The sequence below is a fragment of the Phoca vitulina genome, unplaced genomic scaffold (assembly GCF_004348235.1).
Source record: "Phoca vitulina isolate PV1807 unplaced genomic scaffold, GSC_HSeal_1.0 scaffold3, whole genome shotgun sequence".
In the NCBI taxonomy this organism is placed as follows: Eukaryota; Metazoa; Chordata; class Mammalia; order Carnivora; family Phocidae; genus Phoca; species Phoca vitulina.
Genome location: NW_022589706.1, coordinates 37,521,553 through 37,665,731, shown reverse-complemented (window position 1 = coordinate 37,665,731; position 144,179 = coordinate 37,521,553). Strand labels below are relative to the sequence as shown.

At 39.9% G+C, this 144,179-nt stretch overlaps 2 protein-coding genes and 1 non-coding gene across 4 annotated transcripts; 2 read left to right on the top strand and 1 right to left on the bottom strand.

Annotated features, from left to right (window-relative positions):
* Window positions 1-22,095: 22,095 nt before the first annotated feature.
* Window positions 22,096-23,746, bottom strand: GSX2 (GS homeobox 2). The gene is made up of 2 exons (XM_032400379.1): window positions 23,173-23,746; window positions 22,096-22,490 (listed from the first exon to the last, which is right to left on the bottom strand). Exons 1-2 carry the CDS (start codon window positions 23,744-23,746, stop codon window positions 22,150-22,152), a joined length of 915 nt encoding a protein of 304 aa, XP_032256270.1. The 3' UTR covers window positions 22,096-22,149.
* Window positions 23,747-54,447: 30,701 nt separating this feature from the next.
* On the top strand, window positions 54,448-128,639 carry CHIC2 (cysteine rich hydrophobic domain 2). Of its 2 annotated transcripts, XM_032400380.1 has the most exons (7): window positions 54,448-54,959; window positions 59,116-59,169; window positions 76,464-76,518; window positions 76,644-76,799; window positions 112,817-112,873; window positions 113,040-113,099; window positions 116,557-128,639. In XM_032400380.1, exons 1-7 carry the CDS (start codon window positions 54,841-54,843, stop codon window positions 116,605-116,607), a joined length of 552 nt encoding a protein of 183 aa, XP_032256271.1. In that variant the 5' UTR covers window positions 54,448-54,840; the 3' UTR covers window positions 116,608-128,639. The 2 variants fall into 2 exon arrangements, with proteins under 2 accessions (XP_032256271.1, XP_032256272.1); XM_032400381.1 differs by lacking the exon at window positions 59,116-59,169.
* Window positions 68,971-69,113, top strand: LOC116630390. Its single transcript, XR_004298967.1, has one exon. It is a non-coding gene; the product is annotated as a U4 spliceosomal RNA (small nuclear RNA).
* Window positions 128,640-144,179: the final 15,540 nt, after the last annotated feature.

The following is a 144,179-nucleotide window of genomic DNA, read 5'->3' as shown; positions in this document are numbered from 1 at the left end:
GGAAAAGTTCTGGAGCTCTGTTTCACAATAATGCAAACGTATTTTATACTACTGACCTGTATACCACAAAATGGTCATGATGGTCATTTCAATGATATGTGTTTTTACGATAGTTTTTAAAGAAGCCACTTTAAAATTTTTATTTATTTATTTATTTATTTGAGAGAGAGAGAGAGAGAGAGTGGGTGGAGGGGCAGAGGGAGAGGGACAAGCAGACTCCCTGCTAAGCATAGAGCCCAATGCAGGGCTCGATCTCACGACCCCAAGATCATGACCTGAGCTGAAATCAAGAGTCGGACACTTAACCAACTGAGCCACTCAGGCGCCCCTAAAGAAGCCACTTCAGAGTATATGTGTGACTCAAACATACAGAAGTTCCTAGTTTGGTGACTCTTCAAGCTGCTGTTTCTTTGAGGAGAAGCCAAGTAGAATGTTGGGGGTTTCAGGGTTGGGGTGGGGGATTAGTCACTGCAGTTACACAGATCATAAAATATACCATGAAAGGAAAGAAGCCAGAATTTGTTTGTTTGTTTGTTTGTTTGTTTGGTTGGTTGGTTGGTTTGGGCTCAATTTGTTCAAGAGATTTATGCAGATAAAGCAGATAATTAAAGAATATTTGCTTAAAGATCACTTTGGTTTACAGATGTCAATACAGCCTAAGGGTAGAAATCCTGCCATTATGGGTTGAACTGTGTCCCCCTCAAATTCATATGTTGAAGCCATAACCCCCCATACCTTAAGACAGTAAATTTTATGTTATGTGTTTTTTCAATCAAAATTATAAAAATTATTTTAAAAATAAATAAATTCAAAATAGATTAAAGACCCAAACATAAAAGCTAAAAGTATAAGACTCTTAAAATATAGGGAAAAAGCTTGATGACATTGAATTTGGCAACAATTTTTTGCATATGACACCAAAAGCACAGCAAACAAAACAAAATTAAGTTTGACTTCATCAAAATTAAAACTTTTGGTGGTGCCTAGGTGGCTCAGTTTTTAAGCATCTGTCTTTGGCCCAGCTCGTGATCCCAGGGTCCTAAGATCGAGCCCCGTATCAGGCTCTCTGCTCAGCGGGGAGCCTGCTTCTCCTTCTCCCTCTTCCTGCCACTCTGCCTACTTATGCCCTCTCTCTCTCTCAAATAAATAAAATACAACTCTTTTTAAAAAATTAAAATTATTGTCCTTCATTGAAGGACAATATCAACATAGTGAAAAGGCAACTGAAGGAATGGAAGAAAATACATGCAAATCAAACATCTGATAAGAAAATGATATCCAGAATATATACAGAACTCTTAAAACTCAACATTAAAGAGCATCCAACCTGATTAAAAAACAGGCAAAGGATTTGAATAGACATTTCTCCAAAGATGATATGCAAATGCCAATGAGCACATGAAAAGATGCTCAAAATCAGTAATCATCAGGGAAATGGAAATCAAAACCACAGTGAGGTACAACTTCACACTCATTAGGATGGCTATCATCAAAAACCAAAACAAACAACAAGTAAGTGTTGGTAAGGATATGGAGAAATTGTGCATTGCATTGCTGGTGAGAATATATAATGGTGTAGCTACTGTGGAAAACACAGTATGGCAATTCCTAAAAATTAAAAATTATACATAGAATTACCACAGGATCCAGCAATTCCACTTTTGGTTGTATACCAAAAGAAATAAAAGCAGAGATTCAAACTGATACTTGTACACCCAGGTTCATAGTAGCATTATTCACAATAGCCAAAAAGTAGAAGCAACTCAAATATTTATTGATAGATGAACGGATAAAAGATAGTATATACATGCAATGGAGTATCAGTTAGCCTTAAAAAGGAAAGAAATTCTGACATAAGTGACCACATAAATGAACCTTGAAAACATTATGCTACGTGAAAAATGTCAGTCACAACGGACATATATTATATAATTCCACTCATATTAGGTACCTGGAATGGTCAAATTATGAGTCAAAAAGTAGAATGATGGCCGCCAGGACTGAGGTGAGGGGGACTGGCGAGGGATTGTTTAATGGCTATGGAGTTTCAGTTTGGGAAGATGAAAATGTCCTGGAGATCTTGGTATGATGGTGGGAACGGTTGCACAACAATGTGAAAGCATTTAATGTCACTGACCTGTACAGTTAAAAATAGCTAAAATGGGGGGCACCTGGGTGGCTCAGTAGGTTAAGCATCCAACTTCAGCTCAGGTCATGATCTCAGGGTCCTGCAAGCAAGCCCCAAGTTGGGCTCCCCACTGAGTGGGGAGTCTGCTTCTTCCTCTTCCTCTGTCCCTCCCCTTGGTCGTGCTCTCTCGGTCTCTCTCTCTCAAATAAACAAATAAAATCTTCTAAAAAGTAGTTAAAACGGTGTATTTTACCACATATATTTTACCGCAATTAAAAAAAAAATGCCCCCAACTATTGCTTAGGATTCCGAAGTGCAAGAAGATTATAAATTCATATGTTGAAAGCGTGCCCTTCAATGTGATGATGTTAAGAAGTGAAGTCTTGGGGGGAGGAGTTAAGATGGCAGAGGAGCAGGGAACTTTAAGTTTATCTGGTCCCAGAAATTCAGCTAGATAGTTATCAAATCATTCTGAACCCTGCGAAATCAATCAAAGATCTGAGAAAAGAAATGCAGCAATTCTACAAATAGTGAAGTGACCACTTTTTGGAAGGTAGGGGGTGCAAAGACTTGAATCCAGGGTGATATATCAGAGGATACGGCAGCAGGGAGGGAGCTGGCTTAAGGAGGATACTGCAAAGTATTATAAGCAGCAGAGCACAAAATCAGAACTTTTAGAAGTCTGCTACAGTGGGGGGGACGTCCCTGGCTTAAACTTCCCTTTCTGCTCAGGTGGTAAAGTGGGGTGGAATCCCAGGTGGGACCGCGTGGTCTCAAGATCCCTGGGGTCACAGGAAAAGTGGGGGTGCCTGAGTGCAGCAGAGTTCCCAGGCATCAGAGTGGGGAAGCTGCTGAAAACAGCAAATCTAGACACCAGCTTTCTGCTCCGTATTGCCATAAACTGCTCCATGGTCACATGACCCCTCTCCTGACAGGGGCCCAGCAAGAGGCAGAAGTGGGGCAAGACCCCCATCCCTGCCCTGGGAGGAAAGGTGCAGGTGCTGCAGGAGGCTCTAAAATTTGGAGACTTGAAACTCAGTCACATGCCTGAGAGAAAAATACTCAGTGACAGCCTGGGTGAACACAGAGTTGGGGCAGAAATCAGGGAGGCGAAAGTGATTGATTGCTTTTCTGTGAGCACTCACTGAAGAGTAGGGGGCCCAAACTTTCAGTTCCAGGGCTAGAGAACTGGGTTCAGCCATTTTCATCCCCCCTCCCCTCGTTGGTGCTGAAAGCCTTCAGGGTGCAAAACAGCATCACATAGCGCAATCCCAAGCCACTTACATCAAGCCTGGCCCCCTGGCAAAGGGGATGCCATTCCATCTGGGCAAAGACATCTGAAAATCAGCACAAGAGCCCCCTTCCCCAGAAGGGGAACAAACAACTGGCCAGCCCCAAGTTTACCAATCACAGAGAACTGCAAAACTTCAGCTCTTGGGGAACACAGTATATAGCATTCATGTTTTTATTTTTTTTATTCTTTAGTCTTTCAGTTTTATTTTTTCAGCTATTTTCTCATTTTTTCAATTTTTTAAATTATTTTTTAATTTTTATTTTTATATATACGTTATATATGTATTTTTAATTTTTGATTTCCTTTCATTGTGTTTTATTTTATTTTAGTACATATATAAGTTTTTCCTTCTTTCCTATTTTGGGATCTAGTTTCTTTTAACAAGTAGACCAAAATACACCCAGGATCTAGTTTTCTGTTTTGTTTTGTTCTGTTCTGTTTCTTGTTTGATTTTTTTCTTATTTTGTTTTGTTGTTGTTTTCTTCTGGTTTCTTTTGTTTTGTTTTCTGATGTTGATGGTATTGTTGTCTTTTTTATTTCTTCTATTCTTTTCTGGACATAATGATGAGACAGAGAAATTCACCCCAAAAGAAAGAACCAGAGGTAGTACTCATTGCCAGGAATTTAATCAATATGGATATAAGTAAGATATCTGAACTAGAATTTAAAACGTTTATTATAAAGATACCAGCTGGGCTTGAAAAAAGCATAGAAGACACTACAGAATCCCTTACTGTAGAAACAAAAGAACTAAAATCTAATCAGGCTGAAATTAAAAATGCTTTATTAAGATGCAGTCACAAATGAAGATAAAGAGGCAGAAGAGAGAGTCAGTGATATAGAAGACAAAATGATGGAAAACAAGGAAGCTGGAAAAAAGACAGAACGACAGCAACTGGATCACAAAGGGAGACTTCTAAAACTCAGTGATTTCATAAAGTGAAATAATATCTGAATAATAGAGGTCCCAGAAGATGAAGGGAGGGCAGAAGGTTTATTTGAACAAATTATAGCTGAGAACTTCCCTAATCTGGGGAAGGAAACAGGCATTCAAATCCAGGAGGCACAGAGAACCCCCCTCAAAAATCAATAAAAATAGGTCAACACCTCGACATATAATAGTGAAGGTTGCAAATTTCAGAGATAAAGAGAAAATCCTGAAAGCAGCTTGGGACAAGAGGTCCTTAACCTACAAGGGTAGAAACATAGGGCTGGTAGCATAACTGTCCACACAGACCAGGCAGGCCAGAAAGGACTGCCATGATATATTCAAGGGGCTAAATGGGAAAAATATGCAGCCAAGAATACTTTATCCAGCAAGGCTGTCATTCAGAATAGAAGGAGAGATAAAGAGTTTCCAGGACAAACAAAAACTAAAGGGATGTGTGAACACAAAACCAACCCTGCAAGAAATATTAAAGGGGATCCTTTGAGCAAAGAGACAGCCCCAAAGTAACAAAGACCAGAAAGGAACAGAGACAATCTACAGAAACAGCACCTCTACAGGTAATACAATGGTACTAAATTCATAACTTTCAATAATTACTCTGAATGCAAATGGACTAAATGCTCCAATCAAAAGACATAGGGTAGCAGATTGGATTAAAAAAAAAAAAAAAGACAAGGGACTCCTGGGTGTCTCAGTCAGTTAAGCATCTGCTTTTCGCTCAGGTCATGATCCTGGGGTCCTGGGATCGAGTTCCAAGTCAGGCTCCCTGCTCAGTGGAGAGCCTGCTTCTCCCTCTGCCTTCCACTCCCCCCTGCTTGTGCTCTCTCTGTCTCTCTTTCTCTCTGACAAATAAATAAATAAAATCTTCTTAAAAAAATAAATAAAATGAGTCTCTTGTAGACAGATGCAGGGCTGGATCCCAGGACCGTAGGATAATGACCTGAGCCAAAGTCAGATGCTTAGCTGACTGAGCCACCCAGATACCCCAAGAGACTTGTTTTAGACTCAAAGTCACCTCCAGATTGAAACCGAGGGGGTGGAGAACCATTTATCATGCTCATGGACATCAAAAGACAGCTGGAGTGGCAATCCTTGTATCAGACAAACTAGGTTTTAAACCAAAGATTGTAATAAGAGATGAAGAAGGACACTATATCATAATAAAATGGTCTATTCAACAAGATCTAACAATTGTAAATATTTATGCCCCTAGCTTGGGAGCAGCCAAATTTATAAACCAATTAATAACAAAATTAAAGAAACACATTGATAATAATAAAATAATAATAGGGGACTTTAACACCCCACTCACAGCAATGGACAGATTATCTAAGCAGAAGATCAACAAGGAAACAAAGGCTTTGAATGACACCCTGGGCCAGATTGACTTAACAGATATATTCAGAGCATTTCATCCTAAAGCAAAGATTACACATTCTTCTCGACTGCATAGGGAACATAATCCAGAATAGATCACATACTACGTCACAAATCAGGTCTCAACCAGTACCAAAAGATTAGGATCATTCCCTGCATATTTTCTGACCACAGTGCTTTGAAACTGGAACTCAATCACAAGAGGATATGTGGAAAGAACTCAAATACATGGAGGCTTAACTGACTGAGCCACACAGGTGCCCTCTACCAAACATATAAAGAAGAATTAATACCTATTCTTCTGAAACTCTTTCAAAAAATAGAAATGAAAACTTCCAAACTCATTCTATGAGGCCAACACTACCTTGATCCCAAAACAAAAGACCCCACCAAAAAGAAGAATTACAGACCAATATCCCTGATGAACATGGATGCAAAAATTCTTACCAAGATACTAGCCAATAGGATCCGACAGTACATTAAAAGGATTATTCACCACAACCAAATGGGATTTATTCCTGGGCCAAGGGTGGTTCAGCATCCACAAATCAATCAATGTGATACACTACATTCATAAAAGAAAGGACAAAAATCATATGATCTTCTCAATGGATGGAGAAAAAGCATTTGATAAAATACAGCATTGTTTCTTGATAAAAACTCCCTGCAGTGTAGGGATAGAAGGAACATACCTCAATATCATAAAAGCCATATATGAAAACCACACAGTGAATATCATCCTCAACGGGGAAAAGCTCTCAGCTCAGGAACATGGCAGGGGTGCCCACTCTCACCATTGTTGTTCAACTGGAAGTCCTAGCCTCAGCAATCAGACAACAAAAAGAAATAAAAGGTATCCAAACTGGCAAAGAAGAAGTCAAACTTTCACTCTTCACAGATGACATGATACTTTATGTAGAAAACCCAAAAGACTTCACCCAAAAAATGTTAGAACTGATACAGGAATTCAGCAAAGTTGCAAGATATAAAATCAATGCACAGAAGTCAGTTGCATTTCTATACACTAACAATGAAGAAGAAGAAAGAGAAATCAAGGAATCGATCCATTTACAATTGTACCAAAAACCATAAAATACCTAGGAATAAACCTAACCAAAGAGGCAAAGGATTGGTACTCAGAAAACTATAGAACACTTATGAAAGAAATTGAGGAAGACACAAAGAAATGGAAAAACGTTCCATGCTCATGGATTGGAAGAACAAATATTATTAAAATGTCTATGCTACCTAGAGCAATCTATACAGTCAATGCAATCCCTATCAAAATACTGTCAACTTCAGGGGCGCCTGGGTGGTTCAGTTATTAAGCATCTGCCTTCAGCTCAGGTCATGATCCCAGGGTCCTGGGATCAAGCCCTTCTTCAGGCTCCCTGCTCAGCAGGAAGCCTGTTTCTCCCTCTCCCACTCCCTCTGCTTGTGTTCCCTCTCTCGCTGTGTCTCTCTCTGTCAAATAAATAAATAAAATCTTAAAAAAAAATACTATCAACTTTTTTGACAGAGCTGGAACAAATAATCCTAAAATTTGTATGGAACCAGAAAAGACCCTGAATCGCCAAAGGAATGTTGAAAAAGAAAACCAAAGCTGGTGGCATCACAATTCCAGATGTCAAGCTCTATTACAAAGCTGTAATCATCAAGACAGTATGGTAGTGGCACAAAAACAGACACATAGATCAATGGAACAGAATAGAAAGCCCATAAAATGGACCCTCAACTCTATGGTCAACGAATCTTCAACAAAGCAGGAAAAAATATCCAATGGAAAAAAGACAGTCTCTTCAACAAATGGTGTTGGGAAAATTGGACAGTCACATGCAGAAGAATGAAACTGGACCATTTCCTTATACCATACATAAAAATAGACTCAAAATGGATAAAAGATCTAAATGTGAGACAGGAATCCATCAAAATCCTAGAGTAGAAGGCAGGCAGCAAGCTCTGGGACCTCGGCCACAGCAACATCTTGCTAGACACGTCTCCAGAGGCAAGAGAAACAAAGGCAAAAATGAACTATTGGGACTTCATCAAGATAAAAAGCTTTTGCACAGCAAAGGAAACAGTTGACAAAACCAAAAGACAACCGACAGAATGGGAGAAGATATTTGCAAATGACATATCAGATAAAGGTTAGTATCCACAATCTAGAGAGAACTTATCAAACTCAACACCCAAAGAACAAATAATCCAATCAAGAAATGGGCAGAAGACATGAACAGACATTTCTGCAAAGAAGACATTCAAATGGCCAACAGACACATGAAAAAATGCTCAACATCACTCGGCATCAGGGATACAGGGATATATACAATGAGATACCACCTCACACCAGTCAGAATGGCTAAAATTAACAAATCAGGAAATTACAGATCTTGGAGAGGATGCAGAGGAAAGGGAACCCTCCTACACTGTTGGTGGGAATGCAAGCTGGTACAGCCACTCTGGAAAACATTATGGAGGTTCCTCAAAAAGTTGAAAATAGAGCTACCCTATGACCCAGCAATTGCACTACTGAGTATTTACCCCAAAGATACAAATGTAGTGATCCGAAGGGGTTCGTGCACCCCGATGTTTATAGCAGCAATGTCCACAATAGCCACACTCTGAAAAGAGCCCAGATATCCATGGACAGATGAATGGATAAAGAAGCTGTGGAAAAATATATAATGGAATATTACTCAGCCATCAGAAAGGATGAATACTTACCTTTACATTGATGTAGATGGAACTGGAGGGTATTATGCCGAGCAAAATAAGTTTATCAGAGAAAGATAATTATCATATGATCTCAGTGATATGTGGAATTTAAGAAACAAAACAGAGGATCATCTGGGAAGAGAAGAAAAAAATACAAGATGAAACCAGAGAGGGAGACAAACCATAAGAGACTGTTAATCATAGGAAACAAACTGAGGGTTGCTGCAGGGGGTGGGGAGATGTGGTAACTGGGTGATGGATATTAAGGAGGGCACATGGATGTAATGAGCACTGGGTATTACATAAGACTGAGGAATCACAGACCTGTACCTCTGAAACCAATAATACATTATACGTTAATTAATTGAAAAAAACACCAGAACATAACTACATGAATAACAAGAATCAACTATATGTTTTAAACTCCATAATACATTATTTTGCTTTAAACAGTCAATTCTCTCTCTTTTTAAAAGATCTTATTTATTTATTTGAGTGAGGGAGAGCACAGAGTAAGAGTGAGAGGGAGACACAGACTCCCAGATGAGCAGAGAGCCCGATGTTGAACTCGATCCCAGAACCCTGAGATCATGACCTGAACCAAAGGTAGACACTTAACCAACTGAGCTACCAGGTGCCCAACAGTCAATTCTCTTTTTAAGGAAATTTTCTAAAGCATATTCTATATTTACCTCACATAGTTACTATTTCCACTGTTCTTTACTCCTTTGGATATATGTAGATTTCTCTCTGATATCATTTTCCTTCTGCCTGGAAGACTTTCTTTAATATTTCTTGTGGTGATGGTGTGCTAATGATGAAGTCTTTCTGTGTTGTGTATCTGAAGAAGTCTTTGTTCAACATTTGTTTTTGAAAGATATTTTTGCTGAGTTTAGAATTCTGGTTGACTGTTTTATTCTTCCAGTAGTTTAAAGACAGAAGCCCCTGCTATCTTTGGCATGCATCCTTCCTGATGACAAAGTGACTGTCATCCTTATCTTTGTTCCTTTATATATGATGTCTTCTTTTCTCTAGCTGTTTTTAAGATTTTCTGTTTATCGTTATGATTATGATGTGCCTTGGGGTAGTTTTCCTCATGTTTCTCCTGCTGGGAGTTTGTTGAACTTCTTGCATCTGTATAGTTCTCATTAAATTTGGAAAGGTTTTGGCCATGATTTCTCTAAATGTTTTTTGTGCCCCTTCCTCTTTCTTTTTCAATTCATTCTGGAACTCCAATAACATGTATAGGCCACTGATGCCTGGTCTTTTCTTTTCAGTTTTTTATCTCATCATAGTTTTCTGTGGACAGTCTCGATGGCTGTCCTTAAGGTCACTGATCTTTAATTTACGATGTCTTGTGGTCGTTAATCACATCTGCTGTGGTTTTCATCTCAGGCATTGTATTTCCCAATTCCATAATTTTGATTCAGCTCTTTTTACTTTTTTTTTTTAAGATTTTATTTTATTTTATTTTATTTTATTTGACAGAGAGAGACACAGTGAGAGAGGGAACACAAGCAGGGGGGAGTGGGAGAGGGAGAAGCAGGCTTCCTGCTGAGCAGGGAGCCCGATGCGGGGCTCGATCCCAGGACTCTGGGACCATGACCTGAGCCGAAGGCAGACGCTTAACGACTGAGCCACCCAGGCACCCCAGATTCAGCTCTTTTTAAAATAATTTCCAGATCTCTCATTACCATGCTCATGCTTTCCTTTACCTTCTTGAATATTGCTGACCATTGAACAATGCAGGGTTTGGGTATCTAACCCCCCACACAGTCAAAAATCTATATATATCTTTTGGCTCCCCAAAACTTAACTACTAATAGCCTACTGTTGACTAGAAGCCTTACGGATAACATAATCAGTGAATTAACTCATATTTTGTATGTTATATGTATTATACATTGTATTCTTACAATAAAATAAGTTAGAGAAAAGAAAATGTTATTAAGAAAATCTTAAGGAAGAGAAAATACATTTACGGTATTGTACTGTGTTTATCAAAATAAACCCAACTATAAGTTGACCTGTGCAGTTGAAACCCACATTGGTTGAGGGTCAATTGTATACGGAGGGGATTTTTAAATGTAATGATTGTTTTAATGTCTTTGTCTACTAATTCTACCAAATGTGTCATTTCTGTGTCTGTTTCTATTGATTGATTTTTCTTCTCATTGTCATAATTTGCAGCTTCTTTTCATGCCTGGTATGTTTTGATTGCATGAATTTTACCTTCTAGGGTGCTAGGGTTTTTTAAAATTCCTTTAAATAATTTTGAGCTTCACTCTGGGATGCAGTTAGTTTACTTGGAAACAGTTTGATCCTTTTGAGGCTGCTTTTAAGCTTTGTTAGGTGGGATGTGAGCAGCCTTTAGTCCAGGGCTAATTTTACCCTACTACTGAGGCAATACCTTTCTGAGTATTCTATTTGAATGAAAGGACTGCTGTCTGTTAGGAGGTTTTTTCACTCTGGACAGAGGGAACACAAAGTATTACCAGGCATATGTGAGGTGCTGAATTGTTCAGCCTTCTTCCTCTTCTTCTCCTTCTCCTCCTCCTCCTCCTTTTCTTCTTCTTCTCCTCCTTCTTTTCTCCTTCTTCTCCTCCTCTTCCTCCTCCTCCTCCTTCTTCTTCTTCCTCTTCCTCTTCTTCTTCTTCTTCTTCTTTTTTCTTATTCTTCTTCTTCTATCTTATTTATTTGAGAGAGAGAGCAGGAGCTGGGCAGGGGCAGAGGGAGAGGGAGAAATAGACTCCCCTCTGAGCAGGGAGCCGGATGTGGGGCTCTATCCCAGGAACTTGGGATCATAACCTGAGCGGAAGGCAGCCAATTAACTGACTGAGCCAACCAGGCGCCCCTGTTCCGCCTACTTCTTTGTGGTATTCTTTCTCTGGCCTCAGGTAGGGCCTTTATGTGGAAGTACTGATGAATACTCAGCTGAAAACCTGAGAGAAAGTTTCTATAGATTTCTAGAGCTTTCTTTCTGAGCAATTTGCTACTGCATAGGTACTGTGTCCTATGAATCTTGGCCACCTTGGTGGCTTCTGAATTCTGCTTCTGAATTTGTCTCCTCAGAATTCAGGGAAACTGCTGGACTTTGTTCAGGTTACCCCCCCCCCCGAGTGCAGGAAATTCTCGCCAGGCAGAAAGTGGGTCCATCAGACAACTCACCTCATTGTCTCCCTGTCTGCTAGTTCTTTCTCATCTACGTGACTTTTCCCCATACTTGTAAGTCTTAGATTTTTGAGTCTCCAGTGCTCAGTCCTTAGGCTTCTTCCTCTTTTACTCTATCCTCACTCTCTTATGAATTCACCTTGTCACATGGCTTTAATATCATCATTATATTCATGACTTCTCTATTCAGTTCTCCAGTCTGGATCTCACTTCAGAACTTCAGACTTTCTCCCCAATTGCCTTCATGATATCCTAATATCACTTTGATGTCTAATTGTCATCTCAAACTCAACATATCCTAAAATTTGTCCCTCCTATATTCTTCTTAATGTTAACTTTTTCTCTTCTAAATGCAAGAGGTAAACACCTTGGTGTCCTCCTTGACCCTTCTCTTTCTCTTATTCCTCAGATTCAGTCTTTCAGAAAATCCTGGCCATTCTACCAAATTAAACCCAAGAATTCAGCACTTCTCCCCACTCCCATTATCTCCACCCTGGTCCACGCCACCATCATCTCTTACCTGGCTTAATCTGACAGACTTAACATCCCTGCTTCTTTTAACACTGCAGCCAAATAATCCTGATTAGTCATAAGTTACAGCATATTACTCCTCTGCTCAAAATCCTCCCAAAGCTTCCCAGTTAACTAAAAATAAAAGCCCAAGTCCTTACTATGACCTATAGGATCCATCATCACTCTGACCTCCCTTCTGCCACCCACAGACACATACTCTCTGCACTCACTCTGCCTCTTCACTGTTCCTCGGTGATCTCAGCCCTGTTCCCACCCAGACCTTTGCTACCTCTGTTGGAAATTCCCTTGCTCCAGCAAGCCACAGGTCATTTTCTCCACACTTCTTTCAGGTCTTTATTCCAAAGTTACTTTTTCAGTTAGGCTTTCTCTAATTTATCTAAATATCTATATATCTTCATATATATTTCCTTATTTAATCCTCAACACTCAGGTGCCTGGGTGGCTCAATCAGTTAAGATCCCAGGATCCTGGGATGGAGTCATGCATTGGGCGCCCTGCTCTGCAGGGAGCCTGCTTCTCCCTCTGCCTCCCTCTCTCTCTTTGTCTCTCATGAATAAATAAATAATCTTCAAAAAAATAACCCTCAACACTCTTATAAGGAAGGTACTATTAATTATCCCCAATTTTACAAATGAGGAAAATGGAAGTTAGAGAAGTTAAGTGAATTGCCCAAAGTCACAGTGCTAGTAAATGGGAGGGCACGCAAACTGATTCCAGAACCTTCTCTCTCTCTCTCCATGTATATATGTGTGTGTGTGTATATATATATATATATATATATATATATATATATATCCTATAGATGTGTGTGTATATATATATATATTTAGCCTATATATTATATTTATCACATATATGGATATACAACTACCATGAAATACAACCTCCCTGTTCGAGGCAACTGGTGGAGACTTGGAAGCCAACTGATGCATTGATCCAGCCAGTATTTATTAGGTATCTACTATGTCCTAGGCATTGTGATCAATGCTGAGGATATAATTGCTGTCCTCAAGGCCCTCACAGTTGGGAAAAGAGAAGACACCTAGAAGCCCCATGGGGGGAAAGAACTAGGTAGGACCCATGGATAGAAATCATGAAGGAAGATTCTGACTCAACACAAGGAAGTGTTCCTAGTGGTCAAAACTGTCTGAGATAGGACAGACTGGGACAACTTCTCTTACAGGAGTAGTCCCAGCAAAAATGAGACAATTGGCCTGGCTATTACAGAAGAGATTGACTCAAGGGTAACATGGCTGGTCAGTCACTAGCTGGGATTTTTGAAGAAATATTTCAATAAAATGACTATCTGCAGAGATGTGTGTAGGGCTGAGGCAACGAAAAAGAATGTTGATGCACCTAGGAACCAGTAGAGGCCAGAAAGCATTTCCACCCTCTTCCATGAAGGTGCGGGGGAGCCTGATTATATCTGGAGCCTTGGAAAAGAGGCTCTCAGAAAGGAAATTTCTAGAGTAGCAGCAACTGCCAGAACTGGAACCGTGCAGCAGAAATCCCCGGAAACAACCAACACGCCGCTGCTTCTCTCTCCTCAGGCTACTCTGTTATTCACAGTGCCACTCACCAAACCCAAATGGAAGCCAGATCCAAGGGGCTGCAGGAGATGCGGGTCACAGAGGAAATGCCGTCCACAAAGGTTGCTGTCTGCGGGCACCCGGCAGGTCAGAGGAGGGTGGAGATGAATCTAGAAGGGCAAACAGAATAACCAGCACAGTTGGCTAAGGACTCTTCTTGGCTAAGAGGCAAAAAATTCCCCTGGGGACTGTAAAAATGAACGACTAGGAGATGAACCTCAACTATGGGGGAGGAGGCGTGGAGAAAATTGGAACTGCACGGGAAATCTGGCTCTGCTCTACCCACAGCCCTGTCCCACCGCGGCAGGCCCCTGGAGCGCGCCGGTGCGCACCACCTGCTGTGGTGTGGAAGCACCAGGGCTGGGAGCCTCCCCCCTCCCTTGCGCGGCGACCAGGAACAGCCAGGCCCCGGGGCTCGGCCCAGCCTTGAGGAGACTAGGAGGCCAGGCGGGGGCACGCGTCTTGCCCCGCCTGGGCGCTGGCGTCCGCAGGGTCCGCCCAGCCGAGCTTTGCGCTCGGGGGTCGCCGCGACCGTTCCGAAGGCGCCGGCTGCCCGACAAGCGGGGCTTTTTCCACGTGGGCAGAGGCGACGTGGTTCAGGTGGCAAGGATCCAAGGCGGAGCCTTCTTCCCCTCCGGGTCCACCCATCGCCCCTCCCCACCCCCGACCCAGAAAAGGACACGCACACAAAAACTTTTGCCACACTATTAATATATTCGCGTTTCCTCCCACTTTCCCAATGGGCTACCAGCTGCAGAACTCCTGAATAGAAAGCTTAATTGTGCTTTGTCATGCAGAGTACCTCGATTTTCTATAGAAGGTTACAAAGGGCCATTTGAAGTACTTCTTTCTCCCCTAATAGTGAACCATTTGCATAGGGCACCTCTGCGCTGCCAGACCCAGGTAGCAGCGCCTAAGCTCCGAGGCCCCGGGGTAACAAAACGCAGTGTGGTTCCCAAGGGGCGCCCTACTCTGCCTCCAGCCTCGCATCCCGACTTTTCTCTCCATTTCCTCGGATCGCAGCCAGCCCGGGCAGCTGATTGAGAGGTTGCGAAGCCCGAGGCCTGCAGGCCGCGGTGGCCCGTCCCCTCTCGCTGACCTCTCGGCGGCCTCGGGCCACCTCGGCCCTTCTGCCCTCAGCTGGGTCCTGTTCCAGGCGGGGCCTGCCGACCGCAAGTGGTGTTTTCGGCTCCTACCTGCGGGTCCAGAGCACAGGCAGTTACCCGTGCGGGGCCCGCCGCCCATTTGCCTCCTGCACAAGGCCCAAGCGACGTGCTGAAGGAATTGGAAGCCGATTATGATTTGGATACGACTCCGTTCCGTTTCTCCTGGTTGATTGGCAGGGATGCCTTCAGAATATCTTTTCTTGTTGCTTGTTTTGACAGTTCAAATCCAGGTCTATGTGACATATAAAGCTAATAAAATTCTAATTTCATTGTTAATCTTATTTCATTGCAGTATAGGTTTTTACCCTCACACCTGCGTGGCAGGGTGTAATTCCATTAATAAAAAAAAAAATCAACATATTCATTGCATGTCTTTTCCCCGATGATATATTGTGAGCCGTGTGAGTTGAAAAAGAACCATTTATTCCCACCGTGAATGAGCCTGCATGGGGCGGGAGCTTCACCTGCCCCTCAGTCAATTAGGAATGTATCGAAAAGTCTAGCAGAAAACGAGTTAAATTAACCGTTCGCTAATTTCCTTGTGTCCCTCCTACATAATCCCCCCTTTTCAGCTTCCAGAAATTACCACATGTTGCAAGGTTCAAATAGTGCCTAATGAAACAGTGACTAAACGCTTCTCCCTCCCCGGCCACCGTCGGGGGAGCCCTTTCGCCGGCCTTTAAAGCGGCGCGATCTCCCAGTCCCGGTTCCCGTATGCTTTAATAAAAAAAAAAAAAGAAAGAAAGAAAGAAAAGGGAAAGAAAGGAAGGAAGAAAGAAAAAGAAAAGAAAAAAGTTTCTTTGGTAGAAAGAAAAAAAAAACAAGCTGTCAAAACTCTTGATTCAACCGGTGAAATTACATTGCTGCCCACTCACTTCTCACCACCGACGACGCGGTGGGGCGCCCCGGGTGGGGACCAAAGTGTGGGTATTCTCCCCTCTCACCAGACAACTGGGGGCCTGGAGTTGGGAGGGCTGAGCCAGGACCAGGGGAGTTTGGAGGAGGATAGGAAGGTCGGCCTGGAGAACAAAGGCGTGAGAGAAAAAGAGATCGAGAGAGGAAGAGAGAGAGACCCCAAGGCAGAAAGAGACAGAGACAGAGAGAAGCAGGCCGAGAGAGCGCGAGAGGGTAGCAGCTACGGAGAGACAAATACTACCAACTCTCAACTCCCTTCTCCCAAGTTAAAACCACGTGTCTGGCTCTAGCAACTCTTCCCCTCCGGGGAAGGCGTTTTGAAGTCTGAAATTCGACCCTAATAATTAATCGTGGTCATTAATTAATTAAGGAGGAAAGGGGGGGGAGGTGGCTTGCTGCTGTTTGACCCCAAACAATTTAAAATAGGCTTTGTGAAGGTAGACTCCCAAAGCCTGCCCTCCCCCTCCTTCCTATTCTTTCTCTTTCACGCTCTCAAAAATTTCCATTATAATCCTCAGCGGTCTGGGGCCGCCGAGCCGCGCTTCCCTCTCCAGCCCTTCCCCGCAAACTGAGGCCAAGCTGTCTTCAGCCCCTCGGAGCCGGCTGCCGCCCACGGGCAGGGAACTCTTTCCCATCGCGAGCAGCTCCACCTGCCTTTTTTCTCTGCACCTGCTGTGGATTGTTTCTCCCTGAACTTCAGAAATCAAGTAGTAGCCTAAGAAGGAGTTGGGCTGCAGTGCTCACACAGGCTAAATATTGCTACATTCTCTGTTTTCTCTGCCTCCTCTCTCTCTCTCTCCCTGTCCCTCTCTCTTCCCTTCCCTTCCTTTGCTCCCTCCCTCTGGCTAGAGACTTGAGTTCCTTATTTGAAATGGTGCAGCTAATACAAAGTCATCAAAGCACTATGGTTCTTGTCTTAAAGTGACAGCCCTCTTTATGGGGCTGTTTAAAATACGCCCCCTGCTTTTCAATGTCTCTCTATCCATCTTTGTCTGCTCTTCAGAAAAGCGGACAATATAAAGCCCAGCCTGGCGAGCTCCCCACGCTCAGGCCTGGGCAGTGCCAACCTCCGCCTTTAAGCAGATTGAAATTGTCACTGCTTCATTAATCTGAAACTAGTTACTTTCCTAAGCACACAGCACACACTTCCGATCTGTCGGGATTCACTCAGAGGAGCCCCTGGGGCCTTCCTGGGTTTGGGATTTGGAAGGCTCCACAAAGGTAGGACAAGGGTTCGGGAAAACACAGGGCTCAGCTTGAAGAGAGGCAATGCCCAGTGCAGAAGGGCAGGCACGGACATCACTATAAGGGCACACAGAGCACTATTTTCAGAGACAATGGTATGCTCCGAATTTTGGAGGGTGCACTTGCGAACAAGGAGCCCAGCCATGGGAACGGACAACATCTACCTCAATGTGGAGTAGCCTGCAGGACTGTGAGGTCTTAGAGGCTTTGGGTTTTCTTTCCTCGGACCGAAGAAACTTACTTCCAAATATGAATCAGGGCTGGCTTTTGTTCTCTTACTGAGAGTTCTCTTTCAGTTCCTGTTCTTGTTGGCCCCTCCTCAGTCCCAGCCTGTGTGACTCCAAGGGCTGGGCCTTGGGTGTAGGAAACCTGCATCCCTGTTAGAATTACTTATCTTCTGTGAAACAAACTGCCTTTTTTCTTCACACTTTTCACCACTAACAAAAGACAATACAAAAGATTCTTCTACTTTTAATATTTCCATCGGGCTTAGAATAGCAAGTTTTTGGATTCTGTTACATCTAATTTAGGGGAGAGACGTGGGCATTTTTTTTTTCAGAGAAGCTCAATGTTCAGTAATGTGAGCCTAAAGATTTATAAAATAGATTTATATTAAATTATGTTAATAGAAGCCTAGTAAATGCACCATTTAATTGCATGGAAAAAATATTCCCTTTTAAGAGGTCTGTCACCTTAACAGGTACATTCAAAGATTCCCTGTGAATAATGAAAATAGGAACAATTGCTTTGATGCACTGAGCTGTATTCATCGTCTAGGACAGCTTTAGGCTGTGTTTGGAGAGGGTGGGAGGAGCTCCTTTTAAAGCAGTGATTGCTCCTTTAAACCCAATTTCCTCTAGCAAATAGGTTCTATTGGGAGTGTCATTCCCCTCTCTCCCACACCCTTAAGGCTGGGCTGGAGATCCCACCCAGACCTCTCTCCCGGCTCCCTCTACTTTTTCTCCTCCCTCCCAAACTACTCTAAACACCTTCCCACCTCCCTCAAAGAAATCTCCCAAGGAGTGCCTGAAAAGTGAGTAGAACCTGCAGGAAAGGTAGAGGTGGGAAGAAAAACAAAACAAAACAAAATAAAATCTGGTGCAAATAACTCTTCTCTTTCCATATATATGACCACCACCAGTGGAATTCTCTCTCTCTCTCTCTCTCTCTCTCTCTCTCCCTCACACACACACACACACACACACACACAGAGAGAGAGAGAGACCCTCTTGCTTTCTGTGACCACTTTCAGTAAGAGGAATCACCTTTGTGACAATTCTCTGACCAGAGTAAACCAAGGAAACTGCATTTCTAATCCTGATCAGAACTGGTAGAGAGTGGGGGTGAGAAAAGGTAGGAGGAAGCCAAAAATCAAAGACTTCACATCCCCAAGTTTTTCTTTCTCTTAAAATACCTTTGGATATCCTTGGGGGGAGAAGGGGGAATGTGTGTGTAAGGGGGAGGGGAAGCAAGCTAAGATGACCACTTCCAAATATTTCAGAATAAGGGGAGTCTGTCGTCACCAGCGTCTCTATCATCTGGGTCGGTGGATACCCCAGGGCTAGGCTGCTGCGTCCCTTCTGCCCTGGGCATGGTTTGCAATCAAGAAGCCTGGCCAAGTGCTACTATCAATGCTAGGTCCTTGGCCTTGGGCTTGTGGTGGTCACTGAGTGGGAGGGTGAAGGGGAAAGGTCTCTGTTCCTCCTTTTCTCTCAGAATGCCGGAACTGGGTTTAGAGCACAAGGGCAGGAGGTCATCTTTTGAGCTCTCCACTCCCACCCAGTACCTCTTCCTGTTTGAAGCCACCGCAGGACTTGCTCTCAAAGAGGTGGATTTGACCACACTAATAGCTCCTGCGGCCTACTTCTTTTCTCCCAGGGGAGCAAAATCCTAATTTCTAATTCTCGTTTTCATTCTCTCTCTCTCTCTCTCTCCATGATGTGTGTATAGGCCCCAAAGAGGCCGTGTTTTGGGGAAAACAGAATTCTGTTTTTCATGTGGGGGCATAATGAAAAGCTGGTGCTTCCCAGGTAGAGAAATTGTCAAGGGTGACCCCACACGTCTCTTTAATAAATCTGTGGATATTTCACCTAAAGCATTTGACTGATATCAAGATTGTTTAGCAGAGTATGTCCCAATATTGGCCTAGGAGTTTTTCACCTAAGGTGAAACTGTAGGCCTTTAAAATCAGAGTTTCCTAAAGGCTTGTTAGGATTTGCAAACTTCAAAAACATCAAATGATTACTTTGGGCAGGAGTGGGAGAGAGGGTTTTGGGGAGATGTAAAATCTACCCTAGTAGACGGGAAACCTCATGGTTCACCCTGAAAGTGAGAGGGTCCACTCGGCACCGAATATCCTAGAACCTCCCTGAAACCCCTGGAGAGGTTTCTTCCGAGAATAGTATCTATGCCTGAAAGTTTTTGCCTCTGGTGGGGGACGCATTGTTTATTCTCTTTTCCCTAAGGAACTTCCCCCAAAGACAGAAAGGAGAGGGGCTGAGACCATCCAAGCAGCCCAAAACCCGGTGAGAAGGGCTGGCGCCGCGTGTCCTTCGCAGGGCGGTGGGGCTGGATGTGGCAGGTGGCTGGCTCCGCTCTCCGGGCGCACGGCCTGCGGTGGGGGAGCCAGGCGAAGCACAGAGGCTCGGGTTCCGACTGGGCTCGGACTCGGGGAGGGCCGGGGCCGAGCGCGGGGCGACTGCCCCCCTCCCCCCGCAGCCGGCTGTGGATGGGAGGGGGGCGGAGGCGTCTGCCCACCGCCCAGCTGAGGCTTCGCTTTGGGCAGGAGCGCGGAGAGCTGCAGCAGGGGCTCTTTGTCCTTCCTGTTATTTCCCGAAAAGGAATTCTCCGTAAACGCTTTGCGCCTCGAAACTCCTTTCCTCCCATCCTTATACTTGTGCGCGGAGAGGCCTGTTTATTGGGAAGGAGGGAGATGGGATCTTCAGGAAGGGCAGCGGGCGGGTGCCTCCTCCCCTTCGCCGCGGGTAGCGCGACGGGCCCAAGGCTCCGCGTGAGACCGAGAGACCGGGAGGCTGAGCCTCCCAGACCGGGGCAGGAGCGAGCTAGATGCCTGTGACCGCTGCGCAGGACCAGGCCCAGGTCGGTGCACAAAGCGGCGACAGCTCCCTATTCAGTCCCTCCCCTCTGCCCTGGCCGGTACCCGAATGGGAGCTGACGACGAAAGTCCTTCTCCTGAGCCTCCCGTGTGTGTGTGTGTGTGTGTGTGTGTGTGTGTGAGTGAGAGAGAGAGAGAGAGAGAGACAGACAGACAGACAGAGAGAGACAGAGAGACAGAGAGAGAAAAGAAAGAAAAGGAAAGGAAAAGAAAAAAAAAGAGAGAAAAGAGGAAAGAAGAACTAATGAACTCTGGGCAGGGAAAAACCATGATCACATCCTTCCCCCTTTTCCTCTTTTCCCAAACTAGCTTTCTGACCTCAATTTTAGAGCCCCATCTCACCTGGTAAGGTTTCAGTTCCTACATACTGAAAGTAAATCAGACCTAAAGAAACGTGTGTATGTGTAAACAGTTCTATGGCTTGAACCTCTTGGGTGGCATCTTTACAGAAAATAATCAGAAATAATATCAATGGGTGTTAGTGGGCTCAGCTTGCAGGGAATGAGATCTAGTTTCCATATTTCCAGCTTCACTTGTCTTCTTTAGGTGACAGGCCCTGGCTGCACTGAGCAAAGAGCCAGGTTGCCCTGCTGAGGGCAGAGCCAGAGTAAATCTCCAGGAGCAGGTTTGCAGGAATTAACTCTGCCAGGTGATGGGAAGAAAGGGATTAGAAGGGAACAGATTTAGGTTAAAGTTAGGGAGACCAAGAAAAACTGCAAGAGTCCAAAGGCACCTCAGAGCTATTTTGGAAAAGTAAGAATATAAATCTTTGGGCAGAATAATTCCCTGTCCCTGCCCTTTTGTTTTCTCAGCACTGATGGAATCAGCCAGTTTCTTCGCTAGAGGAACAACCAGGAACTAATGTTTCCAGTCACTTGCAGCATCATTTGTAAGTTTCCTTGTGCATGCTTCCAACCTGTTTGATGGATTGTTGCTCTTCCTAAAACTAGTCTGACTATTCAAATTCCTTCACATACTTCAGGTTTTGGTACCAAGAGAGATGTGGGGGAAAGGGGGAAGAGGGGAACTGCTACAGAAAATAAATACTTAGGTAAGGGATTTTTACCTTTCCCTGCTAAATAAATCAAAAAGTTTGTCATTAATTGTCAGTGTCACTTTAAATGGAGTGACTTGTCCTATCAACTGTGAGCAGTTTAGCTATTTTGAGGATGGGGAGTTCCTACGTGGTAGGCAACATCATGACTGAGGGTGTGCCACAAACTCCTTCAACCAAAGCCCCACATGACTAGTTTTTAGTCAACACTTTCCTCTAAATTCTCAGACACGCTCCCCCCATCCCTCCATCCATGCCTTTCTCTAGATATGGGTGAGGGGGAGCCGGGGAAAGATGGTGAGCGCAAACACCACAAATTTAAAACCTTGATTTTGTTTCATTTATTTAAATAAATATAAATATAAATTTTATATAAAACTATTCACATACAAAGGGACTTTGCAACTTGAATTCCAATCTCTCCCCAGGCAAATTTTCAGAAAGCAAGACCTACAGGGTTTAATTTTCTAAATTATTTGCAGTTCAATACTTTCATTTAAAAAACAACAACAGAAAATAATCCAGAAACCCCGTGTTCTTCTTAGGTTCTGAAATACAGTAGGGAAGGGGGAAATGACATGCGCTTTCAAAATCCCAGATACAGCGCTAAACTTAAGCCAACCGTGTTTTTTTTTCTCTGTTATATGACAAGGCTGAGTTGAATCTAGATTATTTACATTAAAAAAATGACCTATAACTTTGAGTGTAGCTTCAAACAAATAGGTCAAGGAGGAGACTTGAAGGGTCAGGCTGGGCACGTATGCCCGCAGAATGCTCAGCTCCGTCCTTCTGCAGATGGGACCACAGAATGGGCGTGGATTTGGGCCCCCGGGTGTCCGCCGCGTTGGTGTTGTGGGGGCTGCCAGGAGCGTGTGGTGAGAGGGAGGCGGCCCTCCTTCATAAGGGAGAAATCTCCTTGTCATCGTTGGCCGAGGCCGGCGACAAGGAGTCCTCATCCTCGGAGCGCGCGTAGTGCGCCTGGCTGCCGACACACTTGCAGCCCGCGTGACTGTTCCTCTGTGTACCCTTCCCTTCTTTCTTATGCTTCACCCGGCGGTTCTGAAACCAGATTTTCACCTGCTTCTCTGACAGGTTCAGGTATGTCGCGATTTCGATCCTCCGGAGTCGAGACAGGTACATGTTGGAAGAGAATTCCCGCTCCAGCTCCAGGAGCTGCGTGCTGGTGAACGCCGTCCTCATCCTCTTGCCATTGGGTACCTGGCTGGCGTCCGAGCCCCCTGCAGACCGGCCAAGAGAGGGCAGAGAGGTAATTCTCGGGTGAGGCGATCCCACCCCACGTGCCATCCCTTGGAAAGGACGCCTCTCCAGGACCCACCCGCGAAGCTCATTCAAACACCTGTATCCATCCCTCACCCTTTCCCATTTCAGGGCACTTCTTTACTCGGCGGGGAAGGATAGAGACGCCCACAGCAAGTGAAGGCCTTTGATGTGTGAGTTGTAAAGTCAGAGGCTTAAAGAGGGGTGGAGGCTTGCATTGTCCGGTCGGCTCCCTTCAAGCCTAGCAGAGAGGCAGGCAGGCTTAGCCAAAAGCATCGACAGGCTTTAGCTAGCCCCGACGACGGAATGCCACACTTAAGTTCAAACCTACCCACCCTGCACCTCAGCCAGTTTAGCCTTCGGTTTCTCAACCCTCAAGTTCGAGGTCCCAAAGGCCCCGATATTACGCAAGACTCGGACACCAGGTACCGGGAGTGCACGCACCAGGCTGCTTGGAGAGGTTCGAAAGCTAACTTCCGCCTTCGTGGAACTTCTGGGGACGACTCCACAGTTCCACGAAAAGCCCCTCCTCCCCCCTCCCCGCCCCCCCCCAAAGCTGCCACTTCCTCCACTGGAGGCGGAAAGTTTGCTCCTGGGAGCCGGGAAGGCGCGGCGCGTAGGTGCCCAGAGCCCCCGCCCTACCCATGGTGAGGCAGTGGAATCTCCGCGGGTCCCCCACGTTGTAGGTGGTGGCGGCGCAGACAGGTGCGTGGTGCTGAGGGTGTCCCAAGGCCGCCGCGGCCGCCGCCGCGGCTGCCGCGGCCGCCGCTGCAGCGGCAGAGCCCGGCTGCTGGGGCTGATGGTGGTGATGGTGGTGCTGCGGCGGGTGGTGATGATGGTGCGCGTGGCTCACGCGTGGGCAAAACTGCGCGTCCCCGGGACCCGAAGAGAACTGACCCTTGAGCAGGGGCAGGGCCCCGGCGCCCCCCGGGGCCCCACTACCCCCGGCCCCTGCACTCCCGGTGCCTGCGCCCCCACCGCCGGAGCCGGCGGGCCCGCGAGAGGAGTGCAGGTGCGAAGTGACGCAGAGTGGGCAAACGCAGAACGCGCCACTCTTGCGGGACGGGCAGGCGGGCCCAGACACCGACATCACCAGCGGGGACGGCATGCCCAGCGGGATGAAGAAATCTGGCCCGGGGTGCGGCTCAGGCAGCGAGGGCGCGGGCCGCGAGGAGTCCTTGATGATGAGCGAGTCGACATAGAAGGAGCGCGACATGTCGGGAGGGGTGGGTGGCCGGAGGGCCGGGCCAGCGGTGGCGCCCCCTCCCCTCTCCTGTTCTGAGCTCTGCCCCGGGCGCGGCGCGGACGCGGGCGGTCAAGCCCTCGGGGACGCGGAGGTGTTCGGCGTCTGGGCTGCGAACAAAGGGGTCCCTGGAGAGGGCTGGTCCTCACGTCCCCCGCCCGGCGCCCCGGCTCCGGGATTTTATAGCCCCCACCCCGGCACGTGATGCTGCGGAGTACCGCTCGGCTCAGGCTCCTCAGCAGCTCCCCACCCTCGGGATAGGCTGCCCGAGTCACAACAGAAGCGGCGAGGAGGGGCGGGCGCGCGGCAGGGAAGAACTCGAAGGAGGGGGATGGGGGAGACTTTGCAAAGTGTAGGTTTTGTTAATTTCGCGGGGAGGCCGGCCTCCTCCCCCTCTTTCTCCACGCTTTCTCGAGAAATCAGAGCCGCATCCCCCATCCTACCCCCTTCCCTAGCCCGGGCCCCAGCCCAACTCTTCCCCACTCCCGGCCGAAAAGCGCACCAGGTGGGGACCTTGAGGCCTTTTTAATAGGGATGCCCAGTGCTCCCCGCTCCTCTGTACCAGCCGCGGCTGCGCGCGGAAGAGTGTGAGGCCTGCTGTTTGGAGCACGATTGTGTGGGCGGCGGGCTGGCGGCGGCCGAGTCCGGCACCGCGGCTTGGACCACGGATACACACAGACACGCACAGACACACAGACACATACACAGTCCCCCAGCATTTGGACTTGGCCAAAGTCATTCAGGTGGTTAGTTCGTGACCGATCCGCGGCACAAGAGTGAAGCCTCCCACCTAAGAAGCCGCAGAGCTTTTCATTCTAATGCTTGAAAGTGCCTTTGCACTTGGGGCTTTCCTGGGGCCGCTCAGATCAAGGACACTTCCTTGTGCTCCTTTGTAATGGGCAGTGTACCCTTTGGCGAAGAGACACGTCGAAGAGTCACTCTCCCTTCTCCAAGCCAATGCATTTCCAGGACAACCCTGCAAACTCCGTCGCAATGATTTTGGAGAGAGGACCCAAACCCCAGCCCTCCTGGAGACTGAGCAGGCTTGGGGAAGGCCTTTGCTCTGGGTCCTGTGATTTTCTGCGCCTTTCTATTTTACAGACCTTGAGCAGCTCTCTCCCCACCCCCCTGCGCCCCTTTAAAAGCTGAAAGAGGTTGAAGGAATTTGAGCCACTCAAGGAATCCTGCCTCAGGATGGGAGCCGTGGCTTGGTAAAGGAAATCTGAGGGGCATAGGCCCCAGCGGAAGACTTGCGCCTCCGTGGCTAGGCGAGAGAGGGTGGCTGCCAAGATAGGGGCTATTGATCTTTGGGGAAGGTAAGGTGGCAGAGGTGACAGCTTTCTCTTTTTTGCCCCTGTAGAAAATCTGGTTGGAGCAGGGAGGGTGAGCAACCGCTACAAGTCTGATCCTTTTTCCAAAACAGCTGACTTCAGGCCTGAGTTCACAATGGTGTTAAGAAACTTGGGGACAGGACTCCCTCCACCTCTGAGAACCAAGTGCCTAAATCCTAGGGGAGCATCAGCTTCTCGGCTGGAGGCATGGCTATCTCTCTGTCCTCTGTCTGTCCCTCCTTTCCCCTTTTTCATCTCTGGGACCGTTTCTTTTGCCTGCTAGAGAAGTGTAATTGGGTTGTAGGGACGCCCCGCTCTGGGGAGCCCAGGATTTATGGATGGCAATTAAAGTTTTATGAATTGCAGCTGAGGCTGGTTATTGAGCTATTTGAATGTGATTAGAATTCAATTAGAAAGCGGTTAGTGGACGGTGGGTCTCCAGAGTGTAAACAGACAGCTATTCCAGAAATGTGCTAATCCAACATCTTGTGACAACAATTAAGGAGTCTCAGGGCTTAACTCAGGGCTGCTCAGCTGTAACTACTTTTGTACCACAAGGTTTGGCGATGCAGCCATCACAGACGCTCAGCCTCAAGCCAGCCTGCCTGCCTACCCGCCCTCGCTCATGTCAGCAGAACGCAGGAAGTCCCAGAATCATTCCAGCCCCAAGAAGAATGGAAGCTCAACCTCTAAAAGATGCTTAAAGGCTGGGTGTTTTTTTTACAGGCCTGAATTGTCCAAACAGGTGACATGATTTCCCCACTCTGCAAGTGTGTGTGCGTGTGTGTAATTTATATAATATATACTTATGTGAGCACTTTGTAAGTGCTCAAAGAAAGTAATAGCTTTTCCCTTTCCTTTGTCCTCTTCTGGATTGGGTAGAAGGTTATCAGAGGTCTGTTTTTGGCTTACAGTTTGGGTCACTGTGTTCCCTGTTGTTCTGGGTATGCTCATGGGAAGAACTCCTATGCTAATATGCTGGAATTTGCGCTTATGTGAGGACCATTTGATTTTAGAGAATCCTAATTATGAAGCATGAGCAACTAAATTAATTTATGTCTAAGTTTGGAAACATCCAGTTGGAGTGCTAAGGAATTTTGAGAAAAGTGAGAGGCCCATGGCATTACTTAGGGCTAAAAGGGGTGCAGTAGCTCGGGGCCAGACTTGAGGTGGAAAGCAGACCATGTCTGAGAAACTTGCCTATAAGAGAGGACTTGGTTAAATTGCTTAAGCCATGGTGATGAGCACAGGGTGATGTATGGAAGTGTTAAGTCACTATATTGTATGCCTGAAACTAATATAACATTGCATGTTACCTAAGTGGGATTAAAATACAAAGTTTAAATTTTTTAAAAAAATAAATTGCTTGAACCCACCAAGAGCAAGAATTTGGGGGTCACGTTCCACACTGGAGGCTCTCCTCAGATTCTCCTCATTAATTCTCTTGGATCTCTCAGTTTTTCTTTCTTTTCTCGACCCAGCCCCATCTTCAGAAGTTGGCCCCACTGTGGCTTGCCACCCCCATTCCCAAAGGAAGCCTACCCTCCATGGCCCTGAGCAGCTATGTGGCTGGCCTGCCCAGCCAGACTCTTCCCCAGGACAGCTCCTCAAACCTGCTCAAAGCAGGAGGGGACCCCTGAGCAGCCTGTCAGTGTGCCCCCACAGTGCCCCTGCTGCCACGCAATTTTATTTCTCAGTGATTCTGTCCGATAAAATTTCATCGTCCATTAAGTAATCCCTGAAATGAGAGCTCTTATGAGCCTATAATGAGCTCTAATTGCCACGACTCGGGGAGCCACGTGGAAGGATTTATTCGGTATTAAGCAGTCGGGTACAGAGTACAGGCTGTTACCTAAGCCATTACTTTCATAATTCAAGGAGAAAATTAGTTCTTTTAAGGGGCAGGGGGATCCTTTGATTTCCTCCCTCTTGCTGGGATGACAGAGGATGGCTTTGTCTTCCTTGAGTGCAAGACAATGTCACAGATAAGAAGGTAACAAAATTGCCCCCCTTCCACTCCCCTAACACACACCAGTCAGGGTACCCCATCCTTACCCTCCAATGAGAAAAAAATCAAAGCAGTTCAGAGGTGCCACCTTCTTGCCCCTGGACTCTCTCACTTGAGCCTGGATGAGCAGTTTTCCTCCTATCTCAACCTTGAGATTTGATTCTTGCTTGTGGCTTTCAAGAAGCCTTCCAATACTTACCCCACCCGGGATCACACCTGACCTGGACCCCACATTCCCCTCTTGTTTCTCACTCTATTTCCTTTCATGGGCAAAGTCAGGGAAAGCAAAGAATGTGGACTTAGCATTGCTTATTCCGCAGGCCCTAGAGTTCTGACCTATTGATGTGCTTAGCTGTTTTACCGGCTGTAACTCGCACATTGCCCTTTCCTCTGCACACACCCCCCCACGAAAGAGAGCCCCCCCCATCCCTAGTCCTTTTTTCTCTCATTTTTTTAGCGTTTGCCCACACGGTTCTCCTGCCCCAAACAGAGACCGTGAGCAGGGCGGGACAGCCCAGGAGTTGGCGGGGCGGCCTCGGATTTATTTGCTCCTCTTACATTGATTTCATATTAGTTTCCAAAGCGATGAATGATCTCAAAGCTGGGTTTTGTTAGCCGAACACAAACAGGAGACAGGACTTACTTGCCCCCAGCTCCCTTTAATGAGGTCATTATCAAAGCGTGAACAAGTCTATGAATGTTTTATTGAAAGCGCATCGTTAACTTGTATCCATCCTTTTCTCTGAGTGGCATTGTGATATTGCTGTCTGTGGCACATCTTACCCGATATAGCCCGAGATTTCCCCATTCTCCGTAACCAGGCAACCCTTTCTGAATACCCAAAAATTGAAAAGAACCGCTTAGTCTTCAAGAAAGTCCTCAATAATAGTGGAAAAGAACAAAGATCCAGGAGACAACAAAATGCCACAGGGGTGACTTTTCATGAGCAATTATCTCTCATTAATCAGAAGAACAGCTGCAATATTAATTTTCTCTCTTTCTTCCTCTCTTTTCACAGTCCCCAACATTTGAATAATCATAAATTTTGATTTTATGAAGGAGTCACATTTTCAGGGGCTGGAGGAAAGCAGCTACCTAGGTGAAGACAAGGAGAAAACGCTCTCATTTTATTTTTTGTTTTGTTTGGGTAAAGCTGCCAACAAAGCAAAATGAAAAAAAAATAAAAATAAAAACAAGAGGGATATACTAGAGAAAATGGTCCTCCCCCCCTTTCTTCTAGATGGCGGCTTAGAATCGGGACTCTTTTCCCGCGCCGCCTCTTGACAACTCCCCCTCCCTCCCTTCTTTCCTCCCCCTGCCCAGACCCATTCCCCAGTTCGGCTCTGAGCAGGGTGGAGGGAAACGTCCCCGGCGTCTGGGAGTTTCAGCTGGGTTTCTGCCCGTTTAACTTGCAAACGTGAAGCCAAGCGTTGTCGATCTGACCAAAGAGACACTCTTTGGGCGTAACTCGCATTGTGGCCATCAAAAGCCCGCCAGCCTTGGATGAACTGAGACGTGCATTCAGCAGAAATGGGGCGCTCGCTCTTCTTTCAGGAGCCGCAGAGGCGATTGTTCACAGGATGTATAGCCAGGGTGGAAAACGAGGATCCCCAGATAAGGCTGTAACCAGCAAACCCGATTGCGGGGCGGGGGCGGGGGGGGGGGTAGGTTAAAAGAATCTCATTAAAGCCGAGGCTGCAATTAGCAAATACACACTCTTGGAGAACCCAAGCCCCTCTTGAAAAGCCTCGAGTCGGGATGAAAGCGGGGCAGTTCGGAGGCAGTCCCCACATGCCTACGCCTGCAGAGTGAACAGGGGCTCCGGGGCTCGGCTCTCCCGTCAGCTGCCCGAATATTACTTTGAACGCAGCGCAGGCGAGCCCGTTCGGCCGAGAGGGCAGGCGGCGGGCCTCGTGCTCACCCACCTCCGAAAGATGGCCTTGCTTCTCCCTAGTGTTTATTCAGAGCGGATGGGCCTTTGAGAAACCTCAATTCGCCTTTGTGCTCTCGACAGGCGCCAGAGTTCAATTCGGCCCTCGGAGAAGGGGGTTGGGAGGAGGCCGCTGGGAAACGAGTGAGGAGTCTGGATCAGAATTTCGGGAACAGCCGGGTCTCCGGACCCTCTGAACAGTTTTGATGACACCCAGTCCCCGCCACACAGCCTCTCTGCTCCCCACTTCCCCTTAATTAATATTCGCCCACCCCCAGATCCTTCAGCCTAACAGGGCATCCCTCCCCCACCCTTAAAGCTCTCCTCTGTCATCAGAATAAAATTTATTGAGCGCCTACTCAGTGCCCAGCGTGTGCTAGGCCCTGCGGGGAGCACGCCTGAAAAGGCCAAGACTGTATCCAATAGAATATTGTTTCATTTCAGTAACAATGGCTTGAGGTGGGGAACAATTATCCGGATAATTGAAGCAAATGCTCCACCTCCCTCCCTCTCTCCCCAGTTCCCTAGGCGCTGGCCTTTTTTTTTTTTTTTTAACTACCTTTTTCAAAGTTGGTGGTTTTTGTTTGGTCGGAGGGTGTTGCTGGGAGCGTAAGAGGAGGCCTGAATCATTCACACGCATACGAATTCCCCACTTCCCTTGGCCTAAAGTTTGCTGAAAGCCCTGGCCTGAAATCGCTGCTTAGTAATGGAATTCAAGAGTTTTGTTTTTGTTTTTGTTTTTGTTTGAATGCTACCAAAAAGAGAGTGAACCTTTCTAATTTTTAGCCATCTAGGCTTTTTGGTGTTCAACCTTGGTCATCTGCAAAAATCACCCAGACAGCGTTATAAAAGTATGGATGCCTTCGAGATTTTGACTTAATGGTATGGGGCCCAAGCTTAAGAATTAAACAAAAAACACTGGCTGTGGTTCTGATGCAGGTGAGGGTTGAGAAATAACGGATAAATCCTACCCGCTACTCCTGGCACCTGAAGAGAAGAACTTACCCTCTCTGAGCCTCACTCAGCAGTTGGTAGCTGGAAAGCGTGTATGGTGTGCCTACTATATGCTGGGCTCGTGGCATACGGGGAATGCCGTTGTACAAGACTGGTCCCTTGGGAATTTCAACAACTCAACTCAGTGGCGGTGAATCGCAAAAGGTCGCGTGAATGTGAGAGAAACGACCATTTGGCTCTAGGAGTGAGTGGGTAAAGCTGAAGTCTGGGAAGGTGACTTGCAGAATGAGTGGCAGTTGGCCTGGGAAAGAGGGATGGGGAATGTGTTGCGGGCCACCGAAGGGCGCACACAAAAGCAGGGAAGACTTTCTCTTGGTTAATTGCAAGAACTGAAAGGAAGCCAGGGAGATTGGTGGAAGAATCTGTTTCTGAGCCTGTGAGATAGGAAAATGCCTGCCACTTTCCAGTCCTTGTGAGGAATTGAGGACTGCTTGGCGCCCCGCCTGGTGCCTGGTAAGAGCTGTCGGTGGTTTTTATTATTATCCAGGATCTGCAGGTCCATGTGCCCTTGAGGCTGGGGAATGAAGTATCAGAGGGCTGGGCTTCGCAGAGGGAAACCAGGAAGCTGGAGCAGAGGCTCAATCATCTCTCCCAGATGGCACACCTTTTCCGAGCTGAGTTTCTACTTCCAAGGCTCCTTCACAGCCTGGAGCCTGCACCCCAAAGGTGCCCAACCGGGGGTTTCTCTAGCCTTCAATTTCTGGACGAACCTGTCTCCTTCAGCAGCCGCGTCAACATGGACCTGCCAGGGGAATTTCCCCACGCCCCACTCTCCATCCCCTTTGAAGGCCTGGTGTCCTGGAAGCCCCTACTTGGGACTGTTCCCTAAATTTCAACATTCCTTTGGCCTGGAGAAACCTTCCAGCATTGCTGGTCTGTTTGGTTTTTTTGTTTTTAAAGTTTATTGATTTATTTAGTAATCTCTAAACCCAAGGCCAGGGCGGGGGGGGGGGGGGACGGTCCTCAAACTCAGGGCCGGGAGATCAGGAATCTTGTGCTCCTCCAATGGAGCCAGCCAGGTGCCCCCTTTGCTGGTCTGTTTTGCACAGGAGGAAGCAGGTGCCATTCCAGGATGCCAATCTTCATAGCCACCATTTCCATAACCCCATGTGCCTGGCTCTGAATGAGGAGCCGTGCCGGCATGACCTCATTTTATCTGACAGATAAAATGCCATTATTATGGCTGTTGTTTTTTTAAAAGATTTTATTTATTTATTTGACAGAGACGCAGCGAGAGAGGGAACACAAGCAGGGGGAGCGGGAGAGGGAGAAGCAGGCTTCCTGCCGAGCAGGGAGCACGATTTCCCAGGACCCTAGGACCATGACCTGAGCCGAAGGCAGACGCTTAACACTGAGCCACCCAGGCGCCCCTATGGCTGTTTCTTGTATGAGAATCCTCAGTCTTAATGAAGTTCAAAGACTTACAAGGTCAGACAACTAAAGATGGCAGAGCCAGGATTCAGATCCTGTCTATCTAATGCAGGGGTGTGGAGTTTTAGGCACTAGGTAATACTAGCTAATGATACCTAGCATTTATTGAGCACCTATTATGTGCCAGGGTATGAACTAAGCTTTTTAATGTATCTTTAATTTTTCACAATGACCCTGCGAGGTAGGTACTTTTATTATTTACTCATTTGGTTTTTGTCCACTTCTTGGTTAGTGTGGTTTTCCTATATATTAAAGATCACAGAGGCCAGTTTAACGTGGCCCATATGATGGGGCACAAACTGGCACCAGAGAATGTGATTGTTTTTATGCCCCTACACCCTGAACATAGTAAGTGCTGAAAGACATTTGAAGTGGGTAAAAGCAACAGCTTATTCCTTTACTTCTAAAGCCTTGATTGTAATCAATACATAGGTCCACTGGTTGGTTGGGTACTCGCCCCTCCCCAAATGCCTGCAAGCTGCACCTGGACAGAAACTGGGTCTGTTTTGTTTATTCGCCGTCTGTGTCGAACACCTAGCCTAGAGCTGGCATATATTAAGAGATAAATATTTGTTGAATGATTTCTCATTTTACAGATAAGGAAACAGGCTCAGAGAGGCTACGCAAATTGTCCAAGGCACAGAGCTTCCAAGGGGCAGAGGAAAGATTCAAACCGAGGATTTCTCATCCTAAGACCCTGCTCTTCTTTCCACCCCAGCCCACAGCGTCCTGTGCTGTGTCGCCTGGACCACAGCGACTGAGCGGGCGAACCCGGGCTGCGCGTCTGGGGGCCGGTGCGAAGTCGGTCCTCACTCAACCCCGAACCCCAAACGCGGGTGAAATCGAGGGAGGCCGCTCCCTAGATGGAGATAGACTGTGAGAGGATGCGAGGCGCTCCTAGCGCGTCCGCCGCTCCCGGCGCTTTCGCTGCGGGAGCTGGAGACCCACACCGTACCCTCTCTGGGGTCTCGACTCTCTGGGTCCCGATCTCTCCTTCTCCCTAATTTATTTCTCATTGGAAAACGAAGCGACTCTAAGGGATCGTACTGAACCCACAGCCCGAGAACACCGCGACCGGCAACGGCCCCCAACCACCTGGCATCCACGCTCCGCGCTGCGTCCTCGCCGCGACAGGTGCGCATGCGCGAGCGTGTGTGCAAGGAGGGAGAATTTAGCGTGAATCTGTGTGCGCAAGCGCGTGTGAAGTGTGCGTGAGCGTGAGAATGAGTGCGTACGTGAGAGTGGGACACGGGGTGTGTGCGAAGCGAATGCATGTGTCGGCAAGTGTGTGAAGAGTGCGAATATGAGTGCGTGATTGTGTGTACTTGTGTATGTGAAGCGTGTAGGTGTTTCAGAGCTTGAGTGGGGGTTTGTAAGCATGACTGTGTGAATATAGGAGTGTGTCAATATATGAAGGGGCAAATAAGAGAGGCTGTGTGTGAGAGAGGGTGAGTGTGAACAGTATGCGTGTGAATGTGTGTGAGAAAGCATGTGATCCTGCGAGTCTGTGCATAGGTGTATGTGTAAGAACGTGCGCCCGCCAGGGCGTGTGAAGAGTATGAGCGGGGGTGTGGGAGATCGCGCGCGTGAAGTTCGCCTGTGAGAGTGTGCGTGCCCGGGACGCGTGCGTGCTTGGGATGCGTGCGTGGGGCGTAGCTCCTGGAGCCCGACCTCCGCCGCTCACCCCCACCCACCCAGGGGGCGGGCTGCAGCAGCCCGGCGCCTCTCTTGGCGGAGCAGCGGGGTCACTGAGAGGGAGGGACGGAAGGAGGGGACAGAAGTGGCCCCTCACGGTGGAAACCTGCAAGTAAGTGAGAGGGGCTTTGGGGGCATCACCGGGAGTCCCCTTTTTCACCTCTCCCCCAGTTTTCTTCACTCACCCTCTGGATCATCTTTCTGGCCATTTACCCAACAAGTATTTATGGAATATACCAGGCCCTGCTTTCACGCTGGGAAAACCAGAAGAACAAGACAGCTTAGGTCTCACTCATCGTGGAGCTAACACGGGACTTTCAGTTCATGTGTAACTGCTTTGCAAAATGCTGGTGTTATAAACACAAATTTTGGTCTCTGCGCTCAAGCCGAGGGGGCATGGAGAGCTTAGAAGACAGAGTATGATAGCAGTAAGACAGTACGTTGAAATAAGTGCCAGTGCATTCCATCTCCATCCGAACCACGACCCTTCCACTGCGCTCTTGAGCTTGGGCTTGAGGTTAGGCAGTCCTGGGTGTGAATCCCCCTCCTTGACAATGGAAATTATAATGGCACTCTTCTTATGGGGTGGCTGTGAGCAGTAAATGAGTTGTCATGACAACCCTTGGCACAGTGCCTGGAACATGTTTAGCACTTGGTATATGCAAGCTACAGTGATGCTGATGTTGATGTTCTGCTGGCCTGATGGAATGCTGTGGAGAAGGGGAGATGTGGTGTAGGTTTTTTTAAAAAAGATTTACTTATTTATTTGAGGGGGGAGGGACAGAGGGAAAGGGAGAGAGAGGCAGAGGGGTCTCTATCTCCGGACCCCGAGATCATGACTGAGAGGAAATCAAGAGTCCCATGCTTAACCAACTGAACCACCCAGGTGCCCAGATGTGATGTAGGTTACACTGTTTGAGAGATTATCTACAGATTCAAATTAATTTGTGTATATTTATATTATATTGCTTTGTAGCATCAGGTTGTGAATATCTAGATGCTTGGTCTTTATTCATCTCTACTAACTTCTTACCCTCCTGAACCAATGTTATTACTAGTGCAGTTGTTAAGGGGAAGTTCTTTAGGGGAAGACAGCAAGAACCTATAAGAGCCAAATGTCCTTCCAGGCAGCCTTAGAAGCATTTTTAGTCCACCCATGTGCCATTAAAGTGAAAGGGAATATTTTCACAGTGACACAAAATGCATGCTGTAATTTAACCTTGTGAGTGAAACTTCTAATTAAGTATGACATAGGAAGTATGTTTCCTGATTAGCCACGTACCTCCCTGGAACAAGGTACTGTATAAACAATTATGGGACATGGTAGTTTTGTTTTGTTTTTAATGTCTTACTGTCTTACTAAGTTTTTTGTTTTGTTTTGTTTTTGGTGTTCAAACTAGGACCATAAGATAATTTTGTTTTAAACCAAAGAGAGTATCTTTAAATATTGAATTTCCTTATTTAGACTTTTTCAAGAAAAAAATATATTTTAAAAAGTCTTGAAAAATATGAGAATTGGTTGCAGCATCTAGGCTCTCAAATTTAGTAGCTGGAAATGAATTTTGCCACTATCCAGCTGACCCATCCATCTTATGTTACAGTCAGAGAACCTGAGGTCCAAAGAGAAGTAGTGTTATAAGTGATCAATCCCTTCCAGCAGTCACCAAGTAGGACCATCTCAGTTTTGTTTCTCTGCCCACACTATCCACACTTACACATTTGAAGGAAGATATCCTGGCAATTAGGAGGAGAAAAGGGGGAGAATTTCCAGCTCCCTTCCAGACTGGCACATCCCTGTTGTGTTGTCTCAGTCCTAAACCCTTGGAATCTTCCTCAAATCCTCTCTTTCCCTCTGTACATTTAATTTGTGGGGAAGGCTTGATGGTTCTACCTTTAAAACATATCCAGAAACTGACCACTTTCAACATCCCAACCACTATCACACTGATCCAAACCACACTCTGGTCTCCTGCAGAGCTTTCTGACTGGGTCCTTGCTCTCATCCTTGCCTCTACAATCTGTTCTCAATTTAGCAGCCAGAGGAAGCCTCTAAAAACAGAAGTCAGATTGGGTCAGAGTAAGAACCAAAGACCTTACAATGACCAAAAAGGCCCTCCATGATCTTAACAGTGGCTATCTCTCTGAACTCCTCTCCTCCTATTGGCCTATTCACTCGCCCTCCTTTCCTTTCTTGTCTGACCCTCTCCTGCACTGGCCTTCCCCTCTGCTGAGAACTCTTCCCTACAAGTCCCTTTGCTTACCTTCAGGTCTTCCCTCAAATGTCACTTGCTCACTCTTTTTAAAATATCGAAGCCCCTACTGTGCCCTCTGCACTCCCAACCCCCCTTACCGTGCTTTATTTTGTTTTCCATAGCATTTACCACTTTCCAACATACTATATAATGTACGGAGTTTATGTGTTTATTGTCTGAATCTCCCTTTGAGAATGAAAACTCCTGGAGGATATTTATGTCCATGGGGTCACTAAGAACGGTGCCTGGCATAATAGTTGCCATCATCAATATTTGATGAGAATTCAAAAGAAGAAAGCCAGTGTTCTTGGTAGATGCCTGAACTCAATTCTATCTTACCTCTACATAGCACTTTGGAGTTTCCAAAGACTCTTAAATATGTTATGTCATTGGCTGTGCCCAGTTATATAAGCTAGATAGGACTTTTTTTTAAATTGTTATTTCCACAATGAGATATTCAGAGGTTAAAGGACGTGTCCAAATCAGATCCAGGACTGGGATCTAACTCAGAGTGTCATTTTTGGTAGGAAACAAGTTCTCTATTCTAAACCTCTTGGCTAAATGAGGAAAATATAGGTCACTGGATTCGCTGTGGATCCTTCTAAATTCTGGCCCCGGGATGAGGGCTGGGTCCTTCTTCAACTGCCTGCCTTTGCGATTATGTAGCTGTTCAATCCCCAGCTAAATAAGTGATGTTTGGGGGAACATTCCACAATGGCCACATCCTCTTGTTTTTATAATTTGCACAGGGTTGAAAACAAGAGATATTGTCTTGTTGTTAGCTCAAGCTCATTTGGAGTCTGGCCTGAATCTCTTGACTTGGCTGGATGCCCTCCCTCATCTGACTGCTCTGGGCAAACCAACATACTGTCTTAGTCAGTGCATTACAGTTCCTTCCTCATGTTTGGGTTCTCTGTCAGTCCATCAGATTTAGCTGATGAGCTCACTGACTGAAAACTGATTGAGCAAGACAATGTCCCTCATTCTCTAGGCACACACAGCACCATTGTTTTCCACAGATACTAGTGATAATTGACATCCTCTTATGAGGACATTAATATCTCAAGAGTAATCAATAACCGCTGTTAGAGCAAGAATTTATCATATTGAACTACAAAGGTAGCAAAAAAAAAGGGTAATATGATTCAGAAAATAGATGTAAGTATAAAATTACCAATTCTGAACAAGTTTTAAGATAACACTATTTCCGGGGCACCTGGCTCGCTCAGTTGGAAGAGCATTTGAGTCTGGATCTCGGTGTCATGGGTTTGAGCCCCACTCTGGGTGTAGGGATTACTAAAAAAAATAAATAAATAAACTTAAAAAAAAAAGATAACACCATTTCCTCGAGGATGTTCACATGTAGTAAAATAAATGACAGTTACTTCTCTGTTATCTTTCAAATACCATGAATTATTACTTTTTTATGTGAATGAGGGAAATTTAAACATTTTGAGACAAGAAAAGAAATAGAACCATTTTTTTTTATTGATATATTGATTCGATGTTTGGTTATGGATTAACCCATGCCATCTCCACTTAGAATGTAATACAAGTCTCAGTTATACACTATTTTTCTGCTCCAGGTGCTCTAAAGGAACAGAGATGTTCATTATAAATGCAGAAGGCATAGTTCAGAAAGGAGCAATGGCAGCCAAAGTTAACCGCATCATTGCTATTCTGCAGGGGGCTCTTTTTTTTTTTTTTTTACCTTGGGTGCTGGTGGTGGTGGTTGTTGTTTGAGATTGAGCAAGTTAGTGGAGTTCCACACAATGTACCTAGGAATGATCATAATACCATTTATATTGGCCAGAAAATGACCCCTAGCCAGAAAAGTTTGTGTGTATTTAGTTGCCAATAAAAGACAAAGCATATCAAATGAATGGCTACTTTTAAAGATAAGGCCTAGGTCATACTGTTAGATGAACTTCTGGAAATAGAGCTACAGTTGCTATTGAAATTCACCATTACTTATCAAGTGCCTGCATGTGCCAGGTGCTGGGGTACAAAGATGACTAAAGCCTCACCACAGCCCTCAGTGAATTCTAATAGGTATGTGATGATGGAATGCAGTAATCTATGGAATCATGGAGGAGAGAGCCGTTCTGTCTTCCAGCTGGCATCAGGGACTCTGGGATTGGGCCTTGAACTATTTATAGGATATAATCAGATTAAAAACAACACAACAACAACAACAACAACAATAACACAACAATGAGAGAAGAGACTTCTAGGCCAGGGGTCCATGAGTGAGCACAGACCTGGACAATGCATTCTGTGGAGCTGGAATGGCTGCATGCAGCAGGGAGAAACAGCAAGGACTGCTTAGCAGCAGAAACAAAGGGTCTGAGTGGTTGGTGAAAGAGTAGGAGCTATTATTAGATGGATAGTCTTTGAGGGATGCTAAGTAGAAAATTGAAAAGATTATATTGAAATCATTATAAGGGATGGATTGGAAGAGAGAAAAATCAGAGGCAGTTGAAGTCTTAGTGTCAGTCTCAAGATGATGAAGGTCACATTAGTCAGTAGTGGTGGGAAAGGAGAGGAGAGGAGAGGATAAATTCAAGAGTGCCAACAGTCCTCGGTTGCTCTTTAGATGGGATGTGGGTACAGAAAGAGAAATGAGTCAGTGGGGAGTTGGATTTCTGGCTCAGGTGTCTGTGTCACTGAGGGCACCGTTAACAAATGTAGTGGTTACAGAAGATAAGCAGTGTTTCATTGTTTCAGATGGACTTGTGGATAGAGTGGATGGGAGAGGAAGAAGGTGAGGTTTTTGGTGTTAAGCATTTTGAGTTGTAAGTGCTGTCAGAACAGCCAGTGGGACATTTTTGATGTGTAAGAGCAGTTGGAAATAAATACCCGAACTTCAGAGAAATTGGGGTTGGAAATAAACATGACATCAGCCAATAGTATTTAAACTACATATAATTGTTGGAACATCAAGTTGAGATGAAATTACTGAGGGTTGAGGTGATGGTTAGGATGGCCAAGCTCATTGTCTTGGCATAGTATCTTTCCGAGTAATTGGCACATAGTAGTTAACATATTTGTTAAATGCTGACTCTGTTCCAGAGTCTCACTTCCCCAGTTGGAAGGCAGCTTGGTGTGAATATGGGATTAGAGTTAAAAATACCCTCCTTTAGGGGTGCCTGGGTGGCTCAGTCAGTTAAGCGTGATGCCTTGCTCAGGTCATGATTTCAGGGTCCTGGGAATGAGCCCCCACATTGGGCTCCCTGCTCCTCAAAGTGGTAGCTTCTTCATATGACTGCTGAGCAGGGAGCCTGCTTCTCCCTCTGCCCTTCCCCCACTCATGCGCGCGCGCTCTCTCTCTCTCTCCAATAAAAAAAAAAAAATCTTTAAAAAAAATTGTTTAAATAGCCTCCTTTAGCCAACCAGGTGCCTTAGAAAGTTGACCTGAGCACTCAGTCCCCATCCCATCTCATCTAATAGAAATAGAGTGAAGTAGGGAAATCCTGATGTCATATTCAGGTACCCTGCCTTGTTTTCATTCCAAAAGACTTCTTTTCCCATGCAGACCTTAGATATTTTCTAATAGATTCAACCTTATCTTCACAGGGCCTGCTGACAACATGCCAAAGATCCATCAAGTAGGGCAGCCAGATGTTTATGGCCTGGTTCTGGCTTATTAGCACAGCATTGCTCAGATTCCCAGTCTGAGTCAGAATCCTAAGTGACTGTTCCAGGTCACAAGATGTTTACGTTCCTGAAGGATTTAAAGTGCTTGCAGAATGGTCTGTCATATCCACCTCCAGAACTACGATTGCTCATCTTTGAGATCCCATGTAGATGGAAAAATGAGGGAGAAATGGCAAATCAATGCACAAAATCATATACAGTGTCACCATTTATCATCAGCTAGAAGGTGGTATTGGTCTTGTTACTTTCCTATCAGTTACCACATTACCTAACTGCCCTCATCCTATGATGTTCTGGATCAACCTCTCTGCTTCAACCAGGCAGAGCTGTTTGTAGTCATAGCACATACAGCCCCATATGTGGGGCTTCTTACCCACACCTTTCCCCATTTAAAGTGCTTCTATCCTTTTCTCACTCATCCAGTTTTGATCTTTAAAATGCTCCTCCAGGGACTCCTGGGTGGCTTAGTGGGTTAAGCATCTGCCTTTGGCTCAGGTCATGATCTCAGGGTCCTGGGATCGAGTCCCACATCAGGCTTCTTGCTCAGCAGGGAGCCTGCTTCTCACTCTGCCTGCCACTCTCCCTCCTTGTGCTCTCTCTCTGACAAATAAATAAATAAAATCTTAAAAAAAAATAAAATGCTCCTCAAAGTGGTAGCTTCTTCATATGACTTCTTCCTAATGGTAACAACTCAGATTATCCAAAATTCCTCAGTGTTTCCATGTATGCTTAATTATAAGTTTTATCTCTATATGGTATATCCTAATTCTTTAGGATACTTATGAATACCCTTATTTTTCCAGAGCAATATCTTGTAAACTAACCCTCAGCATCACCTAGAAAGATTGTTGAGTTGAATGAACTAGTCAACAAGGTCAACTTGAAGTTTTTTGGATGATGGGAATAATAATGACTGATTCATTCACTGAGTGGTATGGCAGACACCGTACTAAGCATTTTGCCACGTTATTACACTTGATTGTCACAGTAAAGAGTGAGGAGGAGATCATCCTCATGTTACAGATGAGAAAATCGAGGTTCAAAGAGGTTAAGTAATTTGCTTGAGGCCACATGATTAGTAAAGAGCATAACCTGGGTGGAAACCCCAGTCTTTGAGACTCTACAGTTCATAATCTTGCCATGCTGTCTGTTTCTTAAAACAAAAACAGTTTTTGGTATTTTTTAATCTCTTTCCATTCTTCCTTGCACAGGGCTGCATACTGAATGCTGTAATTAAATTTGAGGTTGCAGGAACACAGGGATGCTAATTTCCTTCAGCGGATGAGTGTCTTGGTCAGCATAGATGGGGAAGTAAAGGAAAGTAGGACCTGCCTCAGCAACTGCAAAGCCAGACCTCATGGAGAACTGAAAAAAAAATCACTCCTCCTCATGCCCATTTCCTCAGAACGGGCTTACTCAGGGTTTTAAGGATCCGCTTTCCCTGTGAGAACAAAGCTCTCAGATAAAAGGCCCTTCATTAGAAACCAGTTCTTTCATTAATTCAACAAATATTTGAGTGCTTACAATATGTCAAGCACTCTTCAAGGCACCAGGGAAAAGTGGTGAGCATAACAGAGAAATTTTGTCCTAATAGGGCTTCTGTTTCAATAGTCTTATATTAAGTTTTAGTGATAATAATTCTCATGTGGCTGTTCTCTTCCTGGTGCTTATTCTCTGGTTTGAAGACTTCCTCATTTTCAGGATTGTGCTTGAACTAAGAAGTGGGTATAAGCCAGTATTTTCCAAATTTATTTATCGTGGACACCTGTTAGTTGCTTCTTTTTTTTTTTTTTTTTTTAAGATTTTATTTATTCATTTGACAGAGAGAGCACAAGCAGGGTGCACGGCCGGCAGAGGGGGAGGAAGCAGCAGGCTCCCTACTGAGCAGGGAGCCCAATGCGGGGCTGGATCCCATCATGACCTGAGCTGAAGGCAGTCGTTAACCGACTGAGCCACCCAGGCACCCCTGTTAGTTGCTTCTGCAGCATTAATAGTGTATGGTTTCAGCCTTGGAATTCTGGGGACGTTCACACTATCTATGGCTCCACAAAGGAACATATGATCTAGGCTAAGCCAATCAGTATGTTATCCCTTCCACAATGATTGGCTTGGTGGATACCATGTGACCTGAGAAGGTCCAATAAGAGCAAATCTCAGAAATTTTAAAGAATAATGATTCTCTCTAATGCTCTGGAGAGTGCAATGTGTACATATGAGGGCTGGATCTGCTGCGGTCATTTTGTAGAGAAGAGGGAAGAATCTGATACACAGATGTAAGCAGAGTCCAGAAATGGAGCTGGAGGCCTGGGCAAATTGCATTTTGCCTGCCCCATCTCTAGACTTTAACCATCAGTGAAGCCAATAAATATCTTCATTTTTTGAAACAGTTTGAATTCAGTTTTGTTAATTGCAACTTAAAGCATAGCAATTGATATTAAAAAAAAGAAAAAAAAGATGAAGAAAAGAAAGGAAAATGAAAAAATACTTCCCTTTCCCTTTGTTTTTTTCTAGAAGCATTTTACAGGACTAGATTTTCTCAGAATAAAATCACATTGGGAAATGCTGATTTTGACAGTTGATAGCTATTAGCCAATGTCCTAGAGAGGTTAAAATATGCATCCCTTTGACTAAGTTTTTAAAAAAGATTTATTAATTTATTTGAGAGAGAGAGAGAGGGTGCAAGCAGAGGGGAGGGGCAGAGGGAGAGAGAGACAAGCAGACTCCCTGCTGAGGGGGAGCCCAACAAGGGGCTCTATCCCAGGACCCTGAGATCATGACCCCTGAGCCGAAATCAGGAGGCAGATGTTTAACCAACGGAGCCACCCAGGCGCCCCTTGACTAAATATTTTTGAGAAGTACTTTTGTATCTACGAGTATATAGTCTAAGTGCAAAGCAATCTTCTTCACTGTTAATCTTCAAAAATGGCATGTGGTAGGGGCGCCTGGGTGGCTCAGTTGGTTAAGCATCTGACTTCGGCTCAGGTCATGATCCCAGGGTCCTGGGATTGAGCCCCGCATCGGGCTCCCTGCTTAGGGGGGAGCCTGCTTCTCTCTCTCCCTCTGCTTGCCTCTCTGCCTACTTGTGCTCTCTCTCTCTAACAGATAAAATCTTTAAAAAAAATGGCATGTGGTTAAAATTTTTAATACAGTTGTTCAGTCACTGCTTAAAACACCTTTGAGATATTAGTTAAGGAAAAGAGAGAAAAAAGAGGTCATTATGATTACAGTTGAAAGAAATAACATATCTCAGGAGAAAGAAAATATAGAAAAAATGGAAGAAATCAAAAGATAAGGATAAAGTCAATTTTCTGGAAAGGGAAGTTTTAACACTAAACTGGAAGAGAAAGTATACAGTAAAATTTCTAAGATTGTGTAATTCAGTGTCACGTAGGAAAATGTGAAGATAATAGCTAATAAATCACAAGAAGATCTCTTAAGTTTGAGTGGACAGAAAACTGAAAGACAGGCTCAGTACAGACGAATATAGTTCAAACTATATTAATAAAGTCGTTCTATGTTATTTTAATTATGATCCAGAAACAAAAGGGGGATTAAAAAGGATTGAAGGACTATTCTCTAATGGTATGAGCCTAATCTGGCTCAATTAAATCTAACTGAATTGCTCTGTTCAACATGACCATCAAAATGTTGTTTTTGATCATCTTAGGAATGAGAACAGAAAGTAATCTAAGCCTTTCGCGATGGCATTTATCAGAATGGTGTTTGACGTGTGTGTGATGATAGGGTCCCGAGCTATCTAACATTTGTAAGCTCATTTCAGTAACCTGAAAAAGCCCCTCCATTAGTGGGCACTAATTATAAAATCAACATGTGAGACATATTATATTCATGGGTTGACTGGCATCACTTGTAGTTGATCTAAGATTATCATCTAAAGAGCTTTTGATTTTGGATTCATTTGCCAAGTTACATCATTCCTGAAGCATCTCAAATCAGGCAGGACAGGGTAGAATTGCATGCTGTTGCCACAGGGTGTAGATGGATCCGAATGGCCCTGATTTCGTCAACAGTCATGATCTAATCATGAATGATCAGCTGTTCTGTGATACCAACAAGAAGGTTCACCTGCTCACGTGACACGCCCTTAAACATCAGTTCCTCATGGTTGGCAGTGGGGTGGCAGGAGGGGTGTTGTGGGAATGAAGTTACAGGGATCCAACAGACGGCAGGCAGAATGAGGTCTCCGAGCCTAAGTGGGATCGCTTCTAAGGTGAACAGGCACAACAGCCTTGCAAGGATATTTGGACGAACTATCTCCTGTGGACAAACCTCTCACAGGCTAATCACTATGCTAATCCATGGTAAAATAATCTGTCTATTCTTTGGATGATACATGTATTGCCCCCTCAGTGAACCTCTTATAGATGATACGAACTGTTCGTTTGAATCTCAGAGAACAATAAGTCAAGTTGACTGTTCTTTCCAGTTCAGCCATTGAATTTTTAAGTTGCCCGGCACCTGTGTAGGTCTGACTGGATGACTACTCATAAACGCTTTCCACTGCCTTGCCGTATGGCTTTGCTCAGAAGGGCAAAGAGAGACAAAACCCAGGAGAGAAATGGTTGCAGTATTTTCTTGTCTTTCTATGTGGCTTTATAAATGCTCAGAACATGATCTGGCATGATGAATTGTTTCTGTGAGGGAGGCAGCTAGACAGGAACATTGTCTTCATTCTCTAGATAAGAGAATTGAAGGAAGATAATTTAGGGTAGGCTGATTACAGTGCAGCATGAAAATGCGTATCTACCGCTCTTTATTCTAGTATTCTATCCACCCTGATTGAAATAACACCACCATCAATAATAACAACTAACACTTATTGAATACTTACCATTCTTTATGTATATTATCTCATTTAATCCTCGCCAACAGCTCTGTGCAATGAGTGCTATAATTAGCTCCACTACACAGATGAGGATAACAAGTACTGAGTCAACCCAGTTTCCTGTTTCTTAAATATCATCCTGGGAATGTTAAGTGTTTGGGGAGGTAAATGAGCTTTTTATAACCACTCAGCCGTTCCTCATTATACTATGTAAAAACGGTTAGCCTAATTTTCTCATTAAGTTTGTATTTTTTCCTTCTTATTTATCTTCCCTTCCTGGTAGTGGAAACTTACCCACAGAAACAAAAGGAATCTTTCTTTGATCTTCACTGTATCTCAGCCTTTCAAGAGCCACTTGAGCTCGAGTAAGTTATTTAACCTGTTTCCTCTCAAATTTATAGAATGGAAATAATATCCCACTGTTTTTTTCATTGGAGTGTTGTGAGGGTGAGAGGAGACACAAATGAAAATGTTTTGTAAAATGTTTAGCACTATGTAAACACTGATATAAATATTGTTTTTCCTTGTAGATGGTCTTTTCTCTTTGCCTCACTTTTACCCTTATTTTTCTGAATAAAGACTGCATTCTTTTACATGTTCATATCTGAATGTCTTCCCGTGGTGCAATTAACTACAACAATAAAGATGATAGCAAGAGTTCTGAGGAAATTCACTTACAACTATTTTGTGCCTCCAGGTGTAAGTTATTCTCATGGCAGTAGGGTGCATTTCATTTTCTGAACCTCCAGAATACCTCATAGCTCATTACATCTTCTAAGGACACAATTGATACCTTTAAATACACCACGCACAGAGTTATTAGTTGATCTCCCAAAGCCTAAAATTGTTCATGCATCTTCTTAAGTGCTTAATGTCACTAGGAGCAACACAATACCTTGAATATTGAAGCCCTAAAGTTAATTTGAGAGGATTCTACCTTCAAAATTTAGTTCTATATAAAAGTAACTCACATTTTAAGAAGAGGTTGAAACACGGTAGCCAATGACTAGAAAAGAAAGAAACTTTGAGGGGCACCTGGGTGGCTCAGTCGGTTAAGCGTCTGCCTTCGGCTCAGGTCATGATCCCAGGGTCCAGGGATTAAGCCCCACATCGGGCTCCCTGCTTAGCGGAGAGCCTGCTTCTCCCTCTCCCTCTCCCTCTCCCTCTCCCACTCCCCCTGCTTGTGTTCTCTCTCTCTCTCTCTCTGTGTCAAATAAATAAATAAAATCTTAAAAAAAAAAAGAAACTTCGAAAGTGTGAATGTTAAAAGACGTTCAGAAAGAAAATGATATGAGAAAATATTATAAGAAAAAATTAGAATGTGAGTGAAAGCACACCACAGCAAGGCCAGTGCATATGTGTTGGGGTAGGGTGAGCAGTGAGAGAGAACACAGAGGTAGGCTGTCTCCCACATCCCCCATCCAAGTACGAACCAGGCCCGACCCTGCTTAGCTTCCAAGATCAGACGAGATCGGGCGCCTTCAGGGTGGTGTGGTCGCAGACCCACGTTCCCGTACGATGCTGGGTGCTGGCTGGCTAACCTCAATCACGTGAGAAGTCCAGCCTGGCTCTCACTACTAAATCCAACTCTTCACTGGACCCCATTCAAAGAAGTGTAGAAAACTCTTAACATGGGTGAGTGAGAAGGCCATTGGCTCCCAGTAAGAGTTCCAAAAGGATGCAGAATAGATTATCATCACAGCCATTCAGGAGCAAAAATTGGTTGTGTCCCTCAAGCCTTAAAGGTGAAGCACAATATTTCAAAAGTTATGTACTGCGTGTCTATATAAGTATGGAATTATGGCATCGCTACAGAGGCATAAAACAACTAAAAAAGATACCAAAGAAACTTTGACAAATGGACACACACACACACACATCCCCAAAACCTTCAAAATTAATAGTTTAATCAATCTATTCAATCTATTTTTCTTTGTCTTCCTACCATTTCTTATGATATCCAGGGTCAAGAAGGAAGAGCGAGTTCCTGTTTCTTCTAACTTGGCTATAATAATCGTCTATTGCTACATAACTGAGTACCTCAAAACTTCGTGGCTGAAAGAAGAATAAATAAATGTTGGTTATTTCTGGCAGTTTCTGTGGGGTAGAAATTGGTAAGCAGCTTAGCTGGGTGTCTGGCACAGGGTCTCTCATAATATTGCAGTCAACATGTTAGTTGGGGCTGCTGTTGGGGCTGAAGGCTTGATTAGGGCTGGAAAATCTGCTTTAAGGATGGCTTCATTCATATGAGTGGCGGGAGGCCTCAGTTTCTCTCCATATGAGCCTCCCTATAGCGGATTTGAGTGTCCTCATGACATGGCAGCTGACTTCCCTCCAGCGTGAGTGATTTAAGAGAATAATATGGATACCACCATGTCTTGTATAACGTAGACTAAGAAGTCATATACTGTCACATTCACAAATTCCACTGGTCACACCAGTCAGCTCTATTCGGTGTGGGAGGGGACTACAGAAGGGGAATACCAGATGATGAGGCTCAGTAGGGATCATCTTGGAGGTTGGCTGTCACAATGGTCAAATCACGGGTTTTGAGCCCCAAATAATAAAAAGGCTATTCACCAAAGGAAGCTGGTAGGAGTCAGATACAGTCTCTGTAGAGTCAGGAACTTGAAACTACCTTCTTGAAGGAAAAATGGTTGAAGTAAATGGGCACATTTAGCTCAAAGATAAAATATTTCAAGTGGGGATATCGTCACTTATTTGAAGGACTGTCACCTAGAAGAAAGAGTAAACTTGTCTCCCTAGAGATTGGAATGAGAATTAACAGATGAAGATGTGTTGAATGACTCTTGGATTCCAGGCAATATTCAAGGGATTGGAAGGAAAAAAAAAAAAAAAGCCAAGACATAGTCTTAGACCTTAAAGAATGCAGTCTTTAAAAACTGTGGAAGAACATCGTATTTTTGCATATGCCTGATATGCTATAGTTATTTAATGTAATTATTGAGGTGTTCAAAAGAGAAGGAAACATCATATGATTTAGACCAAAGCAAAGTTTTGGAGTCAGTGTGGACAAGATGACTCATGGGCTCCATTCTGGTTCTGTGAGCCTATAGTTTTAGGAGTAGTCTCCAGACACTTGTGAATGTAAAAGACGGCAGTGAAGAAAACCCAGTAGAACTTGTATGCCATATTTACAGCATTGCTTTAAATCAGCCATAGATACTATTCTAGGGTAATCTAAGAGAATCCAAATGGATTTTATAGTTTTATTATAAATATTTGGGGACAGTCACAGTAAATATGTATATACAGTGTGAAATCATCAAGGAAAAATGGAAACAGGATGATTTCATACATGTAGCAATCTATTTAATATTTATAAGGCACTAAATATATGCCAAGCACTGTTGTAGGTATTGGGAAAATAGAGGGAAATAATCTGAATGTTTCTCTGCTGGTGTTTAAGACTGTAGAGCAAAGTGGTAAGATCATGGGATGAAACATACTGTTTAGGCTCAAATCCTGGTTCTACCACTTTCTAGTTACATGACCCCTTGGGCCAAGTTACCTAATTTCCTTTTGCCTCAGTTGGGATATATGTAAAATAGGGATGAAGATGGTACCTACATTATAAGGATGTCTGTGAGGCTAAGCGGGTTGATACGTGCAGAATTCCAGGAGAAAAACTTTCCACATTGCTTTCTTGGGCCCATGGGCCGAGTTTTTCTGGTTTCTGTCTTGCAGCTCTTCCTGGTTGGTTGTGTGCTCTTGCCTTACATCTACCCATGGCCAAGTCTCCTAACACAGCCTGAGTGTTACAACTCCTGCCTTTAGCTCCACGGAACTACTTCTGGCCCAATACCTCCCTCCCTACCCACTTCCCCCTCCCAGCCCCATGGTATAGTCTATGAGTCTATCACTCAAGCTCTAGGCTTCATTTTTGCTTCTGGAACTAAAATGTTTCTCCTCTCTTTTGAATTTAGTATTTGCTATATTACTATTTTTTTTTTTTTTTAAAGATTTTATTTATTTATTTGAGACAGAGAGAATGAGAGAGAGAGAGCACATGAGAGGGGAGAGGGTCAGAGGGAGAAGCAGGCTCCTTGCTGAGCAGGGAGCCCGATGTGGGACTCGATCCAGGGACTCCAGGATCATGACCTGAGCCGAAGGCAGTCGCTTAACCAACTGAGCCACCCAGGTGCCCCTATATTACTATTTTTTTAATAGACTATTTTTTAGAGCAGTTTTAGAATTTAAGAAAAAATGAGAAAATAGTCCAGACAGTTCCCTATACTCTCTATTTTCTCTATTATTCACATCTTGAGGTATGTTTGCTAAAATTAATGAACCAATATTAATACATTATTATTAACTAAAGTCCATAGTTTATTCAGATTTCCTTAGTTTTTACCTAATTTCCCTTTTCTGTTCCAGAATCCCATTCAGGATACCACATTACATTTAGTCATCATGTCTTCTGTGGCTCCTCTTGGCTGTGACAGTTTCTCAGACTTTTCTTGTTTTTGATGACCTTGACAGTTGTCAGAAGTACCGTTCAGGTGTTTTGCAGGATATCTCACAATTGGAATTTGTCTAATGTTTTTCTCATGATTAGAGTGGGGTTATGGGTGTTTGGGAGGAAGATCAGAAAGGTTAGGTGCCATTTTCACCATAGGTGCCATATCATAACAAAGGTACCTACTATCAACATGATTGACAGCTGTTGATGTTGACCTTGATCACCTGGCTGCAGTAGTGTTTGTCAGGTGTCACCAGGGTGGTTAGTCTTCCTTACTTTCCATACCGCACTCTTTGGAAGGAAGTCTCTATGCACCCTCACTTAAGGAGTGGGGAGTTATGCTCCCCTCTATTACTGTTTTTTAATGGTTATATATGATTTAGGATTTTTTTTTTAAAGATTTTATTTATTTATTTGAGAGAGAGAGTGCGCGCGCGTGCGAGGGGGGAGGGGCAAAGGGAGAGGGAGAGAGAGAATCCTGAAGCAGATTCCCCGCTGAGCATGGAGCTGACAAGGGGCTTGCTCTGAGGACCCTGAGATCACAACCTGAGCCCAAACCAAGAGTCAGTCACTCAACCGACTGAGCCACCCAGGGACCCTTATTTGATTTAGGATTTCTATGTGTTTGCAGAGTCAAGGGGTTCTGAGCTGGCTCTGTCAAACTGCTGGTTATAGATACTGATTGAGTCCTTCTCCAAGATACAGTGGACACTCCACTCTTTGGTTCCTATCTTGCATCAGCTCTGCAGTGTCTCACATGATAATTACTACCTCCTTTTTCTCTCCTTTTTTTCACTTGTAACACCACACTGTGTCAGTTTGCCTCTGGCCACTTTGATTATTTCCTCTCAATTTCCTTTGTCAGTCCCTCCTCCTCTCCCCATCTGGAATCAGCTGAAATTCCTTCATCCTAGATACTCTTATCTTCTCACTCTCTCCCTAGGCCATCTCACCTCTTGGCTTTTGAGCCATCTTGGTTCGTTCTTTCTTTCTTTCTTTCTTTCTTTCTTTCTTTCTTTCTTTCTTTCTTTCTTTCTCTTAAGATTTATTTGTTTGAGAGAGAGAGAGAGAGAGGTAGGGGGAGGGGCAGAGGGAGAGGAGAGAATCTCAAGCAGAGTCTCCAATGAATACTGAGCCCGGCTTGGGGGTTTGATCCCACGACCCATGAGATCAGGACCTGAGCCAAAACCAAGAGTCAGTTGCTCAACTGACTGAGCCACGCAGGTGCCCTGCCATCTCGGTCATTGCTATGCTTACTTTTACCATCTATTGGCTGATGGATCCCAATGTATTTATTTCCTGCCAAGACTTCTGATTTGAGTCTCCTCCTCCCCTTTTCTCCCATTTTCGCTCTCTGTATTATCTGTCTATCCATTCATGCATGCACACATCTCTCCATCTATCTTTCTAATATGTTTATCTATGTTCTACTGGGCATCTCCATCAGGTGTCTCACATGCTGCAAACTGAATCCATTATCCTCTTCTACAAACCCAGATCTTTAGGTATGGCTGAACTCAGGGGACTCAAACATGATCATCAAGACAAAGCCATGTTTGCTTCATCCCTTGGCCCTGCTTTCCTCAGGGTTGGCATCATTCCCAAGCATTTTCTACCATTGCAAGAACAACACAGCTCCTAATAGATTCATAGAAAAAGAGATTTTTTCCCCTTCCCCATAGTTCTATTAAAAGTCTTGGTACTGAATCTCTATGGCTCTATCTGAATCATGTGTCCATTCAAACCAATCACTGTGCCCCAAGGTTATCCCATGCTCTCTGATTTGCTAGCTTTAGGCCATGAGCTCACTCTTGTAATTGGGGATATGGTTAGCTTAACCCAGTCACATGTACTGAGAGTGGGGGAGGTATGATTTACCACAAATCATCTTGGGGATGTGCTGTTTTCAAAAGAAGTAGGGGATGCATTCTGGGTAGGTTGGACTACTAGTCTCCCATTTGGGAATTTTAAAATACACTGGCTTTCTTAGACCCACTGCCTGGCTTCACATCCTCAGTGTATCTCCTTTACTTTCAGGATGAACTTCAGACTGCTTACTAAGGCTTTCAAGTTTCTATCAACTCCTTGACCCCATCTCAGTTTGGCTCTGCCTTCCTTACTACGGTCCAACCACACTGGCTTTAGTTTGTACCTGATTTAGGTCATTCTCTTTTCTGCCTTAGAGTCTTTAAACCTTGCTATAGACTGAATGTTTGTGTTTCCCCAAAATTTATAGGTTGAAATCTTAACTCTCAATGTGATGGTATTGTGAGGTGGGGACTTTGGTTGATGATTAGATCATGGGGGTGCAGAAATAAATTTCTGTTGTTTATAAGTCTATGGTAGTCTCTTATAGTGGCCCAGACTGTTGTTACAAACATGCTGGTCCCACTGCCTGGAGCTTTCTCTTCCCTTCTATTTCCCTATCCTCATACTTTTGCTTGACTCGTTATCTTAAACGTCATTTCTCTAGAGAAGAGTTCCTGATTTCTTAGAGTGAGGTTAGGACCATTAACTATTCTCATGGTCCCCTGTACTTCTCCACAGGACTGACTACAATTCTAATAGTTAATCCTTTTTGTAATTACTGGTCAGCCCTCCACAATGACTTTATGCTACATGAAGGCAGGGATTGTGTTTTGTTTAATATCTTATTGCTAAACCCTAGTTCCTGGCACAGAATATGGCACATGGGAGTAATTCAGTGCATATATACTTAATGAAGGAATGAGTGAAAAAGTGAGGGTTTACATGCTGTCAGAGTCAGCTTGGGCTGTCACGACAAAATACCATAGAGTGGGTGGCTTGAACAACAGAAGTTGATTTCTCACCGCTCTGGAGACTGGAAGTCCAAGATCAAAAGGCTGGCTTATTTGGCTCCTGGTGAGAGATAGCTTCCTGTCTTGCAGGTGGCAGTCTTTTCTCTGTATCCTCACACCAAGTGGAGAGTGGTGGGGAGAGCAAGCTCTTTGGTCTCTTCATAAAGCACTAATCCCATCCTGATGACCTACCCTCATGACCTCATCCAAACCTAATTACCTCCAAAGGCCCTACCTCCTAATACTATCATCACAATGGGGGTTAGTATTTCCACACATAAATTTGTTGGGGGACACAATTCAGTCCATAGCATTACCTCATTTGGTCTTTGATAATTTCACGACATAGATTCTGATTCAGGATGAAGAAAAGGAGGCTTAGAAAGTTGAATCTGCCCACAGCCACTTAGCTAGGTAGTGACAGAACTTGGAAGTTTCAAATCTAGGAATATCTGCCTTAAAATCAACTGAAGATCTGTTGCCTCATGAGGCATTATCTTGTCTGGTTTTGAGCCATTTAGTCTGAAGGGAAATGTGGTAAGTGTGTGAAGCAGGAATGTAAAGGGGATCGCAAACGGAGAGGCGTCTATACAGTACAGAGCAGGGGAACACCTGGATACTGAGGGAAAATATACTGAGAAAGGGGAGTTTGCCCCCAGGAAGAGACTCGGGCAGGAGTTTGACAGGAAACTGGACCCTGGAGGGTTGGGGGTGGAGTTTGGGATTATGATGTCAACCAACATCAGGGAAATATTCAACTCATCTTCTCTCGTCTTCTCCACCTCATTTCCAGGTCCCACACCCTTTTGCTAGCTCTGACAGGTTTTTCAGAGCAGGAAAAAGAAGAGCAAAATAGGAAGAACAAAAATAAGACAGCCCCCACCTTACACCGAGGCAGGAGACACAAAAACCTCCCTGTTGAATAGATCTTAGAATAAGAACACTTCTCCCACACAGAACCAGTGTTAAGATAAAGGGTGACATTCTCACAGCCCTCAGAAGCCTAATTAACTCATGATGTTCTGGAGCTAGTACTAGTAACAACATGTCTCAATTCAGAGAACCTTGATTGGGCTCCTTTTCTGAAGCAGGAACTTGGGAAACTGCTGAGATGGAAGGAGCTGTGGGTGACTTCCTCTGCCTTCGGGAAGTTGTTAGCTATATGATGGTTTAGATACATTGGGGCACCAGTCCCTTATCTTGGCCACTGTTTCCACAGAAAGGTGAATTCTCAGTTATGGTACGCTGGGTGCGGGCCAGGCCTGGAACATACTGACCTTCCTTCCTCTCATTCCCTTTTCTCACCCTCCCATTTGCAGCCACTCTTTCAACAAAGTGCAGCCACCGGCCTCTTGGTTCCTGCCAAGAAGAAAATTCAGGAGCTTGGCTTACCAGTGCACTGAAGTTGAAGCCCTGAGTTTGACTATTAAATAGCCATTTGGCCATGAGAAAGCCACATAGCATCTCTGAAGTGAAGGAAGAAATTACATCCTCCTTAGCTGCCTCATTGGGTTCTTGGGGATTATTAAATGATTTGTTATGTATGTGCTTTATAAACCGTAAAGCATTACATAATGCAAACAACTGTGCTCATCCTCATAGAGCTGATTAGTGAGGTGGGGCCTTAGACATCCCTATTGCTGCCCCATAGTTTCTGTGTGCCAGGCCCTCTTCTGAGCATTTCATATATCTGCAGAGCAGACCAGTGGGGGTAGGTACTTTTATCCTCATTTTACACATGAGGAACAGAGAGGGTAAGGACCTATTCAGGGTCACATAGTAAGTGGCAGAGTTGAGATTCAAAGGGAGGCAGTCACGCTTCAGACCCCATTGCTAACCTCCAAACTAAGCTGCCTTCTGTGTGCTTCCTTAGTACCCTCTGTAAACTCCTCTGGGAGCACTGGACAGAATTATAATTGCTTACCTTAGTGATAAATAAGCTACTAGATTAGAGGGACTGTATCTCATACACACACACACACACACACACACACACACACACACAGTGCCTGACACATAGTTAGAGCTCAGTAAATATTTGTTGAATGAATAAATGTCCTCTGGGGAGATATACAGCAAGTCTGATACAACTACTGTGTTTTTCCTTTATCTTTTCTTGGCTAGCTACACTCATTTCCTTCAACCATTTCCAGTAAGAAAATGGTATTTCTTGCTGACTTTATTGTTCTCTTTTGCATTTTCTCAAGTTCAACAGTGACCCATCTAAAGGGAAATGTCAGAATGTGAACACGGTACTTGGAGAATAGTCTGACCAGCACTGGATCCAGTGTGGCTATCTTCTCCTGCCTCCACGGTGTATAATCATTATCCAGGACTCTCCGGAGCTCACTCCTGCCCCTGAACTTCTTGTATGTCTGGACAGTTTCTTGACTATGAAACTAAGTACCCGAAGTGACCCTTAGGCCTTTATTAGTTGTCTAGGTAGGTAAGTAGAATCCATTATTCTCTTCCTGCCCTCCCCTCTCTTCTCCACTCTTCCCTTTGGTGGGAGGAGCTGTAAGGAAGGAAAAGGGATTCCCTAAAGTCCTAACTGAAGAAAACAGGTTATGGTTGATGAGGGAGTTGTGGCAGGAAACTGCATCTCTGGAATCCAGAGAATGTCAGTTTTGCTTCGTGGCATGACTACAGTGGGTTTTCTTATAAAAAAAAAAAAAATAGCATCATTGGCTTCATATATTGGACTATATTTAAAGGATGATAAGACACAAGGTTTGAATTTGGACATGTTTTGAAAATTCCTGTATTAAAGTGGGCAAAAATATTTGCAGTGTTTGTGTTGGGCTTCCTAAATTAGGAAAGTACAGACTCTGGTTCTCATCAAGACTAAAAAAACTGACAAAAAGCGAGATTCAATTATTAGATTAAACAGGCAGACACGCACTATAAATTCTCTATTCCAACCAGTGTTTTTATTTTTAGTTGTTTTGATTCGAGATTACTTTGGGTGACTAAGCGCTCCACTGGACACTCCGAGCTCCATTCTCTGAGTCGGGGTCAACACCTCCGGGCCTCAGAGACATCCCTTGCGGGACCGCAACCCACTTCGTGGAGGGCGGGACCTCGCCGGCGGGAGCGCGCTCCCAAGGCGTCGGCGGCGGCGGGAGTCGGGGGGCGGAGGAAGGGAGCAAGGCGCCCTGGGAGCGCGCGAGGCCTCACGTGCGCGCTCCCGCCCGCCAGCCTGCGCACACCGGCGCCCACGCACCCGCCCGCACTCCTCCCGGGAAGTCTCGCGATGCCGTAGCCGGCTGCTCCCGCTGCGGGTGGCTCTGGCTGTTGCTGTGGTTGCCTGAGTTGCTGCTGCTGCGGCGGCGGCGGCGGCAGCGGCGGTGCTGGTGGAGGTGTCGGCCCTTGGGCGGATGTTGACATTGTGTTGTTGTTATTGCTGATGATAATGGCGGCGACGGCGACGGCCGGGACCCCATCTCCTCTGTAGCCGGAGCCGAGGCAGCCAAGATCGATCTCCGCGGCCTCTGAGCCCGCGGCAGCGACTCCCCTCAGCCTCCGCCTCCTCGCCAGCCCTTATCCCGGCCCCAGCCCCTGGAGTCAGGCCCCTTTGGGCAGGGGGCCTTGGAGGCTCAGGATGGCGGATTTCGACGAGATCTATGAGGAGGAGGAGGACGAAGAGCGGGCCCTGGAGGAGCAGCTGCTCAAGTACTCGCCGGACCCAGTGGTGGTCCGCGGCTCCGGTCACGTCACCGTGTAAGGCCCGGAGGAGGGGAGGGCGAGGACGGGAAGGTGCAGGGCTGGGGTGGGCCCCCCTTCCCTTCCCCCTCCCCCCGTACTCCTGGGGAGCCCTCTATCCCCGGTGTCCGTCTTGTGTCGAGGCCTTCGGGAAGAGTAGGCGACCAGGAAGTGAGAACTTGCTTTAATTTAATTTGTTTCGGTCTCTGAAGTGGGGACAGACACTGCCCTTCCTCCCCCCACCCCCCCAACCCCATTACCCCCTTTAGCGGGCCCTTTAGGCCTGGGCGACGTGACGGATCGCAGGAGGGAAGGTTTTTCTTTAGGGTCTGCCCTTTGGGCCACCCCTTCAGCTTCGGGGTGGAAGTACACATATTTATGAGGTGCCTCCCCCTTGTTTTCTTACCCAGTTACCCTGTGGTTCTCTCTCCTCGTCTGTGCCTTTGAGCCTATTGACATATGGCTCTGTGGCCAGATCTGGGCCATATGAGACCCCAGTGACATTTGGCATTGAGTGGTTCACTGTCGTGCCTGTGCCTTTCACACACACTCAGAGGTCTTCCCAGTTTCTTGCAGAGTCAATTTCTGCGGAAGTAATGGAGTTCCTGTAATTGTATATGATAAAAATGTATAGATGAACCTATATTTGAGATATGCAGAACGATACATGTTTACAACCAATTTTTAAAAAGAAATCTACGTGATGGACACACACTGCTCAGGTTACTGAGGGCTCTATGTAATCTAAGTCTCCTCTGGGCATGAACTCTGGGATGGTTTCTTCATTTGATAAGGGTTCCTGTAAATCTGATTTGCAACATTTAAAAGTCCGATATTCAGACAATAAGGAATGAGAGCTTTGTAAAGAGTCATGACTAATAAAGGAATGTGAAGACTTGAACCAAATAATGAGCTGTCCGGAAGCAGGAAGTTTTGTAATGTTTCTCTGAGAAGTCCAGAGTTTTGTACAACTTGAAGTATTTATATTCTTCATTTTAGATCTCCTGTTCAAATCTAAGTCAAACTTCCATGCTTGTCAGTTATCTCCACATTTCACCTTTTTAGTAAAATAAAAGGGCCAGCAAGTCTGAGACTGTCTGGAACAGTTTCCATTATACTTTTGGTGTAGGGTGAGTGGGATGTGCAGTGAATAACTTTTAGTGAAACGGTAAGACTTCTCCTTTGAGATTGTCAGCAAAATCCTTGCATTTCTCACTACGTGTTATGACCAGCCATATTGTTGTTTGGGTGTGCTTTTGTAATGCTTTGATTTCTTTAGCACCTGTTAGTTTATGTTCAGGTGACTTATAGGGTAAAAACACTGCATAATCACTTGTCACAGCGCCATGGGAAGACAGTGGGATTTATCACCACAATAGCAGTTACTTAGTGTTTTAACTGTCATCTCCAGCAGAATTAAGAGATATCATGGATATTAAATCTCTCTTTAACATATATCACAGAACTTTTTTAGTCTCATAGCCTGCCATGTAATATTTTAGTTTGACTCTTAGGACCTTTTTACCTTGTTTTAAACCTGAGGGGTATATGGATGCTTAAAGAACGGATTTTTCAATCTCTTTCATGCTGTCTCGCTGCCTTTCCTCCTATTTTCCTCTTGTCAAAGAAAAGCTGGCAAAGTTTTGTTATTTAAAAAGATGCTAGTATAGTTGTAATGTTTCTTCTGTTTAAGTAAAAGAAAAACTAAGCACTTTGTTCGGTAAATAGAATATAGAATAGATGAAGTGCTCAGAACCAAATAGGTGATTAGTAAATTTGATTGTAGTTGGGTACTTAGAGAGGTTAACAGGGTGGAGAAGAATTATTAGTGGTTTTCAGTCTTACTGCCCTTTAGAATTACCTGGAGAGATTAAAAAAACAAACAAAAGAACAAAAGATGGTGCCTTCTCCCCAGGCCAGGTCAGTTGAACACCAGGTATCTGAGTGAGGGCCCCAGGCAAGGATAGGTTTTTTTTTTTTTTTTTTTTTAAGCAAGTCCCACAGGTGACTCTAATGTGTAGCCAGGGATGAAAACCAGTATTCCAGAGTATGAGGAGGAATTATGTGCCATCAGTAAGCAGTATGCCTGTCTACATTGGGAGTTAATTCTGTGATCTCTCTCAGTCACTTTATCTCTCTTCCCCATTACCTTGGTTCTAGGCTCTGGGTTCAAATCTACCCTCTGCCACTTGGGTAGATTATTTATGCCTCTTCAGTTAAGACAGGGATCATTATAGTTCTTAACTTCTAAGATTATTAACGATTAAATTAGACAATATATGCCAAGAATTCATCACATTATGTGATACTGTGCTCAATAAATATTAACCTTCATTAATTACCCTCCACACTTACAGTGCTCCACTTTGAGAAACATAAGCATAAAGCACAGTACTAAGAAATCAGAACTGCCATTTTCAGACCTAACAGTGATTGACTTTAGTCCTGTTTTTCCATTTCTAAACAATTTATATATTTAAATTGCTATGTGAAGTACTTTGATGAAAATTAGTACAAATCTTTCTTTATTGAAAACCTAAACCTGTTCTGTGGTGACATAGATAAGTAGAGTAATAGTAATACGGAACTTTTTTTTACATGACTCTGTCATGCATAATTCACAGGCATGCTATGCCAATTGGTAGCCCAGTTAGTGCCTATAAAGGTTTTTGAAATTGGTGCTTATGGGTTACTTTAACTGTTGAGCATGTTCTGTTTTTCTTACCTCTAAATATAAATGGGAAGAACTAGTAAAACAGTTATGGTAAAACTGCCACTGCTCCCACCCCACCTGTTTAAAACTATGGAACTCTTTAGAGCAGTCTTCCCTTACTGGTTTGGAAATAAATGATACTGCAAACTGAATCAGCTGTAAACCAGATCAATCTGAAAAGATATAGATTCATCCACTTATGTTTTTCATAGATTTCACTTTTGAGTAGACCTTTATACTTTATAGTTGAATATTTTTGCTCTTTTTCCCCCTCCCTACTTCAATGTATTGTATTATAGTATTACTCTTATTTTAGAAATCACTGTATTCTCATATGACATGATTTGGTATGCCATTATAGTGATGTGAGAAAGTAAGTTACTTTCCATTTTCTACTACACAAGGTCAGTTTGGGGGCATTATCAAATTTTGGGGATATAAGGATATGAAATAATAATTTGTCTAAACAAAGTCTGCTTTAATGTGGTTTGTAATATAAATATATTCATTTTAGTTATTTATTTTTAAAGTAGGCTCACGCCAAGTGTGGAGCCCAATGTGGGGTGTGAATTTACGACCCTGAGATCAAGACCTGAGCTGAGATCTAGAGTTGGACACTTTAACCGACTGAGCTACCCAGGCGCCTTGCAGATATTTTTATATTGACTGCAAATCAGACTTATACTTTGTACTTCCATCATGATCAGTATTCTTTTTTGACATCCTTCTGGATGAGTTTAATAATTTTCTTCATTGTTAGATTTGCATGTAGCAGTATGGAACAATGTGGCAGTTCCAATAGGGAGATACACAGAAGCATGTTTTGAGGAAAAGTGGTACTTGAAGGAAGAGGGAAATAAGTTCTTTAATATTTATATATATGTAATTTAAAAGACTTGAGTTCACACTTCAATTAAGTTTGTGTGTGTGTGAGAGAGAGAGAGAGAGAGAGGTGGGGAAGGGAGAGAGTGTCTTCTCATTATGTATGTAATGAAGATGAGGGGAAAAGTGATTAACTTATTAGGTGGTGTAGGCCAGGTTGGTTAATATTTTAAAATTATGAAGTTTTTTACCTCTCAGTAAATTTTGCAACATAATAGTGATCATTGTGGAAGACTGATTTTTCACGATGATGATAGTGCTAAAGGATGTTAACCTAAAAATTAGAATTTAAATCTAGTTTTTAGGCCAGTATTCCCTAGCTGATCTATCGCTATAACTGACATTATTTACTTCTGTATCACTTCGTGCCCTCCTATATCACAATCACACTTGGGGCTTTCCTAGGGCATAATCTTTGACTTCTAACTTAAGCCCTGTCATAGAGCCAAGTTATTTTGCTAAGGTTTGTTTCTAATAATGTTATTCTCTTTTAATTTCACTAAATTATTGTATCTTCATGTACTCTCTTCTGAGGTATAATCTTCCTACCATCTCCACAAATAATTCCTCATCCTTCAGCACCAGTTTTTACCAATGGCTGTGGAACTCACTCTTTGCTTGTCTTCATCTCAGGTATGCTGTGGAAAATTGAAAGATTTAGAAATGTGGCTTAAAATGAAAAAACTTGGAAACTACTTTGGGGCACAATAAGATCTTTGCATAGGAGATATCACAAGAACACCTTGACCTTTCAAATGGTAGATTTAATAAAAAATAGTCTATCTTGAAATGTATCAGTATTTCAAGACTGCTATCAGATGCTGTACTTGGCAACAGGAGATCTGAACATGATTTGCCCAAGTAACAGAATCATTTTAATTAAACAGTTTTTTTTAACTTTACTGTTTTCACCTCCTTTCTCCCACCCAGCATGATATATAAGGCATATTCCATTTTTAAAGATTAAAGTTTTTGAGATTTTTGAAGACCTTATTTTGATGTTTCTCCATAAAGCTGTAAAATTCTTTGAGGGCAGGAATTATGTTTATTGGTCTTATTTCTCCACTATTTAATACAGTGTCTGGAATATTATAAGTCCTAAAATGTTCTCTAAATAAATGAGGTAATTGCATACATCTTTGGACCTTGTCATAGTTGCCAAAGGAGTAACTGTTTTCCTCCCTTCCTGAACCTCCTACTGAGGTAAACAATATTTTACAATAGAACTCTTATAAAATCATATTCAGAAGATAAACGGCTTCTCTTTTTTTAAACAAAATTTGATAATTATGGGGAAATTATAAAATTAAGACATTTTTCCCCCCAGAGATTTTTCTTATTCCTTATCATTTGAAAGGAAATTAGTTTGATTTAGAATATAGCATTGAACATATCTTTTGAGAATACAAAGGAAAAAAAATGCTAAATAATTGGACCAACTACTAAAACTTCTCAGTGGGTAAACTTTCTTGAAGAAATGAGGAATGTGGTTGTAAACTGAAGTTTCCAAAATTTTACTGTATTTGAGTTTGAAATTTACATGGTGTTTCAGTCCAAACAGTTCAGTGTTGGATTTCTGCCTATTAACAGATGTAAAATTGACTAGTGCTTAAAATTTTATGTGACTAGCTAAGTGGAATACAGGGACTAAATGGTGAAAAATAAGTTATATGAAATTATTTATGATGGTAATTACTCAAATACTATTATTCTAAATAACATTACTCTGAATAATAATATTTCTTTAAAGAATAGCATTTTTACTTTGAGAGCTGCTCTTGAACTCAAACTTGAGTTTATATTCCTAATAGGTTAAAGGCTCAGGATATTGGACCAACTGTACTCAGAAGGGGATCTTTTATGTCTCTCTAGTATCTGTGTCTGGTTTTGCTTTCTAATCTATAAAGCTACTTAAGATTTTATTCTCAATAAAATTAGACTTTAAGTATAACATGTAGCAACAGATACTTTTTAGTGTCCTTTGTTATCTTCTGTGTAAGATTTTTTGTGACTTTTCATAATTTGTTTCAGAATCCATTTATAAAATCAGATCTTAAACCAGACTTTCAGTGTTCAGGTAGTCTAGCTTAATCCCAATGCAAGATTTCTTAAATTTGCCTGATTATCAGAATCACTAAGAGCATTTTAAAAGATACACATTTTAGGTTCTTATCTCTGACATCCCCGGTCAGAATCTTTAAGAAGAGTTTAGGAATTGTTATTTTTAATAAGAGCTTAGGCGATTCTCATATCATATCAGACACATTTAGAAGCAATTGATGGTATGTGGAAAGAGTATGGTCTTTGCTGTTAAGCAGATTAGTTTTAATTCTCAGATATTTCCTAACTGTAACCTAACTGTAACCATTAACCTTTCTGAGCTTTAGTTTTCTCATCTGCAAAAGGGATAATGTCTACCTCAGGGATTAGATGTGGGAGTCAAAAATAATTTAATGTCATGGACCCACAGTAGACATTAAGCAAATTATTACTTATTACATATTTTGGTGTTTATCCCTTCATGCACATTTTTTGGCTAATCTTTACCATTTTCTTGGAAATCCATCTAAAAGTTAACGTTTGCTTTCCTGCTTTTAAACAAGACCCTGAGCATAAATCAGAATTATTCGATTGAGTTGAAACATTTAATCAAAAGCAGATATTATCAGGTTGGTACCCAGTGATATTCTTAGGGGTCATTGAGGTATTTTGGGGTTTGAAGATCTCTAATTGGCGCTTCCTTTTAAATTCACATGTGTGGGCTTTTCCTTTCTGTTTTACTTCTGTCTATCTAATGGATGAACTGTAGGTTGGGAATGAGATAAGCAACATTATCAGAACTACGAATAAAGAGAAGTTTGTTCTGAGTACTGGATTTAGATGCTTGAATTTTAATACTTGGGTTTTAAGATACTTGTTTCCTCAGAGAATTTTTTTGCTTAAATCCTTCCTTATCAGCTGTCTTAATTGAGGTTTCCTGGTAAGTAATATAACAAGCGTTTATTAAATTTTATGGTAGGTATTATTTGAGACACTAGGTACATCGTTATGAATAAAACAAACCTAGTTACCCTGTCCTCACAGAGCTTATAGTTAAGAGACAGATTATGTCTGAGCAAATTGCTTTGAGGGAGCCCAGTAGAGTGCTGTGACTGAAAATAATGTGATTAGGGAGAAGCCCTCTGAGGGGTAACATTTAGGAATGATGAAAGGGTTCTGTGAAGAAGAGCATCCCAGGTGTGGAGAACAGGAAAATTAAGTCTGGCTGGCCTGAGGAACTGAAAGGCTACTTGTATGCTGTGGCCAGAATATAGTGAGTAAAGGGGATGGAGCCTTGACATGAGGATGGTGAGCTCAGTGGGGGCAGGAAAGGATTGTAGAGGGATTAGAGTAAAACTGGGGAGAATAGTTACGAGGCTATTGAATGGTCTAGATGAGACAAGATCCTGATGATGGTCTCTAGATAAAAGATATGTTTTGAGTTCTGTCTCTAAGTCATCAAATTTCACATGAGGTCTGGAAAGCCAGCGGTGGCTGCATGTGCCATCTCTTTCCCCATTTCCATCTCATTCTCATTCCCATCTCATGTTTTGTTTTGTGTTTTTTGTTTTGGCTTTGTAAGGAGTCAGGTCAGAGAACTGTGGCTGCCCTTACTGTTGACTGGAGACTGTCTCGATGATATACCTGCATTTCCTGTTCTGCTACCACAGGGCAGTTAGCACGCAAGGGAACAGCGTGTGCCGGAAGGAGAAAGGGGCTTTCCCACAAGATCAGAGATTTTTGAAGTGAGGAACTTTGTAAAGTCTTACCCTTTAGATACAAGATGTGTGGTGTTTGACAATGATCTGTTTATTAGATTTGAGGAAAGGACTGTGCTTTTTAAGTCTTTACACTTAAAACTAAATTGAATACACAAGGGCTGAAATTTTCTCGCCAAGACCTGGACAAATGATTTTCTCCTTAAGCTCTTCTCCATTCTGCCATCTATGTAGGATCTTACCATCTAAATAGACCTAAACTTATTTAGGTTAGAGTTGGTTGGACTTTGGGATAACCTACCTTTTGTTTGTTTTGTTTGTTTTTTGGGTTTTTTTTTTTATTGTGTGTGTGTGTATGCTTCCTGCAAGAGCTCCTTTTTTAATTATCTTTGATCTTGTGTTGTAGTTATAGTGGAGTCCTTGGTTAAACCGTCTAGTAAAGGAATTCCTGTGTACCCAGCCGCCTTTTTCTACTCTTTCTAAACTATTGTAAATGTCACTTGAAACTGATATTTTTGGTAGTTTATATTATAATCCAGTTCAACCATGTATTGTTTCTTAAATGAACATAATTTATCATTATTGTACTGCTCATAAGATTTATGTAAGTGTGAAGAATATTCTAACGTATGTATAAATTAGATAGTTGAGTTAGATTAGTTGAATTCGTGTATCATCAGAGGTTACTACCCATGAAGTTTAATCAGTATAGATTTACATAACTTCCATTGTTTAACAACATACATAATCATCTGTAAATACTTGAAGATGTAATCTTAATAATTGAGTAAAATTCTAATGCTAGAATATTATAGAATTATATAGTGATGAGGTTTATGATAGAGTGAATTAATAAATGATTTAAATAATTAAATCTTTGATTTTACTAGTTTATTAATAAGATTATATTTTCACAGAGCTGGATGAACCCATATATTCAGAATTTGGTCACACAGTTAAAATTTTTAGACGTGTTCTGAGATTCATATATATGTCTCAACTCCAGGGGTTCTGTATCTTCTGGGTAAACACAGTACACTTTCAGTTCTAGCCCTTCTTCCTTGAGCCACATCGATATTCAGATGTATATTGAGGCAGCCAGATGAATTTAAAGCGTGGCTTTTATGAATTAATATCTGTTAATTTCTTCTATAGTTGACTTCATCCCCCCAAATAGTGAAAAAGCTGATTCCGTTGAGCTCAGAGTTCAATATTAGGCTATCTTCACTTGTCATCTGCAGAGCTGATGTTTTCAGTTTGAATCTGAAATATCTAGTTCATGTTTATAGGTCTTGTCACATCTATAGGAAGATAAAATCCTATGAGTCTAGATTTGTACAGGTTGAGTGTCTCAGGATCCAAAATATCCAAAACTGATTTCATAATCTTTTCCCCAAATCAGTTTCAACTGTAGCCTTTTTATTCTCAGTTGATAGCTGATCTGGCATCCTATTTGCTTAGACTAAAAACATCTTTGACACATCCTTAAGGTCTCTCTTTCTCTTTCACTGCATCCAGGGTGTCAAGAAATGATCCACTGGGGACACCTGGGTGGCTCAGTTGGTCAAGCATCTGCCTTCGGCTCAGGTCATGATCTCAGGGCCCTGGGATCAAGTCCCGTGTCAGGCTCCTTGCTCAACAGGAAGCCTCTTTCTCCCTCTGCCTGCCACTCCCCTTGCTTGTGTACTCTCTCTCTCTGACAAATAAATAAATAAAATCTTAAAAAAAAAAAAAAATCATCCATTGGCTCTGCTTTAAAATGTATCCAAGATTTGGCCACTTTTTATCATCTCCATTACTGATGTGAGTTGTCATCATCTCTCTTCTGCTGTACACTTAATTTTCCTTTTCCCTCCTTCCTTTGCCTCTCAACCTTTACAGTCTTCTTAGTACATCTCCCATAGTGATCCTTTTAAAACATAAATCGGATCCTGTCTCTTTTTTGTATCAAGCCTCCCCAAAGCTGCCCATTCTCAGAGTTCAGGTCCCTTTTAGTGGCCTACATGACCTTATGTGATCTGACCCATTGTTACTTTTCCGACTTCTTTTCTACTATTCTTTCTTTTTTTTTCTTAAACGATTTTATTTATTTTAGAGAGAGAGTGTGTGAGAGAGAGAGAGAGAGAGAGAGCAGGGGAGGGGAGGGGCAGAAGGAGATTGAGAGAGAGAAATTCAAACAGACTGCACACTGAGTGGGGAGCCTGAGGTGGGGCTGGATCCCAGGACCCCCTGAGATCATGACCTGAGTGGAAATCAAGTCAGATGCTCAACTGACTGAGCCACCCAGGCTCCCCTCTACTATTCTTTGATTTGTTTACCCGACTGTAGTCACACTACTCTCCTTTCTATTCTCCAGCCACGCTCCTGGCTTAGGACTTTCGCACTGGCCGGTTCCACTTTCCGGTGTATTCCCTCCAGAGATCCAAATGGCCAGTTCATTCACCTTCAGATCTTTCACACTTATTTTCTTTTTTCTTCTCACAGTTGTCTTCTTAATGACCCCCCATTGAAAATTAAAACTCATTCATTTCCCCCTTACTCTAAATCTTTTTTATAATTGCTTTCTCAGTCAGAAAGTTGAGATGAGGCATACTTGAAAAAGAGTACAAACTTTTGACAACCTTCTCTTGAAAGGAGAAAAAAGAAGACTTTTTGACAAGAATAAAGTTTTAAACTTTCTTCCTATTTTACAGCAGCTGTCCCACCTGTAAATAGTGTATTCAGAAAGCCTTGCTAATTTTTTTTTTAAATTTAAATTTAAAAACTTTGGTACACCATTTGACCTTTGGGCTATATATGACCCTGAGAGGCAGTTTGTCTTACCTGAGGCAAATAAAGTCAGAAGGGAGATTTGTTTTCCTAAGACAACATACCTAGTTGCTTTCTGAACCAGGATTAGAACTTGGGCCTGTGTCTCTCCATTGTATTGTTCTTCCATCTTTACCACAATAACTTCTTTGTGCTTTTCAGCCTTTGTCTTACTTGCCTGGATTTCTGGCCTGATGCTTGCCCATATTAGCTTGTGGAGTTTGTAACTCTTTAGTTGTGCCTGGCTTTCCTAAACGTATCACTTCCCTGGGTACCCTATTTCCTTTATACTGTCCCCTGACCTTGAAGAGGTTGGCAAAAAGTTGGAAAATCTTTCACAGTTAACATTACTGATTTGATCATTGGCTATTCTATTTGGTAAGCTGTTTGAAAGGGATATTTGTGAAGTCATTGATATTTGGGCGTTCTCTAATTTATCAAGTTATCCATAGTGGCTATTAAATGATATTGCCCACTTTACTAGAAGAATGATAACCATAATAAAAACACACCAGACATTTATGTTGTTTTATAATAATAAAAGCAGTTACAACATACAGCGTTTATGCCATCCACTGTTGGTGCTTTATTATATTATTTAATGAGTTAGGCAGTATTATTCTCCCCAGTGTATGAATAAGGAAACTGAGGCTCGAAAAGGTAACTTAGCTTGCTCAAAGTGACACATCTAGTAAATGGCAGTGTCAAGATTTCATTCCAGGCAGTCTGGCTGGCTCCAGAGTCTTGTTTGCTTAATTGCTTCTTTTATTTTATTGAACCAAATCGACAAACTTATGCATTCGTTATATTATTCAACAACACAAACATTTATAAATCCTATATATTTTGGGATTTTAGGTACAAATGTGAAAAGCTGAACAACGTTTTATTTTTCTGGATCCATATGAGAATGTTAACATTTATTTTGTACTAGTTTTAATTTTATAATTTGTTTGATGGAAAAAGAACTTTTTCCCCCTCCAATTCTTATATATTTTCTCAATCTAGAAGTTTCTAGTTCAAGGAAATAAACATTTTCTTATGCTTACAGAGAGAGTTACTATAGAGGCATTGTCCTCTAGTAGAAATTGCCCCAGGCTTGGGTTCAGGAAAGTAAGGCTCTGGACTAGAGCCTATATATTATTACTTCTCTTAATTTTTTTCATCTTAAAATGAAATGTTTGGACTAAATGATAACTTTTTTTCCAGCTCTCAGATTCTGAGATTCTACTGTTGTGAATTAGAAATTATTTTTTTCTCTTTAATTTCTAAATTCTTTACAATATACTTATTATGTATTTAAACTTACTTTAAAAATCCTAAAGAATATACTCTACAATATATTTTAAAAGTAGAATTATTTTGAAATCTAGGCATGTCAATTGCACATGTATTTCCTTAGTCTCATTTAAAAACAAAACCCCTTTGGGGCGCCTGGCTGGCTCCGTCAGTGGAGCATGTGACTCAGTCTTGGGGTTGTGAGTTCAAGCCCCATGTTGGGTGTAGAGATGACTAAAAAATAAAATCTTTAAAAACAAAACAGAGCCTCTTTAATCATCTATTTTTTTCTTTAGGTTTAATCCTCTTCCCTTTTTTTTTTTTTTGAAGATTTTATTTATTTATTTGTCAGAGAGAGAGAGAGAGCACAAGCAGGGGGAGCGTCAGGCAGAGGGAGAAGCAGGCTTCCCGCCAAGCAAGGACCCCAATGGGGGGACTCAATCCCAGGACCCTGAGATCATGACCTGAGCCAAAGGCAGATGGTTAACCGACTCGGCCCCCCAGGCATCCCTCCTTTTTCTTTTTTTAAAAAAAATCCTTTTTCGGGGCGCCTGGGTGGCTCAGTCGGTTAAGCATCTGCCTTCAGCTCAGGTAATGATCCTGGAGTCCCAGGATCCAGCCCTGCTCCGGCTCCCTGCTCAGCAGAGAGTCTGCTTCTCCCTCCCTCCCTCTGCCCCTCACCCCACTCTAGTCTGCTTCTCTCTCTACTCCTTACCCCGCTTGTGCTCTCTCTCAAATAAATAAGTAAAATCTTTTAAAAAAATCCTTTTTCTAATTATAATGAAAAACAAAGATTATTTAAAAACTGGGAAATAGTATGTCTCAGTGAAGCAGAAAATAAACTGTCTATGATCACCAAGAGACTAAAGTCATTTAATATTTTGGTGTATTTGTTTCTCATCCTTATTAAATTTTTCTTTCTAGGAATTTTTTTTAAAGATTTATTTATTTATTTTAGAGAGCAAGCGAGAGTGAGCGGGGGTGGGAGGGTGGGGGGAGGAGCAGAGGGAGAGGGATAAGCAGACTCTTTGGTGAGCACAGGGCTCAATCCCACAACCCCGAGATCACCACCTGAGCTGAAATCAAGAGTTGGACACTTAACTGACTGAGCCACCCAGGAGCCCCCGTTTAGTTTAAAATAGCAATATATGTTACAGGGACTTTAGAAAACATGGAAATATAGAAAATGAAATACTACCCATAAGCTTATTGCCTGTGATTAACCACGATTAATATTTTGGTGGATTAACTTTTTAAATTTTTCTCTACATATATATAAATATTCTTATTAAAAAATCGAGACCATACTTATTTTGTATTCTGTATTTTTCATTTAATATATTGGGAACATATGCCAGTATCATTATGAGTTCTTAAAGTATGAAATATAAGGCTCTATTAGATGGCAAAGAACAGAACCACTCAGGGGACCTTACGCAGTGGAAGTTTATTATAAGAATGCATGGACACTAAGGAAGACAGGAAGCTTTGCCATTGTACAACCAGGCTTCAAGGAGCCTAGGATGATACTGTTTTTGGATATAGTGCAGTCTGGTTATGAAGTTATTCTGTTATTTTTCTCAGCTGCTTGTGTCCTTTGCTCCCCGATCTAGTGGTCTGTCACGGTGACTTACCTACTTCCAGTTCCAGCTTTTTCTGTTGCAATGTGAACTGGCTGCCTGCTTTTCCCCTCTGTCTCATAGTGTCTGCTTACTATTGGTTTCAGCTTATTCTTTACTTCTACTTATTCATGGCTTTACTGTATCTCGGCTTTAGCTTAAGTTTTGTGTTATCAACTATTGTCTCCTATTTAGATACCTCAAGAAAGAGGATCAGATTGAGTTAGTTAATGTTGTAAGTTGGGTGGGGTTGTTGGGCCTTGCCATCCCATATGCTGCTAGCCAGCCCAGGGATTAGCTATTCTTAGATAAGAAGCCCATTTGTGGTCTAACTCACCAGAGTATAGGGGAGCTCCTAGTCAGGCACTCAGTAACAGGCTACTCTCCAATATACTTGGTTTTGAGTTGTACAGTGTCTTTTCAAATTGATGTATTATAATTAATATAATTGTAGGACATTTCTGTAACTGAGAAGAAAAATAAACACAAAGCAAAACAAGTTGAAGGAAATTCTTGCAGTTCTGTATTTAAAAGGTAAAATTCATCATGAGAGCAAAACATAATTCCACTCAAAATAACAATGCATTAGTGAATTATAAAAGGCATTAATAGGAGGAGATACATGGCACGTGGAAGAATTAAAAATGAAGTAAAAAGGACTGGCAATTGTATGGGCTTGAATTGTAGAAAAGGTTGAAATACATTAGAAAAACTATTGATTAGTGAAACCAAACTCCCTGTTTATTTATGATAAATTACCTAATTAATAACAAATAATAGATTCATATAGAGAGGATTATGATGATGGTATTGTGTATTATAAAATGCTTTTAAAATATTTATTTAGCAACTACTGTACATCTGAAAATTAGATCTTAAGAAATAGCAAATAAAATGTGTTAATACTCCCTTACCAAAATAACACTGTAGAAGACTTGATTATTCATTAACATATCTGTGCCAACTGTAACTGTTTTCTTCTGTGGCAGTATTGTAGCCAATGAGGTTTATCTGAGGCGCGATTATTGCTAGTTGATCCATTTCTAGAAGTAGAATTGACCCAGTAGTACCTGGGTCAAAAGGTATGAATATTTTTTTGACTCTTATATATTATCAAATTGTACTTTGAAAGTTTCTGTTAATTTGTAAGTTCTTTTTCTTTACAGTTGAGATCACAGTGTATGTGCAGTTTTTTCTTTTTTACTTAATAGTATAACATGTATTTCCTGTGTTATTGGTTTGCAAACTTCATTTTTTTAAAGATTTATTTATTTATTTATTTGAGAGAGAGATTATTTTCTTGGCTAGATTCCTGACAGAAAAATTACTATAACAAAGGTCTAAATATTTGTAAGCCAAATTGATTTCTGGAATGGTTGTAATAATTAAAAGTTCCACTGACAGTGCGTGATATTTTCCATTGTAAGACCTCTTGCCAAATTTTTTTTTTTTTAAGATTTTATTTATTTATTTGACAGAAAGAGACACAGCGAGAGAGGGAACACAAGCGGGGGAGTGGGAGAGGGAGAAACAGGGTTCCCGCAGAGCAGGGAGCCCGATGTGGGGCTCGATCCCAGGACCCTGGGATCATGACCTGAGCCGAAGGCAGATGCTTAACAACTGAGCCACCCAGGCGCCCCTCTTGCCAAATATTTTTTAGTTTTATTTATAGATTAATCTTTGTAGATAACTGAATTAAGATTCCACCCACCTTGAATCATATCTTTTGAAATTATTAAGTGCTACTTGCAGCTTTTTGGATTAATACAATGTTAGATTATTAGGTCTGAAGGGAGTTCAGCTTCCTACCCTTTGCTCTTCTTTCAGGCATATCAAATTGTCATTTTATACGATAAAATTTGGCTTTTTTGGTCCTGTCCAGGGCTAATTGTACTTTGATTTAGAATAAAGGAAGTTATTTTTTGCCATATTTAAAAACTTTAAACTTGTAGAGCATAATAGAAAAAACTAAGTAATTTATAATGTCAAATTAAGGTGAAACATGTATCTCATTTTCATTGCTAACAGACCCCACTTCCTGCCAAACTTAAAAAACAAACCAAAACAAAACACTCCCCAAAACTGGAACTAAGGTAGTATCAAAACTAAGTAACCTATGTCACATCAAAACATTTAAGATGATATTTTGCAGTTACATTAACAAATATGAAGTGTGCCTTTTCTTATACATTTAATAAAATAAGATGATCTTAAAACTTCATCTGTATTTCTTTGGTTGGCCTAGAATTAAACAAACAAAAGCTCTCTCAATAAAATAAATCTTTTAAAAAAATGAAGTTTGCAAACTAATAACATAGGAGATACATATACTATACAAAAAGTCTGGCAGAAATCAAAGACATTGCACAGGAGTTATTTGCTGTATCCTGTGCCAAATAAAACATTCCCCACTCTAATACTCAAGCTCTTTGCTGGGAGAAAGCCTGCTCTAAGAAGGACGACTTGCTGAAAAGAGTTGTTTTCAACTACTCTGTTGAGTGGTCTCATCAGTAAAGAAATGTAGATTAAAGTCTGGATTGTAGTAGTTTGAATAATGAATGAAAGGTGAGATAAAGATAGTTAATGTGAGGACTCTTTCAGGATACTGGATGAAAAAGGAAAAGAGGTGGATGGGATGGCTGTCATACATTAAGGGAGAAGAAAATAGAGGTTCAGATTCTCAGACTGGGTAGACTTATGCAAGTTTGTACGCTATGTGTAAGGAGCCCAAAGAGAGGGAGCAATACAGTGGATTGCAGAGGAGACTGGAGGAGATACAACCAGGAGCAAATGGTTAGCTTTTGGGAAGCTTGCCTCCATTGAGAAAGATGGTAAATACACTGAAGACATAGGTAAATCTAATTGGGATGAAGACAAGGTCTAAACTGTCCTTAGAGAGTAGGAAGGTGTAGAGAAAAGAGTTAACATAGCAGGCTCCAGGCTGCTGCCCTTAGAAATACTTGTTTGCAGTGTTGGCTCTTGGCTGGTGTCTGGGCACTTAGACTTTAGGAGGGTCCCCAGTATTCCCAAAATTGATAGGAAGGGTTCATTGAGCCTAAACTGTTTTGAACAAACAATGTGGTTTATATCAAACACCTGCTTTCCTTCTGGGAATCTGGAATTTTGGTATACTAAGTAGAGGGTGCATGTTTACCAGTTCCTGATAAAAGCCTTGGGCACTGAGTGTCTAATGAGCATTCCTGGTAGACAGTATTGTATACATGTTGTCAAAACTAGTTGCTGCAGGCATTAAGCACATCCTTGTGTCTTCACTGAGAAGAAACTCTTAAAAGTTTGCTCTTGGTTTCCTCTGGAATTTTCCCTATGTGCCTTTTCCTTTTGCTGATTTTGCTTTGTGTCCTTTTGCTGTGGGTACAACTATATACTGAGTCAGGTGAGTCCTCCTAGTGAATCATCAAACCTGAGGGTAGTTTTGTGGACCTCTAGCACAGAGGGAGTGACCTGGAAGGCTGAAAATGATGGTTGAGTTTTGGAACAGTGTGATAGAAACAGAAAGCATGGGCATCAGAGGAAGAGAGAACAATGGTGTGAAAATTTGCAGTGAAGAGTTAGTGGAGTGTAGACATATTTTCTGTTTTGGAAATTGATTATTCAGCAAGTATTTATTGAGTATTTATTTATCAGGCATTGGGCCAGACGTTTGGGGTATAAAGATAATTAAGATACCATACCTTCCCATAAACAACTCATTATTTATCAGAGTAGGGAGTTAGGCTTGTAAACATATTATAATAAGTGTGATAAGGACTGCACAAGAGAGAATGTAGTCAGGTATTACGCGAACATGGAAGATGGAGTCTGGAAAGTGGACTTCAGGGAATGAGCTATAATTGAGAATTTCTAGGAAAGAGTGTCATTCTAAGAATTTTGGTTACTCTGAAGAAGAAAAAAAAAGTTTTTTTTAAAGGGAAAATATAAGGAGGTATCCAGGTAGTAGATCAACAGATTAGGGGTACCAAAGTTAAATATTAAAAGGAATTTGGAAGGGAAGTGATCTATTGGGAAATGGAGATTCTTTTTTTTTTTTTTAAGATTTTATTTATTTGAGAGAGCATGAGTGGGGAGGGGCAGAAGGGAGGGAAAAAGAATCAAATAGACTCCACACTAAGTGTGGAGCCTGACGCGTGGCGGATCCTAGGAACCTGAGATCATGACCTGAGCGGAAATCAAGAGTTGGACGCTTAACTGGCTTGAGCCACCCAGGCACCCCGGGAAAGGGAGATTCTGAATTAGATAAAGATGAGAGTGCAGGGTAACAGATTGGAGTGGCTTACACTTTGAGTTATAGCTATAGAATTATAGGAATGAGGTGACAGTGAAATGGAAGAAGGTGGGAGAGGTGTAAAAGAAGCCTGTTTGAAGATTCCATTTAGATTTAGGTGTAAATTTGCTGTTTCTCTACAAAGCTTTACTAGGTATATTACATGAACTTTGAAAACTACCTCAAATTACATAAAAGCAAAATTGGCCTTGTACATGCTTTCTTTTTAAATTTTTAAAAAAGCGATACAAGTCTTCTATTGTAGGATCTTGTTATCATGAAGTATTACGTAGAAGATGTTCAGTGGTTGTGATTTGAATGAATTCTCTTTTCTTCAAGTACTGGTAGACTTGAAAACTTGTAATAGGTAAGAGTAAAATAGGGTAAGTTTAATGTATTTTGTCATATTTGTCATTCTTGGAAAAAAGTTTCAATCTTTTATCATTTCTGAAGCCATGAGTGTTTTAACCATAATTGAGGAAAGGGTTTATTAGGTAATAGGCATAGATGTAGATATAGCACACGTCTACATGTCTCCATTTTCTTTTATACCATCTAATGGATTGACAGTAGGTTTTGAATGGTAAGTGAGATAACTGTTGGTAGCACTTTGTCAGTGCTTACTTTCTTCTTTTCTTCTTCTCTCCCTCTCCTACTTCTCCCTCCCCACTTTTCCTTACATTTTTCCTTCTCCTGCTTTTATTGCTTGTATGTACCCTGGAGACCTGTTAAAATTAACAGCCATTGCTCATCTCCACCAGTAACATTCAAAGCTAGAAAAAAAAAAAACTATTAAAATAATATGCTTTGAGTTAGTTTTTAAGGTATAGGCGGTAGCTCAAATATTTTTAAATGAATCATTTTTTTCTTTTGTTTATGTAGTGCTGGTTAGTTAACTTTCAGTCTCTTATTATTTTTTTATTTTTTATTTATTTTTAAAAAATTTTTAAAGATTTTATTAGAGAGAGAGAGAGCACGAGGGGGGGGAGGGGTAGAGGGAGAGGGAGAAGCAGACTCCCTGATGGGCAGGGAACCCGATGTGGGGCTCCATCCTGGGACCCTGGGATCATGACCTGAGCTGAAGGCAGACGCTTAACTGACTGAGCCACCCAGGTGCCCTGTTGTTTAGAGATTTTAAAAAAGAAAGCAGAGTACAGTTGGGGTTCACTCCTATGGGCTGGGGAGACTTCAAGGACTTTAAGCACAGCATTATCTTGACACTTGTTCCAGGTATTCTTGTTCAGTGGGTGGGAAATGCGAGCAAGGAAATGGAAAAATCATTAGCACCAAGTTAATGGCTGGTAGAAAAGCTAAGCACTTTCGTATAGTGATAATCTTGTCACTGGGTAATCTTTCTTGGGACATTTTTTGGGGGGGTGAGATGAAGGAAGAGGAAGGTTTACTATCTGTTCCTAAGATCAACTTAACAAAAAAGTATGACTGAAGAGGAACTGAGTGAATGTACTTGGAACTATAAATTCTTACTCTGAAGAATAACTAGCCTGACTTAAAAGGAGCCCTGACCTGCAGGAACAACAGGGCAATTAATTAGCTGGTTGTGCTCCCTGGGTAAAGAATTGCATGGCCAATAAGGAAATATTCAGGCTCTAGAAAGAAAGGAAATTAGGGTTTAAGCTCATCCTGGACTGCTCCCTCCAATTTAGCATATTACATGGCAGCAAACTATAGGTATTCAATAAAATAATTTAATCTGTGTTAAATGTCTTAATGGCTGGGATGAAAGGGGAAGACTTTTCTATTTAGGAGACTTGGAGGGGGGCTCCTGGGTGGGTTAGTTAAGTGTCGGACTCTTCTTTTTGGCTCAGGTCATGATTTCAGGGTCGTGAGATGGAGCCCCAGGTTGGACTTTGCGCTGGGCATGGACCCTGCTTAAGATTCTTTCCCTCTGCCCTTCCCCCGCTTTGCGTGCCTGTGCTCTCTCTCTCTAAAAAAAACAAAAACAAAAAACAAAGACTTGGAGGTATCTGGTTGTTGCTTTTCTAAAAAATTTCAAAGATAGTTGGAAGGAGATGGTTAATTGCAATAATAAACATGGTTGAGGTGCGCCTGGGTGGCTCAGTTGGTTAAATGTCTGCCTTCGGCTTAGGTCATGATCCCAGGGTCCTGGGATTGAGTCCCACATCGGGCTCCCTGCTCAGCAGGGAGCCTGCTTCTCCCTCACCCTCTGCCCTTCCCCCTTCCTCCCCACCCCTTCCCCCCCACTCATGCTCGCGGTCTCTCTCTCTCAAATAAATAAGTTCTTTAAAAAAATAAACATGGTTGAAATGGAGATGATTCATAGAGAAAACCTTCAGACCAATGGAGATAATACTTGAGGAGATGGAAATTTATAATTTATACTCAATAAACATTTGTTGATTGTCCTCTTCCCTAAGGGAAATGGATGAAAAGGAGATACATTATCTAGAGACCTCACTGAGAGCTATCACCTAGCATTTCACATCTTTTCCTCATTTCAGGAGTTTTGAGGTTGGAAGTGAGTTATCTCTTGGGGCAAGTAGAACCATATTGCAGTGAGGCATATAGACAAAATGAATTTAATTGAGTCTGTCAGTCTTAGAATGGCATTAATGCCAGAATTATGTAGAAAAATAACAGTTGCAGGTACATGTTTAGTATGAAAAGAACTTTGGCTTGGACTTAGGTAGTTGCATTGTAATCTTTTCCATAAATAGTATCCATTATTTATGAAGACAGATTAATGTCATTCAGTGCTATAAAATAATGTATAAAATTACTTAAGATGGTGATAAAATGGTCTCCAATGCCACCATCCACATGTAGGGAAGTCTAGATAGTGATGTAGACCACAACCTGGCCACTGAAGTGTTTTGTTTGCCTTGCACAGTATTTTAAAGATGGGAAAGTTTACATAGAAATCTGGTTTCCCAACTCCTCTTAGAGAAAGAAAATCATACAATCTCTCAGACGTGGGCCTGCATTCTAATATGATAGTAATCAGCTGAATCTGACCCATGACGCCCCCTCCCCCCCATTCTGTATACCCTCCACTTGGCCAGTCTCCACCATTCCTTACTGCTTTCACACAGCCCATGTTAATTCGATTTCCCTGTTTAGCTGTACTGATGGTTGAGTTAAAAACCCCTGACCTGGCCAGCTGTTTGAGGCAGAGTATCTCAGAAGATCCCTCTTACTAGTGCAGACTACCTAAAGTGCAGTACAGTGTATTTATAAGGGTTGTTAAGACAGTGAATCTTAAGGGTTCTCATCATAGAAAAAAAATTTGTTAACTATGTGAGGAGATGGATGTTAACCAAACTTATCATGGTAATCATTTCACAATATAGACATGTATCAAATCATTACGTTGTATACCTTAAACTAATACAGTGTTATATGTCAAGTATATCTCAATAAAACTGAAAACAATTTTGGCTTCAGGATCCAACAAAAGTCATATTTAAATATCTCAGTTTTTATTTCTAGGTGCAATCTGCCATTACCACTGTGTTCATGAGTATTTTATTCTTTCCTAATAACTTACACAAAGAAATAGTCAAGTGCCCAATCAATCCTTATGATTTTTGCAGACATTTAAAAGCTTAAAGATACTAAAATGTACTACCTCAGTTCCATTTCTTTCCCCAAAGAATAGCAAGTGTTGTATTACTTGTAAGTTTAAGTAGGCAGGCAGCTATCACATTGCTCTAGGTGTTTTTTTTTTAGCATTTTCTGGCTGTAACAACAGTGTGGATATGCTGGCCTCAGAAAATGCTGACTGATCAACTTGCATTCTTAGACATGCTCCTGCTTTTTTGAGTGTTAACACGTGCTTTTGACCTAAAGAATAATCCATAGCAGAGATCGTAGCTTTCTAGTACTTAGTTGGAAGAATCTCAGTAATTTTTACAAATTAGATAATTGTGTTGTTTTCTATTACATTAATATTTTGCTTACAAACAGAGCCCCAAAGAAGTCATTTCTTTTCTGTATTCTCAGCCTCTTATACAAAAGTTTTGATTCAGCTGCTAAGATTTCTTGTTACATTTCATAAATTGCTGATTACAGTGTGTCTCAAACTTCCATTGTTACTCTGTGTATCAAGTTGCGCATCTATTTACTTGACCTTTGATTAAGTTAAATGGCTTTTTCTCAACAATGACATGTAATAACATATTTTTCTCCTTTTTTTAAAAATAGATTTGGACTGAGCAACAAATTTGAATCAGAATTCCCTTCTTCATTAACTGGAAAAGTGAGTGTCTGTCATTTACTTAGGTACTATTTTTTCCTAACAAATTATAGAAATAATTATGCAAATGAGACATGTTTATTGACATTAATATTATGGTATTGTTATTTCTTAAAATTTTTCTTTAGGTAGCTCCTGAAGAATTTAAAGCCAGCATCAACAGAGTTAACAGTTGTCTTAAGAAGAACCTTCCTGTTAATGTACGTTGGCTACTTTGTGGCTGCCTTTGTTGCTGCTGCACATTAGGTTGCAGTATGTGGCCAGTTATTTGCCTCAGTAAAAGAGTAAGTTGAATTAATATATTTTAATTTAAATTTAGAAGTAGACAAGCAAGTCTTGCATTTATTTAGTTTTTATTTTTTGTATTGAGTGAGTCACACCATGCCGAATACTATAAAAAATGATCTGGTCCAGTAGAGGAGTGATTAAGTAAAATTATGGTATGTCCACATGCTATTATATTAAATTTAATTATAAATTTCATCCATAATTTTTATGATCTAAGAAATTACCCAAGAGTAGAATAGAATACAGCATTCTCTCTGTATATACATTTATGGTGGTATAGCATAGTGATTGAGAATGCTGGGTTCAGGTCTACCACTTATCTCTGTGACTCTAGGCAGGTTTCCTAACCTCTGTCATCTCTAGTTGACTTATCTGTAAAATGGCACTATTCACCTACCTGCTTGAGTAGGATTGTTTTAAGTATAAAGTGAAATAGTGTATATAAAGTTATTAGCTAAATAGCTCAAATAACTAATAGACATTGACTAATAGCATTAGTACTAATACATAAGGTCATACCCATAGAAGAAATAACATGGTTACAATGTTCATTTCTGGTTGGTAAGATTATGGGGAATTCTGGTTTCTTTTTAAGAAATTTTTTCTTTTGTATTTTACAAGTTTTCTGAGATGAGTACATAGTGATTCTGTATGGCAAATTGTTATAGATGGAACACATTACATTTTTGTGTAAGTTTTAAAAAATTATGGTAGCTATATGTATAAAAATGAAATACTTTTGAAACTGAATGAATGGTTTGTGTGGCTACATTTCATTTTGTCCTCAAATAATGATAGGAAATATGGAAAAGCAAATTCTGTTTGTCCCTTGATTTCTGTTGTAAAATAAGCAATGTATTACTACTGAAAAAAAATTTTAACTGATACGTTTTATTGATAAGAAGAAGATAATGCCTTTGTAATAGAATTGATTTTGTAATATTTACTGTAATATTTGTAATATTTGTAATATTTTTCTCCAAGAATATTTCTTCTTTTTTTCCCCTGTATTTCTGACCAGATCATCTTCAGACCACATATTTTTTTAAAATTTTTTTTTTAATTTTCATTTGTCACTTGATCCACAATTGAATTTGCAGCTCTTGGAGTTTGGATTCTCTCACTACCTCCTACTCTTTGGGCTTTTTCATTGTTTAAATGACTGCTATCTCAGGGCACCTGGGTGGCTCAGTTGGTTAAGCATCTGCCTTCGGCTCAGGTCATGATCTTGGGGTCCGGGGATCGAACCCTGAGTTGGGCTCCCTGCTCAGCAGGGAGCCTGCTTCTCCCTCTGCCCCTCCCCTCTACTTGTGCTCTCTCTCTCTCAAGAAAATAAATAAAATCTTTAAAAAAAATAAATAACTGCTGTATCCCACTTGGTTGGCAATTTGCTGTTACTTAACCCAAGGAATCAAGAATTTTATTTTAGAAATCTGTGTAATCTAGTTTTTTTGAGGTTTTGAGATCTTTTGTTTTTTACTTTTTTTTTTTTTTGAAGATTTATGTATTTATTTGTTTATTTAGAGAGTGAGCAGGGGGAGCGGCAGAGGGAGAGGGAAAGCGAGAATCTCAAGCAAACTCCCTACTAAGCACAGAGCCCAATGTGGGACTTGATCCCACGACCCTGAGATCATGACCTGAGCTAAAATCAAGAGTCTGATGCTTAACCAACTGAGCCACCCAGGCGCCCCTGTTTTTTACTTTTTAAATGAGAAAACAAGATATTGCAATGTGTGCACAGCGTAGGATTTAGAAAATAAAACTCAACTTCTTACTCTTCTCCATGCATTTTTAGCAACATATGATAATTTTTCAGATGATTTCATTAAATTCCTTTTTATTTGAGTCATAGGATAGATCGATTTTCTTAGGCTATTCTCATCTATAGTTTTGGAAAGTACATTTTATATAACAATGCAGTATTCAGTCTGAGGTCTCTCTTTGTATGTATATGATTTAATTTTATATGGACTTTACTATCTAGTGAGTGCAAACAAGTATGATTACAGTTTAAATAAAAAGCTGTGCATTTCCGTGTCTTGGGTGTAAACTATTATATACCCATGGAGAGAGTGACACTTCATGCATGTATGAGGGTGTTAGAGACCCTCAAAAAAGTGGTGCTGTGTATGATGGGAGCAGGATCATTTAGAGCAGGGATTTTTAACTTTTTATTTGTCATGGATCCTTTTGGTGTTCCAGGGAGGTCTATGAACCCTCTCTTGGAATAATGTTTTATTTGTATTTTAAAAGGTATAATGTATTTTAAATGTATGAAATGAAGAACACGAGATTATAAAGGAAACCAATTATATGAAATAAACTTATCAAAGTACTAAAGCTCCTCAATTAGGGGCGCCTTGGGTGGCTCAGTAGATTGAGCATCTGCCTTCAGCTCAGGTCATGATCTTAGGGTCCTGGGATCGAGCCCCACCTGGGACTCCCTGCTCATCGGGGAGTCTACTTCTCCCTCTCCTCCCTGTCCCTCTGCTCTCTCTCCATCTCTCGCTCTTTCTCAAATAAATTAAAAAAATCTTAAAAAGACGCCTCAAATACATTATTTATAAATGTTTATTAATGCATACAAAATAAGATAGCAAAGAATCAATGGTAATATGATGTGATAGGAAAAAATCTGATTTCTATGAGTGATAGAGATACAGGTCCTGTTTAGTCTACCACAGTTAGTTGTATACATTCATAATCTAAGGGAACTATACCACATTTCAATTAGAGGTTAGTGAAAATAAAGATGTTTCATCCACTTTCATGGATTCCTAGAATTTTGTCTAGGTATTCCATGTTAAGAATAAGAACCCTTGATTGAGAGGTACTAGTATAAATAAAGGCTAAAACCCTACCTGATTGTTAGCCTCTGAACCTTTCCTTTGCCCTCATTTGTGATGTGGAATATGGTTAGAATTGTCTCAGATATTTAAGACAAATCAGGACCAAAGGCATACCAAAGTATCAGCTGAGCATTTTCACCTTCATGACATTATTCAATAATTTGGGTAACTAGATTTCTTCCTTAATTTTGAAATCCATCTCCAGCTGAGTGTCCCTTTTTATGAACTGACCTTGTTCTGGAGACATTGTTTTTAAATCGGTATTATTATTGTTGATCCTTATAAATTGCCTTTCCTTTTTTAAAAAAATTGTTATGAGCTATTTTTGAAAATTATTTACTATACAGCAAAATTCACTATTTTTGGTGTATAGTTTTATGATTTTTGACAAATGCGTACAGTTGTGTAATTATCACCACAACCAAGATATATTACTGTTCTCTCCAAAAACACATTTACTTGTGCTGTCTCTTTGTAGTTATATTCTTTTCAGCTCTTAAACCCTGACAACCACTGATCTGTTGCTATCCTTACAGTTTTGCCTTTTCTAGTTTGTTATATAAATGGAATTATACAGTATATGTAGCCTTTTGAATCTAGCTTTTTTCATTTAGTTAATGCATTTGAGATTCATCTATTTTGTTGCATGTATCAATAGTTTATTTCTTTTTTTTTTTTTTTTTGCTGAGTAGTATTCCATTGTATGGATGTATCATAATTTGTTTATCCACTTTCCAACTGAAGGACATTGTGTGGTTTCCAGTTTTGGTGATTTTGAATAAAGATGCTATATATGGGGGTGCCTGGATGGCTCAGTCATTAACGTCTGCCTTTGGCTCGGGTCATGGTCCCAGAGTCCTGGGATCGAGCCCCACATCGGGCTACCTGCTCAGTGGGGAGTCTGCTTCTCCCTCTCCTTCTGCTGCTACTCCACCTGCTTGTGCTCTCTCTCTCTCTGTCAAATAAATAAAATCTTTATTAAAAAAAAGATGCAATAAATATTCACATGTATGTTTTTCTGTGAACATAAGTTTTTACTTTTAGGAGTCGGGTTGCTGGATCCTATAGTAACTGTACGGTTAATTTTATAGGAAACTTCTGGATTGTTTTCCCAAGTGGCTCTACCATTTTACATTCCAGCCAACAACATATGAGAGTGCCAGTTGTTCAGCATCTTTGCCAGGACTTGGTATTGTTAGTTTAAGAAATTTTAGTCATTCTGATAGATGTGGTGGTATCTCATTCTGGTTTTAATTCACATTATCCTCATGACTAATGGTATTGAGCACCTTGCCATTTGTAAAACCTCTTTGTTAGAGTTTATACAAATATTTTGCCCATTTTTAAATAGTAATTTCTTATTGTTGAGTTTTGAGAGTTCTTTATATGTTCTGAATATAAGTCCCTTGTCAGGTTTATAACCAAATATATTTTTCCGGTCTGTAGCTTGTCTTTTTATTCTCTTAATGTCTTTGGCAAAGCAAAATTTGATTTTGATGAAGTCTGATTTATCAATTTTTAAGAAATGGATTGTGTGTTTGGTGTTATATCTAAGGATTCTTTGCCTGAAGCAAGGTCACAGACTTTTTCTCCTATGATCTCTTCTGCATTTTACTTTCAGATCTATGACCCATTTTGAGTCAGTTTTTGTATAGGTGTGAGGCACAGGTCAGAGTTCATTTTTTTGCATAGGGCAATGGGTTTTCTAGCACCATGTGTTGAAAAGACTGTTTTTTCCTCATTAAATTGCCATTGTACATTGACAAAAATCAGTCGACCATATTTATGTGGATCTATTTCTAAACTCTGTTCTATTGATTTCCATGTGTCTATCTTACATTTTAATACCATATAGTCTTCTTTGTTAAAGCTTTGTAGTAAGTCTTTTTTTTTTTTTAAGATTTTATTTATTTATTTGACAGAGAGAGAGAGAGACAGCTAGAGAGGGAACACAAGCAGGGGAGTGGGAGAGGGAGAAGCAGGCTTCCTGCTGAACAGGGAGCCCGATGCGGGGCTCGATCCCAGGACTCTGGGATCATGACCTGAGCTGAAGGCAAGGCCAACGCTTAACGACTGAGCCACCCGGAAGCCCTATAGTAAGTCTTGAAATCAGGTAGGGTGTATTCCAAACTTGTTCTTATTTTTCAGGATTGTTTTGGCTATTCTAATTTCTTTGCCTTTCCATGTAAATTTTAGAATCAGCATGCCAGTACTATGTCTAAAATTTTTTTTAATTGGGATTGAATCTATAGATCAATTTTGGGGAAAATTGACACCTTAAGTTTTCCATAGCATGGACATGGCATACCTCTTCAGTTATTTAGGTTTCTTTGATTTTTTTCATCAGTGTTTTGTAGTATTTCGCATGGGATACAGATCATGCACGTATTTTGTTAGTATTTCTTTGTGCTTAGTGCTATTGTTAATGGCATTTTTTTTTAAATTTTGATTTCTAGTTCATTGCTAGTACATAACAAGTACAATTGATTTTTATATATTAACTTTGTATTCTGTGACCTTTCCAAATTCACTTATTAAATTCCAGGAATGTTTCTGTAAATTCCACAGGAATTTCTATGTAGATAATTACCATGTTGTCTGAGAATAGTGATAGTTTTATTTCTTAGTTTCTAATCTGCATACCTTTTATTTATTTTTCTCTTTTTTTCCACTGGGCAAGACTTCCAGTAAAATGTTGAATAGGAGTGATGAGAGTGGACTCTTTGCTTCAGTCCTGATTTTTTCTGTTTTCAATTTCATTGATTTTTGCTCTTGTTTTTCTTCTTCTTGTTTTGGATTCCGTTTACTATTTTTTAGTTTCTTAAAATCAATGCAGAGGTTATTGATGTGAGAGTTTTCTTTTTTATATGCTGATATATGCATATAAAGCTAAAATTTTTCTCTAAAGCACTGCTTTGACTGCATTCCATATGTTACTTTCACTCAGTTCAAAATATTTTATGATTTTCCCTGAGACTTCTTCTTTGATTATGTGTTACTAAGAAGTGTGTTATTTAACCTCCGAATATTTAGGAATTTTCCAGACACTTTTGTGTTACTGATTCCTAGTTTAATTCTGTTGTCAGGGAGCATACTTTGTGTGATTTCATTTTTTAAAATGTGTTGTTTTATTTTATGGCCTCAAATATAGTGTATTTTGTTAATAACATCTTTACAATTTTTGTTTTTATTTTTGCAGCCTTATTGAGATATAATTCACATACAATAAACTGCACATATTTAAAGTGTACCATTTGATGAGTTTTGTCATATAATTAATACATACATGTGTACATCAAAATAGTGAACATCTTCATCACCCCCAAAAGTTTCCTTGTGTCTCTTTGTAGTCCCTCCACCCCTCCAGGCAACTGCTGATCTGCTTTCTGGCAGTATAGATTAGTTTGCATTTTCTAGAGTTTTATATAAATGGAACTATACAATATGTGTTCTTTCTTTGTTTCTTTTACTCATAATTATTTTGAGATTCATCCATGTTGTTGGATCAATGGTATTGATGAGTAATGTTTTTATTGTGTGCATATATCACATTTATTTATTTGGTTGCCATTTGTATTTCCAGTTTTCGTCTATGTAAATAAAGCTGCTGTGACTATTCTTGTTCAAGTTTTTTTGTAAACATGTACTTTCTTTTCTCTTGAGTAAAAATTTCTAGGAATAGAGTAGCTTGATCATGTAGTGTATATGTGTTTAACTTTTTAAGGAACTGAGAAACTGTTTGCCAAAGTGGTGCTATTTACATCTCTACCAGCAGTGTCTCTTCTGCTGTATTCTTGTCCACATTTAGTATGGTTAGTCTTTTTAATTTTAGTCATCCTAATAGGAGTATAGTGTTATCATTATGGCTTTGATTTGTATTTCCTTAATAATAAATGACATTGAGCATCTTTTCATGTTTATTTAACATTTGTGGATGTTCTTTGTTGAAATGTTCCAACTTTTTGCCCATTTTTTATTGAGTTGTTTATTGTTGAGTTTTGAGAATTGTTTATATATTACGGGTACAAGTATATGCTTTAAAAAGATTTCTCCCAGTTAGTGGTTCGACTTTTCATCCCCTAACGTCTTTTCAAAAGCAGAAATTTCTAATTTTAATAAAATCCAATTTGTTCATTTGTTCTTTTATGGATTGTGCTGTTAGTGTTATATCTAATGACTCTTCCTAAGCCTAAGTACAAAGATTTTTTTTCCTGTGTTTCCTCTAGAATTTTTATGGTTCGAGGTTTTACTTTTAGGTCTAAGGTTCATTTGAGTTAAAATTTTTATATGGTGCAGTGTATCGATTGAAGTTAAAAATTTTTTTTTTTTTGCATATAGATATCCTGTTGTTCCCATTCACATTTGTTATAAAGGCTCTTCTTTCTTCACTGAATTGCCTTTGTACTTCTGTTGGAAATCAGATGTCAGTGTGTGTGTATATATATATCTATATATCTGTATATCTATCTATCTATATATATATCTGTATCTGTTTCTTAGCTCTGTTGTGTTCTGTGATGTATTTGTTTATTTTGATGCCAATACCATACTGTCTTGAGTATTGTAGCTTTATAATTACATCTTATAATTAGATAGTGTTAGTTCCCCAACTTTATACTCCTTTTTCAAAGTTGTTTGTTTGTATTCCATATGGATTTTAGAATCAGCTTGTCAGTTTCTACAAAGGAAATGCTGTTGAAATTTTAGTTTGGATTGCATTGAATCTATGCATCAATTTTGGGAAATTGACATCTTAAAAATATTTAGTCTTTTGACCTATGAAACAGTGTCTCACTCCATTTACTTCAGTCTAACATTTTTTTCTGAGCAATGTTTTAAGTTTTGAGTGGACATGTCCTGCATATCTTTATATAGATTTATACTCAAGTATTATTTTTTATACTATTTCAGATGGTATGTATTTTTATTTTTTAATTAAAAAAAATTTTTTTTTAAAGATTTTATTTTGACAGAGGGAAAGAGGGAGAGAACACAAGCAAGGGGAGTGACAAGCAGAGGGAGAGGGAGAAGCAGGCTCCCAGCTGATCAGGGAGCCCAATGCGAAGCTCAATCCCAGGACCCTGGGATCATGATCTGAGCCAAAGGCAGATGCTTAACCGACTGAGCCACCCAGGCACCCCTATTTTTAAATTTTTTAAATTTTAATTCCAGTATAGTTAACATACAGTGTTGTATTAGTTTCAGGTATACAATATATAGTGATTCACCAGTTCTGTATGTTATCATTGCTCATCATAATAAGTGTACTCTTTAACCCCATCACCTATTTCACCCACCCCACCCCCCACCACCCCTCTGGTAACCATCAGTTTCTTATCTATGGTTAAGAGTCTGTTTCTTGGTTTCATTCTCTCTCTCTCTCTTTTCTTTTTTTTTGCCTCTGCTCATTTGTTGTTTCTTAAATTCCACGTATGAGTGAAATCATATGGTATTTGTCTTCTCTGACTTATTTTACTTAGCATTACATTCTCTGATTCCATCCATGTTGTTGCAAATGGCAAGATTTCATTTTTTTATGGCTGAGTAATATTCCAGTGTGTGTGTGTGTGTGTGTGTGTGTGTGTGTGTGTGTGTATACCACATCTTATTTATCCCTTCATCTATTGATGGACACTTGGGCTGCTTCCATATTTGGCTATTGTAAATAATGCTGCAGTAAACATAGGGGTGCATGTATCCCTTCGAATTAGTGTTTTGTTATTTTTTGGGTAAATACCCAGTAGTGTGATTATTGGATCATAGGGTAGTTCTATTTTTAACTTTTTGAGGAACCCCAGCTATTTTTTGGAGTGGCTGCACAGATTTGCATTCCCGCCAGTAGTGCATGAGGGTTCCTTTTTCTCCACATCCTCACCAACACTTGTTGTTTTGATTTTAGCCATTCTACAGGTGTGAGGTGATACCTCATTTTAGTTTTGATTTGCATTTTCCTGATGCTAAGTGATGATGAATGTCTTTTCATGTGTCTGATGAATGTCTTTTCATGTGTCTGTTGGCCATCTCTATGTATGTATTCTTTGGAGAAATGTCTGTTTATGTCTTCTGCCCATTTTTTAATTGGATATTTATTTTTTGGGTATTGAATTGTGTACGTTTTTAATATATTTTGGGTACTATCCCTTTATTGGATATGTCATTTGCAAATATCTTCTCCCATTTAGTATGTTGCCTGTTAATTTTGTTGATTGTTTCCTTCACTGCACAGAAACTTTTTATGTTAATGTAGTCCCAATAGTTTATTTTTGCTTTTATTTTCCTTGCCTTAGAAGATGTATATAGAAAAATGTTGCTACAGCCAATGTCAGAGAAATTACTGCCTGTGCTCTCTTCTAGGGTTTTTATGGTTTCAGGTCTTATATTTAGGTCTTTAATCCATTTCAAGTTTATATTTTTGTGTATGGTAGAAGAAAGTGGTTCAGTTTCATTCTTTTGCATGTAGCCATCCAGTTTTCCCAACATCATTTGTTGAAGAGACTGTCTTTTTTCCATTGTATATCCTTTTCTTCTTTGTTGAAGATTAATTGACCATATAATTGTGGGTTTATTTCTGGATTTTCTCTTCTGTTCCATTGATCTGTCTGTCTGTTTTGAGCCAGTATCATACTGTCTTGATCACTACAGTTTTGTAATATAACCTGAAGTCTGGAATTACATAAATAGTATATATTTTTAGAATTTCAATTATTTTTTCTTGCTAGGGTATAGTTTTGCTAAACTCACCTTTTCCATTAACTTACTTGTAGAGTATTGAATTTCTTTATAGACAATCATATCATCTGCAATTAAGACAGTATTGCTTTTCTTTGTAATATAGATGCTTTTTGCTGCTTTTCCTTATTGCACTGACTAGAATCTCCAGAAAAACACTGATTAGAAGTAGTGAGAACAGATATTCTTATTTTGCTCCTGAGAGAAATGAACTTACACTTTCTTCATTTCGTATCATCTTAATTGTAGGGTTTTTAAATTTTAAAGATTTTATTTATTTATTTGAGAGAGAGCATGCACAAGCAGGGGGGAGGGGCAAAAGGAGAGGGAGAAGCAGACTCTCCGCTGAGCAGGGAGCCCCACGTGGGGCTCAGTCCCAGGACCCTGGGATCATGACCTGAGCCAAAGGCAGATGCTTAACCATCTGAGCCACCCAGGCACCCCAATTGTAGGGCTTTTGTAAATGTTTTTTTAATCATCTTGAGGAAGTTTTATTCTACTAGTTTGCAGAAAGTTTTTATCCGGAATACTTGTTGGATTTTGTCAAATGCCTTTCTTCTTCTTTAGAAAGATTTTTAGATTAGAAATACATTGAATTACATTGCTTGATGTTAAACTAACCTTGCATTCCTGGAATGAACCCCACTTGGTTGGTCATGTCTATTTCTCTTTTTATATTTCTGTTGGATTTGATAGAATATAACCTAGGGACTCCTGGCTGGCTCAGCTGGTAGAGTGTATAAGTCTTGATCTCAGGGTCATGAGTTCAAGCCTCACATTGGGTGTGGAGCCTACTTTAAATAAATTAATTAATTTAAAAAAATGTGTTCATGAGGGATATTTTTCTGTAGGCTTTTCTTGTAATATCTGATTTTAGCATCAGGGTAATGATAGCCTTATAAAATGAGTTGGAAAATATTCTTTCCTCTTCGTTTTCCTGAAGAGTTTGTGCAGAATATGCATTGTTTCATCCTTAAATTTTGGAAGAATTCACTGATGAAGCCATTTGGGCCTGGAAGTTTTTTGGTTGGAAGAGTTTAAATACAAATCCAATTTCTTTAATAGGTATGGGACTTTTCAGGACATCTATTTTATCTTGGTTGAGCTTCATAGTTTCTGTTTCTCGAGGAAATTGTCCATTTTATCATAGTTGTTTATAATAGGCATAATAATTACTAATTACCTTTTGTAAAATCACTAGTGATCATTACTTTTCTTATTCCTGAAATTGTTAATTTATTCCTTGTTTCTCTTTTTTTTCCCTGGCCAGTTTGGCTGGAGGTTTATCAATTTTATTAATCAACTCAGAGACCAGCTTTTGGTTTCCTTGTCTATTTCAATTGATTTTGTTTTATATTTCATTGGATTTTAGTTTCACTTTTATGATTTCTTCTTTGAGTTTAATTTTTTCCTCTAGTTTCTTAAGGTGGAAACAAAGGTCATTAGTTTGAGACTTTTCTTCTGGTGTTTAGTATTATAAATTTCCCTCCTGGATACTACATTCGTTGTATTGCCCAAATTTTGATATGTTGTGTTTTAATTTTCATTCAGTTCATTTTATTTTTATATTTCTCTTGATTTCTTCTGTGACCAATGCATTATTTAGAAGTATTTTATTTAGCTTTTAGATATTTGGGGGACCTCATAGAGATCTTTTTGTAAATTTAATTTACAAATTAAATTAAAAATTAACAGTGTGGTTAGATAACACTTTGAATCCTTATAAATATATTAAGGATTATTTTCTAAAATTTGAGCTATCTTGATAAATTGTTGTGCACTTGAAAATAATATGGGGCGCCTGGGTGGCTCAGTTGGTTAAGCGACTGCCTTCGGCTCAGGTCATGATCCTGGAATCCCTGGATCGAGTCCCGCATCGGGCTCCCTGCTCGGCAGGGAGTCTGCTTCTCCCTCTGACCCTCCCCCCTCTCATGTGCTTGCTCTCTCATTCTCTCTCTCAAATAAATAAATAAATAAATCTTTAAAAGAAAATAATATGTATTCATCTATTATTGGGTGGAGTGTTTTATAAATATCAATCAAGTTTGTTGATATGTTTAGATCATCTGTATTCTCACTGATTTTCTGACTCTTCTGTCAATTATCAAGAGTAGTATTAAAATCTCTGACTATAATTATGTAATTGTGGATTTGTCTGTTATAGTTTTTGTTTAATGTATTGTGACACTGTAATTAGGTGTATAAACTTTTAGGTTTTGTATCTACTTTGTGGGTTGACCTCTTTATTATTATGAAATTGACCTTCTTTATCTTCAATATTTTTTTTGAAAACTACTTTGTCTAATATTAATTTAGTCATTTCTACTTTCTTTTGATTAATATTCGTGTGGCATATATTCTTTCTTTCTTTCTTTTTTTTTGCTTTTAACTTATTTTTGCCTTTATTTAAAGTTCATTTCTTGGGATGCCTGGGTGGCTCAGTGGGTTAAGCATCAGCTCAGGTCTTGATCACAGGGTCGTGACTTCAAGCCTGGCTGAACATGGAGCCTACTTAAAATAAATAAATAAATAAATAGGTAAGTAAGTAAATAAATTTATTTCTTATAGGCAGTGTTGGGTCTTGCTTTTTCATTCAATCTGTCAGTCTCTGCCTTTTAGGGATTTTGGACCATTTACATTTATTGACTAGTGATAAGGCCAAATTTAAAATTTCATTTTACTATTTGTTTTCTTTTTTTCTCATCAATTTTTTAGTTTCCATTCTCATTTTCTGCCTTTTTATTTTTCTAAATAGTAATTTATTGAGGTGAAATTCGCATAACGGATATTAACCATTATAAGGTGAATGATTTGGTAGCATTTAGTACATTCACAGTATTGTACAATTATCATCTCTATCTTGTTCCAAAACATTTCCATCACTCTGAAGTAGAACTCCTCCTTAACCATTAAACAATTTCCCTTCATTACCTTCTCCCACCAACCCTGGCAACCATCATTCTGGGTTTTGTCTCTATGGATTTATCCATTCTGGATATTTCATATAAATGAAAACGCAATGTATGACATTTTGTGTCTGGCTTCTTTTACTTAGGATAATGTTTTTGAGATTCATCCATGTGTCAATACTTTATTCTCTTGTATGGCTGAATAATATTCCATTGTATGTATATACCACGATTTGTTTATCCATTCAACCATTGATGGACATTTAGACTATTTTCACCCAAAAGTGATTAGTGCTTCTATGAACATGAGTTTACATGTATTTGATACTTGTTTCCAGTTCTTTTGGATATATACCTAGAAGTGAGGGATCATAAGGTAATTTTATGTTTAACTTCTTTTTATTTTATATATATATTTTTTACAAAGTTGTTTTAAAGATTTTTTACTTACTTAGCGCACAAGCGGGGAGGACAGAGAGAAGCAAGTTCCCTGCTGAGTGGGGAGACCAACACGGGGTTCAATCCCAGGATCTTGAGACCATGACCTGAGCCAAAGGAGATGCTTAACCAACTGAGCCACCCAGGCACCCCATTATTTTATCTTATTTTTTTTAAAGAGAGGTGGGGAGGGGCAGAGGGAAAGTGAAAGGGAAAATCTTTTTTTTTTTTTTTTAAAGATTTTATTTATTTATTTGACAGATAGATAGAGAGCACAAGTAGGCAGAGAGGCAGGCAGAGGGAGAGGGAGAAGCAGACTCTCCACTGAGCAGGGAGCCCGACGCGGGTCTTGATCCCAGGACCTTGGGATCATGACCTGAGCCGAAGGCAGCCACTTGACCGACTGAGCCACCCAGGCGCCCCGAAAGGGAAAATCTTAAGCAGGCTCCATGCCCAGTGTGGAGCCTGAGGCAGGGCTTGGTCTCCAGACCCTGAGATTATGACCTGAGCTGAAATCAAGAGTCAGACACTTAACAACTGCATCACCCAGGCTCCCCTCTATGTTTAACTTCTTGGGGAACCAGAGCAGTATTTAGTCTAGGGCTAATTATTTCCCCCCAGTGAGGCCAGACTATCTTGGATAATTTTTTTTTTTAAAGATTTTATTTATGTATGTATTTGAGAGAGAGAGTGCAAGCGGGATTGGTGGTGGGGGGAAAGGGATGAGCAGACTCCCCACTGAGCATGGTGCAGGGCTTGATGCAAGCCCATCTCACGACCCTGAGACCATGACCTGAAGCTAAATGAAGAGTCAGACACTCAGGTGACTGAGCCACCCAGGCGCCCCTATCCTGGATAGTCCTTTTAATGGCCTGTGAATTGTGATATTTTCTAGTGTGGCTGATGGAAAGAAGCAATTTGCTGGATCTTTGTAAGCTTTGGGCATTGTTAACCTCTAATCCTTTCTAGTAGTTCTTTTTGCTCCTCGTCTGGTAGTTTCTTTACCTGAATGCATTGCTCAGTACTCACCTTAATACTCAGTAGGGACTGCCTGCAGATCTTTGGAGTTCATTCTCTGTGTAGCATTCTCCTCTCTGGTACTCTGTTCTGTGGCTTCTAGCCTCCCTGGTCTCCCCAGACTCTCAGCTCTGTCTCCTTAACTTAGGGAGTACCCAGGCTTTGTCTGGGCTCTCTCCATTTGCTGTGGTCTGGAAAGCTCTCATATCAATAAGCTTGGGAAATCATGGGGCCTGTCTCATTTTTTTCTGATGTCTCAGGAATTCAGTGTCTTTTGTTGTCTGTTGTCCATTGTCTTTGAAACAGTTTCATATGTCTTGACCCCCCTCCTTTTTGTTGTGTCAGGCCAGAGGGTAAATCTGGTACCTGTTGCAGTATCTTTGCTGAAAATGAAAGTCTGAATGTTTTCTTTTTATAGAAGCATTTTTGACATGTAAGTACTGCACTAGATGCTGGGGATAGAAAGATGTATTATTAATGCTCTACTCAGATGGCATGTAGTCGGTTTGGACAATTGGCTGAGTGCAGAGGTAGTTTAAGTTTGTAGGTACTTGTCATATTTTTCATGAAGTACCTCTATTAACAAAGACAATAAATATGTGTCCTTAGGGCCTAGAAATATGAAATGGCCACCTATAATCATAAAACATATTTGAAGTCTTGTCTTAATCTCAAATATTCATTTGAACTTTTCTATTATATAACATATTTGTTTTATAGAAAATGTTTAAAATGACTTATTAAGTTGATAACTATTAGAAGAGGAGCATATCTGTCTTATGAAAATGCAGGTTTCAGCTGCCATTTCTTTATGCTGCTGGTGTGCCATTCTCTGGAAATTACTTATTCATTAATTCAGCTAATATTTCTGAAACCACATTATGGGCTTGGTACTGTTTTAGATGCTGTTTAAATACTATTTAGAGGTTATGTGGTTCCTCTTGTGGACTTAAAAGATAGACAAAAAGCAATGAGGTGATTATAAATAATGATAAGTACTTGGGAGACAATAAACAGGAAACCTCAGCCTTTTAGTAGGTTCTTTGTAAATGCCTGAGGAGCTTCCAAGTGAATAAAATGCTTCAGCTTCATTAAATGGATTTTATGACATTTTCTTTACAAAAGCTTATTTTTGTTTATACATTTATTTATACTTTGCTTGATTGTGCCTTAATTATAGTATTAGAGTTTAGAAAATTAATGTCCAAGTAAGTGAACTCTTTATGACTTGTATGTGCTTTCAGCTTGGCTGATTTTTTGAGGAAACAAGTTTCATAATTTTACTGTTTGTTGTGTTAACCGTATTTTTGTTTTGATTCGTCTTTTGTATTGAAGTAACTATTAGTTTTAGTTTTCTGAGATTTTGTACATATATATATATCCTGTCCCAACTTTAGTGACTTTATAGACTTTGTATATGCTCTCAGCCATTATCCTTTTTGACTGAAAACCCTAAGTTGACTGTTCAATACAACTTCTTAAACTTGTTAGTTGTCTTACCTCTTTTTTTTTAGTCCTTTATCTCTCTTACCTTTGATGATGAGAATTATGTGGGTTTCTAAAAGTGCTCTCTATATGGATTTGTTGTAAATAGTGTATATTTCCATTCCCTTTATACTCTTTTATTTGTATTTAGTCTTATACAGGGCTTCATTTGCTTAGGAATAAGGAAGTAGGCTGTAACATGGGGTACCTGGGACCTGCACTTTGGCTTTTGGAAAGTGGAACTTACTCTGAGTAAACTTCAGTTTTCACCTGTCTAGAATGGTGTTAATTTCTTACAGTGTTATTTTAAGAATTAGAGCAAGTGCATATTAAATACTTCGTATAGTATTTTGCCTGTAGTAGGTGCTTAGTTAATGGCAGTTGCTATTATTATCATTTTATTATTATTCTTCCTAGTTATTGTCTTGCTAACTATTGTATCCCCAGTGCCTCGCATCTACTTTATGTTCAATAAATATTTGCTGAATGAATGTACTGTTTCGCTTTTGAAATCCTTGAGTGGTAAGATTGTAAGATTTCAGAAGATATAGTCCTTACTATTTAAAACAAGATTCCTAAGTAAATAAAAGCATTTTGTCTTTTAGAGTAAATAACAGACATTTTTTTCTGCAGGGACAATGTAATAAAGTGTAATAGGTAGTAAATCACTGTTTGAAGCTGGGTGAACTTGAGTGAGTCATTTAAAAACCTCTCTGAGCCTAGAGTTTTTCTACCCCCTACTCTTCTTCCTTTGAATCCTTTGAATATTGAGAGCTGTGTTGGTCTGTAAAAATACTTGTATTTCTAAGCTTTAAGTAAAGACGTTTTCAATGTTGATTTTTATTTCAAATCTAAAGAATTAACATTTTAGTGAAAATTTTCACGTAGTTCTTTTTTTTTTTTTTTTCTTTTTTGGGGTTTTTTTTTTTTTAAGATTTTAAAGTTAATCTCTACATCCACCATGGGACACGAACTCACAACCCTGAGATCAAGAGTTGCATGCTCCGCTGACTGAGCCAGACAGGCACTCCAACTTTTGTTTTGTTTTTTTAAGATAATTGCTATTTAGTTTTTGAAACTTTGATGAAAAGGGTCTGTATCCAGTCTGACTGCATTTCTCTTTAAATTTAGTATGCTTAGATTCACTTTTGGATATCTTTTCTTTCAAACACAGTTTAGTTATCTATTAATTGTGCGTTACTTTCCTTGGGATGTTGTAGGAGTTGAAAATCCAAATGGGAGAGGTTAGGAGTAGTTTTTGAGTGAGAATGTAGTCTTTTAAAGAAATTCAAGGGAAAGTCAACCTGGGGGAATCATGATTGGGAAGCTACAAATATATAATGGGAGGAATTTGAAATATACTTATGCAGTTATACTGATGGTATTGAAAGTTACAGCTTTCAGATTTCTAATTTACTCTGTGTTTGTAATTTGAGTATTTGTAGTTGGTAGCCGAATCATAAAATGAGAATGGCATTGAACATTTGGATAAAGAATTAGATAAACAAAAATGTCTTTAACAGATTGCAGATAATGAAACAAAGCAACATAAATTTAAAAGCATCTCTTTTTAAAGTTTATTTTTTTAGTAATCTCTACACCCAATGTGGGGCTTGAACTTATGACCCTGAGATCAAGAGTCGCGTGCTCTTCTGAGCTAGCCAGGCGCTCCCAAACTTAAAAGCATCTTAATGAAATTTTTTTTTTTAAGATTTTATTTATTTATTCATGAGAGACAGAGAGAGAGAGAGAGGCAGAGGCAGAGGGAGAAGCAGGCTCCCTGTGGAGCAGGGACCCCAATGTGGGACTCGATCCCAGGACCCTGGGATCAGGACCCAAGTGGAAGGCAGACGCTTAACCAACTGAGCCACCCAGGCACCCCTTAATGAAATTTTATTAAAGGGGAATCCTGAAAAGTTTCTAATGAACAAGGGATGATGAATGAAATGTGTTCTTATGACAGCCATTATTATTAATTGAAGATGTAGAAAATCAATGCTTTTTTTTTTCTTGTTTAGAATGCTATCCAATTTGCTTTGTTTCTGTAAATATAACACATATTTATAAGGGCTTTCATGTGGTCAGTAATGTTCTTAGTCTTCAATATCCTTTTTTTCTTGACTTTATATGCCCTTATTACAGAGGTTTTTCAGGAAGCTGATTTTTGTTGTGAAGGAAGTTTTAACGCTGTTCTAATGTACAGTGATAGACATAGCAATATAAAATATGATTTACAGAAATTTCTATCCTACAAAGCAGGAGAAACAAACTTGAATTATACATTTATGTATTTAAATTAGAAACGTCTTAGTGTTATATTTTTAAAAAACCTTTCATATTATATTAGATATTTGAGCTTTGCCCCTTTTTAAATGTAATTTAAGATATATAACATTTGGTTTATAAGTCACTCCAAATTGCTAAATTCCTGATATTTGCATAACTGAAAATATTTTGCTAACAAATAAAGTCTATAATGATATGTAATGGAATAATAGACCCCAAGGAACAAATGAAGAGAAAAATAGTTGTAAGTAGCCCCTGCTTCTTGAAAGTTCACATTATGACCACTTCGAGTTTTACAAAAGATCTATATTATTACCTGTTTTTGTTAACTGAAGGAAATCTGAAGAGGATTTTTGCTTTTAGGAAGAAAGGCAAAAAGCAAAAATAGCGTTTAGTGTTTGTTTTGCAGCCAGCTGTTAGAGAGGCAGCATGCACCTTGACCAGCAAGAGTGGGCCCACCAGACTCCTTCTCCAGGCACTACACACTCAACATCTCAGCATCAAGCCACCATAGCTTTGAACTGTGTCTGTGAACATCTGTGTTTTATCTCTTATTTATTTTGTACATTTGTTAGCAAGATGTGTCCTAGGGTACCAGAAAAGCTTAAGAGTTATGTTTTGGGCCTGGGAAAGCTCAAACATCTTTCTATATAAATTAATTGTAATTGCTTCTTTATGCTATTTCGTTTTATGAAAGGTTTTGTTAAGAACACTCTTGGATAGGGGTGCCAGAATGGCTCAGTTGGTTAAGCACCTGACTCTTAATTTCCGCTCAGGTCATGATTCTCAGGCATGAGATAGAGCCCCGATTTGAGCTCTGTGCCTAGCGTGGAGCCTGCTTAAGATTCTCTCTCTCCCTCTGCCCACCCCTTTCCTGCTCGTGCACACTCTCAATTTCTCTTAAAAACACACACACACACGCACAAAAAAACACTCTTGGATAGCTGGGGAAACCTGTATTGTACACCTGCTGTTAGCAAAGCATTTTATATGCATCATTCTCTTTGGATTTTTTTGTTTCCTTTTTTACTGAAGTATGATTGACATACAGAAAAGCTGTACGTATTCATGTATACAACTTGATAAATTGGAGCTAAGTATACATCTGTGAAATTGTCACCATAAACAATACCATCACCTCTAATAATTTCCTCCTTCCCTCCCTCTTGTGTGTGTGTGTATTTGTGTGTATGATAAGAACATTTAACATAAAATCTATTCCATACATTCTCTTTTTTATCCAGCTTTGAGATATAATTGACATGTTGTATAAATTTAAGGTAAACAACATGATGATTTGATATATACATATATTTTGAAACCCATACATCCTCTTTTAATTTAATCTTTACTGTAGTCGTATGTGGTAAATATTTTAACATCTAATAATTATTGAATGCTCACTATATGCCAAGGATTGGCTTAATCAGTTTACTTGCACCATGCCATTTAATTTCCCCCAAATTCCAAGAGTAGATGCTCATATTATTTCTCCTTTAAGGATGAGAAAACTGAGGCTCAGAAATTAAGTGATCTGTTGGAAGCCCCACAGTCCTAAAGCTAAGCCACAACTAGAATCCCAGGCTTACGGCTCCAAATCTCATACTTTTTTTTTTTTAAATTCTCCAATAAGAATACAAAATCAAGCTTTTAAAAATTACTAATTATAATTTGATTTTATACCTAGAAGCAGGGAGATTTTAGAGGTTTGAAAGAAACTTGAAAGATCATTATTTCACAAGTTAGGAAATTAAAGCCCATAGAATGTTATAATTTACCTAATTTACCTGGAAAAAAAATTTACCTAAGTTTATATGTTTATTTATAAAAGGTAATAATGTTCAAGCATTTATTTATTTATTTTATTATGTTATGTTAATCACCATACATTACATCATTAGTTTTGTTGTAGTGCTCCATGATTCATTCTTTACGTATAACACCCAGTGCTCTGTTCAAGCATTTATATCAGCTTTTATAATACTGTGGTTTTTCAGCAAATTTATCTTTCCAGTTTTTTTCCCTAATATTTAAATAAATTTGTATTTCTTGAAGATACAGAGTCTCAGTTAAGGAAGGAGACTGTAAAGCAGTTAAAGTGGACACAGGAGAAAAGTACATTTTAATCAAATTTTATACAGAGTTCCAGTTGGACAACTAAGAGTTGATATAGTGCTTCTGGTTCTATTTTACTTTTATAAGAACAAATAAAAATCAACATATCTGTCTTTGAAAAATTACTTGTGAGGTTTTCACTAACAAATAGATATACATGATATCTGGTAAAGTTTTTTTTTTTTTTAATTTTATTTTATTATGTTAATCACCATACATTACATCATTAGTATTTGATGTAGTGTTCCATGATTCATTGTTTGCGTGTAACACCCAGTGCTCCATTCAATACGTGCTCTCTTTAATACCCGTCACCAGGCTAACCCATTCCCCCACCCCCCCTCCCCTCTAAACCCTCAGTTTCTCAGAGTCCATAGTCTCTCATGGTTCGTCTCCCCCTCCAATTTCCCCTCCTTCATTTTTCCCTTCCTACTATCTTTTTTTTTTTTAAACATATAATGTATTATTTGTTTCAGGGGTACAGGTCTATGATTCATCAGTCTTACACAATTCACAGCGCTCACCATAGCACATACCCTCCCCAATGTCTATCACCCAGCCACCCCATCCCTCCCACCCCCCACCACTCCAGCAACCCTCAGTTTGTTTCCTGAGATTAAGAATTCCTCATATCAGTGAGATCATATGATACATGTCATTCTCTGACTTATTTCGCTTAGCATAATACCCTCTAGTTCCATCCACATTGTTGCAAATGGCAAGATTTCGTGGTTTTTTTTTTTTATGGCTGCATAATATTCCATTGTATATATACACCACATCTTCTTTATCCATTCATCAGTTGATGGACATCTTGGCTCTTTCCACAGTTTGGCTATTGTGGACATTGCTGCTATAAACATTGGGGTACATGTACCCCTTCGGATCTCTACATTTGTATCTTCGGGGTAAATACCCAGTAGTGCAATTGCTGGGTCGTATGGTAGCTCTATTTTCAACTTTTTGAGGAACCTCCGTACTGTTTTCCAGAGTGGCTGCATCAGGTTGCATTCCCACCAACAGTGTAGGAAGGTTCCCCTTTCTCCACATCCTCGCCAACATCTGTCGTTTCCTGACTTGTTAATTTTAGCCATTCTGACTGGTGTGAGGTGGTATGTCATTGAGGTTTTGATTTGGATTTCTCTGATGCCGAGCGATGTTGAGCACTTTTTCATGTGTCTGTTGACCATTTGGATGTCTACTTTGGAATAACATCTGTTCATGTCTTCTGCCCATTTCTTGATTGGATCATTTGTTCTTTGGGTGTTGAGTTTGATAAGTTCTTTATAGATTTTGGATACTAGCCCTTTATCTGATATGTCATTTGCAAATATCTTCTCCCATTCTGTCAGTTGTCTTTTGGTTTTGTTGACTGTTTCCTTTGCTGTGCAAAAGCTTTTTATCTTGATGAAGTCCCAATAGTTCATTTTTGCCCTTGCTTCCCTTGCCTTTGGCGATGTTTCTAGGAAGAAGTTGCCGTGGCTGAGGTCGAAGAGGTTGCTGCCTGTGTTCTCCTCTAGGATTTTGATGGACTCCTGTCTCAAATTTAGGTCTTTCAACCATTTGGAGTCTATTTTTGTGTGTGGTGTAAGGAAATGGTCCAGTTTCATTCTTCTGCATGTGGCTGTCCAATTTTCCCAACACCATTTGTTGAAGAGACTTTTTTCCATCGGACATTCATTCCTGCTTTGTCAAAGATTTGTTGACCATAGAGTTGAGGGTCCATTTCTGGGCTCTCTATTCTGTTCCATTGATCTATGTGTCTATTTTTGTGCCAGTACCATACTGGCTTGATGATGACAGCTTGGTAATAGAGCTTGAAGTCAGGAATTGTGATGCTGCCACCAGCTTTGCTTTTCTTTTTCAACATTCCTCTGGCTATTCGGGATCTTTTCTGGTTCCATACAAATTTTAGGATTATTTGTTCCATTTCTTTGAAAAAAGTTGATGGTATTTTGATAGGGTTTGCATTAAACATGTAGATTGCTCTAGGTAGCATTGACATCTTCACAATATTTGTTCTTCCAATCTACGAGCATGGAACGTTTTTCCATTTCTTTGTGTCTTCCTCAATTTCTTTCATGAGTATTTTATAGTTTTCTGAGTACAGATTCTTTGCCTCTTTGGTTAGATTTATTCCTAGGTATCTTATGGTTTTGGGTGCAATTGTAAATGGGATCGACTTCTTAATTTCTCTTTCTTCTGTCTTGTTGTTGGTGTATAGAAATGCAACTGATTTCTGTGCATTGATTTTATATCCTGCCACTTTACTGAATTCCTGTATGAGTTCTAGCAGTTTTGGAGTGGAGTCTTTTGGGTTTTCCACACAAAGTATCATATCATCTGCAGAGAGTGAGAGTTTGACTTCTTCTTTGCTGATTCGGATGCCTTTTATTTCCTTTTGTTGTCTGATTGCTGTGGCTAGGACTTCTAGTTGTATGTTGAATAGCAGTGGTGAGAGTGGACATCCCTGCCATGTTCCTGACCTTAGGGGAAAAGCTCTCAGTTTTTCCCCATTGAGAATGATATTTGCTGTGGGTTTTTCATAGATGGCTTTTATGATATCGAGATATGTATCCTCTGTCCCTACACTCTGAAGAGTTTTAATCAAGAAAGGGTGCTGTACTTTGTCAAATGCTTTTTCTGCATCTATTGAGAGGATCATATGGTTCTTGTTCTTTCTTTTATTAATGTATTGTATCACATTGATTGATTTGCAGATGTTGAACCAACCTTGCAGCCCAGGAATAAATTCCACTTGGTTGTGGTGAATAATACTTTTAATGTACTGTTGGATCCTATTGGCTAGTATTTTGGTGAGAATTTTTGCATCCATGTTTATCAGGGATATTGGTCTGTAATTCTCCTTTTTGATGGGGTCTTTGTCTGGTTTTCGGATCAAGGTAATGCTGGCCTCATAAAATGAGTTTGGAAGTTTTCCTTCCATTTCTGTTTTTTGGAACAGTTTCAGAAGGATAGGTATTCATTCTTCTTTAAATGTTTGGTAGAATTCCCCTGGGAAACCATCTGGCCCTGGGCTCTTGTTTCTTGGGAGATTTTTGATGACTGCTTCAGTTTCCTTAGTGGTTATAGGTCTGTTCAAGTTTTCTGTTTCTTCCTGGTTCAGTTTTGGTAGTTTATACATCTCTAGGAATGCATCCATTTCTTCCAGATTATCTAATTTGCTGGCATAGAGTTGCTCATAATATGTTCTTATAATTGTTTGTATTTCTTTGGTGTTGGTTGTGATCTCTCCTCTTTCATTCATGATTTTATTTATTTGGGTCATTTTTCGTTTTGATAAGTCTGGCCAGGGGTTTATCAATCTTGTTAATTCTTTCAAAGAACAGCTCCTAGTTTCGTTGATCTGTTCTACTGTTCTTTTGGTTTCTATTTCATTGATTTCTGCTCTGATCTTTACTATTTCTCTTCTCCTGCTGGGTTTAAGCTTTATTTGCTGTTCTTTCTCCAGCTCCTTTAGGTGTAGGGTTAGGTTGTGTATTTGAGACCAAGATTTCTTGTTTCTTGAGAAAGGCTTGTATTGCTGTATACTTTCCTCTTAGGACCGCTTTTACTGCATCCCAAAGATTTTGAACAGTTGTGTTTTCATTTTCATTTGTTTCCATGAATTTTTTTAATTCTTCTTTAATTTCCTGGTTGACCCATTCATTCTTTAGTAGGATGCTCTTTAGCCTCCATGTATTTGAGTTCTTTCTGATTTTCCTCTTGTGGCTGAGTTCTAGTTTCAAAGCATTGTGGTCTGAAAATATGCAGGGAATGATCCCAATCTTTTGGTACCGGTTGAGACCTGATTTGTGACCTAGGATGTGATCTATTCTGGAGAATGTTCCATGGGCCCTAGAGAAGAACGTGTATTCTATTGCTTTGGGATCGAATGTTTTGAATGTATCTGTGAAGTCCATTTGGTACTGTGTGTCATTTAAAGTCTTTATTTCCTTGCTGATCTTTTGCTTAGATGATCTGTGCATTTCAGTGAGGGGAGTGTTAAAGTCCCCTGCTATTATTGTATTGTTGTCGATGTGTTTCTTTGCTTTTGTTATTAATTGCCTTATATAATTGGCTGCTCCCATGTTAGGGGCATAGATATTTAAAATTGTTAGATCTTCTTGTTGGATAGACCCTTTAAGTATGATATAGTGCCCTTCCTCATCTCTTATTACAGTCTTTGGTTTAAACTCTAATTTGTCTGATAGAAGGATTACCACCCCAGCTTTCTTTTGATGTCCATTAGCATGGTAAATGGTTTTCCACCCCCTCACTTTCAATCTGGGGGTGTCTTTGGGTCTAAAATGAGTCTCTTGCAGACAGCATATTGAGGGGTCTTGTTTTTTTTATCCAATCTGATAGCTTGTGTCTTTTGATTGGGGCATTTAGCCCATTCACATTCAGGGTAACTATTGAAAGATATGAATTTAGTGCCATTGTATTGCCTGTAAGGTGACTGTTACTGTATATTGTCTGTGTTCCTTTCTGGTCTATGTTACTTTTAGGCTCTCTCTTTGCTTAGAGGACCCCTTTCAGTATTTCTTGTAGGGCTGGTTTCGTGTTTGCAAATTCTTTTAGTTTTTGTTTGTCCTGGACGCTTTTTGTCTCTCCTTCTATTTTCAATGACAGCCTGGATGGATATAGTATTCTTGGCTGCATATTTTTCTCGTTTAGTGCTCTGAATATATCCTGCCAGTCCTTTCTGGCCTGCCAGTTCTCTGTGGATAGGTCTGTTGCCAATCTAATGTTTCTACCATTGTAGGTTACAGATCTCTTGTCCCAAGCTGCTTTCAGGGTTTTCTCTTTGTCTCTGAGACTTGTAAGTTTTACTATTGGATGTTGGGGTGTTGACCTATTTTTATTGATTTTGAGGGGGGTTCTCTGTGCCTCCTGGATTTTAATGCCTGTTTCCTTCCCCAAATTAGGGAAGTTCTCTGCTATAATTTGCTCCAATATACCTTCTGCCCCTCTCTTTCTTTCTTCTTCTTCTGGGATCCCAATTATTCTAATATTGTTTCGTCTTACGGTATCACTTACCTCTCGAATTCTGCCCTCGTGATCCAGTAGTTATTTATCTCTCTTTTTCTCAGCTTCTTTATTTTCCATCATTTGGTGTTCTATATCACTAATTCTCTCTTCTGCCTCATTTATCCTAGCAGTTAGAGCCTCCGTTTTTTATTGCACCTCATTAATAGCCTTTTTGATCTCGACTTGGTTAGATTTTAGTTCTTTTCTTTCTCCAGATGGGTTTCTCTAATATCTTCCATGCTTTTTTCAAGCCCAGCTAGTATCTTTATAATCGTCATTCTGAGCTCTAGTTCCAGCATCTTAATAATGTCCATATTGATTAGGTCCCTGGCAGTTGGTACTGCCTCTTATTCTTTTTTTTGAGGTAAGTTTTTCTGTCTTGTCATTTTGTCCAGAGGAGAATAGATGAATGAGAGAACAAAATGCTAACAGGGTAACAACGACCCCAGAAAAATATACACTAAAGAAATCAGAAGAGACCTGAAACCAGGGGAAAGAAAGGGAAAGAAAGAAAGAAAAAAAAAAGAATATGATCAAATATGATCAGGTTGGTGAATAGATCAGTGCCACACACTAGATTTTGGGTGTATTTTGGCCTGTTAGAAGAAACTGCCTCCCAAAATTTTAAAGAAAGAAAATCTTACATATGTACAAAAATAAGGGTAAGTACTATGAAGGGATGGAATATGACTGTAAAGATGAAAATTATAAAAGATTTTACAAAAGGAATTGATAAGTTGGTTGAAAAAAGAAAGAAGAGAAATTAAAAAAAAAAGGGGAGAGAATGTGATCAGGCAGGAGACTAGAACAAAGCCATACACTAGAGATTTAGGTTATATTTTGGTCTGTTAGAAGAAACTGTATCCCAAAATTTTAAAGAGAGAACAGCTTATATATATACCAAAAATAAGGTTAACTACAATGAAGGGATAGAATATGACTCTAAAAATGAAAAATAAAAATGTTTTTTAAAAAAGGGATTGATAAGATGTTGGTTGAAAAAGGGAAAAAGAAAAATTAAAAAAAAAAAGTTAAAAAAAAATTACCTTTGAAAGACTAAAGAATCATGGGAAAAAAGCCATGGATTCTATGTGCTGTATTCCCCTAGCGCTGGAGTTCTGTCGTTCTCACCGATCGGTAAACTTGGTCTTGGCTGGTGGTTCTTGCTGATCTTCTGGGGGAGGGGCCTGTTGCCGTGGATCCCAAATGTCTTTGCGGGAGCGGAATTGCCCCGCCCTTGCTGGGTCCGGGCTAAGTCATCTGCTCGGGTTTGCTCTCGGGAGCTTTTGTTCCCTGCAAGCTTTCCCTTCGGCTTTGGAGGACAAGAGTGAAAATGGCGGCCTCCCAGTCTCTGCCCCAGAGGAGCCGAGAACTCGGGGCCCCACTCCTCAGTGAGCCCCCAGAGAAAAGCAGTCAGTCACTCCGGTCTCCCCGATCTCCGGCCGCCTTCTGCGCTCACCCGGCCTGTGATTGAGCATTTCTATCTCTGGCACCCGACTAGGTGTGGAGTCTCCAAACCCAGCAGATCCCTGCGGTGCGCTCCCGCGCCACTCCTCCCGGGGGAGGAAGGGGAGTCTCCCCAGATCTGCCGCTTGTTGGGTCCCTGCTGGAGGAGCAGTGGCCTGACTGAGCCACGGATCACGGTTTATGGCAACCCCGAGCTGAGATCCCACTCCTCGGCTCCGTCTCTGCAGCCGGCTTCCCTGCTCTGATACCTGGGAGCTCTGCCTCACTCAGGTGCCCCTGGTCTTTCTGTGACCCCGAGGGTCCTGAGACCACACTGTCCCGCGAGGGTTCCACCACCGCTTAGCCACAGGAGTGACGGTCCCTCAGTGGAGCCGACTTCTAAAAGTTCCGATTTTGTGCTCCGCTGCTCTATCACTTGCCAGAAGCAGCTGACGGAGGCCCCCTCCCCCGCCGTCTATCCTCCCGAATATCGCCTTGGATTCACTTCTCCGCACATCCTACCTTCCAGAAAGTGGTCGCTTTTCTGTTCAGAGAGTTGCTGCTATTCTTTTCTTCGATCTCCGATTGGGTTGAGTTCGTAGGTGTTCAGAATGGTTTGATCGCTATCCAGCTGAATTCCTGGGACCAGACGAAATCCAGGTCTCCTACTCCTCTGCCATCTTGCTCCTTCCCCCTAAAGTTTTTTCCCCCTTGAAAACTTTCCTTACTTGAAACTTGTATATTTACTCTTAGAGAGACTGAGAATTCGATGTAATGAGTTAATGCAATGTGGGCAGGACAGGGACTCTCAGAGTTGGGTTTTCTATGTCCAACCCTGGGTGTTGGGTCTGTGGGTTATTGCTCCTTCCTCAGCATCTCCCATATTGTAAAGTGCAAGATAAAGAAATAGGTGTAACCTCTTTGAAATGTTATCTGAATAGCTTTGGAAAAGGATGTAAAAGATTTCACATTATGAGGAATATACTTGTTATTTCATTTTAAAGAATACTTGAGGCTTGAAACTTAGAAAACTGATATTTACATAAACTAAACAAACTACGGCCATTAATGTGAACAGTGCTGGTAATTAGTTTTAATTGGAATAAAAACATGTTACTAAATTCTCATCATAAAAGACGATAGTCAAAAAAGTGTAAATTTTAAGCCTTAAACATGCAGAGGTGGTGGCACTGGGACTTTAAAGAAAGATGTGTTAGACAACTTAGAAAATGTATTTTTGCCAAGAGCTGGCTGACCTTCAGTTCTCTTTGAATATTTAGGACATAGTATTGGTGTGGTTTGTAGAAAAATTTGCTTTGCCTATCTTCAGTGTCCAGTCTGCTTTTAACCTTCCAGTGAGTTCTTAATTTCAGACACTGTATTTTTTAATTTTAGAATGTCCATTTGATGTTTTTAGAGAGTTCCAGTTCTCTTTGAAATCTTCTTTTCATGCATATTTGTCCATCTTTGCCTTTTATTTCATTGAACATATTAACCATAGTTAAAGTCCTCTCAGCTAACACCAATACTTGGATTATTCACGGGTTTGTTTAAGCTGTGGGTTTTTTTCTTTTTGATTATTTGTCACATTTTCCTGCCTTTTATAGTTTTTTATTTTATGCTAGATATTATACACAAAATGAGAAGCTCCAGATGAAATCTTCCACAATCAAGGGTCTCATCTTTTCTCTATTAGGCAGATAGGGTGAGGACAATAATGATCAGTTTGGTCTAATCAGAGACTGAGCTGGGTTGGCATGGGTTGCAAGTTTAGTGAGATTCAGTTCACCTTTGGATTTTTCCCTTTTTCTTGGGTATGGCCCTTAGACTTTTGATTGAGGTTTGGCAGGTCTTTTTCTCCTCTTTTTCTCCTAAAAGTTATACCCTTAGGATATTTTGAGTTTGGCTTTTTAGGCTTCCATCTCCTGCAGGTTCCAGTGTCTTGAGGGAGAGACCAATCAAGTGTTGGATTGCTGCAGATCCTTCTCCCTCCAGCAGAATTTTTTCTCCTACACCCTGGGAGACTGTGAGTAATTTTTCTCTGCCTTTCTGGCTTGGTCCCGAACCTTATGCCATGCTGCCTCAGAACTCAATAATGTCTCTAGGGAGAACTGGCTTTGCATTTTAGGGCACATCTAATTTCCAATCCATTGAGCTGCATGCACAACCTGCAAAAGCTTTGTTGATTTCCCTTTTCCCCTGTTGAGTCCTGCTGGTTGTTGCCAAGTCTGATCCTCAGCCCACCCCTAGAATCAACCAGAGAAAATGGCCAGTAATCATCAAATGATTTAGGAAGGGCTTTTTCTCTTCCCTGGATTTTATTTCATCTATTCTGTGTTGTTTTCAGAACTTTCTAATGTTTTAAAAATAATGGTTTTTTTTCTTCTTCAATTTATCTATTTCTGTTGGTAGTGGAGTGTTGGCTTGACACCAGCCACTACATCCTACTCAGAAGTGTAAGTCTGCAGCTACTTTTACTTGATGTAAAGAATGATGCTGTTCTTTGCATGATTGAAGGAAAAGAATTAGATGATTGTTTTTATCTTGTTTTTACATTTTATTTGAAACTTTTTCAAATTCAGATGCAAGTAGAAATAGTTATCCAAAGTGGAAAGAACATTGGCTTTAGGGATGCCTGGGTGGCTTGGTTGGTTAAGCATCTGCCTTCTGTCAGGTCATGAAGCCCTGGGACCTGGAATTGAGTCCCGCGTCAGGCTCCTTGCCCAGTGGGGAGCCTGCTTCTCCCTCTGCCTGCCCCTGTCCCTGCTTGTGCTCTCTCTCTGACAAACAAATAAATAAATATTATCTTAAAAAAAAAAAAAGAAGAACATTGGCTTTAAAGTTTGGAGATCTGAGCTTGAATCCTGTCATTTCCCTGAATGGTATACATGACCTTGGACAAACCATTTAAATTCTGTAGGTCTGTGTACTTAATGTATAAAATAGAAATATACCTCAAGTCATGTTTTATTGCATGAGGCAAGGTATAAAAAATAAAATACATTGTGGATGAATCTCATTGAGACTGAGGAATAGAGTAGAATGGGTGTTTTTCAGACCTTAGAATCACAGAATATTAGATTATTATTAAATTTATTAATTTATTTAATTATTAAATTTAGTTTTAGAGTAAGTTGGATGGTCAAGGCCAATAGCCTCGTTAGTAGCTTCGATATTTTTTGCATGTCATAGATGTGTTATTTGACAAGTTACAGATTCTTTACAAACTCATAGCTCTGGTGTATAATGGAAAGAGCATCATACTGAAGGCCATACAATCCTGGTTTCACATCCTAGCTCTACCTGTTTCTAGTGCAGCTTTAAGTTTCTTAACCCATTTAAGCTGTAGTTTTCATATGTACAATGAAAGTAAATCAAGATGCCTTATAGATGCTTTGTGAATATTAAATAAGGTAACAAAGGGAAGACACCTAGCATTGGGTGTGAAGATCAATAGATAGTATTCCTTATCCCTTTTTGTTTCTCTAGCTGTCCATTATGATCACTTAGCAAGTGACTTTTCCCTTTACCTGTTGGTCCTAACCAGTGTTTCATTCTTGTGTAATTGCATAGTTTTTAAAAATCCCTGATAGTAATACTTTGATTATACTAGCTTAGTGAAATTCATTTGTCAAAATCCCTGATAGTAATACTTTTGATTATACTAGCTTAATGAAATTCACTTGCCTTATGAACAGTTTTTCTGATCTTCTGATGTCAGTTAAAACTCAGTTTTAGCTTTTAAAAACATTTATTTGAGTATAGTGGACTCACAATGAATGCAGTTTTTGTTTTTTGACATGTTATCAGTATTTACTGAAATGTTATCAGAGGTTAGTGGATAACTCCCTTAAAATCATGTGCAACATTTTATATATTTATGTATATGTACCTTTTTCATCATTCACCAAATAGAGTAACCTCAAAAAGTTAAGAATCACTAGTCTAAGTCATAAACTCTTGATGAAATTGTATTTACGCATACTGTGTTTAAGATTAATTATAGTTTTGATACACAAAATACCTGCAGTTGCTTAGCTTATCTTCATCTCAAAATATTACTTTGGACAAACAGTACTAGAAGTGTTGTTCTAATGATACTTTGGTGGATGTTTTAGTTTATCTAGGTTATTTAAAAGTTAATGTTCATACGAAGTTTTTAAAAAGAGCCTTTAAGTATAGGAAGGGAATTTGTTTAAACATCCTTTTTTTTTTTTTTTAAGATTTTATTTATTTATTTGACAGAGACACAGTGAGAGAGGGAACACAAACGGGGAGTGGGAGAGGGAGAAGCAGGCTTCTCTCGGAGCAGGGAGCCCGATGTGGAGCTCCATCCCAGGACCCTGGGATCATGACCTGAGCCGAAGGCAGACGCTTAACGACTGAGCCACCCAGGCGCCCCTCTTTAAACATCCTTTTGAGGAATCTGATCATAGTCTAGTTTGTCTTTTTGTTGAATCCAGATTTTTCATGTGTCACAATACTGAGGTATGCCATTTAATTTTCTGCACATCACTGCAATATAAGACATACTAATCCAAAAGAAACAGGTAAATTATGTAATTTTCTCTTGTTAGTTCATTTAAAATTTTATATGGTTTCCTTCTGATGACTTATAATTAGAAACATTGTTGAGTCACTTATTTTAGCAATTTGAATTTGTATGGATGTCAAAAGAAAATATAGTTCTTACTTGAAAATACTTAAAATACTTTAAAAAATGAGATGATGCATATATTTAAAGCGTTGTTCTAGTTAAAGCTTAATGCATTATAAATTTAGACGTTTAAAATTAAAACTTGTTTTAAAAAAGAAATTGAGCATTTGAAATTGCTCTTTGACATTGTGATATGAATAAATCTCATTCAAATAAAGTTTGAGTTTATTGACTTAAATTTTTAAGTTTAAATAGCTGAACTTTTATAGTTATTAGTATTAGTGAGATATTCTATTTATATATCTTGCTAACATATTTTAGCATCTTTATGTTTTCAAGACTGATAAGAATGCTGTTTCCTTGGGAAAAATTCAGAGAAATTTTGTTACAGCTTCCACATTTAACATTTTTTCCTTTGGCTTTGAAGTACTTTAAAATTCATGAGATTTCCATTGATTTTATTAGCAACTTCTAGAAAGCCACTTTTTGAAAAACCACTTTTCAAACAATTTATTGTGATAAACGAATCATTGGTAATGAGTATACTATTAAATAATAGTGTTAACAAAGTAGGGGAATAATACACTCAAGGTTTTCTAAATGATTCCTTGCTGCCCTGAATGACTTATTTATGTCTAATGGCATGTAATTTGCTTATAGGGGATACTAATTTATTCCTTAGAAAGTAATGATATTTAGAAAAAAAATGGCAAAAATGCTTCATAATAAGTCAAATTTGAATTTTCAAGAAACCCTAATTTTCAGTTGTGCTAACTTAAGTATTTCTAGGTGCTTTATAGGTACTTTACTATTGTAAGCTTACTTTAGATGCCTCTTTGGAAGTTGGTAAGAACATGTCATACCTAATGTAAATTTTTTATTAATCATTATTTAATTAGCCATTTTGTGAATTATGCAGGCCATTTTACATCTATTAAGGTTTTCATGTTTTCACTTATTTCCACAATTCTATCAAAAAATTAAAAGGAATCAAAGGCAATAGAAATAGAAGCCAAAATTTCTATCCTTCTATTACTACTACTTGTTACTTAAAGGTCTGTTTATTTAGAAATTGAAATGGTTTTGAATCTGTTATTTTTTACTTTAACATTGCCAAATGGCTATATTATAGTTACTTCACCTGTGAGAAAAATATAATTAGCAAGGTGTTGAAATGAAGAAATGTGTGAAAAAAAGTTAAGTGAGCTCTGTGATAAGGAAGATAGGTGGGAGTCCAGATTCTTGGGGCTGTCCCCTTCCAGACCAGGTTAATGGCATATTATTCTCTTAAAAACTTGTTTTGCTTGCATGGTGTGAGTTGGTGGTCTGGGTCCTTTTAATTAAGAATCCATGATAAAATTAGATTTCTTGTTGATCATCTTATGCTACAGGACTGAGGATTCATTGGTAAAGAACCACTAACCTGTCCTCTCACCCCCAGGGTGTGAACACTGAAAAGGATTAAGGCCCACTGTAGGGAAGCTAACACTGAAGCCTGCACTGCCCTTTCCCCTGTTCTTTTCAGTTAAATAGAAGATTTTTAGTTCCCATGACTATCAATCTGGTGCTTTTCACAAGCACCAAATTCTTTTCAGAAAATTAAGATGACTTATTTTTAGAAATCCACTGGCCTAGAGTACTGAAAGATGATTTTTTGGTATTTTGTGTTGACAGGCCCTGTACGTACTAATTTTTTTCTGATGCATCTTAGTTTGCTTTAATTTATATTGAATTTGATGATTGATACAAACTTTTAAAAATCAAGAACAGATTTTTATATGGTTAGGTTTTCTTGTCTAGTAGTAATTAATAGAGTTTGGCAGTGTTGAATCTTATATTTCTTTAGAAATAGCTATCTAACAACCCTGTGGACATAAACTCTTAACTTTTATTTCTAGATGACTGCAATTATAAGGTGCTTTCTTTTCATGTTGAAAGGCTTTTAAATAGCTTTTATAAATGCTGAGGTGTCATATATTTTTTCAGTATTTGCTAAATTGGTATTGTATTTAAGCTTGAAAATATATTTTGATTTTTTTAGCTAAAATAATTGCAGAGTATCAAACATTCTTGGTAGTTAAAGCTTTTTTTTTTTCCATTTAATTTGAGCTTTTGTTATTACTAACAAATAATTTGTGGCACAGTTTCTTTCTTTCTTTCTTTCTTTCTTTCTTTCTTTCTTTCTTTCTTTCTTTCTTTCTTCTTTCTTTCTTTTCTTTCTTTCTTTCTCTTTCCTTTTTTAAATGACTGCTAGAATCTATATACTTGTCACCTTAGTGTCCTAGAAATGTTCCACTTAGATCAAGGGTTCCTTTCTGGTTTTGTATGTTCTCACCTGCTCCTCACTGTAAATCATTGAGATGTCAAGTGCAATGATTAATTAAGCTGCACGTGCAAGTGCTTTTTTTTCACCTGTCAAGCAGGAAAGAAGTCTTATCGCAAGATTAGATGCTGCTAATTCACAGCTTTTTCTCCAGACTGTCAAGTATGTAGAAATATTTTATATTTAGATGCTTATTCAGAATATTGCATATCAGGGTTTGTTTTGTTTTGAGTTCTTAAATATTGTAAGATACAATTATTATACCAAACCCTATCATTAAACTCCTAATTAGAGGCGAAAAGTAAATTCAGAATTCCTACATAAATATTTTGGAATTTTAGGTTTATACTTTGTAATTACCTTTTATCCAAAATCTGCTAGTTGACTTCAGTTACTTAAAGTAACTATTTTCAAGTATCTAAATTGATTTTGTATGTACCCTGGGATCCATTCCTAATGAGATCCATTCTTATTATAATATAGCATAGGTTTAAATTTGTGATGAAATCTGATGATGGTAACTACACTTTTTTCTTTGAGTAATGAATATTTGCTGAATGTAATGTTAAGCTTTTACTTTTTATATGTTGATGTAAAACCTTGGACTTGGATAGCTTGTTCTCCCCACCCTAGTTATTTCATTCTCCACCCGCCTTCTTAAACATCAGTAAAAGTAAAACCTCAAATTGTATAGTAATCTTAATCTATTATTAAAAAGTCCTAGAAAGGAAGATTACAAGGTAGATTCAGGTTTTGAATCGGTTTTGCCATTGGTTTAGCAGCGGGTGGGCAGGCAGATGCCTGCTCAGAGTAGAACCTATTGCCATTTTTCACCATTGATAGAGTAGCCTTTCAGAGTCAATGAGCTCTGTCAATGTGAGCTTGTCAAGGCTACAACTTCATAGACCTGAGAGGCGGTTTGAGAGGTCAGCCCTTTTCAGGTTCGCTGTGATGCAAATGAACTTTAATGCTTAAACAACTATTGGAATTTTTATGTCTGCTCCTTGTTCTTTTTTCTTCACAAAGTCATTGACGAGACATTCAGTGCTTTTTAAATTGGAAGTTGCATTGTGCTAAAGACCTAGTACAGATTTACGGAGGGCTGAAAGCAGTTAGATCATGTTCTTTTCATGGTGCGATTAGAATCAAATCGATTTCCCTACAGCCTTCAGCATTCAGATGGCAATTTTAACAAAGCTTGGGGGCTAGACAAGGGACAAAACGACTGAACTGAATGTTAATTACACTCTGCAGCCTTATTTTCTTTTGATTTGGGGCTGACTGGCAACTAAATTAACAAAAAGTGTGACCATAACTGCTGCCCTATTTTCATTTAAAAGGAGAGCTGCCTCTAAAAGGCTATCTTTACAAAGAAACAAGTGAGGTCTGCTGATCATTGTTAACAAGGGCACTTTTTTTCCTTTAAAATTCTTGCCAAAAAAAAAAAAAAAAACTGTTCAAAAAAAGTAATGTGATAATTTAGTCATTGGCATATTATTGCTCAGAGTTAGGGGATTTTCTGATTTTTATGACATAAGCTTAGAAAATGGTAATAGCGGGTAATTCATTGGTAGTTATGAATTATAATTGGCACCTATGTGACTGGTGTATCTTTAGTATGTACGACATGCTAAAAGGTAGTATGGTAACTTAGATTACAGTAGATACTTTAAAGAAATATTAACCATTTGTTATGTAACATTAAACTACTCAAAACCAGCTTGATCCTAACAATTTTTCATCTCATCCTTGCTTGACATGCAAATTTTCATATTTGATTATTAGTACTCATTTAGTTGTGCACGTTAATAGCGCTAGATGCTTTTTTCCTTCCCCTGCAAGGAAGCTGCAGCTGCACCAAGTTGCAGTTGATTCTTGTGGCAACACTGTCTGTCCCTTTTGCACCTGCAGCTGTGTCAGTCTCATCCTAACACTTGGCGTCATGAATTATCCTCTCCTTTATTCATACTTCCAGGCAAGACCCATTTCATGCTGCATAAGATACTGCAAAAATCAAGTGTACTGAAACATAAATTTCTCAGTTGATTCCTTTAACAGTAGTATTGATTTAAGCATTTCAGTATCATTTTTGTTGGTTTATATATAATATTTTGCCTCTGAAAATCCTTATCTGTGGAATAATTAATAAACAGGCTTTTAAACTTGGGTGTTATTTTTAAGTATGATGTGAGAATTTGTTTTGATAGCTAATTGATTTTTTTATCTATTAATGTTTAATTATTTTCTTTTTGATTTTACCCTAAAGTCATTTGTATTTTGTTAACTAATATTTAAATAATTAGTTTTAAAATATGTATGAAGGAACGTTTATCACTAAGTACTACAAAAATATTTTTGAAAGAAATGGGGATTAAAATTTATATCATTTGGTAGATGACATTAACTTTTTATTTATTCTTATTTTTATTTATTTTTTTGACATTAGCTTTTTAAAAGACTTTGATAGTTTCATATCAGAGGCTGATAAGTTTGAAACAGTTAAAAAAAGATACAGTGCTGAAGAATAAAACCATATCTTTATTAAAATAGAGTACTGTTTCTGTTCAGGGTACTACTTGTACTAAAATGTTGAAAGTGTTACAGACCACCATGTACTCACTCAGTCACTGTCTTCTACCTCTCTCCTTTTCACACAAAAAACAGCTGCAAAACAAAGTTTTTCTAAAACCAGTCAAGAGTAAACTTTTTCTCATTTGTCTTCCAGACACGAAGATCGATTGAGAAGTTATTAGAATGGGAAAACAATAGGTTATACCACAAGGTGAGTACCACAGGGAGCAGCTTCGTACTGTTGGGGTCTGAATTGCACAGTATGGAAACAGATGCTTTTGTTGAACTAAAAATATGAAAGGTGGACAAATGGGTTAGTCTGTATGCTGCAATAAAATAGAGCTCATTTTTCTTCTTTTACTCTCCTACTTGTCTAGCTGTGCTTGCACTGGAGACTGAGCAAAAGGAAATGTGAAACGAATAACATGATGGAATATGTAAGTTAAAGGGCTGTTTTGTGAGTTTCTCTATTAAATGATCATTTATTTTGCTTCTGATCTTATTCTTTCCATGATTATTAATCAGCAAAGGTGTCAGGAGCTTAATCTCCTGAGCGCAGGGATTTTCTACGGTTCACAGATGCATGGTTTCATGTGCAAGACTGATTTATAAAGTTATGAATGACTTGAAAACAAGGCTTCACTGTGTTCTGAAAAATAATAAATTAATTGCCAAGATAAAATAGCCTGAACATGTGTTGATGGAGTGTGAAATTTTAGATGCTGTATAAAGAATAACCACAACTTTGGTTACGCAGCAAGTCAGATATGGCTTTTTTATATAATGCTAATCAAGTTTCCAAGTATGGAAGAAAACCTTTCAGCCAAGCCGTTGGAGCTTAAGAAACCTTTAGCCTTTATATATTTTAACTGCCCATACCTCAGTGGCCTTTAAAGAATCTTTCAAAATGTTATTAGAATATTGTTTTGTAAAAATTATCTTAAAGCAGGAGAGGAGATGTTGCTCATCCTGTATTCTTTAAAAGATATCTAATTGGCATATGTATACAATGAATTTTAGAGTTTATTCAGTATGGGGTTTAATTTACTGACTCCTTGATTTACTTGAACAATTTTTCTCCTTTTGAGTTCAGAATACTGTAGAAAATCATGAATTTTTATTTATTCTCCCCTGAGCTTGGGTGTTTTATTTTAAATATGGAAAGGTTATTATATTAAAAGAACAAGATCTGTGGAAGAGTTAATTGTTGAAAATGAAAGTCATAGTCTTTGTGAAGTAACCAGACACACTTCTGGCAGGTTTTGTCTATTCTCTGAAACAATATAGCCATCATAGATAGTATATGTATGTGTGTGCATGTGTGTGAGAGTGTGTGTGAACAAGAGATTGATTAAAACAGTGCTTAAATAGTTGGAAATTATCATAAAATCATTTTTCTCTGTAGCATTTCCCTTTCTTTCATTATCATACAGTCAAATCCCATTTCTAGCCTTGAACATAAAAGACATTTTAAAAATGTCTTTTTTCATAGAATAGCTCTATTCACTGAATCAAAAAATGTAGATTTTATCATTATCTATTATATCAAACATGTTAATTTATGATGATGAGAAAGATACTTGATACTTTTTTTTATTAAGAAATGCTAGTCTAGTGCTTTCATCATAGATGATAAGAGTTTATATATTTTGGGGGGAGGGATGATTTAAAGGATTTTGTGAAAAAATACTTGCTATATTTATGAACCGAAATACTAATACATTTCTAAATTTACTTTGGAAAGGAAAACATGAAAGTTATTTCCAGTGCTGTTATTTCCAGATAGAACTATAAGAACGTCATTCATTCATAAAATGCACTCAAATATTCATGTTTATTTTTATGACGTTCTTTTATTAACTAAAAATAAAATAATTTAACCATCCAGAACATTCTGAACTATGTACTTTGTAAAATAGTGTAATTTATCATGAATTTTTAGATAAACACTTTTCCTAAAGCCATATTATTTCATATACCACCATAGAAGATATCCAAAAGAGTTGTTCAAAGGAAAAATATAGGAGTGGCTGGCTGGCTCAGTCCGTGGAGCATGTGACGGGATTGTGGGTTTGAGCCCCATGTTGGGTATAAAGATTACTTAAAAATACAATTTTTTTAAAGGAAAAATATATAAAAATTGCTACAAAAATGTGTTTTTTTCTAAATTTTCTCAGAGTATGTATATTTGTGATAGTTGCTTGGGAGAATAACATAATTTCAAAAACTCCCTAAGAAATAATTTTCAAAAGTTAAGATAGCAAAATAGTAAGAAGAAGAGTGCTTCATTTTTCTAATGAATTGGGGCCCCTTTTACCACATATTTCTCTTTGACCTCAACTTTTCTTTAACTTACAGAAATTTCATTTGTTAGTTAAAAGAAAATGATTCTCCTTGATTATATTATGAATATTGGGGACAATCTAGAAAAAATACCAACTTGATACCAACTTTTCTTTTATTCAGATACAGTAGAATAGTGTGATTTAGAAGAAATAAGACAAGTGGCCAGTTTCTATGTGTGGCTTCTTTCTGTGTGTGAAATGAGGTTGTAGGATATATTCTTTAAAAACTAATGATAATTCAAATATAGTCAAAGGTAGCCTTTATTTTGCATTAGATGGTAAACACTGTAAAATGTGATGCCTACACCTAAGAACTGAAATTTATGAAACTGTCTGATGAGGACATGTTTGAAATATAGAAGTGTTTATTGAATGTTGACTCATAAGTAGTTTAAACATCAAATCAGGTAGTTTAATCATCAAATTTTAGAGCTGCAATGAATTTTGTCATCTAGTCCAATCCCTTTATTATATGAGGAAATGGAGAAACGGGAATCTAGCTCAAATAAAAAGCTATAGGAAACCAGTGAACATTTTGTTGGCAAATGCCAGGTCAGAAGAGTGGCAAAGGGTGGCACCGAAGGCTTAGTACAGGATAACTAAAGTAGGAGAGAAGTATTTTTGAGCTGTGTGTAGAAGAGCCTTCTTTATTGAGGCAGATCAAAAGTCAGGAGAATTGAAGAGTGAAAATGAAAGTTTCTGGCTCATTTGGCTAAATGTAGAAGAGTGTCCAAACCTGGAGGTTATATCAGGACAAGTTTCTGAAAGAAAAATGAGGAGTTCACCAAACTTGGAAGCTGTTCAAATAATGTTTTGTTTAGCATCAGTTTCATACAGAGTTGGAACAAGGGAAAGAATTGATTGTCGTTTAAGGCAACTCACGTTTGGAATAAAAATTAGCTCTGGTCAACTTGTGTTTTTCTGTGTTAATGTGTTTTGTTTTTATTGGTTTTCCTTTAGTTTCATAGTAAAAGGTCCTTTGGAACAAATTTAGTCTTTAATATGGCTGACCTAAGAAGAAAAGAACTTTTTTAAAAAAATTAAAGAGATAAAGGACCCTTTATCAAGAGATTACATATCATGGTAGGGTAAAATGAGAGCAAATCTAGAACCCAAAGACCCATGGAATTGGGTGAGATAAAAAGGAGGAAGGCCAAAGAAACAAACATTAGGTTGGTTGTCACCACATAGTGCAGTAGAAAGGGCAAGGCTTTGGAGTTAAGGTAGTCGTGTGTTCAGATATTGACCCCACAGTGCGTGGTGTTATACTTACTTGGATCGTCAGTGTTCTCATCTGTGAAATGAGGGTAATAATACTTGCCTCATGGAGAAGTTCTTAGGATTAAAAAGATCTACAGAGTGTGAGACACTTGGTATGTAGTGAGTTCTTAAGAAACGCTGGCTCTGGCTCCCTTCTTCATTTACCCCCGCATGCATTCTCCTTCAGGGGCACTGTCAAAATTGCTGTAAGTGATGGCATAGAACAGAAGTTTGTTTAAGATAAAAATTTATTTAAATCTTTTAAAAACTTTTTTTTCTCCTTCTACAGGTCATCCTCATAGAATTTTTACCAAAGACACCGATTTTTCGACCAGATTAGCATTTACTTTATTTATAGAGACTTTCCAAGTATGTTGTCTTTCCAATGGTGCCTTGCTTGGTGCTCTCCTGGTGGTGACATAACATTGGTTCTACAGAATCGTGTGGTGTTTTTTTCTGTTTTTTTTTTTTAAATAACTGCATGTTCTAAGTGTGCATTTTTGTCAAACTTTGCAAATTATTTCATACAGATGTTTAATACTTAAGTTATTGTGCTCTTTTCTGTTATGTATTCTGATTTTCAAGGATTACTTTTTTTGTATTATCGAAAAAATACATTTGAAATTAGCATAAAAAGTGGCCAGCCTTTTTTATTTTATCACCAAGGTACACACAGTCCTTTATTTATTAATTCCATAATATAGAAGAACACTTTTGTAAGGCTCTACTTACCTATTCTAGCAAGCACACTCTTTGTATTATTTTTCTTCCTTTTAAAATTTAAAACAGTTATTACTTTAAAATAGTAAGTTTTCTTTAATAGCTTTTTGGAACCTAACATACCCTTTCCCATACAATTCCTAATGCTCTGTTTACAGCAGAAATACCTGTAACATTATGAAGACCTATCAAAAATTTTTGACAGTATTTCTGTCTTCAGAGGTAGTAAGGCAGGATTAAATTATTTTTATTAGAATAGACAAATAATGAATGGTATGCATGCACCTAATGGTTACTAGAGCTCAGGATCACAAAATATAGTAGCATTACAATCTGTGTATATTTTTGATCAAGATGATAATAATGGCCTTACTTGCGTTATTTTTTATTGTTTATCAAATCTTATATAGCAAAGTATGGAAATACTCCTTTTAAAAATTTCTAAGGAAAATATTTCTCCCAATCTAACATAATTGTAGAATGGATGTATGTTTCTGAAAGGTTTTTGAAAGAAAGCAAAAGTTGTAGAATTAAAAGTAAGCTGGTGTTTAATACCCCATTGATACTTAGAAGAGATTATTACTAAGAAATGGAGGACATATTTAGTACTGTTTTTATCCACTAGTTTGCTTTCAGTCCAGTTATGTATACTTTTTTGATTGAGAATGTGACATATAAGTTTAATCAGATTAGCTTGTTTCTTTTAAATATATACAAACATACATATTTTTTCCTTCCTTTTGTTGTACATATCTCCATGCATTTTAAAACTTTCTAAATTTCTGAATGGCCTATGTGTAAATTTTTGTTTTTATAGACCTGAAATTATAAAAGTTTTAATGTGTGTCAAGAACTTGTTCCATACAACTGTGGTATCTAGCAATAATGTGAATAACTTTTGAAATTATATAAACTATGCTTACTAATTTGTATTAAGAATTGGTACCACTATACAGTATCTTTTCTCCTTGTATTAAATCTTTTAAATACCAGTTTCATTAATTTATATACCTGTATTTTTTAAAAGTATTTCTCTGTACTCCTCCAAAGTACTGTAATTCTATATAAATTTGAATAGTTGGATTCTAGTATCTTAAATCCTATATCCTATATTGGACATCAGGAACTATCTTAAAAACTAGGGTGGTTTTTTTTTTTCACCTGAGTATTATTTGTTTCCATTGCTCCCCAAAACACTTAACAACTTGAATTTATAAACCACTTTTCCTATGAAGAGCTCAAAGTACAAATAATTTAGACCCCTCTCGCTTTATTGACCTTGTGTCCAGGGTATGTCCTACCACCTTAAAGTAGTAGAACTAAAAGGTAATGCTATTACAAAAACTAGTATTCCTATATGGTTCCAGTGTGAAAAATTATTGTCTGGAGAAGGCTAAAATCTGCCTCAGGATTCAGAAAGAGCAGAAAAATATAACTCTGTAGGCTCTGCAACACAGTGTTCTATATCTAAAATTCTGTAAATTTGTAGAGTACCGTATTGATCAGCTTTATAGGAAGTACTGTACCTATTTTGACATAATTTTTTTCTCCTGTTATTATTTTCTGGAAATTTTAATTTAAAAATTATTCCCATAAGAATATTTTAATGTAAGATAATTTTCACAGTTGATAGTATTTAGGTATAGGAATCCCTTTAAAGCTTTTCTGATTTTGAGAGGCATGGCAGTTGCTTTAAGGTCCTGAGAAATGTGCACTCTTACATTTCCAGTGTGTATATAGAAAAGAACCGTGAATGCTTAATATGTGGCATTACCATTAGCCAGTTATGCCTTGAGCAGTTAGATTTCCTGTTTGGGCTTTTATTAGTAGCCCCCAGTAAGCCCTCTGGCTTATTCTTTCTTGATTCATGAATCTAAGTGCCCATGTTGCTGGAAATTAGAAATGTCAGAGATGCCTATGTTGTATGAACATTAGTCCAAAGGAAGTACTTAAAATGATAATTGTTCTTCAGTTCCTGTTTTCTAACTTAAAGTTTGTGAGACATGAACCATAGGTACTTTTAAAACTGGCCAAGAAAAGGTATCATTGGCAGAAAATCTAGCATATAGATTTTGCATAGGCTAAGTGAATAACTTACGATCTTTTATATATTACTGGCATTTCACAGGTAGTCCATCATTCTTGTGTAGAAACATTTACTTTTCCAAAGCTTATTATATTTTAATACACTACTATTATATATTTGAGTTAAAATATATACTCTAGAAACCTAAAGGCTATAAGTAAAATTCAAGTGACATGTTTAGCTTCTAAGGCAGATGTTGGCCCTGCTCACAAGAGGGTCACCTTACCTATATAGAATGGTCATCAGATGCTTTATTAAGACTCTTTAATGGCTAGGTTCCATTCATTTGAAATATAAACATGTGATTTTGGCCTAAAATCAAGAAGTGTTCAAACCTTTAATAGTAAGCAATAATTTCCTTTCCTTATTAGAAAAACTACTTTTATAATTGAACATTTTAAATCAGGAAGAACTACAGCTTTCTCCATGGCTGTGTTTTCAGTGTTATTTGTAGACAACCTCTGATTGCTTCTTTATATTAGTAGACACAGGCAAACTATATAAAACTTTGACAACATTCCATGTCAATCTTGGGTTATAAAAGAATGCTATTAATAATAACATGTACAGCTGGATCCGCATTTGCATGCGTTCAAACTACAGTAGTCTTACATAACATTATGTACATAGACTGTTTTAACTTTTATGGTATTCTGCTTCACAATTATAACGTTTAGCTGCATGCCTGATTTTCACTGTAAATATTTGGTTTGGCTCAATATTGGTCAGTAGTACTAAATCAGAAGTACAATCTGTTTAAAACTGTCTTTGACTGAATTCCAGCATCTAGTCCTGGAACCCTCTTTCCTTCTCCTATCCTGCTGAAGCAGTGTGGGTCCTTTTGCTGCCCTCCTGATGTCCAGAGTCTTCATCCAGATACAGACGTAGTTCACCATTGCCTTTTGTTTTCCTTCCCCAGAGCTCGCAGTACAAATGGTAGTTCTTCTGCATTCTTAGCTAGGTATTTAGAAGGCCAATTAAAGTGAGTTAGTCACATTAAGTGATTAATGGGTGACTCTCCATTCTGCTAAGGTGGTACTTGCATTTTAAAAGTTTCTAAACTCAAATTTCCCATTGGAACAGTGGTGCAATTGATATTTTCCTTTTCAACAGACCCTATTGGTCCAGACTTCGCAGGGAAAGAATAATAGGATGGTTGCATGTGGGGCTTCTCAAACCACCATTTCTGAAGAAAGCTGATTTATATCTACTATTATGGCAGAAAGAATAGGCTCAAGGCCAATCCTAAACCAAATAAACCAAACTATTAATTATCCCATAATAGTTGTGTTAAATATACTTTTAGATATAATAACCAACTTTATGTTATTTTTAGGAGCATGCCTTTTATATAAGTTGAGATGTGAAGGTGATTTGTCTTTAAAACTTGAGTTATTATCTTGTTCTGTACTTTTACAGAGATGTTTAGATAGTAATGTAAGAGAAACCTAAATATTGTTTATATTATTAGTCATAATTCTGTGTACTAGGGAGCAATATTCCCCTTCCTCCCACAATGGTAAATTGAACAACAGAGGTTGTTTGTAGCCTTAATAGACAATACTGAAAATAGAAATTCAGAATGCTAATCCTGATTTTGAAGTTATTTCTGATGTTCTGAGAAATCATCAAATTACTTGGCTTCTTTGCATTTATCTTTTTCCACAAAAGGAAGATACTGTGACTACCTCATATTTTAAGTCATTTATTTTGCTGTTATTTACTAAGTCCTATATAAAAGTAGAAATGAATAAGTAGCTTTTTTGACTTACTTACAGAGTGAGCAGAAACCTGAGTTACTATCAAATTTTGCATTTAAAATTAAAGAGAGTACTCCCTATGTATATATTTATAGTAATGATTTGCATGTTTAAAAATTACATAGACATTAAGTACAATACTTGAGAAAAGTTTCTTTCTAATAAGACCCTTTAAAATGTAGTTACATTTCAGATACTTAAGCAAAATCATGCCCGCCCCCCTTTAAATAGCATCTCCTCTACTTCATAAACATGGTGCTCTGAATTTGAGAGTTGACTGCTTTTTTCTCTTTATGAAGGATAGATAGTGTATCTCTTTCTCAGCTCTTTATCTCAGAAATATTTCAGTAAACTATCCATACCAGGCATTCTGAATTTTGGCAGATAAGCCAAATTGTATGTATTTGTTTTTAAAGAAAGTCAGCCAGCCTTTAAGAGAAGATAAGTAACGAATCAGTGTTTTGGCTACTCTACTGGACCGTAATACATTCTCAAACTGCAGATTTCCTCTCCTGTTGGTTCGTAATTTAGTATAACTGGTTCTAGTTCTTTCTTGACATAAATTCTGTATGGATTTAAAATGTTCAAGAAGGAACGAACATTCTGTTCCCTCAAGAAACCTTTTACACTAATAAAAGACCACCTCCTTCTTTCTCTTCTAGTAGCAGCTTATTTAATTAGGTAATTACAATAATCTCATTGCATTGCCATGAAGTCTTCATAAACAGGAGTTTGTTTTAACTGAAGTTATCAAAGCTCTTTTGAAAGTCTCTCTTTCTTTTTACATTTGTTGGAGCTAATGAATGACATTTTGTCCTCTCAGAAGAGTTAAGCATTATGAAGCTGGCAGTGGAAGCAAGGTAGACCTGATTGGAAAGCAGTGTGCTGAAATCTACTGGCTGAGAGAAATAACTACATTGTTTCCCTACACTTTGGTTTACAAGGGGCAAAATTATGCGATGGTGGGGAATTGCACAGAGCTTTATGCTTCCTTTTATATATTCTTTATATATTACAATGGAACTTATTTTTTTTTTAAAAGAAAAAATACTGTTCTAGATAGAGTTTTCCTCTGCTATTCTGTCCTTCGAGAAGATAACGGGAGGCTACCTTGAATAAAGTATTCTTTTATTATCTTTTATAATGTAAGTTTGACAGTTTTTTAAAAAACACTAAATAAAGAATTTTAGGAATTTATTCCTATATCCTTAATAAGCATGGAAAGTTTTCAAATAAAATAATCAGAAACTTATGTAGGGGAGCAGTTATGCAGACCCAAGATCAGGGTCCCTATTATGTTTTCAGGTAATTCTAGTTACATTCAGGTAAGTCTAGTAACATTTTAAAAAATGAAAATAACTTTTATAAAATATGTAGTTGAATCTTAAAAGGTATGTATCATATTTTTCTTTCATTATTAAGAAATTAACACCATTGTCAAACATCTGTTTGTGTTAAAACAAGATGGGGGGGTTTAGATAAAAATTTGTTGGCCTTCATAATTGTGAAGAAATATGTAGATGGGTTATATTTAAAGTGGTTTGGTTTTTGGTCCCATGTTGGTTGCAGTATATTTAGTCTTATAAAATCAAGTCCTAATTGACAGGTTTTTCTAGTAAACAAATGGATTTCTAATTTGAGCTAGGGGACTTTTTTTTTTTTTTTTACTTTGCTTGCTTGCTTTGGCTAGTTGAGTTTTTGTTGTTAAGTGAGTTGGTTGTAATGCGTGACTTCAATATGTGATTCTGTGCTTGAAACTAAAATGTGGGCTAATTTACAGCATTTGGTCTTTAAAGACTATACTACATTAAATAAAATTTTAAGCCACTTTAGGTGAAGTTGGAAAAGAGAGCCTGGCGCTTAGAGATCAAATCACTTTAAAAGAAATTGGCCAAACTAATGATGTCTGTTGAAATGACCATATGAATGGATACACACACAAATACTTCTTCTGTAGATATGATCTTTACAAATATCTGGGAATAAAATAATTGACATTATGAATATGAGTTTAGGAACCATGCATAATAAAGAAACTTTTGTATTTATGTGTTCATAAACGTGCACATAGAAAAAAATAGAGAAAAGGTACAACTTATATATTATCTTTTTTCGCCAAAGATCTTATTTAAGTTGTTTAAAAGCCAATACAGCTTTTAAAATAGGGTTCTCAATTATCTTATTTAGGTTTAGCATTGGTTTTTAAGCTTTCAGGGGGAGGCGGAAATAATTCTAATCACTACTCCTATAAATACACATATTTAGCAGTATTTAAAGTTTATCTGTTGTATTGTTTCAAATAAATACTTGTCATACACAGTTTTACTTTTTTGTTTTACTTGGTTGACCCAGATTCTAGTGCAAACCTTTAAGAAATAATTCCACACATATGGGAAAAAAAATACATGTATGTGCATACACACACACATGCACACACACTTCATTCTAAGATAAATTGTAACTCAGTTGATGTTAGGCAGTAAAGATGCTTTCATCCCCGTCACCTGGATTGCTTTAGTTAAAATACAAAAGGACAATTATATTTGAAACATTTAAAAACTAAGAGGGAAATTTTGTGTTTGTGATTGTTTCCTCGAATCATCTAAATATTGTAGTTTTGAAAGAATTGATTCCTTATTTTCTGAATTCCTGTTCTTTCAGTCACTCCTTATTTTCATTCTGATGAGAAAAATATGAGAGTTCTCAGAAGTGTATTCAGTTTCCTTTTTCACAAATGGAGACCTAAGCAAAAATGCCATTACCGCTGGCAGGCATTACTATCTTAGAACCCAGCACAGAAAGCCTAAAAGGATAGCTCAACCTTTTGTACCTACAGTCTTAGATATTGTTAGATAGCCATTCAATTTTCTTTGCATTGTGTGTGAGATGAATATTTCTTGAGACTTTTTTGTTTGCTTTACTAAAGAAATCAAGAGAGAAAGAAAAAAAAAACCTCAAAAAACAAAACAAACAAAAAACACCCTGTAACTCATGTGAAGCATGCAGGGTGTTGTAATTTCAGTTTGCAAAGTGGTGTGATACAATGTTGCTGAGCCAAAAGCACACGATAGATTTAATGTAGCCAATTGTGTACTTTTGAAAAAAAGAGTAACTGTTCCCTGTGAGTTAATTTTGGATTTTTTCAAAATCTCTCTTTTAGGCTTTGTGCTGGATTCTTCCAGACAAATGCGTATTCCATGTGGGCCACTGTTCTGCTAAATGCTCTCAGTTCTCCTTTTGCAATCAAGATTATGTTGCTAAGGAGATTTTGCTTTTATTGGTGCCATTGATTTGTGTTAATACGTTTTGAATACCTCTCCGTATTCTTCCGTAGACAAGGCCAAAAGAAAAACTTCCCCGAGTTTCCCAATTTACATTACAAATGGAGCGGTGGTGTAATGAAGCCGATATAAAGTGGGCAGTTGAAAGGGAACTAAAGAAGGGCACTCAAGTGAGAAATGAAGAAATGTGCCGAGTGTAGTCTGTGGGCTGCCTTCGGTCCAGCTGCAGGAACTGGCTCTGGCCAGAGGTAGAGTGAGTTAGCACCTCCCTCTGCAAAGACCACCCACTTTTTGGACCCCAGGCTGCATACCATAGATTACCTCATTGACTAATATAGGGCCCTTAAAAAAGTGAGAAACTCTTTCTCAAGTGGCAAAGACATGGTTCCCTCTCACCCCCAAATCTCTTTTTGAATTCTTCGTAGCGCATGACTGAGGCTATACTTTCTACACCTTAGGACCTTAGGTTGTGACGTCCTCGTCCCTTAAAGGAAGCCCTATGGATGAACCAGTTCTTTTGGTTGTGAGGATTAGCATATTCAAATTTTGTTGTTGGTATGTCACTAGGTGCTAAGGATGTTAACTAGATTATCAGATTGAAGGTTTTAGTTACATGCTCCTTACTTGGTGTCCTATTCTAGACTTCAAAGACTCTCTTCACTATAAAACTCAAATACTCTGAGGGGAGAGAGAATGCAAGTAGACATGTCTTGAACCAGTGAAGTGATTTGCTTGGGTGGCAGGACCTTGAAGGAGCTGAGGAATACTTTTGTGGCACAACCCATGGTTTACATTATTCTGACAGTCTGCTCTTAATGCATATGGCTTTGCTCTGTTTTTTTAATCAGCACAAATACTGCACTGATACAAGTTGAAGAACATTTAGGCATTCTAAATTAGAAATGTCAAAAATAATATGGAAACTATGAAGAAAAGTTGCTACATAAGTCTGAGCAAATTTAAAATTGATCACAAGGGAAGTATCTCAAGTGTTAAAAGGACTAGCCTGCATTATTTGGAGACAAGAAATGACTGTTTCTGTCAAAACAATTACATCAGTAAAAACTCTAATAGTTCTTTAATGTTGAATGATCTGGACAAGAAGCATAAATTCCAAAGGCATTCTGCTACCAGTGGGAAGTAGGAAATTTATAAGGAACATCTGAAAAGGAAATCCTTAATTCCTGTGTTTATAGTACCTTTTCATTAGATGGTTTTCCTAAAAGATGCTTATCAACTACTATGCTTCATAGATAAAATCTTAATTTCCAGACTAAATCTGGTAAGAATTTTTGTCTTACATTCCAAAATCTTGGTATACCCATATTCCTGAGTGTGTTTTTTTCCCTGTAATATTTTTAAAGCTTTTAAAATTAATTACCTATAGCTTAAAGACTAAAGCTGAAAAGTATAGGGATGAACTTATATCTTCAGCCTGGCATATCTGACTGTATTTGTCAGTGGTTTCTATATTAATGCTACCATTCTTCCATGCTGTAATCCTAAAATTGAGAATTTGTAAGAATGAGGAAAGTAGGTAAGAATTAATTATAGGTGAAAGGTAGTGAGAAGTGAGAAACATAGTATTTTTGTATTATATATTGAGAGCTCCCCCCCAAATTGATATTAATCAATTGAAAGTGACTTTTACATTACTTTAAACTTTAGAATTCATATACTTGGACAGCCTGACCTGAAGAGGTAGACAAACCTGTTCTGTTCATGTAGGCAAAAAATAAGCAGTATAGTTTGAGCATCCAACATGTACCAAAAACTTTTGTGAAATTATTTTGCATATATAGGTAAAATTTACCAGAAGTATTCTAAGATTTATAAACTGATAAACCAGCTCTTCATAGTTAGTCTTCTGTATGTAATATACTACTACCTGCTGGAGGGTAGTTTTGTAAAAGAATGCAAGCGTAAGAAATCAGCCACTCTGCCTTGATTGGTATTTGTTCTGTATTACTGCTTAGGGCAAAGATGAGTTAGGGTATTTATAAATGCATGGCATGCTTGTAAATACTATCAAAATCATCAACACTGAGGCTGGAAAAAGAGCTTTGAAGAAAGGATGTGTGTAGAAAAGCACTATCATCTTTTCCAGTTCTGTCAGTAGTGGGTCTTGCTCTTTAGCCATAGTCCACATCCATTGTTTAAAAATGTGGGATTTCAGAGCTGGAAGAAACCCCAAATGTGCCCTATGGGAGTGTGCATTAGAATCAACTGGGGAGTGTTTTTGTTTGTTTGTTTTCAAATATACATGACTATACTCCCACCCCCATTAGAATTGGGAGGAGAGGAAAGGAGAGCTTGTGTATTGTGAAAAATGTTCTCAATTACGGTAAGACACTGTCCCTTCCCATTCTAACCTTACGACCTAGGAAGTCTGTCACTTGTCTGCACTCCTAGATGGTTAGTGACAGTACCAGGACTAAAACCCCAGTCATATGATCTCTGGTTCACAAATGTGGGGTCTTTCCTGCAATAAATGCCATAAATAGAGTCTTTTTTGCAAACTTAGCGATTAAAAAAAAACCCTAAAAGTAATTATTTGAAATCCAGAAAGCATTATCAAAATTGATTGTGTAACTGAAAGAGGATCACCTAAAGCAAATTGTTGGATCAAAAAAAATTCCCCAAATTTCTTATCTCTGGAAGTGAGGAACTTTTAGCTTTATCTACTGCCCAACCTGAGAACTGTGACTTAGACGTTTAATTATTTATTGCTGGTCCGTGTGAAAACATTTAGAATGGCTGGCAGCCTACCAGGCCCTGAGTTAAACATTCTACGGCCTGACTAGACTGCTGGGTAGCCAACTTCACATCAAATTAAACACATTCTCTTCATGATGAATAGCTTGGAACCCAAAAACTTGATTTTGTTACAAAAAATGCAAGGGGTGTGTTGTTTTCTAAATTAAAATTATTTTATGTTTTACTGCCACCATTCTGGTTGTGATTTGATGTCAAGTGTATTTTCTTTGGTGGTGGTGAGATGGAAGAGAAATGGACAATGAGGGACTTTCGGTACTAATAAAATAAAAAAAGGACTCCAACAAGGTTGGACACAATGTAGCCTAGAGATGAACATTCATGAATTTTGTATTGAAAAAATTTACATTTCATTAACATTTTAAATTACAAAGGCAGGTCTACAAATACTGATTTGTATGTGTGTGTTCTCATTGCATTTTCCAAGCAAACAGTGAATAACGTAATGCTAACTTAACTATATCCTGTTTCCTTACCGTTAATTTCCCTTTTTATTTTAAAGTGTGAGCTAACTCTAATGTGTAGCAACATTAATTTCAGTGAACCCCACTTTACATTTTCTATAGATCTGTGCACATAAACTCCATGTAATGTTCCCTTATGTAACAAATGCTTGGGGATAATGAAGTGTAGTCCGAGCATCATTGCTCAGCTATGTAGTAAAGCAATTCTCCACAGACTTGCCACTCTAGTTCTGCATCCACATGGATAGCAATCAACTGTCTTGATAATGAGTGACAATATAAAAATGGAATGTTTGACAATATTCCCTAGAGATTAGAATTATTCAACTTCAGTTTGTCATTCTTTTAAACATGTTGTACTCTGGGAAGTTCTGTGAAGTTACAAGGAATTTGAAAGGGTTGAGGAAATAGTGGCTGGCTGATGTAATGAATGGGAATGTTGGAACTAAGAACTCTGCTCAAGGAGCCGGCTGTCCAGCAGGCTGCCGGTTGAGGGTAATTGACAGGCAGGTGCCTGAGAAATGACAGGAAAGGCCCTAGTTTTAGTTATTGGCATCAGTAATAATGGCATTATGGCTCTAGGCTGTGATTGAAGAAGAAAATCGTGTATCATACGAATTTAAAGTGTGTTAACTATTCAGTTGCAGGAAGTTACAGCATCTAAAACCTGAAAGCCCTTTAACCAGAATCTCTCATTTAAGAACTTGTTCTTGTGTAGTTTGAAAATTTAGCAGCTTGAGAAAAACTTAGCAGTTTTAGATATATTTTTGATAAAACTATAAACTTTAAAAATCACAGAATTAAGATTTTTTATGAATGTGCTTTTCCTTTGAATTCTTGGAGCATTCTCAGAAACTTAACATAGTTTGGAGTTCTCTTCTTGAAGAAGCGGCCATCAGTGAAGAATACAGCCTTTTGATGTGGTAGGATTACTGAGCTCTGACAGTTGTCTTTCTTAACTCTGCCTTCTTCCAGCGGTACGGAGCCCCTATCACTGGGCTTTCCACGTGTTGTAACGGAATGCCACGTTTTCAGACATGAATGGGTAAACTTGAAGAATTTCTTGGTTATCTCTGTGGTTCCTCCATTAAACTACTCTGATTTACTCATCACAGTTGCATTCTTGGGATGAATTTGTATTAAGATCACAAATGAAATTCATTAAGTCATTCTAAATCAACCAGAGAATGTTTTTAATTAAACAGGAAGATGACGTACAGAAGCTGGCAATGTTGAAACCTAGATACTTAAATAGTACGTTAAAATTTGTCCGAAGTTGGGGTGCCTGGGTGGCTCAGTCGTTAAGCGTCTGCCTTCAGCTCAGGTCATGATCCCAGGGTCCTGGGATCGAGCCCCTCATCGGGCTCCCTGCTCGGCGGGGGGCCTGCTTCTCCCTCTCCCACTCCCCCTGCTTGTGTTCCCTCTCTCGCTGTGTCTCTCTCTGTCAAATAAATAAATAAAATCTTTAAAAAAAAAAAAAAAAATTTGTCCGAAGTACGCTTTTGGGTGATGTCTAAAATTAATCAGGGGACTATTGATGTAGTTTAAAACAGAAGGAATAAAATAAAAAATGATTTTTGTTTTTAAATAATTCGAAGTGTTGACCAAAGATAGTAGTCGTTCTGCCTTGGAATAACATTTAGATTTCAGAATTTGAGTTTTATTTTCATGTTTGTTTTGACAAAATGCTTATTTTGCTTTCTTCAACATGAAAAGGTTTAAGGCTTTGAACTTTTTGAAACTGCTAGATCTAATTGTTGAAGTTTTGAAAATAAATCCGAGGGAATGTCAAAAATAAATGTTAGAATTTACTGTTGCAGCAAATCCATCTACTCACAAAATTGCCTTTCAGAGATACCTTTTTCTCAAAAACAAAAGAGGGAAACATATTTTACAAATTTATTATTGTCATTTTAATGCCACTTTAAGCGTGTTTTCTTTGACTCCAATTTTAACAGTTTAAAAATAGATGATTACCGAATCTTTTTTCTTAAAGCAAAGGAGTCCAGCTCAATATGTTAAATCTACTATTAAAAGCTGCCCTGTTAGTATACTTTTCTTCATAGGATTGTCCATTACACTTAAGTAAACAAAATAACTTGTCTCATTTATCTCACACTATCTATATGACTTTGTTTCTTCCAACTATAGTTTCAGCTTTAAAGAATACCTTCATCATTTTTTTTTGCATCAGCTCAGAATTCAGAAGGCATAAAAGAAGTTGCTAGTTTTCATTCTCTTCAGTTTGCTTCCATAAAGTAATCCTTACATGATGTGAAGTTTGTTTTGTTTTTGTTATTAGTATTTCTTTTCCTACTAGTTACCAAAGAGATTTATTATTACAGTGCCCCCAAATCATGTAAGTTGTGGGCTGGAATAGCAGATGACAACTTCCTTAAAAAAGGTGTATTGAAGGGCGCCTGCGTGGCTCAGTTGGTTAAGCATTTGCCTTCGGCTTAGGTCATCATCCCTTCTCAGCTGGGAGTCTGCTTCTCCCTCTCCCTCTGTCCTTCCCCTTGTGCGCTCGCGCACTCTCTCAAAATCTTAAAAAACAAAAAACAAAAAAACACATGCATTAAAAAAAAAAGTGTATTGAAGGGTATTTCTAAGAGATGACACTGCTGTAACCTAAAGACCTGTTGAACTTCCCTTCCTGAGTGAGACAAATCAAGCTAACAAGTTATCTTCCAATCCACAGTAGATCTTCAGAAAGTAGTCTGAAAACCAATTGCCCGTCACTGTGGCTAATCCACAGTTTACTAAATGATTAATGTAGATTTGCAGGTAACAGAGCTAAAAATATGTTACTAATGAAAATTGTTCTCCTTAATAGAGTCCTACTTTAAATTGGTTTGGTGAAGAAAGGGTTCAAATGATGTATTAAGCTTGGCCCGTTCCCAGACATTGTACCAAGGGCAAAGGATATTAACGGAAATAACGTCTCTCTGCTTCTGAAGAGTTGAGGCTGGAGGAGTAAGCATGTAATGTGATACGGTAACAACCAAGGCAATCACATGGCATGGCAAGGGCTACCAAAGGGCAATACACTTTGTATTGGGTGGGAAGTTCAGTGAAGTCTGCAGGAGAGATCCTAAAGGTGATTTTGAAGGATCAGTGGAAACTTAATGGACATGCGCAGAGACGGATATAAATATGGTGCATTAAAAAACTGAGGGGTTGGTTCTGAGAAATACAGGGAACAAATAGTTGTCAGAGGGGACGGATGTGGGGGGATGGGCACAATCGGTGAAGGGGAGTGGGAGGTACAGGCTTCCAGTTAAGGAATGAATAAGTCACTGGGATGAAAGGTCCAGCACAGAAAATGAAGTTAGTGGTATTGTAGTAACATTGTATGGTGACAGATGGTAGCTGCACTTGTGAACATAGCATCACATACAGAGTTGTAGAATCACAACGTTGTACAGCCGGAATTCATACAACATTGTGTGCCAACTACAAACACACACACACTGCCAACAACAAAAATGGCGTTCTCCATGACGGGAAAATAGGGAAAAATGGTATGTAGTAATTATATGTTAAATTAATAAATTATGAGGAAGCATCAAGGGAAGGCCAGAAGGGAAGGATGAGACGTGTATCATGCTGAAATTTTAACTCCAACCTGAAGCTGTTGAGAGATTTTTGGAAAATGAATGGACCCGATCAATCTGTCATTGATAATACTCATTCTGACTGTGAAATCAGCCAAAATAAGCTCCATTGTTAATGTCTTAACTTGTAAAGCTAACAGGTCATAATTCCTTTGTTCCATAGCTCATTATTCTAGCAGTAAGACTAAATAATAGGTAAGATAGAAGGAATGGAGGTGTAGAAAAATGGTTTTGCCCTTTAACGGAAAGACTAGCTTTCTAACAATTGAGGGTAATTATCTGGGAATTTATCAAGGAATCTCTGGAATCAAACCTGGAATCTAATTCTGGTACCACTTTTTGGCTGTGTGATCTTGGGGATGTTACTTAACAGCTCTGTGTCTCGTGTGTAAAATAGATGTATAATACCACCTGTTTCAAGAAATAGCTGTGAGGATTGAATAACATAATGCATATGTTCCGCTGGTAATGCTACCCAACCCAAAACCACAAGGACGAGTAGGAGTTGAACAAAATGGGGTTTGTTGCTTGTTTAAACCAGAGCACACACAATGGGGAATCAGGGTATTGCAATCAGCACTGAAAGGACTTCATTATAGGGTTTGGACTCAGGTAATTTGGAAGAGTTCAAGGAAGCAAGAGTTTGCTTTGGATTTAGATTCTCTCAGGAAGTGGGGTAATTTTATGATTGGATCTTGTTTAGAAGGTGGGAAGAATGAAGCAAAGTTAAAGCTGTAACTGGTAAAAAAAGCAGCAGTGACTAGTATTGCGGGGAGAAGGGGGATGTTTGGAATTTATGCTTTGCACTGTGGCTTTTTGTCCATCCTTAGACAAAATTATGAAGAGGTCTTATCTGTTTGCCTCATTTCATCAGGGTCACAGAGCGACCTTGCCTGGTAGTGGTGTTCTGTGAGATTCAGTTTATGTTCAGCAGGAGAACACCAAGGCCTCGCTGGTGGTAGCAGGCCAGCCTCCCCATGCTAGGGGCTGCTTTTCCCTTTTTCATCACTTAGCACAATGCCTGGCCTAAGTTCAAGCTTAAGAAATATTTCTTAAGGAATTGTAACATTGAGCCCAACTCTCAGAAATGCATTCTGAATCTAGCAGAGTGGACAGTTCGGCCTATTTTTGGAATGAATGTAACTGTTTTCCAACTCTGTTGGCCTCTTCTATGTGAATAGATTTTCCTTACGTTTTAGATTTTTACTTTGAGTTAGTATTTTTCATACTCAGAAAGGATAAATCAGAATGTTAAACTTCTGATTCTTGGAACATTTTTACAAAAGTTTAACTGAAAGTCTAAAAATCGAATTCCAACATCTCTACTTTATGTAAGTATAACACTTTATAGTGTTTATCATGACTGAACTTAAGTGTAGTTATTTGTATGATATCTGTGTTCCCAAATATGCCGCCAGAGCAAGTCCCAGTTTGCCTTGTTATTTTATCTCTAGCCCTCTGTACAGTGTCTGGCACAGACTGTCGAAGAAATGGTTGTTGAGTCACTGAAGGAGGAAAAGAAACTGCTTGGAAAGCGGAACTGAAACTAACATGCATTGAGTGGTTGGTTCCTCATCGCCAGGGGCGGTTTTAGACACTCTACAAAAGTTACAGTGAAATCCTGGACATAAAAGGATAATTTCTCTATTCCGCCAAGGACGCTTTGACGCACACCGAAGAAACCTGCTCTTCTAGGAAGCGATTAAGCTCTATTTCAGATCTGTGTTATTCATCAAACATTTAATAAACACTCCTATTGCACAGGGAATTCAGCTTCTCAGAGCCTGTCATTAGCATCTGCTGCCTTGTAATTACAGCAGTTCCTTCATCTGCTCTCCCTCTGTCGTAGTCACCCCGGAGTCTCAGTGTGTCTTAAACATAGCTGTCCCTGGCTGTGCTTCCACCTAGCCGCTGAATGCGGCACGAGAAAAGCCTACAACCGGTGCTAATTTCATTTTTAGCTCATTCCCACAAATGCCAAATAGTTACTACCGAGAGTTGTTACTCTACTTCACAAATAACCTGTGTCCCTTGCTTTCCAAAATTGCTTTGCCCTACCTTCACTTCCCTCTTAAGTGTCCAGCACTGGCCGCCTCTTACTGGATCTTTTCATCAGCGTACAAACATTCTCTTCCTCCCCCCATCTTTAAACAAAACAAAACCCTCCCCGGACCTCAGATCCCTTTCTGGCGCTTCTCTCACCCCTCACAGAGCACTTCTCAGAAGCTTCCTCACATCCCAGCTGACGTGTGCTGACCCTAACAAGGGTTTGGTTGCCCTCTCCCCTGAAAGATGACCGACACCACTTTGCCCAATCAGCGGTTGATTCCCTGTTACTCTGGAGCCGGGGCTCAGTTGACCATTCCATCCTCTTCTGTGCTGTCCTTTCCCGCTTCTCTGACAGCATGCTCTCCCAGTCACTTGCTCCTCGCTCCATCCGTTGGCTCCAGCTCCCCAGATGCTGGAGGGCTTCAAGGGTTCAGGTCCAGGACTTGACTTGTGCCCTTCTCTTTTCGTACCCGATCTCCTCTAATCCCGTGGTTTAGATGCACGTTTCTATAGCCAGCCCTGACCTTTCCACTGAACTGTAAGTTTAGATAGCTTGATGCCAGTTTAACACTTCTCTGCTGGAATCACTAAAAGGCATTTCGCGCTCGGAATGGCCAAAGTAGGACTCCTGGTTTTCTCCCTGTGAAAACTAATCTTTCTTCAGTCTCCTTCCACAGGTCAGTATGTGACTTCTCCTTTCACTTGGATATTTGAGACAAGAACCCAGGAGTTGTCGTTGACCCTCCATTCCCCTACTCCCCGTATGCTCCCTCAGAAATACATCCTCCGTACTTGAATCTCTCTCCATCTCATTGCTTTCACTGTTGTCTAAGCTTCCATTACCTTCTGTCACTTCTTAGCAGAATTGTTGCTCTTAACCGGTTTTCCAACTTCCTTTGTAATCTGGTCCTTGCCTACCTTTCACCTTCATCTCCTTCCCAGCACCTGACCTAACTTAACTGCAGTCTGGACACGTGGTCTTTTCTGAGTAGAATGACTAGCTTTTCTTGTCATTCAGGCCTCGGCACCAACATCTCCATCAGTGAAACCCATCCCAACCACTCAATCTGAATTAGCCCCTCTACCTGGTCCGTACCCTACTGTATTTTCTTTTTTTTAAATTTTTTTAAGATTTTTTTAATTTATTTGACAGAGAGAGACACAGCGAGAGAGGGAACACAAGCAGGGGGAGCCGGAGAGGGAGAAGCAGGCTTCCCGCGGAGCAAGGAGCAAGATGCGGGGCTCGATCCCAGGACCCTGAGATCATGACCTGAGCCGAAGGCAGACGCTTAACAACTGAACCACCCAGGCACCCCTGTATTTTCTTGATTATACTTTGCAGTGTCTGCATTTATCTTATTTAATTTTTGTCATGTGCTATGTCTTCTATGAGATTTTCAGCCCCATGAAATTGAGGATATTGGCCAATTTGAATCCCAGCACTATATTCCCAGCACCAAGAACATTGCCTGTCCCGTGATAAGTGCTCAAGAAATGTTTGTTGAATGAATAAGTAAATTTTGTAGCTATATTTGTTTTAATATATAGCTGGCATTACCCCACAACTTTGACCCTAGGAAATGTGCCTTGTTTCTCCCATGGCTCTGTGTGTCCGTGGCATCATTATCTCCTTCCTTACTTTGAGAAGCGTGGCCACTCTTAACCAGCCACTGTTAAGAAATTATAATCTCCAAAAAAAAAAAAAGAAGAAGAAAAATTACAGTCTCCAAACCCCTTCAAAATGAAGAGAAAGGCAATAGGATCTTTGAACAGACATCCATGAGGAAACTAATCAGTAGAATACCAACATAGGCCAAAACGAAAAATAGAGACACTGTCATAAAAATCTCTCACACACTCAAGTGTTGGGCTTGACCCTTGGTTTAAATAAAGTAGTGTACTTCCCTGATGGGGCTGATAAAAGGTAATAGTGTTATGTAATATGAAGAGAGATGAGACAAAGGCCGGAGTCTACTTTGAAAATATGTAAATCTCTGACAGGTCATGACTTTAGACCACACACAGTCTGTCCTCTGAGAAGAAAAACACAGGAAAGAAAAACAGCATCAACATTTCTATCCTTTTTGTGTTTGCCCAAAATAGAGTTTAGAGGGTAGTCCTGAGAGTGCAATGCTCTTTTCCAACCACAGACTATTCTTTCCCGGAATTACAGGTTTTTTGTTTTTTGTTTTTCATTTTTCAAGGGAGTGAAACAATGAAACTTAGTCTTCCATTATCCAAATTTATGTCCTAATGTAAGGATGTGTGTGTGCTGAGTAAAATTTACTAGGCATTTACAAATGGAAAGCAGAGTATGATTACCAATCTTACATATTTACCTCATCTCTTTTTCTCTTAGCAGAACTTGTTTTCAAATATGGGAACTTGTCTGTGTCCTAAGATAGGTAATCTTAGAAAACAGGAAGCATACCGGCTAAATTAAAGTTTAGCAGCTCATGAATTAAGGTTTGTCTCAATGTGATCTGCGACCATGCTCCCTTTTACTATTGAGTTGTACTAGATTTCTGCTTCCTTACCTGTAAAAGGGGATAGTGTTCTAGTCATTATTGTTAGGGTATGAAGCAAATGGTACCAAGGCAGATTAGAAAAACATTGGCCATTTGCAATTGGTCTACTCCCTTGATTGTTATCTGTATGCAAATGATGTTAAAAAGATTTGGAATTTTACTGTGCAATCAAAGAAAGGTTTTACTAAATAGGTTAGAAGTCAGAGTCATAGATGTTGGCGGGGATGCGGAGAAAGGGGAACCCTCCTACACTGTTGGTGGGAATGCAACCTGATGCAGCCACTCTGGAAAACAGTATGGAGGTTCCTCAAAAAGTTGAAAATAGAGCTACCATATGACCTAGCAATTGCACTACTGGGTATTTACCCCAAAGATACAAATGTAGGGATCTGAAGGGGTACGTGCACCCCGATGTTTATAGCAGCAATGTCCATAGCCAAACTGTGGAAAGAGCCAAGATGTCCATCGACAGAAGAATGGATAAAGAAGATGTGGTATATATATACAATGGAATATTATGCAGCCACCAAAAAAACCAAAATCTTGCCATTTGCAACAACGTGGATGGAACTGGAGGGTATTATGCTAAGCGAAATAAGTCAATCAGAGAAAGACATGTATCATATGATCTCACTGATATGAGGAATTCTTAATCTCAGGAAACAAACTGAGGGTTGCTGGAGTGGTGGCGGGTGGGAGGGATGGGGTGGCTGGGTGATAGACATTGGGGAGGGTATGTGCTATGGTGAGCGCTGTGAATTGTGTAAGACTGATGAATCACAGACCTGTACCTCTGAAACAATTAATACATTATGTATTTAAAAAAAAAAAAGAAGATAGTAGGAAGGGAAAAATGAAGGGGGGGAATCGGTGGGGGAGACGAACCATAGAGACTATGGACTCTGAGAAACAAACTGAGGGTTCTAGAGGGGAGGGGGGTGGGAGGATGGGTTAGCCTGGTGATGGGTATTAAAGAGGGCACGTACTGCATGGAGCACTGGGTGTTATATGCAAACAATGAATCATGGAACACTGCATCCAAAAAAAAAATTAATTAATTAATTTTTAAAAAGCTGGGTGAAAGGTATAGGAAGGTTCATTATACTGGTTTTTTTTTTTCTGTTTTTGTTTATATTTGAAAATTCCCAAAATAAAAAGCTTAATTTCAAAAAAAAAGTAGGGGTCATTCCAGGAAAAAAAAAAAAGGGACAGACATTAACACTTTGTCATGAGATTTTAATTACAAGGAAACCTTTTTTCTTAAATACGTAAGATAAAATCAATCTGTTTTCCTTCTTTTCTCTGTTGCCCGTTAGTAATGATTAAAATATACCAAAGGGAAATTTAAAATAACCCTGAGTGTCATTATTACCTATCACTGTAGTTCATGAGTGGAGTTAGCACTATTTACCACGTCCTGCTTGCTAAATGATGCCTCCAGTCGGAGCTGCGTGGGACCTGTTTTGCCTGTGGCCTGGGCTGTTGCCGTTTCTTCCAGCTCCAGTTGCACACCGTCCTTATGTGAAGCTAATTCGACAAGTTCTGGTCCTCATTTTGCACTCATTCCGGCAAACCCAGCCCCTATGGCACTTAATAGCGTCATTGTCCATCAGTCTGTCAGAGTGACTGCCTTTAGGGCTCTCTGCTATGTGCCATGTCCAGTGGGCACTTCGAGAGCCACCAGAGGCCATTTATGGCTCTGTTGAGGGTAAGTCAAACTCAGAGGAATGGCTCACGGCACGGCACAGAAAGGTTTTAAATATTCTCCCTTTCAGTAATGAAAAAAAACAAACAAACGCATGGTGTCAAGGCTTTCCCCCAAAGGAGTGATGCACACTGAAAGATAATACACAGGTCTGAAGAGTGAATTTTGAGGGGTAAGGGAACCCTCAGCCCTGTACTCCTTTTTCTAGTGACAAGTTGCAGGGTATTGCTGGATGTGAGGAACAGGGGTGACATTGGGGGTGGGGGAGGTGTTGACTTATTTTACTTCCTTGCACTGCAATTTTTAAATGGAACAGATAGAATGGAACAAATGAGCCAGAGCAAATCTTTTTTTTTTTCTTTTTTGCAATGAGGCAGGTATACATTAAAAAAAAAAAAAATCAACCTGGAGTTCTTGAAAACAAACATTAGGAGGAAATGAGGCGGGGAGAACATAAGAGAAAAGCGGCGACACCTTTTCCTTTAGGGTAACAACAAGGACCACTAGGGATGGGCCCGTTTTTCCTGGAAAACAATGCAGACTATCCAGGCAAGGCGGTGTGACTCGGGGTCCACGATTGATGTGCAAGACACAGAGGAATGTGGAAAGTCAGGGAAGCCAGAGAGCGCATTTAGGTAGATTCTGGGCACTTCCATTTTGCCAGCTTCTGCGTCCCTCCTCCCTGAAAGCCTCTTCGCTGTGGGTGCAGAGAGAGCAAGGGAGAAGGAGGGGGAGCAGGAGGGGAGGGCCCGCCTTCAGTGTCTGCTTGTGGCATTTTCCTCCGCTCACCAACAGAACTCTGCACAAGGCGATCCTATTAGAAGTGAGAACAAGTACCTATTGTTTAGGCTTAAATAGCTCTAAGTGTTTCTTCTAGAGATAATTAATTTAATTAAAATAGTCCCTGAAGCCAAACTGAGCTTCATCTTGAGCACTACACAGTTTCCTTCCAAATTCCAGCACAAGGCTATTCAGAATAAGCAAGCTATCAACCATGTAACTTGGTAGACGCACTGGGCCCGGCCCCCGCAGACTTGCCTTTTTGACTCTGCTGGGAATATAGGCCTTAGGACAGGGGCTAGACCGGAGGCTCTTCCTGGGCTCAGGACAGTGCCATTCGTTCTGAGGGATTTAAAGGAAAGATCATCTTTCATCTGTGGATTTAGTTCCAAAAAATGATGGTGGCATTTTCTCCTTCCTGGTGACTTAAGGGAGAAATTTGGTCTCCTGATTGCATCCCTATCACCGGTGCTCAGTATAGCCTCTGTAGGTTGGTGCTCAATAAATACACCTTGAATGAATGAATACATAAATGCATGAAAACCGGTCCCTTTGGTTGGCTTTTTGGCCTATCGTCTTCTGGAGTATGGAAGTAAATTGAGTAGCATTTGATCTTAGATTGAAAACTACCAACTGTCGTGTGCCCCAAGGGGACATAAGATGGTGGCTCTGGATGGTGGTTTATTTATGGTAGATGTAATTCAACATGTGTATTCCAAACCCTGAGGCAGGCACAATGTAGGGAGGCCACATGGTAGGGCCGTTTAGCAATCAGACCACGGAGTCAGAAAGACTGGCTTCCTCGCTGTCTCCATTTTTGTGGTGTGACCGTGGGCACATTTTTAAAACCTCTCTCAGCCTGTTTCTTCGCCCATAAAATAAGGATAATATAAAACCTGGTTCCTAAGGTTATTGTGAAGCTTAAGTAAAATAGTGTGTTCATTCAACATGTACTAAACACTACTATGTGCCAGGCATTGTTGAGGTGTTCCGGATACATCAGTGAATGGAATAGTGCTCCTTGTCTTTGTGGCGCTTGTAGTCTAGCAAGGGCAGAGGGGAGGGAGGCAAACACAACACCATCAACACAATAAAATCAATATATGCCATGTTAGGGTTCTGTGTGCTAACAGGAGTACAGGGTAAGGGTTCCAAAGGCAGAGCTAGGGGATCTGGGAGGTGGGAGTGGGTTGCAATTCTGTGTAGCGTAGACAAAGGTAGACAGGGTAAGCCTCATTGAAAAGGTGATGCTTGAGCAAAGTTTTGAAGTTAGTGAGGAAGTAAACCACGTGGTTATCAGGAGACAAAATGTCCTGGGCAAAGGGAACGGCCGGTACAAAGGCCAGAGGGCAGGAGTGTGCCAGGCATGTTTGAGAGCGAAGAGCAAAGAAGCTAGTGTGGCTGGGAGGGTGAGAAGTGACTGCAGCAGGTAGGACCATTAGGCTAAGGCCAGCACCCACAGTGAAATGAGGAGCCTGTCTGACCAATATTTTAAAGGATCACCAGTGGTGGTTGGAGGAGGGACGTGGCTGTAGGAGGGGTAATAGGTTTGTGTTCTGACGATCCAGTTGTGTAATGATCCAGATGAGTGAACATTGCCGACGCCTGGAAGAGGAGAGAACGTTGCCAGAAGGATGTGCTTGAGTAGCAAGAGGGATCAGCTCAGTTGGTTAAGCGACTGCCTTCGGCTCAGGTCATGATCCTGGAGTCCCTGGATCGAGTCCCGCATTGGGCTCCCTGCTCAGCAGGGAGTCTGCTTCTCCCTCTGACCCTCCCCCCTCTCATGTGCTTGCTCTCTCTCATTCTCTCTCTCTCAAATAAATAAATAAATAAAAATCTTTAAAAAAAAAAAAAAGAGGGATCAGCTCTGGGTGGGTGCCCAGGGAATCTATGGCAATAAGGTAAAGGGCAGAGCTGTGGGTGCAGATGCTGGTAGTGGGTAGGTAGGGGGGTGGGAGTCTGTGGACATTTGCCTCTGGTTCCCTCAAATTTCTTAGAGAAGTAGGAAGCACAGTAACCAGCCGAGAGGAGGTGGGGAGAAGAGAGAACTTGTAGAGGAGAACAGGAGAGTGAATGGACTTTGGTAACACACTGTGAAATGGCAGGCAATATGAAGGGTCCACTTAAGGGTTAATGATCATGAACTCAAAATGAGGCCAGTCAGCACAGGTGAGTCTGTCACCAGACACGTTCAACCGTTCTGATACGGGCAGGGGCTTGGGTTTTGCCAGGCTTGTGGTTTTGCTAAGCAAGTGTGACAAAGCGAGACGGGCAAGGGATTTCAGGGGTTCTGAAGTGAGTAATTACAACATGATAATTAAAGAACTTAAGCTGGGTCGGGAGAGAAGCTGGGGCCTCAAGTAAAAAGGGGGGAAGGATCAACGGATTGGAGGAATTGGGTACTAGAAAGAGTGAGCTGGAAAGACAGGAGGTGGGGTCAGCATGGATCCTAACAAATTAAAATGATGAAAATGCATCTAAAATCTCAGGACCATATCTGGTGCAAAGCAAATGCTCAATAATTGATAGCTGTTGCTAGGAGTTTATAATACCTTATCCAAAACCTTTGAGGCCAGATATGTTTTATAATCCAGAATTCTCCAGATCGTATAAAGGCTGTGGATTGACATCTCCTTTGAGGTATTGGGAAGCTTTCCATAATCAAACACATTGGTATTTCTTCAGTGACATGTATGAATATTCACATTCAGTGAGATATATAGCCTCAGGTTAGCTTAGACCAGGTTTTGCTACTTAGTAAGTCTTGGCACTAAAGGGCACCTGGGTGGCTCAGTCGATTAAGCATCCCACTCTTGATTTCGGCACAGGTCATGATCTCAGGGTTGTGAGGTCGAGCCCCACATTGGGCTCCACACTGAGCACGAAGTCTGCATGAGATTCTCTCCATCTCCCTCTACCCCCACCTCTAAAATAAATAAATAAAATAAATCTTAAAAAAAAAAAACTTTTGCTTTTTTAAGAGCCTTTGAGATTTCAGACAAGAGACGGTGAACCTTTAGTGCTATTTTACTAAGAGTTGTGAATTTAGGGGAAATCATTCATTTCTCTAGACATTAATTCTTTCAGTGTAAAAAGAGGACTTTGAGTTTGAAAAATTTCTGAGCTACTCTCTAGCTCAACATTTTATGATTTTTTGATACCCTTTGCTGAGCATTAAAAAAATTATCTTACTAATAAATTCTCCATGAGACAATTAGATAAAGAGGCTGGGTCCAAGTTTTGTATTAATAAATAAACATATATCAGTTGGTTATTATAGTCCTGCTTAAACTGTTCATATCAGAAGGATTTGGAAACTCTCCTTTCCATAATGCAAGGCTAAGAAAAATGTAAGTCAGGAACAGGCAATCGAGCATCTATCAAATTTGGTGAAACCTCACTAGTCAGATAAGTTAGAAGATCAGGCTGAATTCATACGAAGTTTTAATAAAAGTACTTATGAAATGCTGCATTGTGTAATTAAATTCAAGTTTATTTTTATAATGGCTAAGTGTATCCCAGGAGATATTAAGCCACGGCTTGCTTTGATGACTAGATGAGGCTGATTTTTAATTTAATGCATAACATCATTTGCATATAGTGTACTTAACAAAATGCTGAAAGAAAAAGATGTGCCCTTGAAGTAGATTAAGTACATTCTCTGCTTTCAGACCTTCTACTCATTAACTTAGCAAATTCTTCCTTTGTAGGTGCAGCAAAGGTAAATGTCAGCCCAGCATTGTCCAATTATCACACATTCCCTGGGGAAGCATTCCAAGATGGAATTCACTTTCTAGAAGTAAGCACAATTGCAAAGAATGGAGCAACACTCCAAATGCTAAGAAATAGAATGTTTTGCATTTCTTTCCTTTCTGTAAATAGTTCTTTTCTATAAATAATGATAATATATACCTGTTTTAAACTAAAGAGTCCCCAGAGACTGGCTCAAGTGTATTTTCAGCCCAGATGGTGCTGCTGAGAGTTTCTCCATGTATCCAGTTGCATTGTCACTTGGATTTGAGTTTGATTCAACAGTTTTTTCAAACTTCTCTTACACAATGGCTTTCCTCCTTCAGGATGCTCTTACCACCCTTTCCTTCCTTTTTGCTTAGCTCAGTTGCTACTCATTCTCTAATACTCAGCTTAGGTGATAATTTCTTAGGGCCGTCTTTCCTGCCCCCACCACCAGCCCCATTCCCAAGACTAAGTGCTCCTATGGGAACACCAGATGCTGCTTATTCTGGTGTGGATCTACTTTATGCCCAAGTGCCTGTGTCAGTCTCTCACCAGGCCATTGAGAGGGGAAGGACTGTGTCTATCTTCTACCGCATGGTTTCTTCAGGGCCTACCCGTCTTAGGCTAAATAAGGTTACGTTTATAGTTCCAGAGGTAGGCCTCTGAACTGCAAACCCAGGAATGGATAAAACAAAGCAAGCTTTGGAGCGCAGTCGGTTAAGCACCTGACTCTTGGTCTCAGCTCAGGTCATGATCTCAGGGTCGTGAGATCGAGCCCCACATCTGGCTCTGCACTCAGTCTGGAGTCTGCTTAACACTCTCTCTCCCTCTGCCCCTACCCACCCCCCCACCCCGCTCTGTCTCTCAAATAAATACATAAATCTTAAAACAACAACAACAACAACAAAGCTTTAATCCCATTCTGCTCATCTAGAGGAAAAGAAAGGAGCTGGATCCCTGGCTGGAGAGAGAAGTTAAGAATTACATTTCCTCCCCATGCCAGGCAGGGGTATGCATGTTGCTATCAGAGGAAGGTGGGGATGTTCTTGCAGTTGATTGGTCCCTAGGGAAACGAGGTCCTTCATCTGGTCAGAGAGATAGCACTTGTCCTAGGAGGCCTCAACAGATAAAAGAGGAAAATAAATAAAAGATTCAAATTTCAAGGCATTCATTCATTCATTCATTAATATAACAAATATTTTCCAAGTACCTATGCCAAACATTATGGGGTAGTACCTCTCTAGGGAGACCCAGGACATCCTCTTCTGGGGGTCTGTACTTCCTAAGCAAAAACTTCAGGGACTCAGATCAAATAAGACAACTACCTGGCCTTATTTATAGGGTCACTTGTGTATATCCTTGATTCTTATTAAGAAAGGGGTTGGTCTGCCCATGCACACACTTTTTTAAGAGTTTTTATTTATTCATTTGAGAGGCAGAGCATGAACAGGGGGGAGGGTCAGAGGGAGAGGGAGAAGCAGACTCCCCGCTGAGCAGGGAGCCCGACGAGGGGCTCGATCCCAGGACCCCGCGATCATGACCTGAGCCGAAGGCAGACGCTTAACCGACTGAGCCCCCCAGGCGCGCCCCACGCACACACTTTTAAAGACACATCATTCCTCAGACACATCATTCCTCTACACACAGATAGCTAAACACTAACTGCACTCTGACATTGCAAACGTCACGTTAACTCCTAAACTCACACCACTGGATCACAATGAAATTGCATCAGACAGCGTTCTCGGCAAAGCCCACTGGCTTCACCTAGTTCAGAGGACTGTCTGGTGACTAGAGAAAGAAAGTGTCATTATAAAATGTTATTTGCTTAGGGGGTCTGGGCCCCCAGAAGAGGATGTCCTGGGGTACCCCGCCTAGAGACTATCACATCGTGTTTGCAGTAGGTGCTGGGTAAACACTTGTTGTACTAATGAATGGATGCTGTGAAAACAGAATCTATCTTTTTTCTGTTCTTGTACATTATTCCCTGGGTCAGGCATGATGAGTTCATAGCAGCACCTGACTCCAGATTCCTCTGTGTGAGGACTGAAGGCGGTAGGCAAGTGCCCAGCAGAGGCTCCCTATTTGGCTGGAGAGTCCACCCCGCCCCTGCCCCCCCAGCAGCTCTGGTCATTATTCCCGTGAATGGTGGAGCTGGGCCGCCCATTGCTTCACAGAGTAGCCTGGAGCCTTGCTACTCAAAGTGATGTGATCCTCGCCTGGGAACAGAATCTCAGAGCACCAGACCAGAGTGTGCATTTTAAGAAATCCTCAGATTTTTTTTTTATTTGAGTGTAATTGGCACTCAGTGTTAGTTAGTTTCAGGTGCACACATCTTGATTGGATAACTCCAGACATGGTGCTGCGCTCCCCACAAGTGGAGCTCCTGGCCAGGGTCGGTCCTGTTGCATCACT

Excerpts from the sequence above, each read along its gene's own strand:
- GSX2 (XM_032400379.1), bottom strand. The coding sequence starts at position 23,746 with ATGTCGCGCTCCTTCTATGTCGACTCGCTCATCATCAAGGACTCCTCG. Across the intron at positions 22,491-23,172 it reads ATTCCACTGCCTCACCATGG|GGGGCTCGGACGCCAGCCAG; the intron begins GTAGGGCGGGGG and ends GCCGGTCTGCAG.
- CHIC2 (XM_032400380.1), top strand. The coding sequence starts at position 54,841 with ATGGCGGATTTCGACGAGATCTATGAGGAGGAGGAGGACGAAGAGCGG. Across the intron at positions 54,960-59,115 it reads GGCTCCGGTCACGTCACCGT|CACCAGTTTTTACCAATGGC; the intron begins GTAAGGCCCGGA and ends CTCATCCTTCAG. Across the intron at positions 113,100-116,556 it reads CGAATAACATGATGGAATAT|GTCATCCTCATAGAATTTTT; the intron begins GTAAGTTAAAGG and ends CTCCTTCTACAG.